Source organism: Ixodes scapularis, unplaced genomic scaffold (assembly GCF_016920785.2).
Source record: "Ixodes scapularis isolate PalLabHiFi unplaced genomic scaffold, ASM1692078v2 PGA_scaffold1__304_contigs__length_218370807, whole genome shotgun sequence".
NCBI classification, from domain to species: Eukaryota; Metazoa; Arthropoda; class Arachnida; order Ixodida; family Ixodidae; genus Ixodes; species Ixodes scapularis.
Genome location: NW_024609846.1, coordinates 216,912,907 through 217,057,085, shown reverse-complemented (window position 1 = coordinate 217,057,085; position 144,179 = coordinate 216,912,907).

The window sequence follows — 144,179 nt, the reverse complement described above, 5'->3', positions numbered from 1 at the left end:
AAGAAGGCTTCCGCGGACAGACTCGTTGAAAGCTCGAGGTGGACTGCTCAGGTATCAGCACAAGTAAAGAGTACGACGTATGCTTTGTCACAACTATCTGACCCTTTTTTCGCATACAATGGCCCAGCGAAGTCGACCCCCGTTACCTGAAATGGCTTCGCCTCTTTAATCCTGTCTGTCGGTAGTGGAGCTTGCTCTACTGCTGTGGGTGTCGCGTTAAAGCGTGCACATATAAGACAATCTTTTCCTACTTTCTTGGTTAGTTGTCCGGCACGTATAATCCAATACCTCTCTCGTAGATGTCTCTTCGTGCTTGCTACTCCAAGTGCAGAACTTTACTATAAGCGTCCATCACGACCAGCCTCACAAAGCTATGTCCGTTAGGAAGTATGATTGGATGCTTCACGTCGAAACTTTCGGTAGACCTCTGGAGTCGTCCTCCAACTCGAAGGATTTTGTTATCATCAAGAAAAGGATGGAACTGAGCGAGTGTCAGATTCACTTCCATTGTGCCATTTTTTCTTAACAGAATGCCAGTCTCAAAGCTTTCCTTTTGTACTTGCTTAACCCAATACCGCTCTGCGGTGTCCAATTCCGCTGCACTTAGTCCTCCTCGGAACTTGTCATTTTTTTTTGTTCGCGCTGTTAGCGAACCTAATGACCCAGGCAGTTATCCGGAGAACCTTTTGGCAATTTTTATAAGCTCCGGCATCAAACAATGTTGTCACCGCTCGATCGTTCTCCAACAACACCTGTGTCTCTTTTTGGACTTCCGGTTGTGACGTGATTTGCAACGGAGCTGCGTTTCTAGGCCATTTTGAAGGCTCTTGGCACAACCAGTTGGGTCCTTTCCACCAAATGACACTGCCTCGAAGCTCATAAATAGTCAATCCTCTTGTCAAGAGGTCAGCCGGATTGTCTTGACCGGGGCAGTGTCTCCAATGGTCCGGTGACGTCACTGCTAGTATTTCCGTTACCCTGTTTTTCACAAACGGCTTCCATTTCTCCGGCCCTGCTCTCACCCAACTGAGGGTACTTTTGTCGAATCCGTCCACATGATGTAGTCCGGGTCCACGTCATAATAGGAGTCTTTTATGTATTTATTGTAAGACCTTGGATCCCATGTTGGCTCCCATGAGCTCAAGCCTTGGCAGCGTTAAAGGTTTTATTGGTACGACCTTGGTCTTCGCGACCACCAAGATGGTGGCTGCATTCCCTTGGTAATCCTGAGTTCTCAAGTATGCGCACGAGCCGTAGGCTTTTATACTTGCGTCTACAAAGACGTGCAATTGCATTTTTCTCGCTCCCGCCAGAACACCACGCCTTATGTATCTCGGTACTTTCAAAGAGTGCAGCTGCACTATATCCGTCGTCCAGGCGTGCTATTCGTTGACCAACTCTGGGGATAGTGCTTCATCCCAGCTCATCCCAAGTAGCCATAGTTTTTGGAAGAGCAACTTGGCCATTAGGACGAATGGTGCGATCAGTCCGAGAGGATCAAATACTCTTGAAGCTGCCTTGAGGATGGACCGCTTGTTGTCCAGATTTGCAGTGAGGAATTCCAGAAGAGACTCTACTTTGTACATGAAACAATCGTTTTGCTTGTCCCAGATCATTCCAAGTACTTTGGTGGTTTGCGAAGGTGTGAGACTCTTTCCTTCTGATATATTTTCAGGTTCATCATTGTTGAATTGCAGCTGTAATTCTTCGTTGTTAGCTATCCATTTACTCAAGGTCATTTCAGCGCTTTTGATAATGTCAGTAGACGTTTTGTAAAGTTTCGCAGCCTCCTCTACACTCTCAGCTCCAAGAAGTAGGTCATCGACATAGAATGCGGCTCTTAGTTTGTCTTCTAACACTGCCTGTTGCTCGCAGACCAGTTTCAGGTGGTGATGGATAGTTGCCGTAAGCATAAATGGACTTGATGTAGATCCGAAAGGTACTCTGGTCATCCTCCATTCTTGTATGGTTTTCTCTTTCAAAGGGAAACTTGGCTCTTCCGCAAACCAAAGAAATCGGAAGGCATCACGATCCTCTTCACGAATACCAATCTGTAAAAATGCCTTCTCAATGTGGGCAGTCATGGTTATCGGGTAATACCTGAACCGGAGTAGGACTTGTAGAAGCTCGGGGTTCAAGGTGGGCCCTGTTTCCAGGCACTCATTCAAAGACTTGCACCCTTTGGCGTTAGAAGATGCATCAAAAACTATCCTTAGCTTTGTTGTCGTTGAATCTTCTCGTATTACTTCTTTGTGCGGCATGTAGTAGATGGCCTTCGCTCTGTCACTTTCTTTTCTGTCTGGTACCACTTCCGCATGTCCATTAAGCAGGTACTGCTTAATTAGCTCATCATAGCGCTGTAACAATCCATGTTTTGTTGAAAGTCTCCTCAACAGACTTTCCAGACGTGAAATTGCGATTTTGCGATTGTTTGGCAGCAGATCAGTAGCGCCTTCCTTCCATAGTAAAGCCACTTCGTATCGTTCATTCTTTCTGACGATCGTCTGTTCAAAACGACTGATGGTTTCTGCATCCCTATCGCCCAATTCGCGTTCGGCAATACCCATTCTGTCTAGCTCCCAGAAGGCCTTCAGCGTCTCTTCTACCTTGGCGTCAGTTGTCTGCGCTCCAAGGACACACATCATAAGACAGGAATCTTCTAGAAGCTTTCCGACTTGTGCTGAAGGACCTTGCAGCGTCGAGCCCAGTTTCGTATTGATCGCCACCAAACCATCTACGTCTCTGCATCTCATTACCTCTCCTGTGCAGAACTTCCACAATTGGTCAGAACCGACCGGCAGACTTATCCGAGGAACTAATTCTATACCTGGAAAGATTACATCGTCCGACGGGTTCTTCTTGTCCTGCCGAAACTGTCGCACAAATGCGGTGTCGATTGGTGGTGTAGAGACGTCCTGACAGATGACTGGGATGGTAATAGCCTCAACCGTTATTTCAATGTTGTTAAATTGGCTTCTGAGCTTTACCTCCACGATGGAGTTGTTCTCTATAACTTTGGTACTACGACTCGCGAACGTGTTCAGAGCGATCCTTGTTGTCCGAAGCACCCTCAATCCAAGACGCTGCCCTAGCTCTTCTTTAATGAATGAGCGTTGGCTACCTCCGTCGGAGATTCCTTTGCCATAGCTGGTACCTTCGTTAGGGACCGCTCACGCCTTGAACATTTGTAGGTATATTCCATCACTTTTCTTTCTTTCGGAGCGTGTGGCCGCGTGGGATGCAGAAACACAAATTGTGTCGTTTCCTGCAGATGAACCTTCCCTTTTCTGTTTGACGAACGCTGGATCGCACATTGTGGTTGCGTGCCTACCTCCGCATATCGCACATCTCAGTTTTCTTCGGCAATTTTTTGCCCCGTGACCCTTGAGTGTGCATCGAAAACACCTGAAGTCCAATGACAGCAGGTTCGTTTTTTCAGCTAGCTGTTTGTCGCAATCACAAGATGGTGTGTCGTGCTTCTTGGAATGACAAAAGTAGCACTCACCCGCCTTTACATTGGTGGTGCTGTACAGAGCGGATGCAGATGGAAGCAACTTCATCTTTGTCTCATTCTTGGTTCTTGAGTACTTGAGCCCGCTTCTTTCTCGGCTTTCCACTTCCACGCGCAAAAAGCGGAGCATTCCATTCAGCTCTAAAACTGAATCCGACGGAATAGTTGGTGACCTTAAAGTTGAAGCAGTAGGACCGTTCTCTTGGTCTAGAGCTGAAGAGTTACCGAAAGTCATGTTGCTGAGTTGTTTGTGATATTCAACTGTAATATCGTAGGGTAACGCCCTGACAAGGATGTCACACAGCATAGCTGAGAAACTTGAGGTGGGTACCTTCAGAGACGTGAGGCATCGAATGTTGAGCTGGGTTGTGTCATACAGGTTTCTCAGGCCTTTAACATCGCCGGCCGACGCAACTTGCGGTAGATTGCTAAGGGCATTCAGATGCTGTCTTTCTATTCGTCTCTGGTCTCCAAACCGCTGCTGTAAAATGGTGATTGCTTCAGCATAGCCTACTTCCGTCGTTGGTAGACCGGCTATTGCTGCTGCCGCATCTCCAGTAAGACACCGACGAAGGTAGTGAAACTTATCTGTGGATGCCAATATTGGATTCTTGTGAATTGCACCATCAAACTGCTCCCAGAACGCTAGCCAGTTGCTTAGCTCTCCCTCAAAAGTGGGCAGTTCAAGCCTTGGGAACTTTGGTCCTCGACTGGCTGAGATGTCTTGAATGACGGCCTGCGCTGCCATATTCGCCACTGAATTTTTTATTCTCCGAGGTTCCAGGGCTTCAATTTTGCTTTGCAGTTCGCTGAGTATCATGACTGCATCGTCTTAATATTCAGCAGTAGCGATACGCTCCTGTTCCAACTGCTCTACCGGAATGAGTGGCTCTAGCTCACCGTCAATTTGCAGAAGCTCTGCGTTGTTGGTAGTGAGCCTTTCCTTGATCGAACGGACTTTAGCAATGTCCGGGATGGGATCCTGTACAACTCGCTGTCCGTCGTTTATAATCTTGGTGTTCTGTGCCCGTCGAGCCGAGCGCCTAGCCTTCAACCTCTCCATTGCCAATCAGTAGTTACGATGCAATGTAGTGTCCTTCCGAGGTTCCGTTTCTTTTCTTTGCCCAGTGGTCTGCTTCTGCCTATGATTCGTCGAAGTCCGTCGCAGCTGTAGGCTTGGTATTTCTTTGGCGTGTAGCTGACGGCCTTGTGATGCAGAAGCGTCCCGGGTTTCGGCACCAAATGTTACGGAACTAATAAAAACAGAGGCAGAAAGATAGACAATTCGGTCAGGATGACCTTACTCTTTTACTGTTCGGCTCCATCTAGTTCACAAAGATTCGCGCTCTGGATCCCGCTCGTCTTCTTCATCTTCCATTTGTAACAGGCATGATGCCTGACAGCGCCTCTGCCCCCTGCAGTTCATACAGCGGAAGTAACAGTACAAACTTATCAAATGAGAATAAATAACGAGACAGCCATTGTCAGAAGAACGAACAGAAACAGTGAATACAGGAATATCTTAAAAACACATGAAATACAAACAGAAACAGTGAATACAGGAATATCTTAAAAACACATAAAATACAATGATTCAACTCAAACAACTAAACAAGCGGCACAGCTTGAACAATGTGGGCGATATGCTTTTCATAACCCAGAAGTAAAATAAACTGGAAATATAGTCACCAAATTTTCATAGCTACAAAAAATTTATGAACAAGGATTTATTAAACAAAAAGGAAACAAGCTAAACCAAAACCAAAATTAGGCTACAAACGCGTTTTGTCCAAGTTATGCCAAATTGAAAATATGTATAAATAAATATACATGCCTTAAATATATGAAAATACGATATCACTGCAAACCTGAGCTTGTCTGCAGCCTTTTTTGAACCTTTGAAAAGGGTCACAGAAATTAACACCAGTACCGGGAGAATTTAATGATATACTACTCATGTTCACATCGCGACACTTTTAGCGCGAACGCGACATCGGCGCAATTTCGCATTTTCCTTTTAAATAGTATTAGCCAGCACGAAATCTTATCGCTTACATTATAGACCTAAGGAGCTCTTTCCATAGCAATAAAAACTTGGATGACATCCCTTGGTTTCAAAGAGAAAAACTGGAAAACCCGGCGATCGCTTGTTCGCGCTAACAGTGTCGCGCTCCGTACAAAACACTTTGCCTGACAAAGTTGCTCGGGACTATGTTTCGGTTCTTGTAATGTTTATGCACTAGAATGAAGTGTCAGTGCAAAATAGAGATTGTCTTTGTAGATCCATCCAAATAAATTAAAGTGATATATCTGGTCTGCCTTCCATATATTATATCTAACAAAAAGGGGTTGAGGGCTCAAATTTTTTACATTACTTCTGTAATTTTCGCAAATATAAAAATTTTTTTCTGAAGGATGATTACTTCGTCGTAGTTAGATGCAGTGGTCGTACCCCACACCAACATACCATAACTGATCTCAGAATAAAGGAGAGAATAATATAACGTCATCTTAGGCGAAGTGGGTATCAAATTTTGAATTTTGTATATAATACCAATAACTCGAGACTGCTCTGCCTTCAGTCTATTGACATAAGTGGAACATTTGAGCTCATCGCTAAACCAGACGCCGAAGAAATTTCGGTCGGCGAGTTTTTCTACAGGGTGTTTTTTTTTTTTTTTAGCTGCGCCAAATTTTCAAGACAAGGGAACGTGAAATAGAGTAATTTAAGCCCTGGGGAAGTGTTAATGGCCATGGCGGCCTCTAGAAAAAATCTGAAATTAGGTAATTAGTTAGCTCATTAACTCAAATGTTTTACCTAACTTTTTAATTTTTCACTTGAGAGCACATAATGTATTTAGACAATTGAAGCTCGACCTCAATATGGTCTAGCCCTGCCATCAAAGTTTGATTATAAAATGTGTAGTAGGTGCTCCGGGGTCAAGAAATTTCACTTTGTTACACGGCGTCAAACCGAAACTAAGCGAGAAAGAACGCGGATAAAGTTTTCGCTCCGCCCTTTCGGGCATGCGATTTGTTATTATCGCGGCCGGCTCCACTTGCTTAGGCGAAGCTGGCTGCGATAACGACGATGCATGGGGGCCGGAAGGGCGGAGCGATTACTTTACCGGCGCTCTTTCTCGTTTAGTTTCGGTTTGACGCCGTGTACCAAAGGGACATTTCTTGACCTCGTAACACCTACTACAAATTTTTTGACCAAACTTTGATGGCAGGGCTAGACCATATTGAGGTCGAGCTTCAATTCTCTAAATACATTATGTGCCCTCAAGTAAAATATTAAGAAGTTAGTTAAAACATTTTAGTTAATTAGCTCACTAATTACCTAATTTCACCTTTTTTCTAGACGCCGCCATGGCCATTAACAATTCCCCAGGGCTTAAATTACTCTATCTCGCGTTCTCTTTTTTTTTTGTTGAAAATTTGTTGCAGCTAAAAAAAAAACAGCCTGTATAACGGTGTCTTCAATTATAATGTTAATTATAATGTATTTTGTCTTACTTGTGTTTAGCTTCAACCTATCTACACGTAATCAATTTGACAAATAAACAAGGTAGGCACTGCAAGTCCTTTCTATTCTTTAGTCACACCAGAAAAAAATGAAAGACGATTAGAACTCCCTGTAACGCCGAATTATAGCGCATCATTTGAGGAGGGGGAGGGGAAACTATGCCCCTATTCCTCATTCGTACCCTCTCCTCCTCCTCTCCTCCTCCCGTGGTCCTCCCCTCGTCCTCTGCTACTTTCGTTAGGTCTTTCGATTTTGACATATGCCTTGCTAAACCATCTGAGAAATATATATATATACATATATAAATATCTCGCAAGCGGTGAGCGAGACTACCAGAATATATAAATATATATATATATTCTCGCTCACCGCTTGTCCGGATAAAGAAAATGTTGTTCTCACGTCTGGAAGCTCCACTCTGTATAAGTTATGCCGGTGCCAGGAAACAAGACAGCAGGCGGGAGAACAATACAGCGTTAAAGTCAACACTTTGACAAAGCACGTGATACTGCGACGTCATCCTACTTGTTGTAGGCTCTGTCGAAGACTGCTCGGCGTTTTTGATTTCCTCAGTATTACCGCCGAATTCACAAACCCACTCCAATTGAGGCGCCCCTCTACTTCCTCGAGGAAGGCGCGAGGGCCGGCGCTGGCCAATCGCAGCCTCCTCTTCGTCGTTGCGATTGGCCAGCGCCGACCCTCACGCCTTCCTCGAGGAAGTTGACGGGCGCCTCAATTGGAGTAGGGTTTGTGAATTTGGCGGTTAGTCTTGAGTATGCTCCCCCGAGATGGCACAGCAGAACAGCGAGTGCACGTCCCTCGGGGCCCATGGGATGTTTTCCTGGATGGCTGGTATGAACTTTGTCTTGCACGAAATATTCGGTGAGTGCCGTAGGCGACAGATGCAGAGCTACAACGAGCAAGCCGCTGTCGACCCTTGGCGGCGCAAAGTTCGCAAACTTCGTCCGACGTGCCACCGAGATCGATGGGTACAGCACTGACCCGTACCCATGTACATGGCCACTTGGATAACGAGTACACCACGTTTTCACATGTGCCTCGCTGTGATTTATGAATGGTGATACCACTTGCCTGCACAACAGGTAGCTGGCATCCCCTCCTCCTCTCCTCCTCCTCCTGCTCCTCCTCCTCCTCTTTTCCTCCTCCCACCTCCTCGTCCTTCCTTCTCTTCCCTCCTCCTCCACCATCCCTCCTCCTCCTCCCTCCTCCTTCTCCCTCCTTCTCCTCCCCTCTTTCTCCTTCACCTCCCCTCCTCCTTCTGCTTCCGCCTCCCGTCCTCCTCCTCCCTTCCTCCTCCTCCTCCTCATCCTCCCACCTGTTGCATTATGGGACGGTTTCCATAATGCACCGCGCGGTTAGGACGACGCCGATGGCGACGTTGATGCCGACGCCACTCATGCCGGAAACGGTAAGAGCTGTGCTCTAGAAAGACATTTGTGTCATACGCATACATTTCTAGCTCGGGGGAGCCTGGTATTATCGTTATGTCTTTCACGTAACCTAGAAATAATAAAGGACCTAAAATGGAGCCTTGAGAAACGCCGTGCTGTATTCTCAATGTACTAGATGTTATGTTCTTAACAGAAACGTACTGGTGACGATTTTTTAAAAATAATTTTGTATTAGTTTTAGCGCTATTCTCCTTATACCGTAAATTTCAAGTGTTTTAGTAGGATATCATGTTGAACAGTATCAAAGGTTTTATTAAAAAAATTTAAAAACAAACCTAGCGTGAGCTGCTTTTGTTTAACGTTTTCTAAAATTTTGTCCTTAAAGTCTAGGAGCGCTTGCTGTGTTGATTTATGTTTCCGAAAGCCATCTTGCTCTTTCGTTATTATGACATACTTCTGGAAAAAAAAAACTAGTTAACCTATTATTGATCACGCGTTCATAAATTTTTGAGTATGTTAGGAAAGAGAAATTGGTCTGTAATTATGAATATCTGTTGCTCCACCTCCCTTGTATACAGAAATAACTTTTGCTAATTTTAGTTTGTCAGAAAGTCACCACTCACAAGAATCTTGTTTATGACGTCGAATAGTAATGGACTTAGCAGAGCTGCTATATATTTAATTTATATTTATTTGGCAGTGGCTTTATTATGTCGTCACGGGCGGCAACATTATTTTTAAGCTGGCAATAATTTCATTAACTTCCCTTGGCGTCGTCGGAGCTGGCATTATGGATGCAGACGGATTAACGGTTGTTGTGTATTAATCCGTTTAGTCAAGTTACTCTGTGTCCTTGGCGATATTAACAAAGTGGTGATTTATTTTGTCGGCAAGTTTTTTACCAGTCACTTTGATTATCTATTAGGATAAGTTCCACGTGGTCGTTTGCTTGCGTTCTATTAGTGAGACCGTTTACTGTGTCCGATATTTTTCTATGGTTATCGTGACGGCGTTCGAATTTATTTTGATAATACTCGCATTTCGCCTTTTTTTAAGTCTGAGTTCAATTTAGTTATTATCTTTTTAAACTCACCAAGCATGCTTAGGTCATGATGCCTGATAAAAGCGTGAAACGTCTTATTTTTATCTTTTATTATTTTTAGCAGGTCGGCAGTCACCCACGATTTTCTTATTCTTTTGTTTCCTGCTTTTGTTTCCTTCAGAATGAAAGCCGTATCATAGCAGTTTTTGTATTTTACTAGAAAGTTTTTATAGACTACAGTTGTGTTGCTTTCAATGCAAACGTCATCCCAGGTTTTCTGTTCTATAAGGGAACTAAAGTTGCTTGGAGTCTCTTTGCTTATAGTACGATGCAAAAATGTTTTTGAACCTTTCACGGAGCCATTTCAGAAGTAGATTGCAAATACAAAATCGGAAGATGACCGCTTATGTCTTGTACTATAACCCCAGATATAACATTACCTTTATCTAAGTTCGTGATGCAGACATCGAGAGAGGTGGCAGTATTCAAAGTCACCCTAGTTGGCAGTGATATCACATTATAAGAGACGTGCTCGTTAAGCAAATCTTTGAAGTCCTTTGCTTGTGAATTATCTGAAAATGTGTCTATATTTATATCTCCAATAATCATGAGAGGCGCTGAAGTTGATCATAAAACACGCAACATATTATCGGATTCATGAATTCAGCAATATTGCTTGAAGACGGTCTGTATAAAGCAACAACTACCGTGTTCGATATTTTGATAACTAAGTTTTCAATGTTTTCATCAATCCTCGTGAATTCGTCAATTTCTTGATACCGTAGATAGTCCTTGATATAGATTGCTACGCCTCAACCTCTTTTTTCTTGCCTGGCCACATTTTCGCATTTATAACTCTGAAACTTAGGTGGTGTGTCACTGCTCGTTAGCCAGGTTTTAGTGAATATAATTGCATCAAATTTCGCACTCACAAAATGTAAGAGACCTTGAATAGCATCTATCTTATTTTTTAGACTTCTCGTGTTCATATGAACTGCCGAAAACTGTCATTTGGCACATTTTGTACATTTTAATGAAGGTCCTGAAGTCATAATAATTACATTCGGGTTGATCTATAATTTGTGAGTATTAGTCGATTGAGTTTTGCAATCCTATCAACATCAGTCATGCTAGTAATTCTTAGTGCGTCAGAGTTCTCATCTTCTGGCGCGAAGACTTTGCCGATGGAGGACCGTACAAACTTACAGCCCACTTTTTTCCTCTGCGCGATTGCTGCGCCAAGCAGTTTCTTGTTATTTCTGGTCAGATGCTGCTACGTATACGGGAGAGCTAGGGCCACCGTAATCGAGATCTAGAGTTATCAGCCTTTCTTTTTTTGCCTTTTCCAGAATTTTATTTCTTTGCGCGTGCCATACGAAACGTAGAATCCGTTCTTTTTTTTTTTTTTTTTGGTTTGATAGTAGAGACGCGGTGGCAAAAGTGGATATCGTGGTCAGAGGTCGGAACATCCAGAATGCTCGCAATTATGTTAACAATGTCGTAATGGTCACCGGTCACCCCCCCCCCCCCCCCTTTTTTCTGAGACTTCTGATTGCGAGGTTTTCAGACCATTGATTCTGCTCGAGTTATTCTACCTTAGTACTAAACCTGTTGTTCTCGGCAGTTAGTTCCTCGTTTCTTTTTGATAGTTCTTGGATCTCTTTGCGAATGTCTTTCATCTCGTTCCTAGTTCCTATAAAATCATCAGAGGTATCATTGAAGAATTTCACACTTCTCTTAACAGTCCTTAAGTCAGCTCTAATCTCCCGTCATAAATCATCAAGTGCTTTCGCAAGCTTCGTGTTATCCTTGCTCATATTTGACTAGGAACTAGGGTGATTAGGGAAAGGTACATGTCAACAGTTCTAGCCCCAAACAATCAGTGGAATTAAAAAAAAAGTGAAAGCCGTTTAGAACTCCCTGTAACGCCGAATTGGAGCACAGCTCTTGAGGAGGAGGAAGGAAGGGTACTGAGGGGAGGGTAGACCACTCCTCCTCCTTCTCTTCCTCCTCCTTTCATTCTTTAATATGCTCCGGGGGGCCACCTGACCTCGGGGGGAGGGGGTCACGTGACCTTGGGGGGTCACGTGGCCTTGGCGTGACCTTGGGAGGGATCGTGTGACCTTGGGGGGGTCACGTGGCCTTGGGGTGACCTTCTGAGGGATCGCGTGACCTTGGGGGGTCACGTGGCCTAGGGGGTGACATTGGGAGGGATCGCGTGACCTGGGGGGTCACGTGACCTTGGGGGTAAGGTGACCTTGGGAGGGGTCACGTGACCTTATGGGGGTCACATGACCTGGGGGGGTCACGTGACCTTGGGGTGACCTTGGTTACGCCGACGGCGACGCCAACGCTGGCGCCGCTCAAGCCGAAACGGGCGCCTAAGAGCTGCTCTCTAAAAACAACAAAACCAATAGTGGCTGTGTTCGGCAGCAGTGCAGAGAATGTTCTCTCTATTAACAGAGCAAAGTGAATATTTCTTCATTCTGATGTCAGCCTGAGACTGAGGCAGGAAAAGAGGAAGTTTCAAAGTAGAAGAAAAAGGAACAGTCGAGGATACGTCTCTAGAAACGTATCCTCGATTGTTCCTTTTTCTTCTACTTTGAAACTTCCTCTTTTCCTGCCTCAGTCTCAGGCTAACATCAGAATGGTTAATTTCCACCAGCTCGCCTGCGCACTCACTACAATATCATTGAATATTCCTCACCGGTGGAGCAACACGGAGTAGATTAGCATCTGGTATCAATCTGCGCCGCTGCCGAACTCTCACCTTCCGTACAGTCACCCTTCCGCAACGGCTTCTATTGTTCGTGCAGCTCAAGCCGTATTACGAACGATAGAACTTTGGACTCTTGTCAAAGAGTGAACGGTGAGCTGTGGCCCGTACTTCTGCTGTCCTTTTGTTGTGGTTTTGTGTTTTCGTTTTGTGGTGCATCGGGGCGATGCGTTGTTTTAAAGGGGGGGGGGGAGGGAATAACCCAAGCAGCACGTTGTGAATGGGCCATCGCTGGCAAGTGTACTATGGCCAACCAGATTTTCGATGGCCCAAGCTTGGCCAAAGTGCTCGGCAATAGAAGTGTTTTCGTCACCGTCTGGTGACTTGCCATCCACTTTATGCCAGTCGCTGGCCATTCACTTCAGGCCAGTGAGTGGCCGTTCACTTTAGGCCAGTGACTGGCCATTCACCTTTGTCCAGTGGCTGGCCATTCACTTTAGGTCAGAGACTGGCCATTCACCTTTGGCCAGTGACTGGCCATTCATATTTGACCAGTGACTAGCCATTCACTTTAGGCCAGTGACTTGCCATTCACCTTTGGCCAGTCACTTTCGGCCAGCCACTGGCCACTGGCTTCCGGCCAGTCACTGGCCGAAAGTGGCTGTAGTTATACACTTAACACATAATTTATCACAGACTGCCTCAGTGTTCCTCAGAAGACTGTCAAGAGTTTCGGGAGGTCATGTTTTATAACTCAACCCCAGAAACTCTTACATAGTAATGACACGCGAAGCTGCTGCAAGGCTGTTCAATATGTATTGGACTTTTTGAGTACTAAGTCTTACGACGCTGGTTGCGACCACCATTCCAGTCGTCGTAGGTTCAGGGATGGTATGTTGTCCCACCAAGATCCCCCGGTAGTGCAGCAGTAAAAAAAAAAATAAAAAGAAGTAACTTTAGGTGAAGGGACAGTGCAACAATAAAGAGTTTTATTAGATCATTCCGATACCTCGGATAGTCCCGATAACGATACCATGCATGCGCAAGGGAGGCGGTGGCGGAGTATCGGGTATCGTTATCGGAGTCATGGGAGCGATCTACTAAAACTTTCTACTGTTCAGTTACAATATTTTTCACTTTACACAAGCTTACTGGCACTAATGGGAAAGAGAAGCCTTGAGTACACAGTAAAGGTTTTTACACACTTAAGGGTGTAAATCAGTTTGTCCCTGGGCTAACACCCTTGGTGAAGGGTGCTTGGCATGAAATGGGCACCTGCTGGGTGGCCCAGTGGATGCTGGGCCACCCCAGCCAATCTGGCGCCGGTAGAGTATCATGCGACGTTTTGGTTATGTGGAGTTCAAGGTCACATGACGCTCTCTCGACGCTGGATTGGCTGGTAGCGTCCGCTGCGCTCGGACGAAGGGTGAAATGAAGTATAGACCCCAGTATACATTTCATTGGAATGTGTACAATACACATATAAGAACTTGTAAATTGTACGAAAATCATATATGCTATTGCATATTCTTATATTAATATTATATGATTTACAGGTTATCATGTTTACTGAACACATTTACACGTTTTTCACTTAGAGGGATTGCCACATCACCTCATACGAGGCACGTGATAAAGAAATAATGAGTCACACTAAACACAACTCATTTCATGAAGAAGTAATACAAGAGCTCCTTGCAAGCCACATCATAACCCCGTGGGCACTTGGAAAGTGTTACGGCACCCCCCTTTCTCGAACTCTAAGTGAGCAAGCAGTGGCCCCAAGCATCGCACTGCACGGCTGAACCATTGTGAACATCATGGTCTGCCACAAACGAAGCATGTAAAGCTTTCCTGTTTGGAGATCAAGTGACATGTTTTGTTTGTCTCAGAGGATTGCAGGCAACACACTTCGCTTATCACTTGTCTCCTACGCGCATATGTTTACTAATTGGAAGCAGGGTAGAGGGGGGCGGTTTAGCCCTTGACTAAACCACAGCAGTATTTCATTATGACATCAATTAGAATGTGTTAAATTGAACGTTTATTGAACCTTGAGAAATGGAAAATACAATGTATGCCATTCCATGAAATAAAGAATGCTATTTGCAAACATGTAATGAAAAATATTACAGAATGAACTTGCACTCTAGGGCAAAAAAGCAAACGTTTCATAGAAGACGCTATCCTCTTGCTCACGTACAAAGAAAATTATAAAGTCCTGGAAGACGACTATGGATAAGGAACTCGTACAGCTAAATTCTAAGCACCTCGTCTACAGGAGGTAAGCATTAGTTATCACAGAAAGTGCCCAACATTTATATAAATAAAAAGAAAACATGCCTCCATAAAACCTTCTATCATTCGTTCTGGAAGCAAAATAAAAATTAACCTGATAATACTGGCGAGAAAAGTGGATTATACACTTTTAAAACGGCTCACAAAATATCTCTTCAACCACATACCTTTCTGCAAACTTTGTTCAAAAATTTAATTACGACTGTCCTTGGATTGGTGTCGCTCAAGCCAAGGAAAATCCTCTCCAGAGCAACCAGTGTGTCGGAGGCCTTGCATTCGTACTGGATGCTGAAAAGCCAATATGCTGCCAACAACATGCACAGCCCCTCTTCTGCATTAAAAACGGAGAACAAGCGCTCACGATCCTCAACAAGGTGAAGAAAGTCTGCATCGTCCAGCTCTTGCTTGTTGTAGAAGACATGGTGCCGGTGGGGTGTTCTCGTCCTGCGTTAGGTAAAAGGATAAAGCAAAACATATTTTAATGTAGAAGGCCAAAACATGCTTGCTCTTGTCAACTGCTATTATTCACTGCAGTTAAGGCCATGATCATCACCCTCCACACAGGCATACAGTGCTTATGTTGGAACAAGTAACCGGCGTCTGCAGCAATGTAAAACGAATGAAGAATTACAATCGGGGCAACATCACAACATGCAAGCATTGCGATGTAATCTTAGGGGCACTTGTGAGTATCTCTATTTCTGTACCGAAATGCATTTCCGAAATCTATATGTGTTTCAGTAGTGAAATACTTTTGCGATGTATTATGATACGCTGCTAGACTTATGTATCTTGTTACATTTATTGTTAGAAATAAGCTGACAGGTTTGGAGATAAAAAAAAACTACTGAAAAATCCGACGCATCACTGGTTTATTTTGGCAATGAGTGATTTTTTGCTTTGCTCTCACTTTTAACTTCTACAGCGGCCGGTTTTCTTTCTGCTGACAGCAGTCTTCCTGTGTACATTTGAGGTTATTGTATGGGTAAGAGGCCACCAACAAATGCACAGATGAGAAACAATATGTCTAAAAGAAGGCAAAAAGCAGGGACGTTTGGGCAGACACGTTTTGTCAGGCGGTGTCATCGGTCGCCAGCGTTCATTGGGTGCGATAATGGGTTCTTTTCGGTATCAGGGAACATAGCCAAAAGAAGTCAAGTTGCAAAAAAAAAAAAAAGGGACAAACACCGACAGAAGGCGGGGAGCTTAGGTGCTAGAATCTATGTTTGCCACAGACACACCCTTCTCACCTCGCCACCCCGCATTTATGAACCGTATAGGGCTGCCGACTGACCATAACGGTACATGCAAATATCTGTCCCTTGGCCAATGTTAATTTTTTTTGCCTCCTCCTCTAAACTGAAAAACCCAAAGATGAAGGTTACAGAAAACATTCAACATAAAAATGTTTCGCATGTAGCTGTAGAAATTAATTTTCAAGAGCTACATTTTAAGTACAGTCGCCGGCCATATGAACTCCCCCGTCCAAACACCAACCGGTGCAGCAAAAATCCAGCATGCAGCGTGTCAAGTTTGACGGCTGCGGTTTTCAACGGTGGAGGGGGTAATTACACATTAAAAGGTGCTCGTGATAATATATTTCTACAGCTATCTATGATACATTGTTGCGTTTGCACCTCAATGCACCCCTCGAATCCGTGACAGACAAAAGTGTTCTGACAAAATCTACAATGAGCTGTCTGCGTCAAGAGAAGAGCAATCTCGGTGGCCCAAAAGGTAACCTGCGGCTGCTGTGATGACTTTATGTAAACGGACCCAGAATTCACGGGCTTGGAGAGAGGTGCAGAAACTATGTGACATTCAACTGAAAAGTTAATAAGCTCAAATTATTATCTATTTTAAGCCAAAATCCATGATTCGCACATGCCTATTATTTTCACAATGAAGCCAAAGGCGAACCTAGTAGTAGTCCGTTGATTTATTGCCGAATACAACACTTCGAGTACCAAACTGGATGCTTTGCTTATGTTTGGAAGGTTGCAATGACAAATGCAATACTTAATTATATAAAAAGCAAAGTTTTGTAACAATTATCTGCATGATTACATTCTACAAGTCGTTTTACGTGTATACACTCTGCACAGCATCCTATTTGAAAGCTAACAAAATTAAAAAAAAAGGCCGTGAGAGCTCCGTCGATGTCTTCTTCACTGCGTGTTCGTGGGACTCGGCGGACATTAGTAAAGGGGATAACTGTCACAGTATGTTGACTAATTGACCAAAATCTGTTAGCTTTGTAATTCCTGGCTTTATGGACTATGTTGCAACTGCAGTGTTAAAAGCCAGTCAATATTAAAGGCTATCCCTATTTAAACCATTCACAAAAAGCCAAGCAGCTTGAAGGTATTCATTGTCCAACTTTTGCGTTTTTAATGCCGGATGCGAAAACCGTGCTCAGCTTGAGCTCAAGATTTCGTGCCGTTAATAATGGGCAGAAGAGTCCCCTAGTCATACCGGGTACGTCGTCACTATCTCGACAGTGTGTCCTCGGCGGAAGCATCGGCGTCATACTTCCAGGATAGTGAAGGTTCGTCCGAAGCAACCAGGTCCGCACGACATCCTGAGGCCTTCTGAGCGCAAGATTTTGGAATTGGGCGACGAAAAGGCAGATTTTTAGCACTGAATATTTCGAAACTTGTTGCCATTCGCAAATTGTGTCAATTGTGTTAGTCATTAATATTCACTGCCTTTGAAACTAGAACTGAAACATACCCCATAAAACCATTATAAAAAATTTTGGTTAATTAGTTTTGAATAACATACTGCTAAGGGTTTTCCCTTTATGTAATGTCCTCTGAGCCCCACAAACACACATTGAAGTCAACATCCAAGTAACACTCACGTCGTTTTCTTTTTTTTTTTTTTACTTTGTTGGAATCAAAACAGAAAGCTTTGTATTTATGTATATATAAATATAATGAATACCAGATGCATGCGCATGCAGCCGAGCACCATCGCACTATAGAGGTCCACTTTTTTCTGAAGTAAAACTGGTTCAAACGGACAAGGCCAGTTTTACATAAACCCCAGCACTGCATGTACCAATTGTACGAAGCAGCACGCATCAGCCAGAATGGCGATTCGGAATGAATGCTCTTTATTCTCTCGTGCCCCCTTGTCCGTCGTGTCTTTCTCTTCTTCCAATGGTGCCATCGTTGGCTAGCTGCTACATCTCCTTTGTCAGAAAAAAAAAAAAAAACTAGTTTAGAGATTTGTGTAAATCTAAATATCGTGGTCATGCCCATATCGTTGTGGTGGCCTTCTATCCCTTGTTCCTCTTCGAATCAGCGGGCGCGGCTCAGACTCAACTTGACCCTCGTTTACTGGCTCTGTAGCCTCGGAGGTCGTCTTTTGGGGGGATTGTGCCACTGGTCTTAAGTGTTCGCGTGTCCTCCGAAGCACTTGGCCTTCCGGGGTCTGAATGTTGTAGGATCTTGATGTAGAATGGCCCACTACTATTGCAGGTGACCAGGTATGCTTGAGGCTGTTGTAGACGGTAGTTTGAGAACCTGTTTCAATATCTGCTAGTGCTCTGGAGGACTTGTCATAGCTAGCCTTCTGTTGTTGCCTTATTTTTGTGAGGCGTTGTGTGACGGCTTTGGGCGGTACGATAACAGGTAGGTAATGTTCAAGCCTGGCGGGCAACAGCGTTCTTGTATGCCGGCTCATCAGTCTTTGTACTGGTGATTGGAGGACCTCGTCTCGTGGAGTGTTGCGCCATTCAAGAAGTGCATAGTAAAACTCTTCCGTGTTCGCACTTTTTCTCAGCAATTGTTTCGCCTGCCTCACGGCTCGTTCGGCCATGCCATTTGATCGGGCATGGTAAGGGCTTGAAGTTACTTGCTCGATCTTCAAGTTTTCCAGGAACTGTTTGAAGTCGTGGCTCCCAAACGGCGGGCCATTATCACTTAAAAGTTTTGAAGGGAGTCCGTGTGTTGCGAAGGCCTTCAAGCAAAACTCTTTAACTTTGGAAGCTGTGGTGGTTTTCATTTCTTCGACCTCGAAGTAAAATGAGTAGAAGTCCACCATGATTATGAAATCCCGTCCTTGATGAGTAAAGAAATCCACACTAACATACTGCCAAGGCAGTGCTGGCACCGCATGACTCAAGAGTGGCATCTTGACATTTCTTGGCTTGTACTTTTGACATATGCTGCAGTTGTCGTACTTGCCCTCGATGTCAGCGTTGATTCCTGGCCAAAACAGGATATCTCGAGCTCTTCTTTTCATCTTCTCCTTGCCTGCGTGTGCTGCGTGCAGCAGGTTGATGATCTTTTGCCTAATAGCTGTAGGTATGACTAGCTTGTTGGATCGGAGTACAAGTCCATCTTCTTCATGGATTTCCTCCCGGTATGACCAAAAAGGCCTTCCAAGTTGCGGCACTTGGTCTTTCTCTTCCGGCCATGCAGTCCGCGCATACTGACGCAGCAGTTGCAGTTGTGCGTCACTTGCGGTTGCCTCTCGGATTTCTTGAAGGCGGTCTTGAGTAACTGATATGTGCTCTAGCGCGTTTACTTGGAACTTTTCCTCTTCTTCCAGTGTTTCCTTAGCGGGAAAACGTGAAAGTGCGTCTGCTAGCAGCAGTTCTTTCCCAGGTATATGCTTCACTTGCAACGAGTATTTCTGGAGAGCCATCTTCATTCGTTGTAGTCTCATCGGACACTGATGCAGTGGTTTGGTAAAAATAGCTTGCAGCGGCTTGTGATCCGATTCTACTGTTACACACGGCTGTCCGAATATGTAATGGTGAAACTTGGTACATCCGTGAACAATAGCAAGCAACTCCTTCTCGATCTGCGCATAATTTGTCTGTGCTGCTGTCAGGGATCTCGACGAATACGCTAGTGGCTTTCCTTCCTGGGTGATAACTGCTCCCACGCCGTATTGACTTGCGTCGACTGAGAGCGTTATGGGCTTTTCTGGTGTGTAGTATGCCAACACTGGTGCTTTTGTCAAGGCATCCCGCAGGTCTTCAAAGCTTCTTTGCTGTTGTTCTGTCCATACCCACGCGCTCTCCTTCTTCAGCAGTTCCCGCAGCGGTGCTGCTCGCTCCGAAAGTCGTGGTATGAAGTTAGAGAGGTATGTGAACATTCCAAGGAATGTTCGAAGTTCCTTGGGATCTCTAGGTTCTTTCACTTCCAGGATGTCTTGGATCCTGTCTGGATCCACGGTGATGCCGTCTCCGGTTAGTACTTGCCCGAGATAACGAACTTCTGTCTTGCCAAATTGACACTTTTTCGGGTTGAGTCGTAGGTTCACATTTCGACAGCGTTGGAGCAGGCGCCTAATGTTTTCATCGTGTTCTTGCTGGGTTTTACCCCAGACTAGTATATCGTCCATCACAACTGCTGTTCCGGGGAGGTCTTCCAAAATCTCGTTCATGACGCGCTGAAAAACTTCAGGAGCTGTGCTTATCCCAAAGGGCATCCTTTTGAACCTGTACCTCCCATAGGGAGTACTCATTGTGCACAACTTCGAACTCTCTTCGTCGAGTTCTATTTGCCAAAACCCAGAAGATGCGTCCAGAGCCGAAAACACTTTCGCTCCGGCAATTCGGGTGGCGATGTCATCCATTGTCGTCATTGGGTAGTGTTCTCTTTTCAGAACTTTGTTCAAGTCTACTGGATCCATGCAGATGCGCACTTTGTCTTTCTTTGCGACAACTACCATGAAGCTGGACCATTCGGTCGGCTCCTTGACTTTCATGATTACCCCTTCGTTCTCCATTCTATGTAGCTCGCGCTTGACCTTCTCCTGGAGAGCCACCGGTACCTTTCTTGCTGGGCGTACAATTCCTTTTGTACCAGGGTTTACTTTCATGCTGTATGTAAAGCCCCTGACTTTTCCCAGTCCAAGGAAGACATCTGCATATGGTCCCGTAGGATCGCTCAAGCTTGTAGCTGTTTCCTTTGTCGCATCGTTGGGTCCTTCTGTGACTGTAGCTATGCGTCTGATCAATCCGAGCCTCTCACTCAGCTCTCCCGCCAGTGTCACTGGTACATCACCTTTGACCACAAAGAACTCCTCTTGGGTCGTTGAGGCTCCAGTTGACACTGTCAGGGTAACTCTTCCACACGCTTTTTCTTTGTGGCCAAAGAACGATGACAGTGTAGTGTCACACTTGCGGACTTTTTTACTTGAGATCAAGCTGAGTAATCTCCTTGGGATTACGGAGCAATTTGCTCCTGTGTCGAGCTTGCAGCGTAGGCGGTCTTTTTCGATCTGTATTGTCTCACTCCAGCGGTCTTCTTTGTCTATCTTGTTCACTGTTAGGTGACAGAGCAGATAGTCTTCATCGCTTTCGTCAGTGTCCTCACGCTCAACTTGGCGGACTTTGTGGTCGTATTTTCTTCCTCTTTTTCCTTGGCGCTGCTGTCGGCTGTTAGATGACTGTGGACCTTTGCTGCAGCATTTTGCAAAATGTCCAACTTTGCCACAGCTAAGGCATTGCTTTCCTGTAGCCGGGCATGCGCTCGTGCGGTGTACGAAACCACAACAGCGGCATGTCGCTTGGTCTTTTCGCAGCGCCTGTATTCCTGGTGGGTCCTCACTTCGGTCATCCTCATTTTGGTCATACTCTTTGCGGATTTCATTGAACTGCTCCTGCGTTCGTTGCTTTGTTCGGCACATTTCGAGTACTTTCGCAAAAGTGGGATTGTCGTTGATAAGCTTTTGCTGTAGCTGTTTGTCTTTAGTCCCGAGTATTATTCGGCTTCTCAACATGCGTTGTTCGACAACACCGTACTCGCAGTTTCGCACGAGGATCCTTAGCTCGGTCAACCACTCATCGAATTTCTCTCCGTCTTTTTGATCTCTCTTTCCAAAAACAAATTCGTGGTACGTTAGGTTTATAGCTGGCTTCATGTGCTGCTCAAACTTGTCCTTCAGAACTTGTATGTTCTCTCTGTCGGCATCATTTTCGAATGTGAAGGTGCTGTAAATCCGCCTACCTTCCTCTCCGATGCAGACGAGGAGCGTTGCTGCTTGAACATTGCTTGGCTGGTCCTTCAGGTGCGTTGCCACCGCAAAGAGTTCAAATTCCGTGATCCACGTTTTCCATGTATTCCAAGGCTCGCCGGTTAGGTCTAGCTGCTTCGGCGGGGGCAACAGACAGGTCATGATGCTCGCTGTCTGCTCTCGTGGGCGTCCTTCGCGGTCCTCGGTCGCGTTGCCACTGTTGTCAGTTCTGGCTTCCTGCATAGGCTGGTCACTTACGTGCCTCGCTCACGATAAGTTTAGCCGCTGCCACCATGTACGAAGCAGCACGCATCAGCCAGAATGGCGATTCGGAATGAATGCTCTTTATTCTCTCGTGCCCCCTTGTCCGTCGTGTCTTTCTCTTCTTCCAATGGTGCCATCGTTGGCTAGCTGCTACACCAATGACTGCCAAACATGATTGCTCACCTCATAGAACACTCTGCGCGGCTTGAAGATAGCGGCTAGCGGTCTTTGACGGTGAGTCGACTCGCTTGGTGCAGCTAGGACCTGCAATAAATTCAATACCGCTTGCCATATCCCACAAAGTAACAAAGAAAAGCCAGTAATACATAAGCCTACAGCACGACATGTCCCAAGGACCGCTAGAAATTCTCGTTCGACTCATAGAACACTTCACGCGACAAAACCCTGCGTTAAGGACCGATTGAACTTAGTATAAATGTTGCAGAAAAATAAGGATTTGTATTCAGCTGTGTCAAAACACGTGATCTAATGTAATAATTGTGTGGCCTTAAAGGGGTAGGGAAACGAAATTTCAGCGCTCATTTTCTAGCTTGAATGTGTTGCATGTTGCACCCTAACCTCAAAAAGACCAGTCTTCCGTTGAAAGGCACAAGAAAACTAATTTTAAAGCTAAATAAACGATCTCCCAATGTGCACCTGGTGGATGCATGCGGAGCCTATTTGGGAGGTAATCTAGCAACACTGAGGAACTTGCTACATAGTCGTGACGTAGCAGATTCCTTCGGAGCAGCGCCGCCCTTTGGAATTTCAACATTTTCTTTCTTAGCTTTCCTCCTGGCTCAACTCACAAATTGCGCATTGCACCAAACGGTCCAAGAAGACGGAAAAGAAGCACTCCCCTCATTTTCGGGCCCTCGTTCGTGCAACCGGAAACAGCCATTCTCCCCCTAGAAGATTAGCCCGTCGCTCAAAACTCGAACAAAAGTTGCTTTCCCCAACCCGTTCAGCCCTAAGCTGACAGTGTCGAGGAAGCTACGTGCTCCTTGGGACAGCCCACGTGTGCCATCCACACGTTCGTAACGCCACACGTACTTCGAACGGCTCGGTTGTAACGCGCTGATGCTATTGACACCACCACAACGCTGACAACGCCACCAAGGGCAAAGCTCATAACCATGCCTGCCTTGCTACTCCACGAACGCCGAAAATCTTTTCTTTCTGTTTTCGTTTGCGCCGGATATTCCATGACGCATCGCGCTCTCCGTTCGCTTCTCTTCGAGCGCTTGCTCGAGTGCACCGTTTGGAACGAAAAATATAGCCAGTCGTTCAAAATACAAACGTGCGATTATCATTTACGGTTACTATCCGTCATGCTTGACTTACTTCCGAACGAAATTTGAATATTTCAATTTTTGTTTCCGCACCCCTTTAAAGAACACAATTGTGATGATGAATTAATGAATGATGATGATGAAATAATTTCGACGAAAGAGAGTGACCACAAGTGTATACTGAAAGAATCACTAACAATGATGAAACCTAGAAATCTATTAGTGTCTTCCCTGTGTTTTGCCATCGAGTGGAAGAAGTTTCTTGGCCTATATTTTTGTTCGAAACAGGTGTGATGCGTCCGTCTGTTTTTTTTAAATCTTGATGTTGTGCATATTTTTCATTTCCTAGGTTGAAAGCTCAAGGCATTCCCTGTTGTTTGTTCAATCACATTTACCCAAATGTTAGTAGGTTGTTTTTTTATGTTTACTGTCCTTGGGTATGTCAGGGGTTGTGAACAGTAAAACGCTGTAAGGCCCAAAAAGGAATTCCCTTTGTAAAGTGGTGGCAAGCAGAAGAGAAATTGTAAAGACTGACTTCATGTCTTCCCCTACGTTTTGTTTTTTGGGTCGCCTATTAATTTTTTGCCCATTAATATTCAGCTGTGTTTGATACTTCTCTGCGTTTGTGTCATCCTTCAGAGAATCCGTCTTTAATAAATTATGTGTTTAGCCTGTTTAGCTAGATTGCACTCTCGGTTTTGTTTATTAATAAATGACTAGGATTCAACTGCAAGCACGGTGTTGATTCATACTAACAAATAGCAGCATACTTTTATTGACTAGTGCTGATGATTGGACTAGTTAGCAGCCAATTATTGAAAAGAAATCATGAAGAATATGGGAACGGAGGATATGAACACAACACAGTGCTGTGTTGATCTCCTCCTTCTTGTCCGTGCCATTCACATTCCATTTTTTTAATAACAGATTTATTAATAATTTTCTGCTTGGTATCATCTGTATAGGGGTTTACTGGAACGACCAACCTGCTATTGCATTCACTTTAGGGCAGCTCCCCTTTCCTCATGGTGCCATCGTTCAGGAAGTGCAAGTCGGGTGTCACTCTCACTCTTGTGGTTCAGTTCCCCAGGTTCCCGTGGGTTTCAAGCTGCTAGCCAAACTGAGTCAGGCCTTCCAGCCCTGCAAGAAATGTCAATTCCACTCTTTTAGACGTAGACACCCACATTTTGCATGTACGTGAAAGAAGCTCTAACAGAGAGGAAACAAAATGATTGACCTTTTTTTAATGCATCCTTTTCTTTTGCTGAGAACATACATAAACGTTACACGCTATTGTACATACACTGGTGCGGCTTAATTTAGGAAGAGCACTTTTTTCATATAACATTTATACGAAGAAAAAACTCAATATAATGGGTCGGGCATAAATGGTTGCTACGGACTGCCCTATACGTTTACACATTACCTGATATCATCAAAAGAGTAGAGTAGCGTAGGACTGCACTGCACTAATTACGACTTTGTAACAAATTAATAGTTGGCATTTATTTGTTTATTACAATTGGCTATTATTCTTTGACAGGAAGATTAACCGGGCGAGTTGGTACGGTGGTAGTCTTTGAACTCCATCAAATATTCAGGTTTGACATTAGTTAATTTTTTCCGCCTTTTTTATGTTTTTGCTTTTTCTAGCTGCTCTGATTTTTGTAAGGGCTTTCGCCACTACTAAAAAAACGTGACATCTAAACTTCTTTTATTTTTTGCATCACACAATCGTAAACGTAAAAAGTGTGCCGGTTCGGTAAACGCGAAGAGACCTAATTTCCGAGGGTAAAAGCTCTAAGAACAACGGACAAGTAAAAGAAACAAACAACACAGGGCGTTGTTTGTCTGTTGTTTTCAGCGCTTTTACCCTCGAAAATATGACGAAGAGACCGCGCGTCTCTACGTCACAGACATTAGCTTATGCAAAACATCATGCTGCATGCTCGCTCTTGTAACGTGTTTCTCGCTCCCGCTTTATGAAACAAATCGGTGGCGAGCGGCTGTTAGGACAAGACGTCAGAACTAGCATGACCTGTGATTAACACTTTGGGACGGCGACTGAATGCTTGAACTGCCGTCAGACGGCACCTGAACGCTCCGCACAAGCGTCGTCGGACGAGCGCCGCACGACGACGCCCAGAACATGCCCACGATTCCGCCGCACGGGAATCTTTCTCACACTGCGGAGCGCGCCACAGGTTTTGAAGAAGTTACGCTCTTTTCAAATAACTAAATAACACAGGGCAGAAGCATAGTTAGAATCAAGCATAGCTTAGCAAGCACACGGTACACGACAAAGTTTGAAACAGCAGCCCACTTCGCAGAAACAAAAGAAAGTTGATTACCGGCGTTTGCACGAGTCGTGCATGGGCGGTTCTGAACTTACGGGTGTTGGCAAGACGCAGCGTCTCCCAGCTCTCAGTCATTGCGTGCTATTCTTGAACACGGTATTCCTAAGGAAGATATCTAGAATATCCACTAAAACGGCTAAAACGTAAAAAAAGGACACTTCCGAAACCTCTTGAAGTTCAACGACCATTCAACCGAGCCCAACGGAAGCTGATTGCAATAGCGATTGCCTTGTGCAGTCTTCAAGAGTCTCTTTTCCTTTTTATTTATTGCTATTTTTTAGAACGATGCTAAGCAAATTATTATTATATTAGTAACAATAAGAATGTCCTTAGAATAATAATGTAAAACATCACAAAAATTGAATAAATCTTAAGTTTTATTTAAACTTTAGGTTGTTTCTTTTTTGTGTAAACCGAAACCGAAACTAACTTAAGCAACGTTTCCTTCGTCGTAATTCTTTGCGTGTGTGTGCGTGTATGGCGCGTGCGTGTTTGTGCGCGCGCGTGTGGATGCGTACGCGTGCATGCGTGTGTGCGTCTCTGGTTGTGCGTGCGTGTGCGTCTGCGCGCGGGCGTGGGTTTGCGCGTGTGCATGCGTGTGTACGTGCGTGCGCGCGTATATGAGTGCGACTGCGAGCGCGCAAGCGTCTGTTTGTGCGTTCTATTGCACTGCGCCCGCAAGAAGAACAATTGGATGTTCCTGGACACTGTTAAAACACTAACTTATTATTATTATTATTATTATTATTATTAATATTAATAATAATAATAATGATAATAATAATAATTTAATGAAAGCTGGTCTACCGCAGGGCTCTGTTTTAGCCCCCCTTTTGTTTAATTTATATGTCAATGACCTTTCTAAAACTATATCCGGGTGCGAAATATATCAGTACGCTGATGATACGTTGCTAGTATCTAGACATTTAAATCTGAGCAGTGCGACTGTATCATTGCAAGAGAATTCGACCAAAGTTATGGACTGGTTCGAAGCAAATCTTATTAAAATAAATGTTCAGAAAACAAAAATTATGTGTTTCAGTAGTCCGTCGAAACGCAAAAGCCTTGATATTCCTTTTATATTGCACTCGTCGAAATGCACTCACTGCTCCTGTATGCCTCTTGAATATGTAAACACAACAAAGTACTTAGGCATTTTCTTTGATAGCGATTTATCGTGGAATTCACACCTCAGCTACATAGCCAAAAAGTTAAGGAGTGTATCTTGTATGTTATATACTACAAAAACGTTTTTACCGCTGTCTGTCCGAAAATTGATAGTCAATGCCTTAGCCTACGGCCTGTAACGTTACGGAATTACTATTTATGCGAATTGTTCTATGCTCTGGTATCACAAAATAGATAGCATCTTAAAAAGTATTTTAAAAAGCGCAGCGTACACCTCTTTTGATCTGCCAAGAGTTGTTTTCTTCGTTGTGTCTCCCGCGTTTTTCAGCACTTTATAAAAGATGTGTAATTGACAAACACTATTGGCACAGCCCTTTCAAAACGCCCCGTGTCCCTCAGCGCAACTTAAGGGAAAGTGAACGGTTTTTCATTCCTTGTGTATGCACAAAGTATGGAAAACGTATGCGCTCTTTCTATGTCCCTGAACTTTTCAATACATTGTCAGAGTCATTCTTGGAACTCAGGTCAAAGCGTCAGTTGAAAAAACAACTAAAAACAATTTGCTAAATATCCTGCTTCTGAACATGTCCTTTTTGTGCATCTCGTGTTTTTTTTTTTTTGTTTTTTTTCACTCTTCCCAGTTCTTGAATAGAAGATTTTTTGTAGTCAAAGAGTGGATTCCGTGGCCATCCGTTCTTAATCCCCTTTAGTGTATTTATTGTGGTGTATGATTACTAGTCAGTAATTTTTTTAAGAGTTATTTATGCATAGTTCTTGGAATTGTTTTTTTTAAGTGTTTTGTTTGTTTTTTGTAATCAAGCGTCAGAATTTGATTTTCTTCACGCCGCTGCTGGGTCCAGTTCTACAAGCCTCTTTTTGGCTTTCGAGGGACCCGCATTCTTGTATGTTGTTATGAAATACGTGAAATTAAAAAAAAATAATTATTTATTTATTATTATTTATTATTTAATGTTGTTGTTGTTATTGAAACATAGCCCTGAGTCTTTAGACACAGGGCCCTAAACTTTTCTATAGCTGGCTGTAGAGTTATCTTAAATTTCTAAGGCCGACCACGCAAAGCTACAGGGGGATTAGCCTGCCATTGAATTTCCCATAGACGACCATAGACCATTTTTGTATGGGATGTCTCGGACTGATTTATTAGGGGATTTGCCTCTTTATGTGTGTGAGTTTTTTGCATGTCACCATATTCTCAAATGAATATTTTACTCAGGTTGACATGGTCATGTGACAGGTTATAGCAGCATGTCATGAATATTTGTCAAACATTTTCACTATATTTTGATTTCATGTTGCCAGATATAAACTCGAGACTAACTAATTTTTTTACTGACACTTCCATCAATAAATATTTGTAAAAAATGCTAGTATAGAGCATTTCACCCTACTTTGCAATTTCTGAGCATGGAGTGATTTGTAAGAAAATGAAATATGAACTGATATATAAAATTTTGATTGCAAAGATAAAAATTGTATGCAAAAGAGGCACTTTATTATCAGCTATTTGCATGAATTACAACTGACATTATAAAAAACTAGACTGCTAACAACTGTTGCTTTTCAAGCAGAAATCTTACCTGTACATTATGGACAGAGCCATATATAAGCTTTCCAAAACCATTTCACATTATTTATTTAGCAACCTCTTCTACACCCTTCTCACATTCTTCACTAAATGTAGGGTGTAACACGAAACAGCACCCTTTTCGTTAAAATTATGAGGTTATATTCCTAGTTTTTAGGGTGTTAAAAGGGTGTAGCCGAGGATGTAAGTTGCTACAACACCCCTTTTACACCCTTAAATGTGTAAAACAATTTACTGTGTAGTAAGCCGAGCATCACTGGCGTCAATCACCACGATAGCCTCAATAGCGTCACGGCGTTGCCCACCACCCGCCAACAACCACGTTGTTAACAACAAAACCAGCGTTCTGCACATCTAGGTCGAGATGTTCATTTTCTTTTTCTTTTACGTGTGGTTCCATTTTGAACGTTTCCGTTGCGGTTTTAACCGAAGCTGTTAGCTTTCGTTGGCTCAGGAAATCAGTATCCTAGCACCTATATAAAACATTACTGAGACTTGCCTAAGTTTAATCAATATATGAGAGACGTCTTGTTTAGGCTATTCCAAAACACAAAGCCTGAAATATTCAATCTTATCCGATTCAAGCACAAGCTGATCGGGAAGCGTGGCTAGCGTGGCGGTTTACTAAGCTGAGTGCATTGATACACCTATAGGTTTTTAAGGTAGAGAAGGGGGCTTATGGCCGGTGTACAAGTATACAGTGGCTGGGTAACGGAGGGCGCGTCTTCCAGGAAAGGGGAGCATGTGCGCCCGATGCACCCGACTACAACTTTTTTTTCTTCGAGTGCAGTTGGGAAGTAAATATGTGGAGCACTAACCGAAAAATCTCGGATATGGTATTCGCGCTAAAAGTGCCGCGCAGCGACACAGCCGTATTGTTAGCGCGAAAATGACGTGGGCGCTGTTTTCGTATTTTATTTTCATAGAACAACGACGGGCACAATATTTTCCCACTTCTGGTAATGTTCCAAATGAACATATCACACGACAGTGCTAGTCTAACGAAAAAACTAAATAAAACGGTGATCGTTTGCTTGCGCTAACAGTGTTCGCGCGATGCACGCACTAATATCCTGCCAATCACTCGCTCATGATGCTTCTCTCGCTGCCCGTCGTTATGCCAAAGTTTCGTCAACGCGATGAAAGTTTAGATTATGGGTGTCCCTGCGGCGAAACTGAAAATCAACACTTTTGGCCAAACACTTGCTGGCCGTGTTTATGTCCCCGGCGGCCAAGTTGAAAATCAGCACTTCTGGCCAAACACTCGCCGGCCGTGTTTATGTTTCCGGCGGCCAAGCTGAAAATCAGCACTGCTGGCCAAACACTTGCCGGCCGTGTTTATGTCTCCGGTAGCCAAGCTGAAAATCAGCACTGCTGGCCAAACACTCGCCGGCCATGTTTATGTTTCCGGCGGCCAAGCTGAAAATCAGCACTACTGGCCAAACACTTGCCGGCCGTGTTTATGTCTCCGGCGGCCAAACTGAAAATCAGCACTTCTGGCGAAACACTTGCCGGCCGTGTTTATTACCCCGGCGGCCGCGCTGAAAATCAGCACTGCTGGCCAAACACTTGCCGGCCATGTTTATGTCTCTGGCGGCCAGGCTGAAAATCAGCACTTCTGGGCAGGCGCTTGCCGGCAGTGTTTATGTCTCCGGCGGACAAGCTAAAAACAACTAGTTTGTGGCCGGACTCTTGCCGGCCTTGTTTATATCTCCAGTGGCCAAGCACTTAAAGTGGCCAAGCTGTCCAGACACTGGCCAACCGTCGGCCGATCGAAATTCACTTTCTGGTGCTGCTTGGGAATGCCGCGCGCGCGGCTGACCAAGTAGGCAGGGCGCCCGTGGCCTAACGGTTATCATTGTTGGTTCCCACGCAAAGGGCCACCGTTAGATTCCTGATAGCGTCCTTACATGTTTATTATCTCTGCAACTCTCGCATAGTAGTCAATTTGAGAACCTTCTTCCGTATTCGAGGTTCGAATGTTCTAGGCGCCGACTGTTCTACGATGAATATTCCAGAAGCCCCCGCGTGTAGATAAGGGGCTGCGCGTGGCTAGCTAGAGTCAGTCTCGCCCCAGCGTTCAATCCTGCTCTTTCGCCACCATCGACGCCTGCGATGCCATCTTATTTTCTATTTCGTTTTGGGCACAAGTTCGCCCCATTGAACGTTTAATTTGCTTCAGTTTTCGTCGCCTCATAAACTGTCATTCGTGACAAGAAGAGGGTGACCTACGGCGATGACCAAGCCAGCAACAACCTACGACGGTGAACAACGGAAACAAAGAAGGCTCTGAGGGCAAACGACGACAACCATTGCTGACGGCGAACGACGACCAACTGGAAATTTCATGACAATGGCGGCCACAATGAAGTGTCCGACTGTGACTGTGACCATGATAAACTGTGAGAATGCCAAGACATTTAGTAATGGGGTTCATTAATTTTCCGTCTCTCGATGAGCAGCGGCCCTCTACTTCTTACAGGGGTTGTAATGCCGCGGGCGTGGTGGAGTTGGCAACGCACGCAACTGCTACCTGGAAAAGCGGGGCTCGAACCCCGCTTGAGTTGGTTCCTTCGTTTATAACTATGTACTGCACTGCAAGGTTCCAGCTCATTCTCGGTTGGCATCGTGTGTTCCAGTTCTTTTAAAGTTTGTGGACACAGGTTCGCCTCATTAAAGTATTATTTTTAGCTTCAAATTCATCTCCTAGTTTTATTCGTGACAATATACACCGCAGTGCCTTTGCCGAATTTAAAGAACAAATTCCGGGCACTCTGCAAGCTGCGAACACATCCTGTGCAAATGTGAAGAGTTCAACAAGGAACGACAGATGAACAGACATTAATGGTGATGGGCTCGCGGCCTTTCTGCTCTTCGAAAGGGCTTTGTGGCTGTGGCACAGCCGAGTGATTCATGAAGGCCACAAAGACCTCGGTAGTCTACCTGACGAATAGGGAATTGTCGACCACATTGTAGGTGCCTAAGAAGACTTCGGTAAAACTTTGAACAGTCTTCCCATTAACATTTATGCCTTCCTTTACGATTTCACCCAATTTATCCTCTTCGTCGCTAAATCTTTCCTACACCCTCTCATGTTTCCAGTACAGAGTAGCCAAGTAGAACCTACGCTCAGTTTAACGTCTCCGTCCTTTTTTAATAAATATGTTTTGTCTCTCTATCCGAGTGGAGAAGCATTCACGCAGATGTTTCTTACAATCCAGTCACGCGGCCAGCATGAGGTTGCGTGGGTCGTGAGCATATAGAACACAGCGAATCGACCCAAAGTTACTTTTATAATCGTGTGAATGGGACTATAATCCAGAGAAAAATAACACCATACACTAAAGAAGGCCAGCCGAAAACCAAACTTGTCACGTGAAGTCAAAAGTTAAAAGGCGAAGGCCTTATACAAATTATCCGCATTCATTATGTTATTAACCGTTATAGAACATGCATGCGTGAGAAACGTAAAACGCTTTCGAGATGAGAAACTTTTTTTGTTGTTTTTTATACATTTTGTGGTTGCTGTCACCATGCTTGGTCGCATCTTTTCAAAGACGACGCAGACTCGGGGCGCTAAAAAAATATTTATCCGTCACACCGCTCAGGTTTTCTTCTTTTTTACTTCATTTCATCTGCTTATTCAACTTTCGCGGCACTCTCAAAGACTCTTCACATTAAAAAAAATAACGCGAAGAGAACAAACAGGAAGGAGAAGTCAAAAATAAATTCATCAGAAAGCCCAATTTTGTGGATGGTGGGTGGGCGTGGTCGGGTGATAACCACTATAAAAGCAAACAAGCATACGCATCACACAGAAACCCGCGCACGCGCTCGGAGATCGCCGCACGGCAAGAGAAAATTCAATTCCAAATTCCATTAGAGGACTGGCACGGCGTCTCCAGGCACTCTCGCGCAATTCAGAGACCCGTCAGCGAAAGATGACCCCTCAAAGGGTTTCTCCGCAAAATAAGCTAACAACTAGTACAGAGACTGAGATGGATAGATGGTTCCTATACTACTCTTGCGGCACGCAAGCGCAGCGAGATTCCACTGCACGCCCGCGCTACAAGGCTCCTCTCACACACACAAACGCGCGCGCGCACAGACACGCACACGCACATGCGCGCAGCTCACACAGAAACATGTGCAGGTGCGTAAAAACAAAGTTTACGCTCACACAGGCACACACGCGCGCATCCAGATTACAGGTTTCTTTACCAATCATGTACGAAAATTGACCTCCGAAAACTATACACTTCTCGCAAACCAACGGACCGCCACTAGGCTACCCAAGTACTGATGGGCATGCTGCTTTACTCCCTTTCCCCTAAGCTAAGGCTGGGGTGAAAGCTACGTCCTTGTTGGACCAGTCATTCGTCTGTCTTTCGCCACGTGATCAGACTCCCGCCCACACCTACGTGGAGAGAATGATGTCACGTGATGAAAGAGAGGCGGTTGATTATTTAGGTAGGCACGTGTAGCTCCCACCAAATTATTCGGTTGTAGGTGAACGAAGTATAGAGAATACACGAACGCACGGCACTGACATCATGTCGATGCGGAGGCACTGCTGCCGGCGCACGAGCACCCAGACGCATATCCTCCTCTAAACTCACAAAGCCTGGCAGTTCGGCGACGGAGCCATAAAGTGCCCGGTCGCAGATTTGGAGCGCGAGGATCTGGTAGCACTAGAGAGCATCAAAGAGACATTTCTCGGAAAACTTGGACGTCAGCGCACAGCTTTTGCACCGACGAAGGCAAGAAACACACTTGTTCGCTCCGGAGAAGTGTGTTTCGGCGTCCTGCCGCAGCGTGGCGTCAGTCCCGTGACTTTCCTCTCATCCGGTGTCTGCTTCTCCACCTTTGCCGGTTCGGCGGCCGCTTCTCATGGCGATCTGCCAGGCTTTGTCAGTATAGAGGAAGCTATGGCGGACGTTTTTCCTCACGCGAATCTGGTCTCTGCGCACGGGCGCTGCCCGTACTTGGCATGGGAAAAGTCAGGTTCCTACGTAACCGGTGTATAGACGCTTTGCAGCAGCTGTGCATGGACGCCGCCATAACTGACCTTCTGTTTTTGTTTCCTCTTATTACGTTTATTTCACTTCATCATTACCATAGCAGGCCAGGTTATTGCCATATTAGATTCAACTGTGTCCTTTTCTAAAGCATCGGCCTTTGTACAGGATCGTCAACTACCGTTTCAGTTGCTCGGCATCTCGGTGAGACAAGAGAAGGTCAGCTATGGCGGCTGTAGTTTGGCGCGTGTGCAAAGCGTCTATAGTTCGTGGCAAGTTTAGGAATGCAGTGGCAGTTCCGCCTCCAGCACGGGTCCATTTGCTTCTGTCGTACGAGAAATCGTACTTTAGCCGCGTATGCCCTCGAGACACGGAAGCGATGTCGAAGTAAGGAAGCATTCTTAACCTGCCAGCGATCTTGTGATTAACAAATCGCAATACGGATTTCAGAAAGGTAAATCCACGGAGGAAGCACTCGTGGAGGCAAAAGACAATATAATATACAATATTCAGAATAAACTACATACACAAAGAATTTTTTTATACCTAAGTAAAGCATTTTACACTATACAGCATGACATACTGCTCAGAAAACAACATACATATGGAATACGTGGAATAGCTTTGGCTCTCATAAAAAATTACCTTCAAAATCGATTTCAGTTTGTTAAAATAAATAACATTGTCTCAAGTACATCCGAAATAAAATGCGGAGTTCCACAAGGTTCGATCCTAGGTCCCCTTCTGTTTCTTCTATATATAAACGATATTACAGCAATCCCGGGATCTCATGAGCTTATTGTTAATGCGGATGACACCAGTGCATTCTTTGCAGACTCATCCAAAGCCCAGTTAGAACTCATCACAAATAGCTATCTTGCCGACCTTGCTACATGGGTTCAAGCTAACAAGCTAAAATTAAATACCAAAAAACTAAGTATATACTATTTGCACCGAAAAACAAAGCCGACAGTACCAACTTAGTTATACATTTTAAAGGTGCAATTATAGAACAAGTCCGCGAACAAAATTTTTTGGGAGTTTGGTTTAATCAAGAGCTAAATTCTAACACGCATGTGAATAAATTAAGTTCCGAGCATTCACGGTCGGTTGGATGTCTATATAAAATAGAAAACCTTATACCAACATGGCTAAAGAAAATCTTATATTATCCGCTCTTTTACTCCAGGCTCTGCTATTGTCTTCTAGTGTGGGGCACGACATCGACCACAAACTATAACTCGCTGCTCACACTGCAGAAAAAAATGTTGCGGCTCTTTGAAAATTATAAGGGTAAATTACAAGACCTGCACACTGCACCACTTTTTAAAAAAATATGGCAATCTCAAGGTCAATCAGATTTATGACTTCAAGGTATTACAACTGATTCAGAGACAAAAACTGCATGTGACGGATATAAGTGATGTAATGCTTCGACACGCACATAAGCGGCCCCCTCATACCCGTACAAATTATGGAACACAAACAATGGAATATGAAGTCAGTAAAGCTCTCAATAACATTAATGACCACATATATTTTAATAACACTTTTAGTAAATTTAAAAGCGATCTCAGGACACTGATGGTGGGCAGGGGTAACCCCTTATTATCTGAATCTGTATCTAATAACTAAGTGGTTTTCTGGTATAATCTTAAAATGAATATTTTGCTTACTACTAAGCGTTAACTTTGTAAATTGTGTGCTGCTGGAAAGCGCTGCATTGGGGACAGAGACCTCGTCAGGCTTCACACCTTTAGTCCCTGTCTCCATTTCGCTTGATTCCGGAAATAAATAAACATTCATTCCCTCTCATTCTCAAATGAAGCGGGCAGCTCGGCTTTGAATGGATTCGCCTCTTTGACGTCACGCATAAGGATCCTCAGTTTCTTCTTTTCTGCGGCCTTGGGATCCGCGCGGTTCAATAGCCGTAGAACGTCCTCGATAAAGCTCACCACGCTTTCGTTTGGTCCTTGAGCTCTCGATTTCAGTTGCTCTTCGGCGCTCTCCCGTCGTTGCTGGTTTGCGAAGCTTCGTCGTAGCTCTGCAATGAGGAGCTCCCAGTTGGTAAGCGACGCTTTATGATTTTCGAACAAGCGTCGCGCGGTTCCCTTGAGGGCAAAATAGACGTTCCGCAAAAGCTGCTGGGGAGTCCATTGGTTGTACAGCGCCACCCGTTCGTGTTTCCGCCACCAGTCTTCGACGTCTTCGCAGATCTCGCCAGGTCGTCGGAGTTGGAGAGGCGACCGGCAGCTAAACAAGGGGAGAGGCAGCGGCGGGAGTCTGTGACGATTGGCTGCTCCTCGTCGGCTTCGTCGACTGGTGCGTCTTCTTCGACAGTGGAACGAATTTCGGGGGAAGACCTTGAACACGGCGGCTTCCTCGGGTCTCGGTCGCTTCCATGGGCGGTCTTCTTGAGCCGGGGACTGGGCTTCCGCTGCGAGGCCTCGAACGGGTACACACATGGGATACGGTACCGCGCTCCTCCACCAGGAATGACACGAAGCAAGGCGACGAGAGGATGAACAGTGAACTAAAATAAAGGTTTAATCAGCGAACTTGTGCCAAACAAAATAAAGAACGAGCATCGGGGCAGCTGAAAAGTGGGCGGCAATTTGGTGGTGTAACAGCAATCGAGAGCGAGACTCACTCGGCAGTATCCCACGCAGCTCCTTACCTAGGGTGCGCCACAATCTAGAAAATTGGACAGAAGGTTCGAGCGTCGCGCGCTCGGGGAGTGAATGAAGAGACACTTTCGAGAACAAAAAAAAGAGGTTTACATGATAAAAGTTACATCCGGAGCAAGAATAAACGCGAATCTTCTAGAAGTCCGTGACCGAGCGTGGCTTTCTTGACCCTGCGGGCGGCAATATTCCTCCATTGCCACCCGCACGAACTGCGCTTGGCTGGGACATCTGAGGGTCGTCCACATTCAACTCTCTCGTCGATGCGAGGGCTGCATGTATTCGGAGGTACATTAAAATCGCCTGAACATTTTACAAGCGATGCCTTGGAATATCAGCATTCTTACGAACTCATCTACCAACCTCTTCCCTGCAAGTGCTGAACTGTTCTGTCGTGTTCATTGAATAGTGTGTCAACCTGCGATTTAGGAATGAATGCTAGGCTCACCTGTGAATCCAGGTGTCCTGGAATGGACATTCTTTCATTGCCGTTCGACACAGGCATTTTTTACGGACATTTTGCACCAGGTTATTCACCTCTTTATGCATTAATAGTTTTACATGAGCTGATGATAAATATAGTTGATTACGCTATAATGCAATATTTCAATGCCCACCAGTGAATCTGCCCAACACACAAATTACTTATCAATTAATACACCTGTCATAAAGGAAAACAGCATATTGTTCGTTAAGAGATCTAAAAGTATAATACCACTATCTGATTCTTATTACACGCGCACCCATATTCGCGGCGAGAAGTTCGAGAATCGCCGTCAGGTGTAATGTTTTCACAACCCATAGTAACAATACTTCAACCTCCTCTGCCTGTGCAAGCAGGTGTATTTCCGAGCTTCTACGCACTATAAAAATCAAAACATGACCACATGAGTTGCACGTGCACTACCCATACTGAGGAAAACAAAAGTGTCCCTTGCGAGCTTCTCACTACGAAAAAGGGTTTTCAAAGCTAGTTGCGCGATTACAGAGCAGTTACACTTATATGATGATAATGCAATTAATGCAAAGGCGCAGATCAGCCGGACAAGAATAACGGTATAAATCCCTGGAGAGGGCGAACTAGAGGGAGAAAGGACAAACATGAATATCCGAACACAGCTAGGTGACTGGCGCGCGACTAAAAAAAGCTAGCTGCTCCTGGTATCTAACCAGGGGCGTGTCTATTTCAGGTATGGCGCTCTGTACTCAGCTAACCAGGAGTTAGACGTCAGTATAGGAAACGGATTATAGCAGCTGCTCTGCCACCTGTCTAACATCAGCCAGGGTGAACGGCCTGAAACTTAAGCTTATGATGATAAAACAATTAATGCAAAGGTGCAATCGAGCTAGATAGGAATAACGACCCTATTGAAAATTCTATCAAGATACGTAATTTGGGACACTGACTGCCAGTCAGCAGCCCTGGTGGAACGTGCCCTGATGGTCCATTAGAGGACGTCTGACAGCCACTGCCAATGGAATTTCATCGAGGGTTGCATTTATATAAAAGCTCCCATTCCAAGGTGGCCATCTTGAGTGGCTATGAAACGGTTGACAAGTCCTTAAAATGAATGCAATTGATGACATCAAAAATAAGAAAAAGTGTGTACCCGTCCTTATTTTTGTTTCACTTTTGAAATTTGCATTTTAAAGGCAGAAGGAACATTCGTTTACAAACGGGCCCACACGCACCCTAAGCATGTTTCAGGGAAACGCCCTCGATGTCTGAACCTTTCGGGACGACCTATACCCTTTAATTCACAAATCGCATGCGACTCCGTTGAACCTAGAGAGCAAGCATGCATGCTACGACAGACAGTCCTGGCTTGCACGGACGAACGCGAGCAGCAGGCATATCTGAACTACGCTAGCGGATGCTTTTTGACTACGCTCTTCATGAAACAATAATAATGAGCTGCGATACAGCGGTAAGGCCAATAGTCCACACCAGATTGAAAGGTATAAACTTTCTAGCCTAAACCTCTCGGACCGAGTCAAAAGCATTTCAGTATTGCAGCGCGAGATTCCGACAATAAGTGCATCGCTCTAAAGAATACATCGGCTGCATATGCAGTTGACCCCTCCTTTTCTTCGCGCGTCTCCGGCCCAGTAGACCTTGTTCACTTTGTCTTCTTCAACTACACCGCTAAAGTTCTTTACATAGTCGGAACTCACGACAGACTGGGTCTTGTCCAGGAGAAATTCTACTAAAGCATAGGGCCTTGTAGAGCCCTGGCAGGATCGACAGGTTGGAGCAAGCGGGCAAACAAAACGAGTGGAGAGCGATCGTTTATGAAAGCTCGACGAAGCCTCTATGGGCGAAGCGAAAGTATAAAGTGCCGTGTTAGGCGTTTCGGCGGGCTTCTGATCAGGGTTGTCGGGTGCCCTGCTTGTCGTATCTCTAACATCAGCGGTTTTATGGGCTCACTTCCCGAAATCGTTTTCTAGTGTATAGACAATTTTTCGTATTAATATATTTGACGAAATAGTCGCATCCAAACGAACTTTACGTCCTTTGACCGTACGTCTGTCTGCACGTCAAAGCTTTTTGACGTACAGTCAGAGACAATCGATGTACACTCAAAATCGCCTCCAAGAAACCTTGACGGCATTCCGCGGCGGTCGACTGCCACCAGGAAACCATCAGAAAGCCGACAAGCGCAGTCTGACTGGAGTTTGACTGTCGGTCAGAGTAACTTGTTGGCCAATGAGACATGCTTGACGTACAGTCAGGCACAGTGAGCGGTTCACTAGAAAACATTGACTGCCAAACAGGGTTACATTGATGGATTTTTCATTCGGGGAGGCTCTGGTCCAGTTCGCTTGCGTCATTGGAGTAATTGCATTATCATGAAAACCTTATAACCCAGACCGTTCACTCTTGTTGGTGTTAGGCTGGTGGTAGCTGTTGAAAGCTCTTTGCTCTGCTGAGGTGTAACTCCTGGTTAGCTGAGTTGATAGAGCGCTCCAATGTAAATGGAGAGTTCTCTGGTTCGATACAAGGGCTAGGCGGATGTTTTTTCAGCCTGGCACGAGTCACCTAGCTGTGTTGAAAGATTTATATTTGTTTTTTGCACCTCTTGGTTCCCCCCTCTGGGGATTATTATCGTTGCATTTATATATATTCTTCGGCTCTCAAAGAATAGGAGAGCTGTGAACTTGTGATTACCTGAGCAGCGCAGTTCATTCCTGCACTGCTTTGCCTGAGCAGAGCAGTTATATCTTGCGTTACAAACTTCAGACCTTTTCTCTCTGGCCTTTCTCGGTGGTAGCGGCAAATCATCATCGAGATTGCGCTTGTATTTTGAAGGCGTGGGGGTCCGCCGCTAAGAACGTGCATCCGTTGCGAAATGCTTTCGTTGTTTGTTGAACGCGTATTACACATTAGCTCGCACCTCGAATTCCGATCGCAGAGGAAAAGTGCGCGTTTGGTGCACTAAAAATATCCACACATTATGACAGGTAGACCGTTCTTCCGTTTAGTCCCATAACGCGATGAAACGATCCGTTTTCAAAAAAGAAGCGTCGATGCTGTGTGCAGCACCTGCCCCTCAAAAAGTGCTTCTACAATGAAGGGTTCACTACGGTTGATCGAACGAAATTTTGTCGAGGCTCGTATTAGTGAAAGGGGTACGCTTTATTGAAGCACTGTTTAGCAACAATGTTTACTTTTTATCGAAGCCTCCGTTCGTGAAATGCTACTTGTGGGCGGTGGCAAGCCAGCAAAGCGGTCTCCCACTGCTAATGCTAGGGGTTATTTCAATACCGAGAACAACCTCTGTTCGAAAATTATCCATCCTAGCTCACCGCAAAGAAAGGTTCTCCCGAGAAATACTTGAGGCCTTACACTCTTAGAAAAAAAGGAGTCCAAAGGGAGTCACTGCTTTTATGACTCTCTTTGACACTTCACGACTCTCTTAGAGAGTCAATTTTTTGTGTGACTCTGTTTTGACTCTTCCCCTTCTCAACGGGAGTCACAGGTCAGCAGCATTTGCCCTACCGAAAAAAAAAGTATGAATGCTGCTTCGCGGCGTCCATCCGGCAACCCAAGCCCCGCCGTTCCCTTATGCACCTCTAGAAAGGGAGTCCGACACCATTTAGTTCAAAGCTTTGTCGACATTTTATTTTCAATAATTGTGCAAAAAAAAAAATTAAAAAGGAAAGGAAAAAAAATAATGCACAAAGTTTCGTCGACATTCATTTTTCTCAAAAATAATTGTAAAAAAAAAAAAAAAAAAAAACGTATCTTTATTTTTTGCATCGAACCTGCGTTCGCTCCGTAAGAAGCGGGCACCTTTCCACATAACTACACCTTCGAGTACTCGTTTTGAGAATTCGTTTTATACGAGATTCAACAAGTTTCGCGTCGTGCACATTATTCGAAACCGAATCCTGCGTCTGCATATTTCTAGATCTGTCGTGGGGTGCGTCTCTAGGAGCGAGTGAAGGGGCAGCAGCTTATTCAAGACTATACCCCGTTTCATACGTAGCATGCAACGCAGTCAAAGCTAGCCCACCGGTTTGCATCGCCGACAATGTCCACGTTCACCCCATAAAATAGTGCGTCCCCTGCAAAAAAAACTTATAAAAAAGTCGAAAATGGTGCCTCCTTGGATCTAGAAACTGATAGTGGTGTTATGATTTCGACGGAGCACAAATTTTTTTCAATAAAAAGGAAAAGATAATGTAAACTACTTTAAATTGTTTTCGTTTTCGTCCGTGCGGCAGCAGCTGCGGGTTTTCGGGTTGTGTGGCACTGGCTGGTTTTGAGAAGATGGCGTCTTACGCAACAAGCTCAAGTACCTCTCCTGCTCGGATATTTTCAAAGATTCGTTGTGCGCAGACCTTGAAAGAGTGCAAGCAGGTGATCGCCAACGTGTACGCGAGTACAAGAACGCGTTTCCCGGAGAAGTCGGTCGTGAAGTCCTGGAGACGGTCAGTAACAACACCGGAGTGTGCGCCCGTACTGTCGCGAAGTACAAGGCACAGTGTCTATCTGGCAAGCTGGCGTCCCCGAAGCGAAGACCTCGCCATGTAGAAGTTTCGAGCACGGGGACTGTCAAGCATGCCGAATTCACACACAACGCCATTCGCCTCAAGGTGCATCGCAAGTACCCCGAGAGGGGGATTCCAACCCTTGACAGCTATTTCAGAATAAGCTGTTCAGGCCACAACTATTGTCGATTAACGTCCTATTATAAATTTTGGGGCAAGGCTGCTATCAGTGAGATTCCTCATTCCACGCAGCACGAAAAAAAAATATAACTCGGTGCTGCAGGCAAATAACACTTGCAAAGCGGCAGAGCAGATGGTAGAAATGTGGCCTCTCGGCGACTTACAAATAAATAGCAAGAAGAAAGGAGGAATCGAAATATGCAGTTCGGCAATGGGCACAATCTTTGACAAAAATGGCTAAAAAACAAAACAAAAAAACTGCGCGTCTAGTGGGTTTGAACCACTGCCGCCGAGACGTGGGTATCGCCAGAGCAGCCCTACCACTCGTCCACGAAACGCGCCCAGGAACACATTTTTTCTTTTTTCTGTATTTTCATGCGCACCACTTCAGTACCTTTGACAGCTATGCACGCTATGTACGAAAATGAGTATAAGTGCCCATTTTGAGAACCACACAACCACACTGCGAGTTGAAGCAACGCCGAAGGCTCACGTCTCGCAGCGCCGCCTGTTGAATAACCATTCGAAGAGTTTGCACACTGTGAAGGTAAGAGCGCTCACACCGAAGAGCTCTCTTTACAACGCCTGCACACACACACAGAGCTCACAACTGAAGGGGGGCCACTGAGGTTTTAAGAGCCACTGATCGTAGCAATCGCATTCCAAAGACGCCGCGTTGTCGTAGATTGTTTTTCACCAGCTAGGTCCTATAGGGATGAGGCCAAGGCCAAGGCTGGGGGATTCATCGCCGGAAACGTAAAGGAACCAAGCAAACGACGTGAGGCTCGCGGAAGCGGTTCGTGAGAGCCGACGACGTCCAAGCCACGATGCAAGCAGCCCTAGTAGCAGCCTTGCTTCCGAGAAGACTGTATAAAAACACGTTGAGCACAACACAGCACGCAACGATTGTCGCCGCCATGTTGAAATAAAACCAAGCTGAGGCAAGCCAAGCTACACTTTAGTATACGACGAAGCTGAGACAGGCCAAGGTACAGTTTAGTACACAACCAACATACTTCCTTACAAAGAATTAGATAAATGTTTAAACAAATTTTTTTACGTTTAAAAGTTCTAAGTTCTAATGTATGTCGATTAAAACAGAAACATTCACGTTGCGTCAAATGAGTTTCGTCGTAACCAGCGAACGTCGCCGCATAGGCCGCGAGGCCATCGCCAGCGTAACCAAAATCAAAAACAAAGCAAGCTGCAAACTTTCGGGCAGTTTCAGACCTTTAGTGCCTTCGAAGAACGTCCTCCGAAAAACAAAAAGTGTCTCAGATATCGCCGTGCCCATGGACCGAGCTGTGGGTTTTGTGTCTACTTGGTGAGTACTCGTCTATTCGCTTGACTTTTTCAGTGCTTTCTTTTCGGAGCGTTTGTGAAGTGTCCTTGTGTGTGTGTGCAGGAAGCGTGAAGGCGAACGCGGCGAACGTGTGGGGCTCCTTGTCGCACACGTGCTTTGCGCATGGGATGACCTTCGAGCTTTTCCCGAGGAAGTCCCGCAACCGACCTCTCACCACGGCCTGTCACTGAGCGAGCAGTCAGATTGCGGGAACGCACACAGAGGCGAAGGTCCCACCGAAGCCGGAGGGGGGGACGGGACTTCGTAAGTGTATCGGGAGCTTTATCTCGTGGATCGGTGGACAAGGCGAGTTTTACAAATCGGGTGGCGCCTTTGTACGGCTGTGGTACCACCTGACTAGGCGGTGTGTTTCGCGGAACCCATGACCGCTATGGTACCCATTATGTGCTGGCGCTCGTATTTGCACCCCGTCTGCTTTCACTGCGGATGTTCGAAATCAGGTTCGTTTCTCTGCATTGTTGATGTTGCTTTCGAAGAGGTCTTTTTTGACTAGGGCACAAACTTTTTATACAAAATGCTGTATATGTTGCAGTTATTTGGTAGCCCTCTGGCTGTAATGTATTGTGAAGGTTGTGGGAAAAAACGCGCATTGAGTAATTACAAAAAGATATACCGGGTGTTTTTGCGAAGACTTTCAAAAATCCTAAAAATTAGGGTGATCGAAAAAGAAGAAACTCTCTTCGGGAACAAACTACGAGCCACGGCGGACGGCAGGAATTGCCAAAAACCTACTAATTAGCGAGATAATTAATTAAAACTTGTTAATTAACTTTTTAATTAGTGGAAATAGACATACGATTCCAATTAGAAAGTTGCTGAACGTTATCGAGAACCACTAAATCAGTCATTTTCAGAAAGACTTTAAGCGCTTGAGAAGAGTAGACCGAATGTCTTATGTAAAGCGTGTTGTCAAAACGAGTTTTTCGAAGTTGTAGCGTAGCTTATTGGAAATTGTAGCATAGCTCGCCTCATAGGCAGCGGACCCGGATTCGATCCGCAGTGTGGGCTTACTTTTTAAAATCTTTTTCTCGAACATTTTTTTTTGTCGAGGCATTTGGCGATATTTACGTCATTTCTTTTTTACCATTAACACTGGGGAAAAAAGGATGTTGTCGACGAAACTTTGCATAAAGGGGGCCCTGCAACAACTTTTTGACTGGCTTTTAATTTGCACCGAACTTGAGCGCACTGAACGTAGTAACTTAATCTTTTCTCAAATTTCGCTTTATTTTAAAAGTTATAGGCAATTTAGAATTACAAAAACAAACAAAAAATAACCTCTTTCATGACGTCGTAGGTCCTGGCTTGAGTGGCCGTGAACTAGAGGAGTAGTGAGCTCATCGAGCGCTCACGGCTGCTGCACTCCGTGTCGACGGCTCGAGAGGGCGCCACTAAAGCATATTCTGGATAGGCTGTATGAGGCGGGTGGCCAAGGCGGCTTGCATTGCATTTGCTGGGCGATTAAGGACTAATTTGGCATAACACTTCATTCGCCACAAACTACAGCAAACACGGTGTAAAGAGCAGTTCAGAACGGGAGCCACTTCGCGCTGCCATACCGCCAAACGGCCAAATCGCCAGCCAAGCCCGTGCTGAAAGCCTTCGGAACGCTCGGAACCGGTCGAATCCTCGATCCAATATACGACCGCAGCGCCGCCACGTACATCCGGGACCTTTCTACGCTCGCTGTTCGTCGGAGCCTCATCCCACAAGCCTTTTCTTGTATGCGCCGTTTTTTCCGCCGCTTGGTGGCGGGTTTGTCGACGAGTCTTTTTTTGTTTACATACTATATAAACTGCATTTGTTTCTTTTCTGATCTAAATTACCAAACAAAAACTACTTTCATACATAACTGAAATGGTTCGCGACACTTCGATTTTGTATTTCGACTAAAAAAGAGCTTTTAGCGGCTCTGACCAGTGGTAAGCCCAGGACCAAAGACGTCACATATTGCGCGCTTTCGGCGATGCCGGTCGCCCTCGTAAATGGAGGAGGTTTCCGCATCTTTCGGTTAAAATATGACTCACTGATATTTAGTTACTCTCTCCGTGCCCGCTGGCTTGCCCGAACCCCAAGAGACGTGGAAACCGCAAAGAAGGTAGGCGCTTAAATATGATTGCAGGGCCCCTTTAACAAAATGGTATGGGCGTCCCTTTCCGGAGGTACATGGGGGACAGCGGGGCTTGGTATGGGACAGAGGGGCTGGACGCTGCGAGGCGTCATGTGCAACGGGGCCAAGTAGGTTAATAGTTTTGTAATTAGCAGCCGCATACTGTTGCCGCGAGGCGGCATGAATGTATGTGGGGGGTTGGTTAACGAGCTCCCCAGGGATACATGTGCTGTTCGACTTTCTTTCGGACGGCACTTGTAGGCACGGGTGGAGTGCCGTCGGACGGACCTGTAGACAGCCAAAAACCAACAGAAAATGAGGTGTTTCAAACAACTTTCTTGAAGAGATCATGAACTGATTTTTCAACTACTTCCTCGTCAGCTTTCCTCCTCAGTACATAAGCAGAGTGAGAAACCATGTGGTCGTATTTCACTGAAACCCAAAGTTCTGCCAGCAGTCTGAGAGCCGGCATGGACAAAGCCCTACACAAATTTCACACTTCACATTTTCGCAAGTGCTGACAACCATGAAGGGAGCGACGGGACAAGCGATGGCGACCCTTTTTGCTATCGCTCTGCCGCACGATGAGGCACACTGCATGAAAGCAACTGGAGCAAGCGACCAATGTGATGAGCGACGTTTTCTAGTAATTCAAGGACCGAGCAGCGTTACAAGCGACAGTGAGAAATCTCCGTCGCTGTTGCCGATGCTCGTCTCGTTGCTCACTAAATCGCTTACATGCGGTCCAGCCTTAATTGTCTGAAAGCGAGAGACACGTGCCACGAGTGAGTACCGTGCTGCCACTCACTTCCAAGTGCCTCTCATTTCAGGGCTACACTGCCATTTGCTTCCAAGTCCTGCACGGGCCTCCTGCTCAGGCGCTTTGATGCCACTTACGAAACTAGCACAAACTCGTCAAGGGGGTTTAGGTGGGGTTAGTCATCCGGTTTGTTTGCCGCACCATTCTTTACGGTGCCTCGACAGTCCACAGTCACTTCACAGTAACAAGTTGGGACGCCATGATGACAGCGGCACTTGTGCCTGCTTGTCTTATTCACTAGAGGTTTGAAGACCAACTGCAGACTTTCGGCAGCATGACACTTTCGGTTTTGTAACATCATTGTTGCTTCCTTGGGACAACTCTTAATACATGGGAGGAACAAGATGGCAATTGCAAAAGTGGAGAATACGTCCAGGCACTATACCTGTACTAAAACTTGCTTGAATACCTATTTATTTATGATTATCTTTACACTTGCAGCGTTACCTCCGAGGCGGGGTTTCCCGACCAGAAGAAAAATTTGACGGGGCCATAGGCAAGGCCAAGTTCGACTCGCGCTGCTGATCGTGTTGTCCCGGTGCCTCTACAAGGGCGAGGACCTGGTCAATAGAAGTGTGACAGGCCAACCTTTCAGGCGTGACAAAGTATGGCACCGTGGGAGGGAAGCCCATTACACTTGTCAAAGTGGATGCGACTGCAGGTGCGTGCCTTGCTGCATGTCCGCCTTCCCGGCTCTAAACTATGTAGAAATTGGAAGGTTCAGCATCGTGCATTATATAGGTTTTATAGACCATACGCGAAATAGCTCTTGGGTATCATCATCATGCCGCTCGGAGCGACATGTGGTGGGTTTTGATATCTTGAATGTGCAAATGCCACTATACCTCGTCTCGCCTCAGCATGAACTAACTGCAAAAGCTGTGCAAGCGCAAGCGGGTAGCCTTGGCTGGAGGATGGAACCGCAGTATGTGTGCGTCCACACGTTTCCAAAGTCAACAGCAGTAGCTTCCGACGGTGTCCCTAGCATGCACCAGCAACTTCGGGAGGATACATGGGCACTGCTATCTTGGAAGCACTTTCCAAGATTAAAGAAAATGAACACAGTTGGCAAAAACTTGAGTCTTAAGGCCCGTTCACACTCTTGCAACCGAGTACGACAAAGAGAGGCGAGTTCTGTTAAAACTTCTTAAAAGTTCTTACGATGAAAGTACATACTGGGGGCATTCTGGCACCATCTATGCGTTGACCCTGGAACTGCATTTTACAAGAGCGAAGGTTTCGCGGAATTTCCGAGGTCAAACGTGTGTAATACCTGTAGGAAAGGCTTGTTTATAACGTTGACAAAAGTGTTTCGAGCCAAGAAAGAAAGGATAATGCGCAAGAGAAATAGTAAATATGCCGGACCGCCGAGTTTACACTGCTACCCAATAGATGGTGCCAGTGTGTCCTCTCGTTGTAAGAGGTTTTAAGGAACCCAATTTTAAGAGGTCGCAAGAGTGTGAACGGGCCTTTAGAGAACCATGCAGTGAACGGAAATCTTAACAGTTCATGCGTTCTTGGCATTTCATCAGGTTGTCGGCAGGCCTCTTCACGATGTATATTATGTGCATTACTTTGGTATTTGTTGATTTTTCTAAAAACGGGTGCCAGCAGGTACGGGCATAGACAATCGTAATTATATTCGTGCATCTGTACAACTTTTTTTGTTATTTTATTTTAAAGCTTACTATTTAGTTTTGAAAGAACTTCGTGGTTCCCATGGCGAAGTTGCAAACATTATATTGGTATTCTCAAAACCAGTCCAAGGTCAGAACTAATGCCAAGGCATCTAAAAAAAATAATGTGACCAGAAACAATGTCGTTTATTATGTTGTCAAGCTAGGCCTCGCAAATATTAGCCAAATCGGGTCCACTAGTACCCACCCATGTAGGAGGGTGTCTTTAGTGCCCATGCTTGTCGTTTAATTAGACCTTGAACATGGTTCCTTTCTATGTAAAACTTGCATTACGAATGAGTTTTCTAGTTAACGGTGGTGTTCCTGTTAACAAACCATTGTCTTAGGTAGGTAGAAAATAAGAGTGAAGTGAACTTTAGTCTTTAATGGCAAGTAGGTTCATATGGAATCATTTTTGCTTCAGTGGAGGCTCAAGTATGCACGACACTGAAGGGACTTTCCTTTCAGTCGACGCAGACAAGGGTACCACAAGAGCCAGCGAGGGAAAGAGAACGGGACCTCTTCCTGTCAACGCCTTGCCGCCTGCGTGGCTGTACCCCAAACCGTGCAGTTTTTGCCGAGGTAAACAATTGGGCCATTTGAAAGTTTTGCGGATAAAAAAAAAACATGACTCACTTGCATGCCTTGCTGTAAACAATCCAATGCAGCACTGAAATTTGTGAGTTGTAGATAATGTCACAGGTAGGATAGATAATCTCTACATTCTCAAAGTTCTGTGGACAAAGGGGCTGCCCAAAGATTACACAGCAGGATGGCGCCCCGCTACAGAGCACCAGTTTATGTCGTATCATAGCCTCCTTTATACTGACGAAACCTGGCAGATTGCCACGAGGAGCGGTCGCCGAAATGGAAAAGGTGGAGTGGCATACAACGGAGAAGAGTCTCGCTGCAGCGGACGCGAAACACGAAAAAAGTATGTTTTGGGTCCTCGCCACTGCAAAAGCTGTGTGCTGACGTCCAGGCTCCCCGAGGAATGGCCCTTTAATGCTCTGTGCTACCAAATCCTCACGTTCCAAATCTGTGACCAGGCACTCTATGACTCCGCCGTCGAACTGGCAGGCTTTGTGAGTTTAGAGGTGCTATGGTCATACCCTAATCCACTTTACTCCTTTTTTTTTTTCAGTGGGAGAGCATCGTTTTGGTTGCATTCTTAAAAAAAGAGGGTTAGACTGTTATGATTAAATTGGTGCGGACAACCACTAACAAGCTCAGTGTGCTGTCGTCAGGGCCTACGCTATTCTTATCAATGCCGATCTTCGCAAAAGAAAACAAGATGGGGGAAGGGACAAGAGCAGAGGAAAGTCATGCCGTTTGCGTGGTAGATGTAACTACTCATGCTGAAGATAAATCACATGTAACTATGGTTGTTTGAGATAAATCTGTTTGAAGGGGTGTCTTCGCTATGCCAATCTGTAAACATATTTTGTTTTAAAGCTGGAGACCAAGTGAGATAAGTATCATCTGCTGTCTTCTCAACTGGTTATTTCAATATTTTATTAGGAGTACTTGGCCATGACTTCAAAACAAACCAAAGACCAGATTCGGGCTCATGTTGGAAGGCGGGTCTTTCCTGCCAAACTTCAGAAACATTTATCTAAGCAAAGATGATAAACAAATTACTATTAGTTTTAGTGTCCCGCCATTTCTGCATGCAAAAGATGCCTATATAGGTACAGCACATGAAAAGTTATAAGAGACTTTGTAGTGCAGAGATGCCTTATGTACTCTTTTTTTATTGTTGATGAGTGATGATGGAAATTGTAATGATTACTACCTTGTAGTAGGCCTTGTACATGAAGCATTCCCTCACATGCACACAGATGTTAAAGCAAGCTTTAAGCCCTCTCTAAATTCCATCGTGGCTTGCTTTCGTTACAACTCAAAAGGGAGCACAATAAGACGGGGACGAGAAAGGAAGAAACAAGCGCTCACTACCGACTAGTTTATTCAGAAAAAAAGTCTTCCCTTCCTTTCTTGTCCCTGCCTTAATGTACTCTTTTCTTTCATTGCAGCCACGAAGCACCTTGCCCAGCAAAGAATTTTATAATGCTTTCTTTGACTGTACTAGACAATCTCAGTAGATAAGCCCCAGTCTTGCCTAGCAACTAGATTATGCAGGGTGCTACAGAACAGGTTCAGCTAGACTTGGTATCCTCCCCTTATTTCTCAGTAGGGACCGTGCCCCTTGTGCTTCAAGTGCTCTCAGTGCACTTACTGATTTATTATTTACGTTCCCTTTGAGCCTTAAATTGATATTCTTTTAAACGAAAAAGCAGACAAGAGCAGCAGCAGCCTCCCCCGCCCCTCCACTCTCTATCTCTCTCCATGGGAATATTTTAGGTCCCTCATGATGGCTAAAATAATTTTGAATGCAATAGTCTGCATTTTTATGGTGTCCATCTGTAACCTGTTACATCATCAGGGTGTCTACCAACCTGAAATTCTCAGGGAAATCGTCAAAAAGTTGACTTCATCAGGGAAAATGACCACTGAGAGTGGAACGGCGATACGAAACAAAGCTTGATGGTTGCACATGGGCACGACTATGCTGAATAATGTTTCCGAATTATGATCCTTTGACCCAGAAGTGGTCAGGAAGTTTTTATCAAAATAGTCAAGGGAAATTTTAGAAAAGTCGAGGAATTTGAAATCAGTAATTTGGTAGACACCTTGATGCACTAGTTCCACCGTACGAAATGCTTCACAATCAAGTGAGAATTGGGGAAAGCGAAATATAGAAAGGCAGCAATGGGCGTCTGCCTCACTTGCCTTCACCCTGTTGCATGGACTTTCCATCTATGACACTGCGGGCACTTAACATGTCATCGACAATTTTACTTTGCTCACCTACAACTTCGTCTGACTTCCAGAACTTATTTCTTATCATTGGCTTTTTTTTTCCCAGGACCCACCCAGTAAAGACTTTCGGGAACCCGGCGTTAGTTTTCACTGGAAAGCACCCATGGACATCTGGCAGCATGTGCGTTGTCTGCAAGGACCTATCAATCGACATCCTGGACTTTTCAGCAGGAATCTCTCGGGTATTAGCCATGTACTGAGCATAGAAAGGTCAGTATGTGGGGGGAATCGACGAAGCACACTTTTTGTGTTTGAGCACCCTCCGGGGTAAAAAAAATACAAGGATTTCGGTAAGAGCTGTGAAAGTTGTGACAGCACTTGGAGCACATTCCTAGAACAGGGAAAAAGAATTACCAATATTGGTTACTCTTTTAATGTTTTCTATATGTATTTGGTGAATATTCCAGCTATAATACAAAGGTTTGTGTGTTCCATTGTGTATCTAAACTTCTGTTAGATTTTTTTTGTGCATCTGTTGATATGAGGATTCAAACCATAGATGAAGAAACGGCAAAAAGAAAAACAAAGCTTTGAATAAAACAGCAAGTAGGCAAACAAAGCTTTTAGAAAACTTGTAATTTTTTTTTAAATTCTAATTTAATCCTCAACATCAAGCAGGCAAAGCAAGCCTTCACAAAACTTGTCATTGTAATTTATTTTCGTTCTTGTCTAATAGTTATACCAGTTTTGTGTATTAGTATTATTTCTTATGATGTTATTTGTTTAGTGTTTGTGATAAAACCCCTGTGATAAGCCGAAGCAGGCTTTTGAACCAATATGTATGACATTAATTTCTAATAAAGTAATTGTTTTAAATACTTGTGGCTTAAAATTCAAAAGCGCAAACACCAAGGAAAAGAAGAGGGGACAGGACAGAGCGCTCTGTCCTGTCCCCTCTTCTTTTCCATGGTGTTTGCGCTTTTGAATTTTATACAATGTGTAGCCAACTAGCCCAACAGTTAAACTTGTGGCTTGTCTTGCAGTGCCTGCATGGTAGGACTCATGAAGTTGCATTTCCACAAATGGCAGTGATATGAGCTGAGAGAAAACAGCTATCTTTATTGTTAAATTTGAAGATTCCTGCAATTTATTGCCACCCACCTGCCCACTCAAAGCAGGCATAAAGCAACAGAACATGCTCGTTCCCACCAGTTCTTGCCAATAGTATAGACATGTGACAAAAAAGATATACAACCTATTGTAAATGATAAGTATAACCAAACTAAGAGAAAGTTAAGCTGTCGATTAAAAAAACTTTTACTTTTTTTTGTTGTGTGCAAATTCCAATGTAACAAAACAATGCTGTCCTGAAAGCTTCTGTTGTGTTTCATGATAAATTTTAGAGCAGCATTCAGTTCAGCATCGTTAAGACCATCATCGTTCATTTCTTCATGTTTCATTACAGGAAATTGTAAGATATCAGTTCTGAATTTCGACGTTGACACTTGCAGACAATTGATTTTACCGCTTCTTTTAGGTGGAATCGAAATTCCCATTTCAACTTTTATATTTTCACACAGTTGATTTTACTACCCTCGTTTTAGAGTAATTCAAGTTGAACCTCGCAGGCGGCAAGAAGTCTCCTAGCGATCACAATGCCTCCCTTTGTTCAACAAACTGATACTTGACTAGGGCTGCTATACTCCAGACAAAGTGAGAGTCAGCACTGACTATCTTTCGGAGAGTCGCTCATACACTCCTATGACTCTTTTGCGATAGGAGTCGGGGGACTCTTCATAAAAGGAGGGTCCTCACAACTCTTGTTACAGAGTCACGGGGATTACCAGGAAGGAGTCGTGTGACTCTTTTTCTCCGTTGGATAAGAGTCGTTAAAGAGTCGCAGTTGACTACGTCACCTGGAGTCGCCCATACACTACCATGACTCTAGTGTGATGAGAGTCGCAGGACTCTTCTTTAAATAAGAGTCAAGTGACTCTACAAACTGGAGTCGCGGAGGAGTCAAATCTGTAGCGCACAAAGGAGTCATGGCGACTCTCTTTAAAAAAAGAGTAGAGCGACTCTACAAACTGGAGTCGATTCTGCGGCGCGCCAATACCCCCCAAAGAGAGTCATAGCGACTCTTTTTTTTAAGAGTGTAGCCAATGAAAAAAAATGAAAGACGTTTACAACTCCCTCTAATGCCGAACTAGAGAGTAGCTCTTGAGGAGGAGGAATAAAAGGTACAGAGAGGAGGGTATGCCCCTCCTCCGTACCCTCTCCTCCTACCGTCCTGCTCCTCTCGTCCTCCTCCGCCTCCCGTCTTCGTCTTCCCTCTCCCCTACTCCATCCTCCTCCTCCCTCCTCGTCCTCTCATTCGCCTCCCCTCCCTTCTCCCCGTCCCTCCCTCCCCCCCGTGATGTCACTCGTGAACCTCATGCCGTCACTCGTGACCCGCGCGTTGCATTATGGGATGTTTCCCATAATGACGTCACTCGTGACCCGCGCATAGCATTAAGGGACGCTTCCCATAATGACGTCACTCGTGACCCTCGTGACGTCACACGTGACGTAACGTGTGACGTCATTATGAGAAACGTCCCATAATGCAACGCGCGGCGCCTCAGAGCTGCGCTCTAAAAGAAGACAACTGTGTCAGCTCACCCTCTATTGCCTTACAAAGCATCTAAACTCGTCAAACACAAAGTTGGGGCCGAAGTTGACGGAGTGCACCGATTGCCCATCGCGGTGATGACTTCGTGCATTTTTCGCCGACGTCCAATCGGCGCGCTCCATGAACTTTCTGCACCACCTCTGTGTTTAACGAGTTTAGGGCCTCGTGGAAAAGTAAAAAGAAGTTCCTGCGAGGCGCAAATTTTCGTGATGGTACAGGAAGGCCGAAAAAGAAGAAAAAGAAGAAGACCTGAAATAACAGCCACAACACCTGTAGTAGAAGAATCAGAGGATTAATAGATATTTTGTAGCCCAAATATTGAATATATTTTTTCCTATCTCCTCACATTTTTTTTTCTGTGAGCTCAGCTGGTTCCACAATCTAAATATGTACAACCAGCTAGCTCAGCTCCTTCCCAGTGTGAGAAATGCTGTTAGACGCAGTGGCCAGCTAGGTTTCCAAAGAGCGCGGTAACCCCTCGCTTTCGCTCGGAAAAATTGTAGTATAATCTCAAGGTCGAAAGTGCACCACCGAATGCTCATCACTATCAACACCACGCTTACGAGAAACGAGGACCGTGTTTTTTGGCCAGATGAAATGAACTATGTATTGCTGGAAGCTCGAACTCCGTGATAATGTGACGCTGGCAGTTGGGGTACAACACGAAGGTTTGAAAACTTGAAGCTACCCAGATGACAAAAAAAAAATAGTGGGAACAAGTAAATTTCCTAACAAGCTTACGTCTTGATATGCCTAATATCATCTACACAGAACTCGACACTGTGGATGCTTGTGGGATTTATATAGGTGGAAAACACTTGTCAACAAGGTAGAGGATATATATTTTGCTTGCTGACATATTTTTTTGTTGTTGTTTTTTACGAAAATAGATGCAACAGGCGCCCAAATTGTAATTTCTCGTTCTACAATCTTAGGCTTAGGTGGACGGCGGCTGAAGGAGAAATTAAGATTTTCTCAAATATCTTTTGATCTACCTAACGTCATGCTTTAAAATTTCGCATTCTATTCCACCCGCTAGTGTGACGTTCTCACAGTGTTCAAGCTTTCTGCGATAAACAACTCGTTTATCCGGGCCAAAAAAACAAACAAAAAAACGCGGTTTGATTTCTTCGGCAACTACAAGTCGCTAAGTTTCTTGAATATATATTATTATATCGTGAGCGACATCACAAATTAATTGAATTTCCTCATTTTATTTGCATCATAACTTGTACCTTGGATTGTTTTGTTATTACAATTCGATTCAGGCAAGAAATTAATAAATAAAAGCCAGGATATAAGTAGGTGAACAAATAAGCAAATAATTCAAAGAAAACATACGTATACTAGCAGCTGTAAAATCAGTCGTCATTATTTCTTCTACGTAGAGTACAGAATTTTTACATTTTAATTCTTTTCCGTTTAAAAGTAATGCCCAGAATCCCCATCCAAATTCGAAGTCACGAACTAATTCGTTTTGCGGTTTGGCGTTTAGTTATTTTGTCTGCATTCAGGTGCACATGCTGCTCGGTGGATACGTTTGCACTATACGGGTTTAATTAGAGTTTTATTGCCTTGGGGACTGTGAAGTTCAAAGGGAATAATAATCCACTACGCCACAACACCTGGCATGGATACAAGGATGCCACGCACAAAAAAAAAAAAAAAAAGAACTGGATCAAAGAGGATCGGCCCAAAGAGGGGGAACAGCCATCAACGCCGCGCAGGTCGTCCTTTTCTGAGTTACTTTTCTTTCGTCTTTGATTAGATCGAGCTCCATCATAAATGAGCATGATTTTACAAAAGACTGGGTTCTATGCAGCTAATATACAACGAACCACGATTTCCCCCCAATGCCGTTTTTTCCGTGTCCTGCGCGGAATCGAAGCAGTGGCTACCCACGTCGCGCTTAAAGGACACTGATAGGGTAGCAATGCTGGCCAGGGTTTTTATCTCTCCATGACATATGAGAGCCCAACTATCCAAAACAAAATTCGCGGCTCAAAATTCGTTTTTTTTCTTGCTTGCTTTTTTTTTCCGCGCAAAAACCGTTGATCGAGAACTGGCCGGTTTGAGTCGCGCTCACTCTCTTCTCCGTAGTCACGTGTCGTTCTCAATGGTTCAGACACACACAAAAATTATAATCGAAGTCGTGGGCAGGGTTGTAAAAGTTACTTAAAAAATGTACCTAAGATACAGTTACAGCTACTCATATGAAAATGTACCTAGGTACGTACCTAGGTAATGGCTTAAAAAAGTACCTAGGTACAGTTACAGTTACTTTAAAGATACTTTATTTATTTTCCACAAATTCATCAAAATATATTGGAAGTAAAGCTTTTTATGCTAAGGATACTCACAAAACGAGTTCGATAAATGTGCTTTATTGGTGTCAGTGCGAGAAATAAGGGAAACCCCATTCACATGAGCCGGTGCTGACGTCGACAGGTCGAGAGTACGTCGGCCGCATGAAGAAACGCATGAGTCCAGCACATATGCACCTAACCTTTGCGACATCCAGCAAAAGGCTTCAAGCTTCCTAGGTTTTTTTTTTTTTCGTTAGTTGGAAGAAAAATAAGCTTTCTTTTTTTCTTTCGAAACTTTCTCAGTTTTGCTAACTGCCGAATCTGAGTTCGATTTATTGAGTGGAAACTGTATTATATCGGCGATGTTACATTTCTTTACGGTTGTAAGTATAATTCATTATCAATATATTTTATATTGCATTTATGGCAGAAAAGAGCCACCACCAGGACAAAGATACAGGCAACAGGAACTGTGCCCATCTTTCAAGTTATCTCTTCTCTTGTATAGCTGTCAGAGGAGCTTCAAAGACACAATGAAATCGATTTTGGTTTGAGATGAAGGCAGCAGGTCGCTATTTTCCCCAAACGTAGTTCCGAAGCGATTCCATAAATTGGTGTCGCTTGAACGGCATCAATAATCCACAGCTCGCTCAAATGAACACCGTCATTCGCTAAAGCGTCGTTCGATGGAACATCATGGACAAGGAAGACTTCGTTCGCTAAAGCGTCGCTCGATCAAGTCAGTGCCTCCCAGGTCGTACCCAACTCAACGTTAATCACGGCACATGGCAGTGTGTTGATACTTCAAGATTTATAGTTTTTACCATTTTGAAGTGAATAAAAAAGTACCTGTAAAAACTAACTTCACTTAGTTGCAAGTTACTGGAAAATGTACCGCAAACACAGATACAGATACCGAGAAATGAAAGTACCTAGGTTTGTACCTCAGGTACAACAAAAATACCTAGAAACCGATTTTCAGTTACTTGTAACTAGGTACTTTACAACCCTGGTCGTGGGTCAGCGTAAGCACAAGCTCACTATTAAATAAAGAAAACAAATATGAGCCCCATTTTTAATTGCCTTTAGAAAGCTGAAAATGCGTTGACGGTACAGAAAAACTTGCGCAAAGAACCGGATGCACTCTCGGCTTTCTCTACGTAATTCTCAACATGGCGTCGTATCGCGAGACTCGCGAGCTGGACGGCTGAACGAAACAGACTAAGCTAAGGTGATAGAAAACGGGCGTGGGACTTCTACTTCAGAACTGTTGTTTGCGGTACCGGAAAATTGTTCTACCTTCGAAAAATAAATTTCTTATCGATCAAAACAATTAGGATTTATCCCGTACGCCACGCCCGACCACCAAGCTGATACGCACGAAGGCATCGCCGACTCGTCGCCCCTTGTCCTGGCTGAGGACATTGGTCGTCTGACAAACATAAATTAGTGAAGGCTTAAAAAAAACAAAAAAAAAAAAAACAACAACACGGGTAAACGTTAAGTTCGAAGCGCTTGCCTTTTGCATTTTTTGCGCAAAGTGCGACGTGCGGATTTTTGTCTGTTTCGCACGGCCGGAAAAAGGAAGGAAAAAAGAAAAGAAAAAGCGTTCCTCCTCTGCATTTCTTTTTCCGCTCAGGTCTGCTTTCAGTTCCAATTTCGAGCAGCTTCGATTTTTTTTTTTTATTGAACATATATGGTGACGCTTCAGCAAAATATTGATTGGTTAGATTTATGATGTCATAATAAACCACCTGGAAAAAATAATTAGAAAAAAATGATAGACGTTTAGAATACTCTGTAACGTCAAATTAGAGCGGAGCTCTTGAGGAGGATTCCCCCGCTAAATTTGGCGAAACAAATTTCTCCGCCAAGTTTAGCGGAAAAATTTCCCCGCTAAATTTGGCGTGAAAACTTTCCGGCTAAATTTAACAAAAAAAATTGCCTGCTAGATTTTGCGGAAAAATTTCCCAGCCAAATTTCTGCGCTAAATATGGTGAGAAAATTTCCCCGCTAAACTTGGAGGAACGATTTCCCCGCTACAGCTAGAGGGAAAACTTCCCCACTAAGTCTGGCAAAAAAATGTGCTCGCTAAAATTATCGGAAAACATTTTTCCGCTAAATTTAGCGGAAAAATTTCGCCGCGAAATTTGGCGAAAACGTTTTCCCGCTATATTAAGCGGGAAAATTTCACCGGTAAGTTTGGCGAGAAAATGTCTTGGCTAAATTAAACGGGAAGAATTTCCCCTCTGAATTCAGCGGGGAAATTTCCCGGTAAATTGGGCGTAAAAGTTTTTCCGCTCAATTGATCGGGAATTTCCTTTCTAATTTTGGCGGGAAGCTTCCCTGCCATATTTGGCGGAAAAATTTCCCCGCTAAATCTAGAGGAAAAAGTTTCGCCAAATTTAGGCGCCGTGTGACATCACCTGGGTGACGTCAGACGTCGCCCTCTTGACCCTTGTGACGTCATTCGTGACCCTCGTGACGTCCCTCGTGACATCATTATGGGAAACGTTCCATAATGCAACGCGTGGTTACGCTGACGGTGACGGCGCTCAAGCCGAAAACGGGATTCTAAGAACTGTGCATTAAAAGTGTGTGTCTGTGGGGGGTGGGGGGGGGAGGGAGCGGGAGAAGGGGGGAGTGTAAGTGTTCTTTCTGGGTGAACGTACACGCCGCCGGGCGGTCGTTCGGCACATATTCATTCCTTGGAGTTCAGCCTTCATGGGAGAAGCTCTGAAATAACTTGGGAAGAAGTCAGTCGGACGACGTCTCCAACTCAGCTAAGACGTTTATTCAGTAAACCTCTTATATACTCTTGGAAACCAGGGTCGTCACTAACCAACGCAAAACAATCATTATTATTTTTTTATTTTTTTTTTATTTTTACGGCGGAGCTGTTAAGGGCTAGGTTCCCCAGGATCGTGTCCGCTACCAAAAAAGTGTCGACACAAAACTGTGGACAGCTACCGCCATCTATGAGCGACCGCGGGAAACAGACAATTGGTTTGCCGGCCTCGTTCTTAGGTGGCGGCAACCTTTCCAGCCTTTCCACTCTGGTTTTCACCAGAGTGGAAAGGCTGAATTTCTCTTGGCATCGTCCTAGATGTCGTCCTTGAGGTCGGCCGAGACGTCGTCCTTGAGGTCGCCCTTGGGGTTTTTCCAGAGGTTGTCCTCGAGTTTGTCCTAGAAGTCATCCTAGAGGTCGACTTAGAGGCTGTCCTAAAAGTCGTCCTTGAGGTCGTCCTAGACAGTGCGAGGATTGCGTCGTACTACATCAGGCAAGGTACGTGCCCGGTTGAGCTTATTGGACTCTGCGGCCTGCTGGCACCGTCTGTAGGTCACACCCGAAGGATGTGCTGAATCCTCCGGTCAGAGTACTGGCGACAGGAACGATTTTTCATGGATGGTTTAAGAGTGGCCAGTGCGGCAGGGGGTGGAAGTGCGGAGCGTCAGCGACGGTTCATTTGGAGTTGTGCAAATCCATGAGGAAGTGGCAGAATTTTGTGGTGGGGGTGTGGCCAACGCTCGCACTTGGGAGAAAGGAAAATTTTACCTCCAGCAGGTCGCTTTACAACTCTCGGAAATGCCACCGTCCCCGCCGAATATGCCAAGATCCTTGAACTTGGCCTTAAGTTTAGCCTTGAACCAAAGCTCAGCCCTCCAGAGCTAGTCACGATTGCAAGGAAGGTCGCCTACGGAGCTACGGAGCTGGACCGGCCACGGTGCACCTCAGTGTGCGTGGACACTCTTCAGTGCCTGAAACCACATGGAGGACATTTGGGATTGACACCTTTGGTCAATTATTTTGTGACCAATCAGACTCGTGTTTTGGAATAAGATAAGGAGGGTTCCTTTGACGCGACGCCAGAAGGTTTCTTTTTTTTTTCTTTTGTGGAAAAGCGAATGCGGCTCTTTCCAAAAACTTTAGGCATGGTGATATGGTGTTAAAAAGGCTAAGGCCTGAGCTATAGAGGTGTGTGAGAACCAGGTCTTAAGTCAGTTGGGGAGGTTTATTAAGAAATCCGGAGGGCTACATCTCGAGATATGTTTTAGTGCCAAAACTCATAAAGACTTGTGCCCGTTTAGGGCTATCGTCACTGAAAGGGGCACGTGGCAACGGCCAGATGGCGGCGTTTATTCAAGAACAGTTGGGTCCGTTGGACGTGGGGGACCCTTTTAGGGTGCCAACTCTGAGGTGGTTTGCGATTTTTTAAAAGACAATGAGGCCAAGAAATGGTCGGCCTTTAGCGTTGACGTTGAAAATTAATTTCATTCGCTACCTCAAGACCAGCTGCTTGCCTCTGTTAGAGATTGTATTGAAACGAACCGGGAACTGGGGTTCAGAAACTCCAGTGGACTGGCTATGGAAAACATCCTAGATATGTTGCAATTTTATCTGAATTCCGTGGTTGTAGGGTGGAACAATGCTTTGTTCCTACAAGAGCATGGGAGTGTGTATCGGGTCCTATGTTGCTCCAATTTTGAGTGACATTTACCTATCCGGGGTTGATAGGGCTGTGGTGTGTGCTCTGGGGGCATCGGCTGTAAAAAGGGTGTTTCGATATATAGATGATTTTTTGGTTTTGTATGAGAAAGCAGAAGAAGACGACGCGCGGTGTTTCGTTTTAGAAGCATTTGAAATGTGTAGGGGGGGCTGAAGTTTACGAGTGAAAAGCCAAAGGAAGGGGCTCTACAGTTTATTTATTTATTTATTTACTCTCAGGGCCGTTAGGCGTTACAGAGAGGAGTGGTGGAAAACAAAAACACGTAGAGCAGAGAATAGTTATGATGTCAAGTGATGAAACACGGCAGACTTGAAGGTAATTTGGTCGCTGATGGAGACGACGGAGGCAGGAAGGTGGTTCCAGTCCACGCTGGTCTTGGGGACAAAGGAGTCGAAGTACAGGTTAGTCCTACAACTGAGTACGCCAACTTTAAATTGATGATCGGAACGGGATGACACATAAAATGGGGCTGTAAAAAGAGACTAACAAAGGCTGTCGTTGGTGAAATAGATTTTATGAAAGAGGCATAGTCTGGAGATGCGACGTCGGACAGAGAGATCGGGGAGATTTAATGTTTGTTTCATTGGAGAGACGCTAGCTAAACGGGAATAGTTGGACAAAATAAAACGGGCGGAGGGATTGTGGATAGATTCAAGGATTAGAACAAGCGAGTTGATATGTGGATACCATACAGACGAAGCATACTCAATTTTGGAGCGCTCAAGTGTATTATATAATAACAGTTTAAAAGAAATCGGAGCGAGAGAGAAATCACGACGAAGGAAACCGAGCATGGGGTTAGAATTATTAGCAATGTATTCACTATGTGTTTGCCAGGTAAGATTAGAGGTAATGTGAACACCCAGATATTTATAGGTAGAAACGGAAGACAAGGGGGAACAATTAAGAAGATAAGAAGGCGGATTGGATTGATTAGTTGATCTTGTGACCCTCATTACCTTGCATTTGTTAACATTGAGTTTCATTTGCCAAGTGTCGCACCACACGAAAATGCTTTTAAGATCGGTTTGAAGGATAGATTCATCAGAGGAGTTAGAAATTTCTCTATATAAAACACAATCATCAGCAAAAAGTTTAATAGATGAGACACTAGAGTCTGCAAGGTCATTAATGTAGATGAGGAAAAGAAGGGTCCTAGGACAGACCCTTGAGGGAGGCCTGTCGACACAGAAGAAAGTTGAGAATCAGGATCGTTAGTTGATACATACTGGGTGCAATCATGCAAAAGCACTCAATCCATCCTAAAATATTGCTGTGGAGGTTACGTTTGCTAAGTTTCTAAAGTAGTAGACGATGCGGAACTGAATCAAAGGCTTTAGCGAAGTCAAGAAAAACACAATCAACGGTAGATGAACGGTCTAACACAGAAAACAAGTCATTAGTAAAAACGAGTAGTTGGGTTTCACAGGAGAAATGTTTACGAAAACCATGCTGGCAGGATGTAAAGAAGGAATTTGATTCAAGGAAAAGAACAAGATTGGAGTTTATCACATGTTCAAGTATCTTGCATAGGATGGATGGCAAGGAAATCGGTCTGTAATTACTAGGGTTAAAAACATCACCAGATTTGTGCGCCGGAACCACCTTGCCAACCTTCCAGTCGCCGGGTAGGGTGGTACACCGCAAAGACTGCGCAAAAATCTCAGACAAGATGACAGATGAATAAGTCACACTACTCTTCAAAAAGTTGTAACCAATGCCATCAATACCTACTGAAGATGAAACTTTCGCGTTTTCAATCAGCTTAGAAATACCAACCGTGTCGATGAAAATAGGCTCCATGCGTGTAAAATCTGAATTTCGAATAACAGGTAATGCAGTAGGTGCACAACTCGTGAAGAACAATGTGAAGGTATTATTCAAAAGAACACAGCTCTGATGACGTGGTATCAACAGACCACTTTCGGTATTTAGACGGATGTCTTTACGTTCACGCATACTGACGATATTCCAGAACTTGCGTGGGTCAGTGGATAACAAAGATGGAAGCGTGTTATTAAAAAAAAGCGTGCTTGGCGTTGCCAATACCTTGTTTATATTCTGACGCCACGGACAGATAAGGTGACCAACGTTCGCCTATCTTGGATTCCTTACAGCGACGAAAAAGACGTTTTTTTTTTTGTTCTGAAGACGGTCTAACGATAGGTTGAACCAAGGCTGTTCTCTGGCAATCAAGTTACTTGATTTAACGATGTACCCGGGTGATAAGACTATATGTTGGTCGTTTTGCCCGCGCTTCAAAACGGCGATACTAGATTTTAAATCTTCCCACTCAAAGGTGGTTAAGAGTTCCATAGCGGTGTCATGCCTTGGGTCAGCCCTCAAAAAATCATGTGCCTACAAGATGACCGAAGGTTTTAGAAAACATATTGGAAGATTGAAGCAGTCGGGGTTCTCGTTGAAACTTTTGGCGGAAGTAGCCAGTTCACTTCTTAAGAAAGCTAAGGGGGTGGAGAGGACGAGGCCTGAAAGGGAAAAGAAGCGTGTGGTAGTGGTCCCCTACCTACACCGCGTTTCCTATAACCTGAAACAAGTAGGTGGCAGATATGGAGTACCGGTAGTGGTTTCGGCGCTCCAAAAAATAGGCCAGATATGTTCCAGGATTGGTGCGGGGGTAGTTGGTCGTTCCAGCGCGAAGTGCAACAAGGCGCACAGAAAACCTTTTGTCACTTGTGTTTCGAGTGAGGTATGTAAGATACCTTTGTCATGTAACAGATGCTACGTGGGGCAAACAGAAAGATGCCTGAATGATAGATTACGAGAGCATTAATATTCGCTCGGAGCTACGGTTGGGGGGCTTTTGCCCATTCATTGCAGACAGTGCAAGTGTCGGCGTGACTTTGGCAGAGTTACCGTTCTGGGCACGCACACGAATAGGGGAGAGATCATCGAGGCCTTCCACATTTCGCGTCATGGTCATTCATGTGTTAGTGAACCGTCATTGGCGCTGTCAGCCAAAAAGATTTCCTTCCTGCGGCAAAAAAAAAAAAAATGAGTCACGTAGTGAGCGGGTAGTCTATTGACACGCTTCACAGTTGGCGAGAGTGATCCTTTCTTTTGTGAATTTTTTTTAAGATACTGTGTATGTTTTTTTCTGCCTCTGTTTCCTTTATTAACATTCTTCAGTTCCGAGTACAGCATTCTCCTGTCGTGTTTGTTCCCCTTCGTAGTCCGTGTTTTTCTAGCTGCTTTCCCCATCATGTAGAACGTCAACCAACTGGCTCAGTTCACCACCTTATTGCAATGTCATATTTGGATGAAAAATAACGCAACGTCATATTTAGGTGAAATATAGCGCATCGTCATAATTGGATAGAATCGAGCGCATCGTCATATTTGACTTTAAAAAAGCGCAAGTCATATTTGGATGAAAAATAGCGCATCGTCAATTAGATGAAAAATAGCGCATCGCCATATTTGGATAAAATTTACCGCATCGTGATTTGGATGAAAAATAGTGCAATATTATATTTGGATAACAAATAGCTCAATGTCATATTTGGACGAAAATTAGCAATGTAATATTGCGAGGAAAAATGGCGTATCGCCATATTTGGATGAAAAACAATGCAATGCCATATTTGAATGAAAAAATCAAAGACGTTCACAGTTTTGGTTATGCCGAATTAGAGCGCTGCTCTTGAGGAGGAGGAGGGGAGGGTACGGAGGGGAAAGCATGCCCCACCTTGTCTCCGTACCCCCCACTTAGCGGGATATTTTAGCTAAATTTTCCACTAAATTTAGAGGCGAGATTACTCCGATAAATTTAGTAGCAAGCATTTGCCGCTAAATTCAACCAGGAAGTACTTCCGCTAAATTTAACGGGAGTATTTTTCCGCTAAATTTACCGGGAAATGTTTTCGCTGAATATAGTGTTGAAATTTTGCGCTAAACTTTGCTAGAACTTTTCCCGCTGAATTTAGCTAGGAATCATACCTCGGCAAACCTCACTCATGGGGGCCCTCCCTCACCCTCACTCACCCTCATCTTCACAGGCGAGGTGAGGGTGAGTAAGGGCCGTGAGGTCCCTGAGGGCGGTGAGTGCGTGAGGGGTGTGAGGGCCATGAGTGCGTGAGGGGCGTGAGGGGGGTGGGTGGCGTGAGGGCCATGAGTGCGAGACGGGTGTGAGGGGCATGAGGGCGGTGAGTGTGTGAGTGGCATGAGTGGCATGAGTGCGTGAGGGGCGCGAGGGGTGTGAGGGCCGTGAGGGCGGTGAGCGCGTGGGGGGTGAGAGGGCCATGAGTGTGTGAGGGGCGTGAGGGCGTTGAGTGCGCGAGGCCCCCTTCAGAAGGAGCAACTTTCTCAGCAATTTTTGTGTTGATGGCGGGTTGTTCCCTAGCTTTCCCTAGATCGACACGAATTGCTGAGATCGGGTCCGGCTCGAAACAAGCCAGCAACTCGGAGCAATTCGAAGACGTTTGAAGCGGCTACATCCAATCAAGGACGCTATATATTCACGTGATACCTCGTGCCGGTGGTGATGACAACAAGAGAATTAGTTCTAGTTTCAAATTGATCGTTTTTTTGAAATAAACTGCTTCATAAAGGTGCGTTAGTATTCTCAACGAGATTTAAATGCATAAAAACAAGTTTATAGCGCGTAATTGTGTGTCTAAATAGTGCAGGGAAATAAAATTTCATGATGATGGCAAATTGCAGCAATTGGTTGCTGCGTGTGAATGTGGGCGGCCCGTGTTGCCGCATGGTGTTGCCACGTCAAGTTTCTGGGCGAAATCGCCCCATTTGAAGCGGGCCTGAGTGGCGTGAGGGCCATGAGCGCGTGAGGGGCTTGAGAGGTATGAGTGCGTGAGAGCCATGAGGGCGGTGAGTGCGTGAGGGGTGCGAAGGACATGAGTGCGTGAGGGGTGCGAGGGCGGTGAGTAGCGTGAGGGCCATGTGTGCGTGAGGGATGTGAGGGCGGTGAGTGCGTGAGGGCGGGGAGTGGCGTGAAGGGCGTGAGGGTGGTAAGTGCGTGAAGGGCGTGAGGGCCATGAGTGAGTGAGGGGCGTGAGGGCGGTGAGTGGCGTGAGGGCCATGAGTGCGTGACGGGTGTGAGGGGCATGAGGGCGGTGAGTGTGTGAGTGGCATGAGTGCGTGAGTGGCGTGAGGGGTGTGAGGGGTGTGAGGGCGGTGAGTGCGTGAGGGGTGTGAGGGCCATGAGTGTGTGAGGGGCATGAGGGTGGTGAGTGCGTGAGGGCGGTGAGTGGCGTGAGGGCCGTGAGGGTGGTGAGTTCGTGAAGGGCGTGAGGGCCATGAGTGAGTGAGGGCCGTGAGGGCGGTGGGTGGCGTGAGGGCAATGAGTGCGTGACGGGTGTGAGAAGCATGAGGGCAGTGAGTGTGTGAGTGGCATGAGTGCGTGAGGGGCGTGAGGGGTGTGAGGGCCGTGAGGGCGGTGAGTGCGTGACGGGTGTGAAAGCCATGAGTGTGCGAGGGGCGTGAGGGCGGTGAGTGCGCGAGGCCTCCCTTCAGACGGAGCAACTTTCTCAGCAATGTTGGTGTTGATGGCGGGTGGTTCTCTAGCTTTCCCTAGATCGACACGAATTGCTGAGATTGGGTCCGTCTCGAAACAAGCTAGCAACTCGGAGCAATTCGAAGACGTTTGAAGCGGCTGCATCCAATCAAGGACGCGATATTTTCACGTGATACCTCGTGCCGGTGGTGATGACAACAAAAGACTTGGTTCTAATTTGAAATTGAACGTTTTTTTGGAAATAAACAGCTTCAGAAAGGTGCGTTAGTATTCTCAACGAGATTTAAATGCATAAAAACAAGTTTATAGCGCGTAATTGTGTGTCTAAATAGTGCAGGGAAATAAAATTTCATGATGATGGCAAATTGCAGCAATTGGTTGCTGCGTGTGAATGTGGGCGGCCCGTGTTGCTGCATGGTGTTGCGACGTTAAGTTTCTGGGCGAAATTGCCCCATATGAAGCGGGCCTGAGTGCCGTGAAGGCCATGAACGCGTGAGGGGCATGAGAGGTATGAGTGCGTGAGGGGTGCGAGGGCGGTGAGTAGCGTGAGGGCCATCTGTGCGTGAGGGGTGTGAGGGTGGTGAGTGCGTGAGGACGGTGAGTGGCGTGAGGGCCGTGAGGGTGGTGAGTGCGTGAAGGGCGTGAGGGCCATGAGTGAGTGAGGAGCGTGAGGGCGGTGAGTGGCGTGAGGGCCATGAGTGCGTGACGGGTGTGAGGGGCATGAGGGCTGTGAGTGTTTGAGTGGCTTGAGTGCGTGAGGGGCGTGAGGGGTGTGAGGGCCGTGAGGGCCACGTGTGCGTGAGGGGTGTGAGGGCCATGAGTGTGTGAGGGGCGTGAGGGCGGTGAGTGCGCGAGGTCCCCTTCAGACGGAGGAACTTTCTCAGCATTTTTGGTGTTGATGGCGGGTTCCCTAGCTTTCTCTAGATCAACACGAATTGCTGAGATCGGTTCCGGCTCAAAACAAGCCAGCAACTCAGGGCAATTCGAAGACGTTTGAAGCGGCTGCATCCAATCAAGGACGCGATATTTTCACGTGATACCTCGTGTCGGTGGTATGACAACAAAAGATTAATGGTTCTGGCTTGAAATTGATCGTTTCTGGAAATAAACTGCTTCAGAAAGGTGCGTTAGTATTCTCAACGAGATTTAAATGCATAAAAACACGTTTATACCGCGTAATTATGCTTGTAAACAGTGCAAGAAAAATCAAATTTCATGATGATGATGGCAAATTGCAGCAATTGGTTGCTGCGTGTGAATGTGGGCGGCCCGTGTTGCTGCATGCTGTTGCGACGTCAAGTTTCTCGGCGAAATTGCCCCATATGAAGCGGCCCTGAGTGGCGTGAGGGCCATGAGCGCGTGAGGGGCATGAGAGGTATGAGCGCGTGAGGGCCATGAGGGCGGTGAGTGCGTGAGGTGTGTGAGGGCCATGAGTGCGTGAGGGGTGTGAGGGTGGTGAGTAGAGTGAGGGCTATGTGTGCGTGAGGGGTGTCAGGGTGGTGAGTGTGTGAGGGCGGTGAGTGGCGTGAGTGCCGTGAGGGCGGTGAGTGCGTGAAGGGCGTGAAGGGCATGAGTGAGTGAGGGGCGTGAGGGCGGTGAGGGTCGTGAGGGCGGTGAGGGGCGTGAGGGCCATGAGTGCGTGAGGGCCGTGAGGGCGGTGAGTGCGTGAAGGGCGTGAGGGCCACGAGTGAGTGAGGGGCGTGAGGGCGGTGAGTGGTGTGAGGGCCATGAGTGCTTGAGGTGTGTGAGGGCGGTGAGGGGCGTAAGGGCCATGAGTGAGTGAGGGCCGTGAGGGTGGTGAGTGCGTGAAGGGAGTGAGGGCCATGAGTGAGGTGAGGGGCGTGAGGGCGGTGAGTGGCGTGAGGGCCATGAGTGTGTGAGAGGTGTGAGGGCGGTGAGTGCGTGAGGGCGGTGAGTGTCGTGAGGGCGGTGAGTGGCATGAGGGCCGTGAGGGTGGTGAGTGCGTGAAGGGCGTGAGGGCCATGAGTGAGTGAGGACCGTGAGGGCGGTGAGTGGCGTGAGGGCCATGAGTGCTTAAGGAGCGTGAGGGCGGTGAGGGTCGTGAGCGCTGTGAGGGGCGTGAGGGCCATGAGTGTGTGAGGGCCGTGAGGGTTGTGAGTGCGTGAAGGGCGTGAGGGCCATGAGTGAGTGAGGGGTGTGAGGGCGATGAGTGGCGTGAGGGCCATGTGTGCGTTAGGGGTGTGAGGGCGTTGAGTGCGCGAGAACGGTGAGTGGCGTGAGGGCCGTGAGGGTGGTGAGTGCGTGAAGGGCATGACGGCCATGAGTGAGTGAGCGGCGTGAGGGCGGTGAGTGGCGTGAGGGCCATGAGTGTTTGAGGGGCGTGGGGCGGTGAGGGTCGTAAGGGCGGTGAAGTGCGTGAGGGCCATGAGTGCGTGACCGCCGTGAGGGTGGTGAGTGTGTGAAGGGCGTGAGGGCCATGAGTGAGTAAGGGGCGTGAGGGCGGTGAGTGGCGTGAGGGCCATGAGTGCTTGAGGGGCGTGAGGGCGGTGAGGGTCGTGAGGGCGGTGAGATGCGTGAAGACCTTGAGTGCGTTGGGGCCGTGAGGGTGGTGAGTGCGTGAAGGGCGTGAGGGCCATGATTGAGTGAGTGGCGTGAGGGCCATGAGTGCTTGAGGGGCGTGGGGGCGGTGAGGGTCGTGAGGGCGGTGAGGGGCGTGAGGGCCATGATTGCGTCAGGTCCGTGAGGGTTGTGAGTGCGTGAAGGGCGTGAGGGCCATGAGTGAGTGAGGGGTGTGAGGGCCATGAGTGGCGTGAGGGCCATGAGTGCGTGAGGGCCGTGAGGGCGGTGAGTGCGTGAGGGGCATGAGGGCCGTGAGGTTCAGTGAGGGTGTGTGAAGGGCTGAATGTGAGTGTGACTGTGAGCATGAGGATGAGTGAGGGGCTGAAGGTGCGTGTAGCTGTGAGGGTGAGGGTGAGTGAGGGGCTTAGGTGAGTGTGGCTGTGAGGGTGAGGGTGATGAGGGCAACTTAAAATGCCGACCTCTGCTAGGAATATCCCCAAAATTTAGCGGGGAATTTTTCCCGTTAAATTTAGCCAGGATTTTTTTCGCTATATTTAGCGCGGAAATTTCTCTGCTAAATTTAGCGCGGAAATGTTTCCGCTAAATTTAGGGGATAAATTTCCCCTAAATTTATCGGATAAATTTGCTGCTAAATTTAGCGGGAAAATTTTTCGCTAAATTCAGCGGGGAATTTGTTTTTTTTTTTGCTAAATTTAGTGGGTTAAGTTTCCGCGCTAACTTTAACGAGGAAACGTCCCACCATGCAAAGCGCGGTTACGCCGACGCCGACGGCGACGGCGTAGGCGATGGCGACGCCACTCAACCCGGAAACGGGGGCCGAAGAGCTGCGCACCAAAAGGATAGAAAAATTAACCCGCACACACACGCACAAGGCAAGAACTAAAATAATTACAAACAAAGGAACGCCCTGGTACTCTGAGCAGAGTACATGGATTCCTGTCTTTAACTTATAGGGTTGGGGTATGTTCAGCTAGAAATCTCTGTCGCTAAAACACAAACCTATTAATGGGTATATTGAAATTTCATCATGGCAGGAAGTTTTCGGCATTTTCCGTTGATATAAAGGATGTTCAATATTCACTGGAAAAGACAGACTCGTGAAGATTGTGAAAGTAGTGTTATTGCTTAATTTAGTGAAGTTACAATAATAATAATAATAATAATAATAATAATCTTTATTTTTATGTGCCCAAAAAAACCGCGGAGGTCTTCACTTTGGCGCACTAGTCAATGAAAAAATCGAACAGAAACGAAGTAATAAATTAAAAGCAAAGTAAAGCGCAGGTCAACGGTGTGTTGGAAGCGCTTCCAATTGCTTGCGGTAAACACATATATCACTCAATATATCATTATTTGTATCATTGAGGCGATTATATAACGATTGTATACGTCACAGGGATGAGGATCTACACCTGGTATTGACGTAAAAAGCAGTATGGTTCCTATTTAACCGAGAAGGGACATGAATGTTAATTCCGGATAAAAGCATATCGCTGTCTGTCATCCCATTTACTACCTTATGTAGAAAAATTAAGTCACGCTCGGCCCTTTTTTGGGTTCAGAGAGATCTTGTTTCTGAACTCAAAGACAATGGTTTCAGAGAAATCTTCTCAACGAGAAAGTAATATTCTTAATAAAAGCGACGTTGAAAATAGCGGTCATAAACAATACGTACAAAACGCTTTTGCACAGTTTAAAGTTTCGCTGACTGTGTTCCAGATATTGAGTTCCATGCTACAGATGCGAATTCAAGTCGTGATCTTTCTTGGGAGCAAAATAAACGAATAATAGAGGCTGCGTTTTTAAACTGCTGCGTGATGCAAGATATCAGTCCCAGCATCTAAGTTGCTCTGCCAACAATAAATGGCCCGTGTGGAATAAACGTCAATGCGCACTATCTATACACACGTCAAGGTCTGTTACAGAAGATACACGTTCGATAAGAATCTCTTCTAATGAATAACTTTTATGTATTATATTATAACGTTTGGACAAAGTTAAAACCTTTGTTTTTAGAGGGTTCAGTGACAAGTCATTCAATTTACACCACTGAGCTATTCGCGACACGTCATCCTGTAAATTATCGCAGTCAGCGAGAGTACAAATATTCATAAAAATATTTATGTCATCAGCAAACAACACCTCAGCATTTTTCACATTGAACGATAGATCGTTTACAAAAATGAGAAACAAAAGAGGGCCAAGAATAGACCCTCCGGGAACACCGGAACTGGACAAGAAAGTTTTTGAGCAACTGTTACCTATGCGAACGCTGCTGGCACGACATGATTGGTAACTTTGGAACCATTTACACACCAGTGCGCAACAACCATATAAAGACATTTTACGTAATAACAACTCGTGGTTCAATTTATCAAATGCTTTTGACGTATCAGAATAAATACAATCAATTTGCCCTCTATTCATAACAACAGGGACGGAATAGTTCAAAAATTAGGACAGGTTAGTTTCAACCGACCGACCACTCAGAAAATCATGGTGGCAAACATCGAATTTCTGGTGAGAGTAAAAAAATAATTCGTTTGTGTATAACGCGCTCGAACACTTTGGAAAACCTCGACAATAAATATATGGGCCGATAGTTACTAGTAATAGATCGATCACCACATTTCAAAATTTGTACAACAACCGTAGATTTCCATAACGATGGAAAAACTCCAGAACTAAGAGAAAGGTTAAAAATGTGCCTTAAGAAGGGTATGAACAGTTCACCACACCCCTTGATGATAACAAATGGGATAGAGTCGGCCCCTAAAGAAAACTTAGGTTTTAGATTTTTTATGGCTTCAGGGATTTCTTACAGATCTACTCTAATAATATACAAAAAGTCATGGCAGTCAATCTTGATATCCATGGACCGGACAACTTGTTTCCCGGTAACACAGCAGTTGCTAAAGTAATTGGCAAAAACATTTGCAACCTCATTAGGGGAGGAAGCATAGCTGTCGTTATCTGAGTGGTTGCGTAGGCAAATCCCCTGATTGTTATCACGTGTGTGCTGTTTAGCGAACCGCCAAAAATCTTTTGGGCATCGGTTCAAGCTGCGCTCTACTCAATCACAATGCAAGTGATTATCTCTAGAGTACAACTTTTCAGTTAGACCCCGATATATGCTAAACTAGGCGTAACATAAATCTGATCCAGTTCGTTTAAAAAGTCTGAAAATGTTCTTTATTACGCAGATAGGTTTTCAAATCCTTAGAAAACCAATCAGGATAAGCTGAAGGCTTGGAAATGCGCTGTGGCACAAACATATCAATAGCTTCTTTAACAATCGAAGAAAAAGTCTCGGACGCCAACTCAATATTGCCGCGCGCGCTGCTGTTTAAGTAAGCAGCGCGTGCGTGGCCCTAACGGTTATCGCGCTTGCCTTCCACGCAGAAGGCCAGGGTCCCAATCCTGGCCGCGGCTACGCATTTTTGTTGACACTGTAATGTGATGTTCTGGTGAATTCGAGAACCGTCTTGCTGATTCGAGGTTAGAATGTTCTACGCGACGAACCTTCTACGCCGAACGATCCAGAAACCCATGAGGGTACATAAGGGATTCCGCCAGGCGAGCGGAGTCAGTTTCGCCTCAGCGTTCGATCGTGCTGCTTCGCCGCCTTCGACGCCCGTGACGCTCTGTTGTTATCTTTCTTTCTCCTTTTATTTTTTGGCACAAGTTCGCCTCATTAAACGTTCAGTTTACTCAGTCCTTCGCCGCCTCGTCACTTGTCATCCGTGACATTTTTGGTGGAGGTGCTGGGTAGTGCATTCTATGCCCCTTAAGCGTACCCCGCCGAAGACATCCCGGCCAAGCGACGTGCTCAGCCCCGGAAGGCTACCCTTCGTTGAAGAAGCCGAAGCTCGAAGGAGCCGTCGTACCAGATTTCAGTCCCCCGAACTTGATCTCTTGCCTGAGCAACGGAAGAACAGGACCCCGACCATGACCACCCCGCCAGTCGTCGTCCTTCCCGTCGCTACGCGGACACCTGCTCCCTTCCTCGGCAAGATCTAAGAAGACGTCGAAGACTGGATCAACCAGTACTAACGCGTGATTCGCCGCAACGGGTGGAGTGACGAACAGCGCCTGCAAAACCTCTATTTCTCGCTTGAAAGAACTGCAAGGCGCTGGTTAAAAAACCATGAAGCTTCGTTGACCTTGTGGGACCTTTGCAAGAACGAGATCACCCGAACATTCGCCAATCAACACCGAAGGGAGAGGGCCGAAGACCTGCTGCAATCGAGGACCAAGGGCCCCAACGAAAGCGTCACGAGCTTTGTGGAAGACGTGCTTCGCCTGAGCTCCCGCGCCGACCTTCAGGCCACCAAGGGAAAGAAACTGCGCATTTTGATGCCTGGCGTGAAGGGCGACATCTTCGGAGGCCTAGTCCGCAACCCACCAACCACCGTCGAATTCGTCACGGAGGCGACAAACATCGAGCGCGCGCTTCAGGCGCGCGCTTCCCACTACCAGCGGCATCCAGGCGTCGTTGCACCCAAGCTGCTTAACGGCGAAAACACTCCGGGTACGCCGGACATCCGGGATATTATCCGAGAGGTCGTCCGGGAAGAACTGCGAAGGTTGCTACCAACCGCCAGTCGTCCGCCAACCCTTTCCATCGCCGAGGCTGTCCGAGAAGAAGTGCATCGGGTGCTCCAACCAGAGGTTCCCGTCACCACGGTGGCACCGGACGAACCGACGTTGAGCTACGCCGCCATGGTCCGACGCCCACCGCAAGTTCCCGCCGAGACACGGCACCACCCCGAAAAGACGCCCCAGCGCCGCAGTAGCCCCGACGACAGGGAGATCAGGCGCACGTGCGCCCATAGCAACCGACGCCGAGGAAGACTGATGTTTGGAGGACGGCCGACCGACGCCCGCTGTGCTCTCACTGCGGGAAAGCCGGCCACATTTGCCGTTGATGCCCCTACAGACAACTGGGGCTGCGCGGGTTCCACCCGAACGACCCGCGCCCAAGGTACGACGAACTCCCTCGCGACGTCGAGGAGTACCTCCGACGCTCGCCCTCCCCAGTGTCGTCTCTCCGCCGTGAAGCCCGCTCCCCCTCTCCACGACGTTCAGCGTCTCCAGCGCCACGACCCCGCCGAGAGTGCCTGTCTCCCCTGCGTCGCCGGAGAAATCGAGTGCGGCAACGCCCGGAGGTGACGTTGCCGAAAACGACGGAAGCAAACAGCCTCCAAGAACGCCGGAGCACTCCCACTCTCCCGACGCCCCGCATCGTACCGACGCCCCTGCAACGGTGCCCAACAGCCTAAACGTTGTTATCGACGGCCTCGAGGCATCGGCACTCGTAGACACCGGGGCAGACTACTCAGTATTGGGTGGGAGGCTCTCTCGCCACCTTCGAAAAGTAACGACGCCGTGGGATGGACCGCAGATACGAACTGCCGGAGGTCACCTCATCACGCCGTTCGGAAGGTGCACCGCTCGCGTCCAAATTCACGGCGAGACGTGTCCTGTGAAATTCGTCATTCTACAAGACTGTTTCAGAGACGTCATTCTCGGCATGGACTTTTTCTGTGAATATGGCGCCGTCATCTGACCTTGGAGAAAACAGATTGACGCTGCGGACACCTGTTCCGCCTTCAGAGAAACTCCAAACTGCGTCAGCCGCCATCCCAGTCGCTGCCGACCACGTGAATCTGCCGCCGCGATCAAGTGCTGACGTACCCGTCGTGACCGATGCAGTTACCCGTGGCGAAGTTCTTCTGGAAGGTAACCTCCAGTTGCTCCTGGGAAGAGGAATAGGCGTCGTAAGAGGAGTAGCTGAACTTCAGGGTGGGCGCACTGTGGTCCTCGTGACGAATTTCCGACAATAAACGCAACACCTCACTAAAGGTGCAGCTGTGGGCCATGTCGAGGAACTCCGAAACTCCGCCGAAGTCGCCGCGATTGCTGAAGAATCATCGCCCGCTCAGCAAGACTTTACGTCGCCAGCGCAGCTCGACATTGACCCTAAGCTTCCGGACCTAAAACGACAGCAGCTGAGTGACCTCCTCACCGAATACCGCGACTGCTTTGCGACGTCGTCGAAGGTGCGCAAAATTGCCGTTGCGAAGCACCGAATCGTTATCGAGGACGAGACGCGCCCTGTGCATCGATTGCCGTACAGAGTCTCCGTTAAAGAAAGGGAGGTGTTCCAGGAGCAAGTTCAAGAGATGCTGAACGACGACATAATCTAACCTTCAAGCAGTCCGTGGGCCTCCCCAGTCGTACTGGTTAAGAAGAAGGACGGAACGCTTAGGTTCTGCATGAACTACCGGCAGCTGAACGCCATGACGAAGAAGGACGTCTATCCACTCCCCCGCATCGACGACACGTTAGACCGGCTGCGCCACTCTCGATACTTCTCATCGATGGACCTGAAGAGCGGCTACTGGCAGATCGAAGTCGACGAAAGGGACCGAGAGAAGACAGCCTTCGTCACGCCGGATGGGCTGTACGAGTTCAAAGTAATGCCCTTCGGACTATGCACGGCGCCAGCAACTTTCCAGCGTGTTATGGACACCATACTGGCAGGGCTGAAGTGACAGAGCTGTCTGGTCTACTTCGATGACGTCGTAGTGTTTTCCAGCGACATCGACGAGCACTTGCGACGACTCCGAGCTGTTCTTCAAGCCATACGGACCGCTGTACTCACCCTCAAGCCGTCAAAGTGTCGGTTCGCCTATGACGAACTGAAGTTTCTAGGTCACGTGGTTAGTACGAAGGCGTTCGCCCAGACCCTGAGAAGACTCGCGCCGTCGCGTCATTTCCAGCGCCGACAGACAAGAAGGCCGTGCGACGATTCCTTGGACTTTGTGCCTACTATCGTCGCTTCGTTCGGGATTTCGCAAGGATTTCCGCACCGCTCACAGGCCTCACGAAGGACGCCGAGAGGTTCGAATGGGCCGAGGAACAGCAGCAGGCATTCGACGACCTGAAGCGACGACTCCAGACGCCTCCGATTCTTGGACATTTCGATCAGGATGCGGACAGCGAGATTCACACTGACGCAAGTAACGCAGGACTTGACGCGGCACTAGTTCACGTACAAGAAAGTACCGAGCGAGACATCGCCTACGCAAGTCGGACACTGTCCAAGGCAGAGAGAAATTACTCTACAACTGAGAAAGAATGCCTTGCGGTCGTCTGGGCAATCACGAAGTTTCGTCCGTACTTGTATGGAAGCCCGTTCCGCGTAGTCACGGACCACCACTCGCTCTGCTGGCTTGCGAACCTCAAGGACCCGTCAGGACGCCTCGCTCGATGGAGCCTCCGGCTACAAGAGTTCAACATGACTGTGGTTTACAAATCAGGACGCAAGCACAGCGGCGCTGACTGCCTGTCCAGTGCCCCTGTCGAAACACCTTCCGGCAGCAGCGGCAACGATGATGACGGGTGCTTCCTAGGGGCAGTGAACACCGATGACATGGCACGACGTCAACGAGATGATCCGGAGCTGCGCTCCTTAATCGAGCAGCTGGAAGGGCGCGGCTGTACCGTGCCCCGTGTTTTCTCACGAGCCCTGCCGACCTTTGCCATTCGACAAGGTGTACTCTACAAAGAGAACTTCGGGGACAACAACTCGCCGTGGCTGCTGGTAATCCCGACCGACCTTCGAGGGGAGATCTTTCAAGCATGTCACGACGACCCGACGTCCGGACACCTTGGATACAGCCGGACACTGGCCCGTATTCGTGAAAAGTATTGCTGGCCTAAGCTCCCCAAAACTGTCCACCTCTAAACCCGATCCTGTCACGAGTGCCAGTGACGCAAGACTCCGCCGACGATGCCGGCAGGTCTCCTGCAGCCAATTCCTCCGCCTCCTGTACCGTTCGAGCAGATCGGAATGGGTCTACTTGGTCCTTTTCCGCCGTCGACCCTGGGAAACCGTTGGATAATCGTCGCCACAGATTATCTCACGCGGTATGCAGAAACGAAAGCCCTTCCTTTTGGGACTGCGGTTAAAGTCGCCAAGTTTTTCCTCGAGTCCATTGTCCTCCGCCACGGCGCTCCCGAAGTTCTGATTACAGATCGCGGATTATCGTTCATGGCACAGCTGACCCAAGAAATTCTCCGGCTCAGTCACACCAGTCATCGCCGTACCACTGCATACCACCCGCAGACCGACGGGCTGACCGAGCGACTCAACAAGACAATCGCCGATATGATCTCTATGTACGTCGACGTAGAGCACAAGACGTGGGACGAGGTGTTGCATTACGTCACGTTTGCCTACAATACGGCGGTTCAGGAAACCACTGGATTCACCCCTTTCCAGCTGGTACAGTACATGGTCGGAAGGTAACGACCATGCTGGACGCAATGCTGCCCCATGAGCCATCTGACAAAGAGAGTGACGACGCCCAGGCGGTTGCTCGACGCACTGAAGAAGTCCGCCAACTCGCCCGATTCATGATTCAAGACCAGCAACGCGTCGACGCCGGCCGCTACAACCTTCGTCGCAAGGACGTCCACTTCCAGCCCGGAGACAGGGTGTGGGTGTGGACGCCCATCCGTCGCCGCGGCATGAGTGAGAAACTGCTGAAGCGGTACTTTGAACCATACAAGCTACTTCGTCGCCTCGGCGAGCTGAACTACGAGGTGATGTCCGACGGAACACGGACTTCGTCACGCCGCCCTCCACTACCGGAAGTCGTCCACGTCGTGCGACTGAAGCCGCACTACGCTCGATAGGACTGTGGACCTCCATGTGTTCCAAATGTCTTTTTAGTTTACCGTTCTTTTTATTTGGTTTGTTTTGTTTTTGGGTTGCATCGGGACGATGCACTTTTTAAAGGTGGGAGGAATGCCGCTCGCGCAGCTGGCCAAGTAGGCAGCGCGCGCGTGGCCTAACGGTTGGTTGACTTTGGGGAAGGCTCCCACTAAGCGTGCGCTGAGCGTCGAGGAAAGCTACGCCCGGCGAAATGTGATAACCGAGATTGAACGTGACGGGGCGATTACAAGCGAGAAAGCGGAAATCGAGCGTGCTTTTTTCGATTATTATAGTAACTTCTTCGCATCTAGTGCGGTTGATCTCGATGGTTTAAAAAATGATTTCTTACCTTTCATGCCGCGATTAGATAATTAGACAAAGGAGTTTTTAGAAGCCCGGATCACAGTGGAGGATGTGGTGACCGCTATTGAAGCTCTGAACCCAGGAAAATCTCCTGGACCTGACGGGCTCAGCGCCGCATTATATAAAGCCTTGAAGCATGAATTTTCTGTAGTTTTAGCTAATGTTTTAATGAGGCTTTCGACCTTCGTGTTCTCCCTCCCTCTTTTTTGTCGTCTCACACTATTTTGATCCCGAAAACAGAGGACACCGTAAAACTTCGGCGTGTTACATCTTACCGTCCCATAAGTTTAACAAATGTGGATTACAAAATACTGATGAAGATATTGGCCTAAAGGCTACAGATAGTAATAACAGATATATTTGGCCCTCACCAAACATGCGGGATAAAAGGGAGAACGATATTTACAAATATTCATACCGCGCGGAGTGTGTTGGAGTGTTGTGACGTCATGCACACTGGCGTGGCAATGCTACAACTCGACCTAGAGAAGGCGTTCGATCGTGTACGTCACATGACGTTTTGCCATCAGTTTTAGACCATGTTAATGTTGGCTCAGTTATTCGGGAAGGGGTGCGTATGGGGCCTATAGCGGATGTACGACGAGCCTTATAGTAAATCATTCCGTTGGAAGGCGTTTCCATGTGCAACGTTCCGTTCGCCAGGGGTGCCCTTTGTCACCGCTGCTTTTTTGCATCTACATTGAATCACTATGTTTAAGTATCATCAGAAACTACAGTGTTCGAGGGTTTAATTTTTTTTTTTTCAACTGAGATACGTGTCTTCGCTTATGCTGACGATATTGCTGTGTTCTGTACGGATCACCAGAGCATAGTCCAAGTCGTAAACATAGTCAAACGGTTTTGCTGCGTTAGCGGAAGTGCTGTGAACTGGGATAAGCGCCTGGGTTTTTGGCATGGTGACAGGGATTTGACTCCAAGAGTGTTTGCTAACATTATGTGGGAAACTACACCAACAAAGTATTTCGGCATGCCCCTTGAGCATTATCGAGATAGCGAGCATTATTGGCGTATTCAAGCGGTGGAGATTAAAGATAAAGCAGAGAAATGGAGGGGTAGCGGTTTTTGCAATTTTCGCACGTACCACCGTTTCCAATTTGCTTCTTGTGAGCAAGTTGTGGTACGTGCTTCAAGTCTTGCATTGTTCTCGAGCAAATGTGCAGAAGCTACATCCAGTATTAGAAGTGTTTATTTGGGGCTCTTCTTGGGAGCGTACGAGCAGAATGAACCTTTTTCGGCGAGTCCGCGAAGGAGGACTAGGTCTGTCACATCTATTTTTGCGTCAAGTAGTCAACCGTTTTTTTTGTTTTTTCGCGACGTTAGTGATCCCTTTCTGCGCACGGTGTGCCAAGTGAGATTGGGTCGGGTTATGCCCGAGTTGGTAGTTTCTTCAACTTATATGTCAGGTGGTATTCATGGCTACCTCAAGGAAGTGGTTGCATCATGCCGGTTTTTGTTAACTCGTTTTTCAATTGAATATTTGAGTATAGTAACCTGCAAGCGATTGTATAAGAATGTTTGTGATACTGTTTTTCCTGTTCCTTTGTATAGAGCTCTGTTCTGTGCAGGCCCAGGACAGGACGTCTTAAAACGCGTGAAGAGAATGTTAGTGTCACCCGGTGTGAAGACCTTTTTCTTTAAACTACACACCGGTACCCTACCGGTCAAACATGGATGGAGGAAAAGGGACTGTTTGTTCCCTGGGGTGTACACTGTTTCCTTTGTCAGAAACCGGAGACGATCAAACATGTCTTCCTGGAGTGCTGGGATGGCGTCTTTCTGTGGGATGTCCTCCAGCGCACCTTGAAGAAAGACTTCCCGTTAGACGACCATGGGATCAGGTACCTGCCCGTAGAGACCGATGGAAACGTCCCGGTAGATTGCATTATGCTACTGGGCCTGCACAGCATCTGGAGGGGTCGGATGGCTGTGCGACATGCTGAACAGGATGCGCGTGAAGCTCGCGATTATTTCCGGGAACGCGTTATCTCATTCGTTGAAACCTATAAGGCCCAGCAGAGCGTTCGTGAGTGGCTTCCGTGTATTGAAAGGTTGATTACAATGAGCAAATTTTAACTCCATCGTGCTGGCCAAAAGCAGGCTTGCATTTTAGCATTGTCTCGCCTCGTTTGTGTGTTTCGATTTGTTTCTGCGTTTTTAACCTGTCAAAACTCGGCAATATATAAAAAAAAAGCGCGTGGCTTAACGGTTATCGCGCTTGCCTTCCACGCAGAAGGCCAGGGTTGGAATCCTGGCCGCGGCTACGCATGTAGCCGGGGCCAGCATTTTGTTGACACTGTAATGTGATGTTCTGGTGAATTCGAGAACCGTCTTGCTGATTCGAGGTTAGAATGTTCTACGCGCCGAACCTTCTACGCCGAACGATCCAGAAACCCACGAGGGTACGTAAGGGATTCCGCCAGGCGACTGGAGTGGGTTTCGCCTCAGCGTTCGATCGTGCTGCTTCGCCGCCTTCGACGCCCGCAACGCTCTGTTGTTATCTTTCTCCTTTTTTTTTTTCTGGGGGGGGGGGGGGGGGCGCAAGTTCGCCCCATTAAACTTTCAGTTTACTCAGTCCTTCGTCGCCTCGTCACTTGTCATCCGTGACAATATCAGTGATGGCAAGAACCGCAGTCCAGTCAAAGTTTTGGAAGTATTTATACATGCCCAAATATTCACCCTTGGCGTAACGACAGGTTGAGTGACCACGATATACTGGCTTCTGATGTGGAAGGCGGAATACAACTACAAATGCTAGGTGACGCACATCTATTTTCACTAGGGGGTTTATAACAGCGGTCACACATCCAAATGAGATGTTTGAAAGAACGAGGTAAAGGACATTTCCAGCGCAATTCTCGATTGTGTTCAGTTGATGGAGGCCACAGTAGTCCATGAACGAAAATAAGCAGGATGCCTTATTTGTCTTTATAAGGATCTTGCCAATAAAACATCTCAGCGACCAATTTATTCCACGAAGATTCAAATCTCCATAAACCTGTACTCTGTACTTCGCAAAATCTATTTGTTCACTAATCTCATCAAAATGTTCTATAAGAAGTACTTGGTCATAAAGCGGCGGAAAATAATTACCGACTAGGTAGTTAAAGCCATCGCCTGCCAGTCTCTCTCTAGCCAAACACACTCAGAATATGATTCCAGGTCGAGGCGACGGCGCGACGAAAGAGATGACTCACAGGAAATTAAAACGCCACCGCCATACTTATTTTCTCAGGAACCTGAGACAATAAGTCTAAAGTTTCTCCTTTGACTCTTTTTTTTTTGTGTGGTTCTAGATTTTCATTTTTGTTCAACTGTTATAGACTACGAGCGAAAGAAATATATGGCAAAAAGAAAGGGTCTGCATATGTTTCTCTGTGGCACCAGCTTTGACCGGAGATTTACCTAAACTTTCTTCATTTTGACGTGATGTATGGACTGAAAACATTCTCTGACAGTTGTGTTGTAAGAAAGTATGTCGACGTTATCGTTACATGTGCTTTTAAGACTGGAATGGCGGAAAGGCTAGAAATTTTAATACGGTCATTAGCTCCTGAGCTAAAGTTCATATGGACAAGCCTGAGAATGAATTGCAGCGTTTCCTGGATCTACAAATTCATATGGGTGAAGCATTACGCTGGTAATATAATAAAGAAATTCAAAACAAGTCCTTCCAAAAAAGAGCTGCCGCTTCAAGATTGTAAACGCGGTTTTGTATCCCATTAATCTCTAATGCTTTAAACAGGTCTTTCTTATATTTCATAGCGAAGGCAGTCAAAGAGCAGTGTGAGAGGCTGAGCAGTGCGCGATACGAAGAGGATTTTGTTAGAAGGCACGTGACTCTAATGAGCGGGACAAGAAAAGAAAGAGACGAGCAAAAAAAAAAAAAAACCGATTTGCAGTCTTGACATATTTTTACGGCAATTTCTTGTATTGTAAAAGATTGCGCAAATAATTTTGGTGTAAATGGGGTTTTCAATACAGATTGCAATTAGGGCAACCTTACCCCTTTTCAAAGAGAAAGAAATGGGTGTCAGAAAGCCCGCAGAGAGAATCCGGTACCTTGTGAGGAAGGAGTCGTGTATGAGATACTTTGGGCATGCGGGTTTAAGTATGTGGGCAACACTTCCAGGTGTTTGCATGATTGACTAACTGAGCATAAAAGGAACGTAAAGATCGAAGCGGCCAATTCTGAAAAAGCAACACATGTACAGGAATGCAACAACTGCGCCGCATAGTGGTTGGAGACAAGTAGTACACAAAGAGGTCAATGATGTCAAACGAGTCGTAAGAGAGACAATTCACTTAAGTCAATAGGTAACGGAATAAGCCAGGTATCCATGTACCTTGCTGACAGTACCAAAGCGTTCCTGCGTTTTAGAGCGCAGCTCTTAGCCGCCCGTTTCCGGCTTGAGCAGCGTCGGCGCCACCGCGCAGTGCCTTATGGGACGTTTCCCATAATGCACCGCGTGGACGTTTTGACACGGTGCCGAAACGTCACCATGCTGAAACGTCACCGCGGTGCATTATGGGATGTTTCCCATATGCACCGCGGTGACGTTTCGCCACGGTGACGTTTCTGCACCGCGCCGAAACGTCGCACGGGAGGAGGAGGGGGAGGAGGACGAGGGGGAGGGTAGGAGGAGAGAAGGGGGAGGATGAGGGTGGGGGAGAAGGAGGGAGGATGGAGGGGGAGGATGATGGAGGAGGAGGAGGGAGGAGGAGGCGGATGAGGAGAGGAGGGTGGAAAGAGGAGGGGGAGGAGGGGGGGAGATGGAGGAGGTGGATAAGAGGAGGAAGAGGCGAGTAGCAGGGGAGGAGTAGATGAGAAGGGGGAGGAGAGGCATACCATCCCTTCCGTACCCTCCCGTCCTCCTCCTCAAGAGCTGCGCTCTAGTTCGGCATTACAGGGAGTTGTAAACGTCTTTAATTTTTTAATTGTTTTGGTTCTTGCCCTGTGTGTGCGCGTGTTTTTCTCCTTTTTTGTTGTTTTTCTTTAATGTAGCGGTGAAAAAAATTGTGGACAGTTAGGTTTCGGCGTGAAGGTGACAAAGAGCATGAAGAGTGAAGTATATTTTGCTCTATTTGAGGTTCCGTCTCAGTTCGACGGGCTTGGCCAGCAAGATCGTTCCGGGCTGGTTGGGAATTCTCAGAAGTGTGAGCTCTGTTCGGTGGTTGAGTGACCGCGCAAAGCTGTGGCGTGTCATAAGTGTGCACAATGGTGACTGAAACGTTTGAAGAAAGGACGAGAAAAAAGAAAAATTATTATTTTTTGTGTTGGTTAGTGACGAACCTGGTTTCAAAGTTTATATAAGTACTTCACTGTATAAACGTATTAGCTGAGTTTGAGACGTCCTCTGACTAACTTTTTTCCCTGTCTCTTCTACTTTGGTTGCTTTAAAATTTTCTCAGTCTCAGGTGTTTGAATCAAAAGGTAAACTCACACCAGCTCGCCTGCGTCGTCACTCTGTTTTCTGAAATAGCAATGGTGCATGAGGACATTGAACTTTATTAGAACATTGTCGGTACAAGGTACCTTTTAGCGTTAAAGTGTACATCCTTTGGTTCGCCGGCTTTCCAAAGCGACAAACACGGACGTGTTGGACTGTAGATTTATAAGTATTGATAAAGCGTGTGTTTAAAGCGCGCTGTGTCCAGGTTAGTGTACCAATGGTGTTTCCACAAGGAGCACGCGCGTGAAGAGTTTGTAGATGCTTGTCGTCGTGTACGAGCTAGCGTGAACTTGCTTTTTAACTTTTCTTTCTAGCGCAAGTGCTCGTTCTATGCAAATACATTTTCCTTTTAATGTAGAAGTTTAATATAAGTTAGTTTATTTAAGTTTCGCTTCAAGGTGCTTGCATGTGGCATTCAGTATAACAAAACTAGGGCTTCAATGCGATTTTTTTTTATATAGGTTGTCGAATGCTGCTGGTGTTGCTTAAATTGACAAACGACTTTGATTGTGAGATGTATTGCTATGTTGCTCTTCAGTACTCCGTCCCGAGCTCGATAAGCTGCTAACGAGGATGCTGAATGAGGGAATCGATGTGTCCAAGAAGGACCAGGTACCCTGTTGGAAAATTTCGATGATGAAAAGATGTTGGAAAAGGCTCATACAAGCGTAACCTTAATATGGGACATCCTAGACAAGCGAAAAGTCAGCTCCAGTATAGTGGATTAAGGCGGAACGATACAGGTAGGCGGAACCATACAAGCGTGTCGTATTATGGGACATTCTGTACCGGCGTAGTGGATTACGGCGGAACCATGTAGGCGGACGGGACCATACATGCATAACGTAATATGGGACATCCTATACCAGCGAAAAGGCGATACCGGCATGGTGGAGCCATATGGCTCCAACGTGGTGGTTTCGCCTTTTCACTGTTGTACAGGGCGATTTAGTTTTAAGCTTTACATATATGTCTAGAAAGGTCGTGAAAGCCAAATTAATGTGATTTGTGCAGGCGAGTTATACGGCCAGGCGTACATAGTATAGGGACCTAGTCGTAACGATCAGTCAGATAATTAAATACAATTTGTTAATTAACTTTTTAATTAGTGAAAATGAAAATATGGTTTCTATTAGAAACTTGCTGAGTCACTGAAAACCACAAAATCAACTCTTTTTAGAAGGATATAATGCAGGGGTAGCATTTTATGCGTTCTGTAAAAATGCTTTATTTGGACGAGTTTCTAGGTTTCAGTTTCTTTTCAGAGCTCATCCTTGCACCCACGGTCCTGTTCCCCAGGGGCTTAGACGCGCAACACACGTGCACCTTGCTTCCCTCCATCCTACGAGGGAGGCGAGGGGGCGGCTTCGCACTGCGGCCACCGGGCAGCAAGACCGTAGGTGCAAAGATGCGCTCTGGTAAGAAACCGAAGTCTGGAAACGCGTCCAAATTGACCATAATTTTAGAACACCATAAAATGCTGCTCTTGTGTTATATCTTCACAAAGAAAATTGATTTAGTGTGTTTTGATGATGCTTAGCAAGTTTCTAATTGGAACCATAGGTCTATTTTCACAGATTAAAAATTTCACGAACATACTATACTTAGAGAGAGGCTGAAGCAGTTTTGTATTTGAGAAAACACTTCTAAATCTTCTTCATTCGACCTCCACAATCTCAAATATCAAAATTATTTGCTAATTTAATTAATCGAGGCTGCATAGTCATTTTTAAAGCGCTGTGAAAGCACTTCCCTAGAGAGCGACGTCACAAGAGCAGCTTTCAAAATCTTTGTTCACGCATCTTCAGCGCCTATCAAAGCTATGCACGCACATGCTATTTTTTAAAAGGGCAGAAAAATGTGTCACGACTGGTGCCAATGCCAGAGAATATACCTAGAAAACTTGCGATTTGACGCGCGGCCCTTAAGCAACACACGCTTGGCGGCCGAAGGGTCTTCTTACGATGTCACTATCGGTAGGATGTTTTTTTGTGTTTTCTCACGTTTAGTTATATCTTTGTGGAAAACGAACGGGATATTCAGATTCGCGGGATAAAACTACGCTAGAATGAACCTCCATCTAGTTTTCTCAAAGAAGTCTGGCACATCTCTGTAATAAGCCGACTGATCATTACAAATTAGCCCTTTATACTATGCCGCCCTGGCCATATAACTCACGTGCACAGACTGCGTAAATGTAGCTTTTACGGCTTTTTTTTAAAAAATCTGTAAAACATACAAAAAAACACTGTAGAATGTCCCCCAATACGATACGATTGTATGGTTCCTTTCCCGCTTGCGTTGTTCAAGAAAGACATGGATATCCAGCGTTTCATTGGAACGCTGGATGTCAGCGAGTCTCTACATCAGTGAGTGGTTTCAAACAAGCATGATGTTTGCACACCAGTAAGCTCTTATCCGAGGCTCACCAGGAGCATTAAGAGCAGAGGCAAAATGTCGTGACCTGATAAATTTGGTTGCAGGTATTTATTTCTAGAAGAACTGCATGCAGCAAAGCTTAACTTTGCTCAAAAGAAGATAATTAAAAATTCAATACTGAACAATGGTGTCCCTTGAGCTGTCAGACCAAACTCCCACTCTTGCCACTCAGGAGTTCTTAGCTTGTGCGTAGAGGATCAGCACAACCCAGATTTGTGCTGCAAGCGCATCTGCAATATAAAAGTAGAAAAAACATGAGATGAAATATGAGACGTTTACAATTCTGTGTAATGTGAAAATACAGTACAGATCTTGAAGAGGAAGATGGGAGAGTATGCCCCTCCTTCCCCTCCCCTCCTCCTCTTCTGCTCCCTCCCATTTAGGGGGAAATTTCCCTGAATTTAGCGGGAAAATTTCCCCACTAAAATTAGCGAGTTAAGTTTCCCACTAAATTTAGCGCGGAAATTGATGTCACATGACCTCAACACAAATGCAATTTTTCCGCTAAAAGTAGCGGGGAAAATGACGTTGCATGACCGTGTCACGTCATCCATAAAAAAATTTAGTTTCTCAACTAGACTTAGCGGAAATATTAACGTCACATGACCACAACATTAATTCAATTTCCTGCCAAGTTTTGTTGGGCGGTTACGCCAACAGCGACGCCGCGAAACGCGGAAACGGGTGCTAAGAGCTGCGCTAAAAACTAAATTCATCAGGTGAAATAAAGTGAACATTAGAGATACTGTAAGAAAAAGAAGAGAATCTAAGATACCGTTCTCAGATCCTTCCTTTTGTCCGTTCTCAAATGTTTTGATTTCAAGAAATGTTTATCTCTTTATTCATGCCCAGAGAACCCCTCCCAGTTTCAGCATGAATGCAATAAATCAATGCAGACTAGACCTTGTAAACTATAATGCACATGAAAATGAATGTTTGCCACATAGTCATGTATGAGTCAGTGGCTCAGATCTCTAAATACATTTGTATTGAGGAACATTCTTGAATAAAACTTCTGGGCTTCGAATTCAACAGTTTGTACTTCCATAAGGAACACTGTATGGCACCGATTTTTTTTTTTCTGTGACACATCAGAAACAGCACAGCACTGTCATCCTTGCATACCTAACAAGAATGTTTTTTTTTTAGCATGGCATGTGCTATTTTAATGCCCATACAGCCTCCTTTAACAAAATTTCCTTTGTAGAGCTTTTTATTGGTTCTTATTTAACTCGCACGACAGATTCGGTACCTTGAATTCTCACTCGGCATCAACAGTTTTATATATTAATGTGATAGCGAAAGACAAGATGTATGTACTTGAGTACGGCTCAACAAGCACAGATGTTGAGAAAAGTACTGAAGAAAACTCAAATGTCAAAATAAAAATAAGCTGGAATGTGGATACAATTATGGACATGGTCATGAATAGAGTTACCAGATTCAATATGAAGAATATCTGTTAGACGCACGCTCAAAGAAACCTGTTGCATCTATATTCATTCAAATTACTTTGCAGAACCCAGCGCAGCAGTCTCAGGTGGGAGTTCGCTGAATGAGTCTACTGAAAAAGAGTGTAGACGGAAAAAGCAGTTTGATCTGCGATAATGAGCATTACATAAGTGACATGTCATTATTACTGTTACAGTGCCGAATGTTCCAAACTGTCAGTCGCATCATTCTGTGAGTTCCCTCCGTACATTACAGGGTTTGGCTCTCTCGAATGCTTTGCGAGAAAAATGACGAACTGGAAATATCTAGAGTAGTAGAAAAACTATTTCCAGAATCTTATCTCAGCATCGCAAAGAATATAAAAAGTTTCTAAAGACAAGGTTAGTGCAGGAGTAGAATAAACTAAATACTTTGTTTTTCGAAACCATCTTGCCGTAGTAAACGTATGAAGTTCCCCTAGGTAGAGCTAGTCATTACGGATGATTGTGCCCATTGCGTACCATAAAAATTTAATTTGCGACTACAATATTTACAAACTCAATTAACTCTGAATAAGTGGACCACTTGGCATTAAAGATTGGCCTCACCATGACTGTCTGCCAACATCTACATAATAATTTTCATGAACCTATGTACTTCAAGAAAATATTTGGTACGAGCTGCTTAAAACACAATAGCACTTTTTAACAAGTGCTGATTGTTGGGCAAGTTGGTACTGTGCGTTAGAAAACATGATTGCGCTTTGAAGACGGGGACATAGGAAGGACAGACACCACAGAGTGCTAACTTTCAACTGATTTAATTCAAGGACCTCAGCGTAGAAACACACTGCGTCACCGCACCACATCTTAACCAATCCGTGGCCCTGACACGGACCGCAAGTACGCCAACTCCTTATCCGCGAAGTCAATTGACGCCACACTGACACAACACGTGCCGGAACTATTTATAGCATCAGCCTCCATAATCTCTCTAACAGTCATATCTTTGTGCCTAGCAAGAACAGTAGACGAAGCAAATAATGGTTTGCACTCGCAGTCATGATCTGTCGTGTCACTGTCACGACTGCGGGTGCAAACCATTATTTGCTTCGTCTACTGTTCTTGAGAGGCACAAAGATAGGACTGTTAGCGAGATTATGGAGGCTGACTCTACAAATAGTTCCGGCACAAGTTGTGTCAGTGTGGCGTCAATTGACTTGGCGGATAAGGAGTTGGCGTACTTGCGGTCCGTGGCAGGGCCACGGATTGGTTGAGATGTGGTGCGGTGACACAGTCCGTTTCTACGCTGAAGTTCTTGAATTAAATCAGTTGAAAGTTAGCGCTCTGTTGTGTCTGTCCTTCCTATGTCCACGTCTTCCAAGCGCAATCATGGTTTCTACCGCACTTTTTAACACTAACAGAACCCAGGCAGCACCGAGTTCTGGGCCAAAACTTGGCTTGCGTCTGGCAGTTTAGGGCATTAAAAAGCCCGAAGAAGCCAAAGTAGTGCCAAACCTGACCTCCCTTGGCAACAGTCTGGGTATCTTGGCCCTAATTCGCCAAACAAGTGCAAAACTTAGGCTTCGCTGCCGGGTAGTTCGGCTGTCGTCTGGCATCTTCGTGCCTAAATCGCCTAAAAAATGCCAGATTTAGGCTTACTGCACGGTAGTTCCGCAGATCTTTGGCATTTTTGGACCAAAATCGCCAAACTAATGCCAAAGTTAGGCTTCACTTTTTGATAGTTCGGCTATCACCTGGCACATTCGGGCCAAAATCGCCACAGATGTGCCAGAGTTAGGCTCACTACCTTGTAGTTCGGCAGAGCTTTTGCGTTTTTGGGCCAAAATCGCCGAACTAATGCCAAAGTTAGGCTTCACTTTTTGACAGTTCGGCTGTCACCTGGCACATTCGGGCCAAAATCGCCAGAGATGTGCCAGAGTTAGGCTTACTACCTTGTAGTTCGGCAGAGCTTTGGCATTTTCGGGCCAAAATCGCCAAACTTATGCCAAAGTTAGGCTTCACTTTTTCACAGTTTGGCTGTCACCTGGCACATTCGGGCCAAAATCGCCACAAATGTGCCAGAGTTAGGCTTACTACCTTAAAGTTCGGTTGAGATCTGGCATCTTTAAGCCCAAGTCGCCAAACGAGCGCCCAAGTTAGGCTTCGCTTCCCGATAGTTTGGCTGTGATCTGGCAGCTGCGGGCCAAAGTTGCCAAACAAGTGCCAGAACTAGGCTTACTGCCTTGGAGTTCGGCTGATGAGGTATTTGATGTACGCGGGTGGTCTTCATCTTAATTAAATAGAAATCAAGTTTTATTCGGCTGGCAACTTTATCTTATTTTGGGTGTCTCTTGATTTCTGCAGTCCAAAGGTTGGCTGAATGTTTTGACGCAGCTGGAGCAGGCTTTGCAAACGCAAATAAATTGTGCCAGAGGTTGCACTCGCGCGTAGCGCGCGTAGGTACACAAGCCAATATCGGGGCGCGCCGTGAGACTGGTTCGACATTATGGCGCGTTCACACCGGCGATCCGATCTAGTCGCGCCATACTTTTCATCGCAAAAGCGACCATCGCGGGCAAAAAGTGACGGGTTTTGAGCAGTCGCTTGCTGACCCGACTTTTTACGATGCACTCTAGTCGCGGAGAGGCCGAGCCAACCAACGGCGTTCGGTGCGAGAGTTTTTGGGAAGCGACTCGCCAACGAAGGCGTTGGACTCGCTCATGGCGCACGCCAAATTGACCAACTAATTACTTTTTTTTTTTTTTTTTGCGATGCGATTTAGTTGGATCGCACGACTGCTTACGTCCCCGGTGTGAATCCGCATTTACAGAAAATGCTGCCATTGAGCTAACACTGCGCAAGACGGATGTGCGCACGTCTCCATAAGAAATATCATTATTAGGCGGCGCATTGCAAAAGCGAGCGTGGCTCTGTGCGTGTCTTGCATTTTGATTGAGCGCTGTCAAATCCTAGTGATAACAAAGTGACAAAGCGCTTAAACGACCGGGGCTTCGTGGAGCGCCTCCCGCATCTCACTTGGGGAACGAAAATGAAATCCCGGAAATTGTACCATTTTAGCGTGTTAATACTTTTTAAACATTAAAAAGTGGAGACACAAAAGGGACGATACAGACGGGACAATCTGAACTTTAAAGGCCGCTGTACAAACGGGACGTTCTACAGAGAAGAACCTTCTCTCCCGAAGCTAGGGGACGGGGAGGGAAAGGGCCATCTTTGGGTAGAAAGAGCGTCTAGAGAATGGGATTAGCCTCGGGGCGAGCTATCCTGTCGAGAGGGAGTGGGGACGGAACAAAGCTGGCCGTGGGAGTTCCGGCTACCAGGTGGAAGAAAGATAAGCTTGTCCAACGGCGACCTCTGATCCGAGGACGGGCACGTTAGAGAATTTGAAAAAAGCTGCTTGATTAGCCGGACGACCCAGTGCGCTCTACTGGTTCTAGAAGGTGACTCGGATGAAGAAAACTCGTTTTGCTCGAAAACTCTAAAAGCATTCTGGACGTGAACTCTTGCCACAAATAAAGATAACACATGCATGAAAAACTACGAAGGCAACTAAGCTTTCTCCTATGATGGGAGAATGCGTGAGCATTACAGGCAGAGTTATGTTGGCGCAACTTGCAATAAAGAAAGACAAAAAAAGTTATGTTGGCGCAATGGACAGCGCGCTAGTTTCACGATCAAGCGGGCCTAGCTTCGAAACCGGGCTGGTTTTTTTTCTCGTGTCCTTTTTTTTATTTCGTTTATTTTTTTTTATTTTTTCTTTGTTTGGTCACGTAACAAAAAAAATCACATGAACAGAATTTTTTTTTTGGCCACGTCACCAGATTTTTTTTTATTTCTCCTTTCCTTCAGTCTTTCTTTTTTTTTCCTTTTTTTCGGTTTACGCTTCCTATCGCAAAACTCTTTGCACCTATTTCGCGTTAAATTGGCGTTAGCCAAATCATTTTTTTGTGGCAGGGAATTCTGCCGTACGTACCCTATGTTACTATTACCAAACCTGGCTTGCAATTTCTGCTATCCAAAGGACTGGACTATGCCCTTGCTCCACGGTACGTTCCAAAACGTGACTTCATAATTGAAATTGAAGAGAAACTCAGACATGTGCACGATGTCACAGGGGTAAATTTCGCGAGAAGCCGCGTTGTCAGTGTTTCGGACAATGTGAAACCGGCCGGGTCAAATTTAGATCAACAAGAACGCATTGCTCTTAATGAGTTGAAGTCAGATAGCTCCATCATGACTTTAAAGGCCGACAAAGGAAAAGGAACCGTTGTGCTCGATAGGGATGACTACATGAAGAAGATGTATGAAGTTATAAATGACAGTCGCTATTTCGTGAGGCTATCAAGAGATCCCGCTGCTAAGTCCGAAAGAGAGTTAGCTGACCACCTTCGAGAGCTGAAAAAGAAAGGACGCATCAGTGACGACCTATACCGTCGTCTCTTCTCCTTTGACGCCGCGACACCCAAGATGTATGGACTCCCCAAAATTCACAAACCGGGTTGCCCCCTACGCCCGATTGTATATGTTATTGGTTCATCCACTTACAGCCTTTCCAAATATCTGGTTACGATTCTGAGCCCTCTTACGGGAAACAATGAGTTTAGCGTCCGAAATTCCCGTGACTTTGTTGAACTTATACGCGCTCAGACCCTGCTACCGCACGAGGCTATGGTATCCTTTGATGTGATTTCATTATTTACGAATGTCCCCAACGCCCTGGCGGTTGATGTCGCCCGTGACCAGTTGTTGGCAGACCAGTCGTTGTCCACTCGCACAACCCTCCTTGTTGATGACGTTATACTCCTTTTGCGTTTTTGTCTCAACCAGTGTAATTTTAGTTTTAATGGGGACATATATCATCAGGTCAGCGGATGCCCTATGGGGAGTCCAGTTTCCGTAACCGTCTCGAATCTCGTCATGGAATATGTTGAGGAAAAGGTAATGTCTGGCATTGATTTCCCCATGAAGTTCTACCGTCGCTATGTCGATGACACTTTTGTAATAGTTAACAGAGAGAACGTAACCGATTTTCAGCGCAATTTGAATAGTGTCCACCCCTCAATTCAGTTCACCTGGGAACATGAAACCGATAGTACCTTGCCGTTTTTATGTGTACGTGTCCATAGAACTAGTGAATCTTTCTTTAAGATGGAGACATCCGTATATGGTAAACCATGTGACAGACAAAACTTTCTTGACTACCACTCTCATCACCCTACTCAACACAAAAGCTCAGTTGTAAGATCGTTACCTTCATCGTTCAGAAACAGTCCCATCTAACTCAACACTTAGCGATCAAGAACTTAGCCATGTGCGGGGGGCTTTGAAGAAACGTAACTACCCCGACCGGTTTATCAATCGCGTTAAGGAACAAATGTCCCGTCGGCGCCCGGATCGAGCCGAACGAACACGTGACGTCGTGTGCATCCCGTATCCCGTACGTTACGGGGGTTTCGGAGGCATTGGGACGCGCCCTTAGGCCGTTGGCGTACGAACTGTATACAAACCCCACAGAACAATTGCCAATGTTATCTCCAAGCCAAAAGACCCGACCCCGCCAGAGGCAGAAAGGGTCGCGATCTACCAGGTGCAGTGCAAGGAATGTGACGCTTCCTACATGGAGCGACGGAACGAAAGAGAATAACAAGACTAAAAGAACACGCACGGGATGTCGCCAATTCCACGAACGCCACCCGCTTCAAGTCCGAACTCGTCGACCATGCATGGACGTCAGGACACCAATTTGACTTTGACAAGGCGAGGGATAAAAGGTGGGGACTGAGGAAGCTGCTGGAATCTTGGTTCATCCAGAACGACAAACGCGGAAGTGATTCATCGCTGGTAAACAAGAACCGTGGCCCCCTGCCGGACGTGTACACAAACTTTATGCCTAAATAGCCGAAATTTTTTGTGCGACTCTCACTCGCTCTGCGCTCTACTGAAGATGCCTCCCGCATGGGAGGCGAAACGTTTAATTAAATTGTTATTTTTGTGATGTCAAGCCGTTTTTGTTATTACATTTATCATGTCTTCGCCCGGCTTCTGGAGTATTGTTGCGCTCCTAATTTCACCGGTACGACAGCCATGGGAGGCCACTGCGAGCGAGTGGGGACAGAAATAATTGAGGCTTATCGGATGGCGACAAGCCCGAAAAACAGAACCACCCCGTCGATTTCGCTCTCAAGAAAGGAGATTATCTTTCTGAGGCCCTCAATGGAAGCCGAACGCTGACAGACTAGGCAAGGCGACAAGGTCACCGGCAGAAGCGGCGTTTCCTTTTATGCGTTGTTGATTCCCCTTCGACCTCGCCTTTCGCAAATCCTGCCCTCCTGCTTTTGTGTCTTCGTGTGGCTGTCAGCGAGCGCGACAGCCGCGTTAAGCAAATCAAAAGGGTGAAGCGAAACGCGTGACCCAGCGTGACCTCTCTACGTAGGACGCGTAGGACAAAAACGTTTGGACGAAACTTTTCACGTGACTTTCTCTGTCACGCTGATGGGATCTCTGGGGCGGTCGTTTTCGCCGTTTGCCTAGTTATAGAAATGAGCGGGCCACGTAGGTCCGGTTTTCAAACTGCTCTTCAGTGTTCTGTTGCTTTCGTGCGCTGCAGACGCGGCTGTGTTCTTTCGTCGTAAACGGTCGGAATACGTCCATGCCAATTTTTCGGTAACAGCCATTTTTTGCACCGGAGTTCGTGGAATACTTGTGATGTGTTTGTTGGACACGCTTCGACAAAAACTGCTCTTCGCCGACGACGAGACGTCAGTCCTCGAATCCTCGAATGTGTTTGTGGGGTGCCTGAGTTGGATTATGCATCTATCAAGGATTACATGATATCGCTCTTTTATTAGTAAGTGCACTGCAAGCATGATTCTGATAGTCGTCCTGCTTTCCTCTCAATCTCCGCGGTTTTTGTGTGATGAGTTTTGCTTGGCATGAGGACAGTGTTAATTGTATTTTATAATTTGCTTTTCGTTTTACAGAGAAGTGTGACCTTTGTAAATATGTTGAGAATACACTGAGTGCAATGATAGTTGTTTAATAAACTTCTGGGAGCGATCGAAAAAAATTTGTTTGTCCGTATAAGTGATTGGATATGCAACAAATGACATACAACGTACACATACTTGCACGACGTTCGGCCAATACGAAGCAGACGCATCGTAGAGTTTTCGCACAATATTGCGCGAACGCGAGGCCGGGGCGAAACAGCTGTACGGCAATACCTGCCGGGTATCAAACGGTGGTACAAAACTGGACAGTTGAGCAATATTGGAACCGACTTTCGGCCGGCACTGGCACGATACTGCAAAGTATTGCCGTGCTGCTTGGGAACGGAGGTGACGACATCTTACCTTCGTGTTTCCAACGCTTGTTTAATTTATTTCTCTTCTGGGACGCGTGAAAGAGCACTTCTGTGACACACCAGAGATATTCGAAACTTGGGCTGGCCTCTCGGCTTTCTTTGCCACTTTTGGCACTTATTTGGCACTTCAGTGGGTAGCCAGAGAAAAGCCAAACTTCGGCATGCCCCGAATCGACAAATTAAGATTTACTGCGGCAGTTATGGCTCAAGTCTGGCACCTACTTTGGCGCTCCTCTGGCGGACCAGAGAAACGCCAAACCTTGGCACGTCCCAAATACCGAAATTAGGCGTTGCTCTGGCAGCTATGGCTGAAGTATGGCCCCAACTTTGGCGCTCCTCTGGCGGACCCGAGAAAAGCCAAACTTTGGCACGTCCCAAATACCGAAATTAGGCGTTACTCTGGCAGCTATGGCTGAAGTATGGCACCAACTTTGGCGCTCCTCTGGCGGACCCGAGAAAAGCCAAACTTTGGCACGTCCCAAATACCGAAATTAGGCGTTACTCTGGCAGCTATGGCTGAAATATGGCACCAACTTTGGCGCTCCTCTGGCGGACCCGAGAAAAGCCAAACTTTGGCACGTCCCAAATACCGAAATTAGGCGTTACTCTGGCAGCTATGGCTGAAGTAGGGCACCAACTTTGGCGCTCCTCTGGCGGACCCGAGAAAAGCCAAACTTTGGCACGTCCCAAATACCGAAATGAGGCGTTACTCTGGCAGCTATGGCTGAAGTATGGCACTAACTTTGGCGCTCCTTTGGCGGACCAGAGAAACGCCAAACCTTGGCACGTCCCAAATACCGAAATTAGGTGTTTCTCTGGCAGTTATGGCTCAAGTCTGGCACCAACTTTGGCGCTCCTCTGGCGGACCCGAGAAAAGCCAAACTTTGGCACGTCCCAAATACCGAAATTAGGCGTTACTCTGGCAGCTATGGCTGAAGTATGGCACCAACTTTGGCGCTCCTCTGGCGGACCAGAGAAACTCCAAACCTTGGCACGTCCCAAATACCGAAATTAGGCGTTGCTCTGGCAGTTATGGCTGAAGTATGGCACCAACTTTGGCGCTCCTCTGGCGGACCAGAGAAACGCCAAACCTTCGTATGCCCCGCATTCCCAGATTAGGATTTACTATGGCAGTTATGGCTCAAGTATGGCACCAACTTTGGCACTCCTCTGGCGTACCAGAGAAGAGCCAAACTTTGGCATGCCCTAGGATCGCCCAACTAAGGCTATAGTTAGGCACCGTACTTTGGCACTGATGAGTGCCATGGTGCAAAAACCTAACTGCGCCAAAGTTGGGCCCTTATGTTTGCCAGACCTTTGCCCAAGTTGGGCATTCCTCTGGCGTGCTACCTGGGAAAGCCTGTAGTGGGCCACAACTTAAGCAGTTTTCACTTCATTATGAAGAGCAATTACACATATGTGAACCATGAATATAGGCCTGCACTGAATTTTTTTCTTAAGCTGAACGTGCTATGCTCTGTTTACTATATAAATCTTTGCAGAGCTGACAATGTGCAAGTTCCTGTTTTTTTATATTTCACATGTCCCGACTGCTGGGTGTGGTAGGGACATAAGATTGATGACACCAACGAAACACAATGATTATTTTAATAATTTGTTTGGGTATAGCACGAGCAAGGCGACCTGCGGGAAGTTATTTCTGTGACACCGTCGAACCTACATCCGCGGGCTTTAAGTTCACATGTTAATCATGTCTGCAGACTCCTTTTTGTAATTGGAACTCCATCCAACCCAAGATTTGAATATGTTTTTTTGCATTTTAGGCTTAGTAGTGCTTTTGCTATTCTATTAATAGGTAAGAAAAATGCTTATTTCAAGTGGCATACCTAACACCTGGTGGCACGAGGACTCCCCTGTCGTGACGCTGATCGAAAGTCAGAGGCAGGGAGATACTGCGACGCTCTTGTTGCTGGGATTACCTCCCCCATGGTCCTGGCCAGACCACAGAAAAAGATTGAGTCCAAGCTTGTGGCCACTAGGATCTCCAGATCTTGAGGCACCCAAGTAGCTGAAAATAAAAACAAATCACAATCAAACACTTGGCAGAGCTACATTAGAATGGCTAGCATATTCTTTCGTGATCAGCACATAGATCCTCTTATTTAGTCATAGTCACCCCCCAGGACAAGGCCACGTAGGCGTTATAATGATGGGTACCGAATTAAGGCGAATGATCAAATGCATTCATTTAACCCTCTTTCGCCCCAACCTGAGAGACTTCTGTCAAATATTTACATTCAACTGTAAAGACTATAAATAAAACTACTACTGCAATGCAGAGCCGTATAGTGGGAGAGTTTAGCCAGTGTGTGTGGCAACGAAGGCGCCGGAGAGGAGGAAAGGGAGGAGAACGCCAAAGGAGGGAGCGAGAAGGCAGCAAAGAGGAGATGACCGCCATTTTGATGCAAAGCTGTCGGCACGGAGCACTGTTGAGGCTATGCGTCGTCTGCTACGGGCTTATTTTTTTTTTTGCCTAAATAAAAGTGCGTTCAAACATGGAGGAACTTCTTTCTTTATGTTTTTAAGCCACCGAGGAATAACACTATATCATTTTATTGCCAGAGCCTGCCAAATAAAGGGAAAGAACCGAAATTTGAAGATCGATCCCATGCCGGGCGAATGAATTAAAATAGCGGCCCTCCCCGCTAAGCTGGGAGCAGCCTAGAGTTCACGCACATGCGCTCACGCCTCTCCCTCTGTGCCGCGGGCTGATTAGCTCACTCGGAAGGGAGACTTTACGGCAGCGAAATCATATGCTGCCAGACTCTCCCCATATATGGCTCTGCTACAATGGAAAGATTTTCCTACCCTCGTGCTCAGCGAGTGTCGACTGGGGATACCAACTCCAGTTCATACACTCGCTGAACATGATGGTAGAGATTACCAGCAGAGGGCAGGTGTCTGGATAGAAAGAGTTTAGTTGGCGCACCAAGAGGCTAACGAATAAAAATGGGTACTACTCTGAGCAAAATGCCAAAAAAGCGTTGATCTCGGCTTGACACTAACAGCGGCACTCAGTATCTATTTTACTGACAAAGGGGTACTAAATCACTATTTTCAGCTACCTAATCAAACTAAATATTCTTCCCGGCTTGATTTTTGGGAAAATCTCTAAATTTACAAAAACTATTAAGACAACAGCTAAAAAAAAAAAAACAATGGCAAAACCAACAATTGAATTCACCTGCTCTCCAGTAGCACGACATCTATGGCAGGCAGACCTGCAGAATGAGCAAGCAGTTTAAAAACAGAGTATGTCCTATTTATATTTTTTTTTCATGCTGCAAAGCAAGTGCTAGAAGGAGGTTTCACGACATTAACGAAATTTCTTGCAATCAGTTGAGAACGAGTTAGAGTGGTGAACTTGTCCTTGCCCCTGGCATAACGTTTTAGTGTTGCCCATGAAAACTCACATAAATTTGTAAATAAAAACAAAAAAGACTAACTTTCATAAAAAAATCTGTAACTTTGGCAAAGAAAAGTTACCTTGAACAAAATATGTGCGATACAGTTGTACAGCGTCCATTTGTGCGCTTAACCAATTTTGAGGCAAATCGGTGACAGTGAAAAGACGACGTTTGGGTACAATTAAGGGAAAGACAGAAAGGATGCATACCTACAACAAAAAAATTTAGAACAACCACGGGCAGGAAACTCTGGGGAGGCTCTCGGAGCGAATCCCTGCAATGGGCCTGCGCAGACCACAGAACAAGATCGGTCAGAGCTTGCAGCCATAAGGTGCTTCATACCATGAAGTTACAGAAGCGAGTGCAATTGGAAGCAAAGTGCATTTCATTTCTCTGCAGAACGAAAAGTTTAATAGCTAGTATGCATTCATAAGGTGATACAGTCATGAATGCACAGACTTTTCAATGCAGCACTATATCACCAACTTGTTAACCATGCCGGGCAACACTAAAAGCCGAGAGCATTATTCCAAACTATCTCAGCTTAAAGTTAGCCACGACAGAAGCTTCAAGCCATCCTTGCAAATTCAGTGCACAAAGCAAGCCATGTGACCTTCTAGTCGGACGCCATGGTACGTCCAGCTTATAATCATGTGTCATGCTGTTTTTGCTGCAATGGTTTGTAGTGTCAAAAGTGGTCCAGCCTAAAGAGATGCAAAGTATAGACGTTTGTGAGTGGGGCCCTCGCCTAGTCTGCAGCTACATTGCGAAATAGGACGTTCCAACCGGGATGTTTGCTGCCTGTAACCACACTACCAGGTTGTGCCCAGCGATTGTTGGAGCTGAGTACATGTCCTCGACAGTGCCATTATTTGACAAGCATTTTTATGAATGTTAAACATGACTGACTTACAGAGAGACTCCACCTCAACGACTAATGACTTGGGATACCTAACTGAATACTGATATATTAACTAAATGCAAAACAATTACCTGGCAGGCATTAAATTTTTCAAGAGGTTGGGTCGACTCCGTATTAAGTTGAAGGAGTCGATGCGTAATAGGACAATACAAACAAAAATATGCCTTAGAATTCCTTTTGCACCCCCAAAATGATGTTTTTGAAGGTAAGGTACACAATGTTCTTGATTCAGAAAGTGCCTCAGCTGTACAAATGCATATGCAATAAGGGCACTTGCCAAGGCTATTCTACTCAGCTCTGTGCAGGTTAAGCAAAGTTTAGAGTATAGAAGTACACACTCACTGACACCATGAGAAAGGCAGGGAGAAGTCTCCGTTGTTCGACCTCCAGCCCGTCTGCTACCTTCGATGACGTTTCAGCGCCTGATGAGCCTGGAGTGAGCACATCTGTCCAGAGCGGGGTGAAAAGCACAAGCACGTGCTGAAGGACGCCCAGCCATTCTTTTTTTGTCATCGGATATACTACATATTTTTAGTAAGACATATTTTTAAGTGAGAAAAAGTATTGCAAATATGCAGTCCACCTTAAAGATAACAACAGTTGCCATTCACCATTTTCCAAATAAGTGCTCCCACCTATCGGAACATCTACACATGAGGTGCGTGAGTGGGTTCAGGACTGAGAGGCTAGAAAACGAAGCGCTCACAAGGCTTGTCTGGCACTTCCAACCATGCCAATAAATTCGTCGCAAATCCCCAATTTCTAGACAAAATGATTCAGAATGAGCAAATCTTGTCTACGCCCGAGGTAAAACATTTATTGTGATTCCCCCATATTATCCGAGCCATCCTTCAAACTGAGGTACCACCTGCAAATAAACTATGTTGTGCTGCGGCACGCGTCCATGCTGCCTGTTTCAGAGGAAAACCACTGCTCGTGTTGAAGACGACATCCCACAATGTACAGGCAACAATGTTTAACAAACTAAAATAAAATTGATAACATTCAATAGACACAGATGTACAGTAAAACCCCCTTATCTTCGTGGCCCCTATTTCTTCTCGAATCGGTCACAGAGGACATAAGCGCAACCACTGAATTCCGCTAAATTAAAGGCTGCGAAAATTAAAGGCTCGCCAACATTAAGGGGTTTACTGTTCTTCAGTGTGTCACATGATGTTAACATTTCAAGGAGGCTGAAGGTATTGGTTTAAGAAAAAATTGAACTATGAAAATAAATGCCCTTCTCCAGGTTAGGCATGCAAGGTTCTTTTGCACTACCTATAAGGTGGCAAGTTTGTTTCGGCAGAGCTTTTGGTAAAACGGAGTCACAAAAGTAGCTATACTTGGCGACAACTATTTCGTGCTGCATTATAAAGCTAGAGTAGATTCCACAGTGCTTCAGCACAGCACTGTTTGTTGCAAGAGCATATGTGGTTTAGTGTTTTATCCCATTTGCATGATCTAGAGAAACTAGCGCTGACAGAGTTGGAGCACTCCAAATAATAACAGCCGACTGTAGAAGCATTGAGAGATGCACACATGCGAACTGTGCATTTCTTAAAAGTGGATTCGAGCAAAGGTAAAAACAATTGTATACTTACGACGGCCATACTTGCCTTTCCGAAGCACGACCACTTTTCCTCGGTAGCACCATCCAGTAAGAAGCACCAGCAACACGCCCATGAGACGCTGCCGACTCCTGGATTGAATGACGACCCGCCTGAGGTCTTGGAAGGAGATCCGGAACACTGCCTTAAGCGGGAAACACATGTACGACGAAACCGTCCGATCCGACGTCCGACCGCGCAATACGACGGTCGGAGGCGAGGGTTTTCAACGCTCTCCGATGCTACGAAAACCCTCGCCTCCGACCGTCGTATTGCGCGGTCGGACGTCGGATCGGACGGTTTCGTCGTACATGTGTTTCGCGCTTTAGGCCAGATGTTGTATCTGGTGGGGCAGGGACTAAAAGTAAAAATTAACAAATTTATCTGAAGCGCTACATTCCTATAGAATAGCAGTATTTTTTTAGGCCAGTGATGCGTTTTAATTAAACACAAATGGTTGGTTTATATGATGAACCAGCAGCCCCTATTTTGCTTAAATGTAACGCACTGTCGAACGTTACGTCCGACGGAACCCGAAATAAAAATTAGTTACACCCAACGTAACTGCCAAGCATTCGAGTTACGTACGACGTAACTCGAAATAAAAATTAAAGTTACCGCATTTACTCGAAAATAGGTCGAACTCTATTTGTTGGACCCACCGAAAATAAAATTTAAAAAAATAATTCAAAAATAGGTCGACCTTTTTTTTTTTTTTTAAGAACAGGGGAAATTTTGGGCAAAAGAAACAAACGTTTATTTACATCACTCTCAGCTAAATTACGGGGCGATGCCAAAAACTTCATCACCGTCAGAACTTCTGGACATGCCATCGTCGTCCGAAGCTTCGTCAGCTTTGTAGACATCCTCGCAAATTCGCAACAATACTTCACTGACACCGTTGTAAAATGACAAGAAGAAACGAAAGAAGGTGCGAAGCGACGAGAGACATAACTACAAAGACGCAAGCAAAGGCGCCGTTTTGCCATGAGCAACACGCGAGCCGAGCCGCAGCAAGCAACTAACAAAAGTAACATCTTTTGTTTGTTTTTTTCTTTTTTTGTGAGCGTTTGCGAGGATGGAGGGCAAAGTGCATGGCGCATTGCGTTCATCTCCTTCCCCATTGTCCAGCAAGGGGAACGCTAGAGGCGCGATGGCGAAATCCAACGCCCGAAGGGTGCGCGCGATAGTGACACCGGCCACCGCGGTTGTTTTTGGTTGTTTACCAAAAGCTTTTTGAAACAAGGAGCGGCGCGGTACTACGGCAACGCCGGCTCGGTGACTCGATAGCTTCATGCCTCCGGTATGGTCGCAAAATTTGGTCGCGAATGTAGGTCGAAATTCTTTAACCACGATTTCCGGAAAAGAAAATGAAAAAAAAAAAAGGTCGACTCATATTCGATTAAACACGGTAGTCAGCCGCGCGACGAGACACACATTATGAAAGCGATTGGTGCGAGCGACCAAGGCGATGAGCGACGTTTTGTAGAAGCCCAAGAACCGAGCGGCGCAAGCAGCGAGAGTGAGAAATCTTCGTCGCTCGGCGCCGGCACTCGTAGCTTCTCGCCGTCGCTCGTCTCGTTGATCGCCATATTGCTTACATGCCGTTCAGAAAGGCGCTCTAAATGCTTACCATTGCATTGGGACCAGCCTCGCATCCAACCGTAACCAGTCTTGACTTTTTTTTAAAGCCGCCGAGGTAGAAGTTAACCATCGTACGTGCATCGTTTTTAAGCATGGCTCCTCGTTCATTGCTCGATTTATATTTTCCGTAAATGACAAACCGCAATAAAGCACAATTATTCTAGTTCAAAACTGTTACGAACACTTGGCACGCATGCTTACGCTGTAGCGCACCTAACGTAATTTAAAAGTAGACCGAAAACGGGACGAGATTCGCTTACCGCTTCACGGAGACAGACGTCTTCGGATCCTAGGCCTCACGGCCGAACCGGCCGAACTGGGAAGTCGCCTGCGGTCCGGCGATCGGACGAGTCGAGCCGGCCTGACCCAGGCTGACCACGCCTGGTCGAACTATGAGAGGCGCCGTCGAGTTGAGAGCCAGAGACGCAGTAGAAACGGACCGTAAAACCTCTGTCCCCCAAAACGCAGAACGAGCCAGCGACGGCATGCCGCCAAAACCACTACGTCGCCATCTCCGCGACGACCGGAAGCGTGGAAGCCGGGAAGTTAGAAAAGGCGCGACAGCGGAAGCCACTGGGCGGAAGCTTTACGTTTCGGTTTCGCTTTTCTCCGACGCCGGGTTTGCGGCTGGTTGCGACGACGCGAGGGGCCACGAAAAGACGCCGAGTTGGCCGAGTACGAGTCACGGCCCACGATACGAGCAACGGGCCGTTTGCCGCTGTCGACCGGCGATGCGGTATCCGCGGCTTGGTGTCACGATCGGTTTGTTGCCGTGCACGCTGACTCAAAGCTCGAAGTTACGCAGTTCCGTTCCGGCACCAGCCGCACCACGTTTTCCGGTGCATCGCACGTGGAGGCCTTTCGACGCATTCAGCATTCAGTGACCGTAAAGATGGTGCCCGCTGTTTTCGGTGCTGTGGAAGAAGTTGCGAGACGGAAGGAGCATCGAAACCAAGGCGTTTAGGACTCCAGGCCGGGCCGCCGGTTCACTCTGAGCGAGAGGCGACGTGTGTGCGCACGCTTTGAGGAATCCTCCACGTTTCGCCGCGCTAGAACTCGCCGATCGCGACCGGACCCCGAGTCCGAGAGGCTCTTGCGCAGCCAGAAACGGCACCGAGGTAGGAGCTGCTCGTTCTGCGCTACCATGCAGTGCTCAACAGTGCTCGGGTCTCTCGGTGTCGTTCGTGCTTGCACCGATGTCTTTGTGACCCCTTCGGACGCGCAAGTCGTACTTCGCAAAGGTTTGGACGGGGCCGCCCACACCGAGCAGCTCCGCTATATTCCGCTTAGTTATGATCACAATAAAAGCTTGCGTTTGTCCTCGGGAACAAAATTGCGGGACCGCTCTCCGCGCCGCCGATGAGATTGGCCGCCGCCATGTTCTCAGCTGTTCACTCGCTCCCGCAGCGAGCGCCTTCCGATAATCCTCCCCGTTCCAAAATGCGATGCGATTTCCGTTTACACGGGCTGAATGAATGCGCACTCGACATCTCGATCCACCTCTGTCTAGCGACTTTAATGCGATGCGCTTTGCGCATTATGCCGTTTACATGACCGCATACGGAATGCTGCAACAGGATTCAATACGACTAAGTCGCATTCATGTAAACGCGGCTTATGTTCTTTTTCGACATGTATGGTGTATGTAACGATACCGGTGGTAAACGATGGACGTTCCGTTGGAAGATAGCGGTCGTCTTTCTGCATGTATGATTTGGTTATAACGGTGGTCGTGTGGTATAAGCGTTTTTAGTTGGAAAGACGGCGGTCGCCTACGTCATCGGACGTAAAATCATACCAGCACACCGCATCATATCGGCAAGCAAACTGGCTGCCAGTATAGACAGACCCGGAGGCATAGCGGTGGCGGTATCTCCAGTTATGCAGAACGCCAAACCAAACTAGCTGCATCCATAATAACAAGAAATTATGTTGGTGTCATATCCGAACTGTCCAAGCAGCAGGTTTGTTTCTTGTACGTTTTTCCAATAGGGTATGCAGCTTTTGTGAAATAATCAGTCGGAAACTTTTCAACATCACTTTGACAGTGCATCCGTGCTACGTTCATGCACTACAGTGCTTGTAATGCATCTCCAAATCCTGTGTTTAGCGCTCTGTACTGCCCATGCATTAAGTGTGGTCCCACGGTGGCAAGAGATTTAGTCTCAAGGCCTCCCCTGTCATGTTGTCACCTACAGCGGCCATGGTGGATGATTATAGGTCCAACTTCTGTCGGATAAAGTGGGAAACCCAAGCTGCTGTTCGCTCGCTGTTTACTGAGTGAAATACAGCATAACAGGGACCTGTCATCTCCACCTGAAATGTTGTGCCACCACCATAGTTCCAACTAGCGACATGACACAATTATGATGTCGCGAGGCGGATATCTAAAGGGCAGAAATAAGGATGCAGTAAACTTACTATTAGAAGGTGCGTTCTAGGTGTCATACTCAAAGGGATACTTCAACGAAATTTGAAATATTCCCGTCGTGTTCAAAAATAGGTTGAATATGATCCACAATACCCGTAAATGACAATCGCACGTTTGTATTTTGATCCTGGTGGCTGTATTTTTCGTTATAAACGGCTCACTCTGGCAAGCGCTCGGAGAAGGCCCAGCTTAGAGCACGTGACATCCAACGTAATCATGACGTAGGTCGTCTCAAGACGAGCAAAGCTACGGCGAGGCTGACGTCGAGAGGATGGCCTTGTCGTTCCAGCCACCGAAGCCGCTGCTTTTGTACGACTTTTGAGTGACGGGTTAATCTTCTATAATCTTGTAGGGGGACAATAGTGACTTCTGCGACACACAAAAGGAATTCTCGGGAAGAAGGGAGTTCCTCGTTCCCCCCTTCTCTCGTCGTGGCCGGAGACGAGACAACCTCCGTCACTAGCTGTCAAGGTTCCTAGACGAGCATCAAAAACGAGGCGTTAGCGGCATCCACCAGGTGCTCTTTGCTAATCGTTTAGTTCGTTTTAAAATTCCTTTTCGAGACTTTTTTAACAAGATATTGGTATGTTCCATGTAATACTGCTCTTTTGAACACATATAGCCCAAAAAATGAGCGCCGAAATTTCGTTGTAGTACCCCTTTAAAATATACTGCCAGTGATGTTAAGTAATGAACGATTTAGAAGGAAGCTGAAGCCTTATAATTGAGCTTGAAATTTTGAAAGCCAATTTTTTTACTCACTTCTCACACAAAAAACCTTAAAAAGTTTGAAAGAGCTAATATTCCTCATTTTGAAAGTCCTTCACCGCAAAAAAATGTCAAGCCCTGATAATAAAAATTAAAAACAAACACTTGGAGGACAGGCTTGTCAAAAAAACTTAGAATAGATCTGAGACAACACAAGGTATTTATTTTTTTACTTATTTATACATATCCTCAAGGCATAAGCACTATAGAGGGGAGTGGCAGGGCAAATAAGAAGTTAGCATAGAATGAACATTTGGGAAACAATACAAAAATAAATTACAAAAAACAATGAATACAAATGACTCAAACACTTAAAAAATATCACGTGCACTATCATATATACAATAAAATCTGAAAAAAAAATATCTGACTTATACTAGTGCTATAGCATGAAATCAATCAGGTATATTCTGCAAAGCAATTTGAAACAAATCGAAATTACAAATAGCAGCTATTAGAGAGGGAAGGCGATTCCAGTCACCAGAGGGGCATGGGATGTAATAATAACAAAAAACGGATTCGTATTTCATTAAATTATCCCTACTTTATGAAGGTGATCCGCCCGTGACGATCTATAAGAAGGTAATGTTAACAGGTCATCACGTAAAGTGATGTGATGAAAACTGTTATGAAATAAGCAAAGTGATGCATTTTTTAGTCGTGATGCTAGGGATGAAAGACCAAGGTTAGATTTCATATAGGATACAATTGCAACTCTTAGGTACCTAGAGTATATAAATCGGACTGAGTTATTTTGAACCATTTTCAACTGGTTAACAAGAATTCCGACGCCAGGGTCGCAAATCTATGAAGCATATTCTAGTTGTGACCGCACAATTGGTTTGTAGAACAATAAATATTGTGATGAGGAGCCGAGTGAAAGTTACGTTTTAAGTACACTAGCACACGGTAAGCTATGTTAGCAATAAAATTGATGTGAATTTGCCAGCTATTATTAGAAGTAATATGAAGTCCTAAATGCTTGTATGATTCGACAAATTCTAGCGGACTACTATCAATGTGGTATGTGAGTAAGTTAGCGTGTCAGCGAGAGACTCGCATGAATTTGCGCTTGTTAACATTTAGCGTCATATGCCGACACACTTCGTAAGGGTGTTAGATTTATTGAGATTTGCATATCAGTTTTCACATGATGTTTCAATTTTGTGCTTGGTTACATATATTTCTTCATTTCAATGCCGTTCTCTTAATATGTAATTCTTAGTTTTGCGTGCTTTCTAAGTCACCTTTAAGCTGTTCAGACTGCGAAGGTGGCCGGAAAGAGCGAGTTTAGTAGTTTTGTAACCTCATCAATGTAAGGTAGATATCGTATGCTGTTATTTTCCTCCGCTTAAAGAATATCCAGTGTACAACAGCAACACAGCGTTGCGTGCTTGTCCGAGGCCGCTTCTTAGAATCATAGGTCAGATTCATGAAGAACGTCTTACGCTCGCAAACTTAGCTAAGACGCTTGTAAGTTACGAAAAGAATAGAGCTCAATAAAATAAAACAATAGAAAAATCTGTATTCATAAACGCTTTCTTAAGTAAGAGGAGGAAAACGACAATTTCATCCGGGCAAAAAACAACCTCCAGTTTCTTGCAAGTCATTGCCGAGCATCGCGAGAGGCGACTGTTGCTATGACGATGGGGCCTTTGGTAATTCCAATAGCTATTTGGAAAGCTTGCCGGGTTGGACCGCATGCATTGCAACCACAACAACAAACGAAGGCAGCAGTTGTCATGACTGGTTTCTCTCGCGGCAGGTGTGTGTTGACACGACAGCGCCTAATAAGGTGCTGATACCGCCGGAGGGGGAATGTTCTCGAATGCCGATTGTCACCGAGGGTGATATACCCATCTTGGTTATGAACCCAACAGAACTTTCATATATGATTCTTGAATATTAGAAGAAGAGGAGAGCCCGGCTACAGCGCGGGCTCGCGAGCCGGCGCACCGGCGATCGAGTTGTTCTTCTAGATAAAATGGACGCAAACGGTACGGAGCGGTTCTAGTCCTTCCTTTAACATCTGGTGCCGAAACCCGGGAAGGCTTTGAAGGACCGCTTCGGCCTCACCGCGAACACCGACGTTCATGGACCGCATGAAGAGGACACGCGCCGTCGTCCGTTCAGCCGTTACCCGTACCCTGAACATGCTCACCGATCTACTACGAGGCCCTGATCCCGACTCCACCGACCTGCAAGTACACCTCGATTTCCTCCTCCAAAAAGAAGCGCAGCTGATAGACCTGGACAAGCAGATCAGCGATCTGGTGGACGACGACGGCCTGGAGAACGAGGCCGTCGTCGTCCACCTGGAGCTAGAGCACACCGTCACCCGAGTTCGTTGTCCTCTAGCTCGAAACCATATCGCCAGCGATCCATCCCAAGTCACGGACAACGCTACCGTCATCGACGACCAGGGTCAAGTTTCTGCCGGAGCAGGAGGCCTCTCTCACACACCCGTTCAACGAACACCGCGTACCGTCGCTCTACCGAAGCTGCAAATACCTCCTTTTTCGGGGAACCTCCGGGACTGGCAAGGGTTTTCGGATCATTTTCGAGCGACGATTAACGACAACGTCGACCTTCCACGCATAGAAAAATTCTAATATTTACAGACTTATCTGACTGGGCCAGCGAAACAAGCAATTGAATGGGTGAGGCTATCGGACGAAGGGTACGAGCTCGCTATCAAAAGCCTTTTTGAAAGGTTTGGACGGAACAGAATTCTGGTAGACGAGCATATCGACAACCTGCTAGCGTTGGCACCCGTCCACAGCTCCAACATCGCGCAGCTGCGACGTCTGTATGACTCTATACAGTTCCGCACAAACTGTCTTGAAGGCTTAGGCGTCCCATCTACTCAGTACGCAGTCGTCCTCAAGCGCGTTCTTATGAGATCACTCCCCAATGACCTCGCTATTCTCTTTAGACTGAACTTGAAGGAAAGGGAGTCACCGAACGACTCGGGCAATTACCAGACCGGTATCAGCGTCCCAGATACAACCGAAGTTGCCACGATTTTGAAGTTTCTTCGAATACAAATAGAAAGTCGCGAGGAGAGTCAAGGAGGGAGTCAATGGTCTTCGTCTGTGCCACCACAAGAAGACCGAAGGGGGACACGACCTTCAATCGCCCATCCCAGTTCTCCATCGGCTCTCGCCCTGCCGACTGCGTCGATAACGCCAGGGCCTGGGTCATGCTTACTTTGTAGCAACGTGGGACACCAACTCCAGGACTGCGATTCTAATATATTGCCAGATATGAAACGGAACCGACTGAGGGCTGCAAGGTGTTGCTTCAAATGCGGCAAGATTAACCACGTAGCCCGTAATTGCCGTACATCGACACGACTGGTTTGCGGTACTTGCAACGGACGTCATATAACTATCCTCTGCGACATATGGCGCTTCCCTCAAGACGAGTCCAGACCAAACCTCGCTGCGCTCAGCGAATCACGTAGATACGAGAACAGAGAAGACTCCGATAACCACGTGACCAGCGCTCCCACTAGCAGCACGGGAGCTTCATCGGTTTTGCTCCAAACCGCGAAAGCATGGGCTACGGGCACCACTGACAGTACCCTGGTAAGAGTTCTCCTGGATACCGGAAGCCAACAGACATTCATAAAGCGAGATACCGCCGAGAGGCTTCAATGCGAAGTCCTCGGTACCGAAGAGCTCACAGTCTACACATTCGGAAACACTAGACACCCGACAAATTATCGTTGCCGCCGTGTGAGCTTGACGCTACAGAGTCAGTACAGTACGAGCAAGGTTACCATGGAGGCGCTCGAAGTACCCGAGCTCTGTACCGTACGAACACCTCGCCTCGACAATGATATCTTGAATCATCTACATTCCGAAGGGCTGATTGTGGCTGACGTCGCTCCCCCGAGTTTACAGGCCGACACAGAGATAGGCGTACTTGTCGGCTCCGACCTCTACTGGAAGGTAGTAGCTGGACAAATCCGTCGTCTAACCGAACTGAGAGCAGTCTATACCCTTTTTGGGTGGATGGTACAAGGTCGCTACAATTGCTCAACTGATTGCCGGAGTAACACAACAGCCCTTTCATTAATCAGCTACGAAATAGCGAACACCGGACCGTTTCCTGATCCATCCGAGATGTGGCGACTGGATGCAATCGGAATTTCTGACCTTCCCTCCACTGACCCGGCAACTCACCCAGCGTTGCTTCAATTCAGAGAACAGATCATTAAAAAGGGGGACCGCTATGAAGTGCCTCTGATGTTCAAGCACCCAGAACTTGGTATCAGTGACAACAATCGCCTGACAGCTGTCACTCGATTACATGCTCAACTTCGGCGATTTCAGCACAATCCAGAACTTCTGATACAGTACAACGACGCTATCCGACAGTATATTCGCTAAGGGCACGCTGAGCGAATTCCAGCCTCTTCCACTCCTTCTGAAAGTGTATACTACTTACCCCATCACGCCGTGGTGCGCAAGGGGGCAGTCACAACTAAGCTTCGCGTAGTCTTTGACGCTTCGTCCCACGCTCCGAACATGCCGTCATTGAAGAGTGTTTTGGACAAGGGCCCCAAACTGGACACTGATCTGGTACAACTTCTCCTCACGTTAGGCAGCAGTCCAGTCATCCTGACCGCTGACATTCACAAGGCCTTTCTTCAAATCGGCATCCGAGCACAAGACCGTGACGCCCTTAGATTTTTTTGGATCGAACACTTGCCACCAGAAGATGGGCTTCCACCTCCCATTGTCGAATGGCGGATGACTCGTGTTCCATTTGGAGCGTCATCGAGTCCGTTCCTTCTGGCAGCAACGCTCCGTTATCACCTTGAATCAATGAAGAATCACTAGCCCTCAGTCGTGTCCGAGCTACAGAACTCATTCTACGTCGACGACCTCGTTGTGGGTGCTGCGTCAGAAACGGAGGCTCTTCACATTTACCGCGATGCCACGTCCATCCTGGCGAAGGCTGGTATGAAACTCTGTAAGTGGTCATCGAATTCTTCTCGCCTCCAGAGTTTGTTCCTGCAGGATGGTGTTTCGTACGACAATGCGACAACGGAAACAGACACGATAAAGGTGCTAGGTCTGGAATGGGACCGCACAGATGACGAGGTCCTTATCAGCACAAATGGAGCCTCCTTCCCACCGCATCGAGCGACAAAACGCACACTCCTTCAGGCATTTTCACGAATTTTCGATCCCCTAGGATACCTCGCGCACGACTTTTGTTTCAAACACTTTGGATTATCAACCACGCATGGGACAAGGTCCTTACCCCCAAGGGACAAGGGGAATGGGAATCTTGGTATTCCGAGCTTCCGTCGCTCTCCTCTCTGCGTTTACCACGAAACGCCCTACCCTTAACAATCGGGAGAGATACGCCGGTGGAGATGCACATTTTTGTCGATGCTAGCCCCCGCGCTTACGGTGCAGCAATCTATCTGCGAACACCCGTCAAGCAGGGCTCGTTCACGACAAACACCCTAATCAGCCGCTCCCGCATCGCGCCCATTAAACCAGTGACGCTACCCCGCTTGGAATTGTTAGCTTGCTTGTTGGGAGCTCGCCTCTTCGACTACGTAAAGAAGACAACAAGAATTGTTGTCTTCTTTACGTAGTTTCCATCGCCTGCAAGTCCAATTTTGGACGGACTCCGAGATTGCTTTATGCTGGATCGCCGGTGACGCAGCAAGATGGCAACAGTTCGTCCGCAACCGCGTGACCGAAATCCAGCGTCTCACCGAAGGATTCCCTTGGTCCCACTGCCCGAGTCACGATAACCCCGCTGATCTACTCACACGAGGGGTATCAGCTACCTTTCTACTCAAAAGTGAGAAATGGTGGAATGAACCCCTCTGGTTAACCCAGTCGTCGACAAATTGGCCCGTCAAAGAAACTCGCAACCAACTCACCATTCTTCCAGAGACGGTAGCATCGTCGAGCACGATCGCTCCGGTCATGACGTCAAACAACACGAGCCCGTTACTCGAGTTGTCTAATTACGGATCGCTATCTTGCGTCATCCGTCTCACTGCGTGGATTCGGCGCTTCATGAACAATGCGTCGCCCAGTCGTATTTTTGTCTCGGGACCCTTAACTTCGACAGAAGTGACATCTGCTGAGACTTACTGGATTCGCGTCGTCCAAATCGAAGCCTTTCCACTTGAAGTCGCAGCGCTACAAGAGAATCGACCCCTGCCTTCCAGCTCAGGCATCCGTCGTCTACTTCCGTTCATCGGACCACAAGGTACAATGCGTGTTGGAGGCCGCCTACAGGAGCTGAATGCATCACAAGATTTTAAGCACCCTTATTTGTTACCACCCAAGCACAGATTTACACACCTATTAGTGTTGGACGCACACAACCGACTGCTTCATGGTGGAATACAAGATACCCTGACTGGGGTACGGGAAAGATTTTGGGTACCGAGGGGACGGCAGACCGTCAAAAGGGTCTTGCACACCTGCTTACCATGCAAGCGCCGGAGGCTCGTACCAGAAACTGCACCCATGGCTCCTCTCCCGCGTGAGCGAATCACAGAAACAGGTCCGTTTAATGTCGTCGGCATCGATTTCTGTGGACCCCTATATGTTCGTAACACCGCGGTCGATACGAAGGCCTACATCGCAGTTTTTTCTTGCGCGGTCACCCGAGCCATACACCTCGAACTTACTTCGCGCACGACGTCTCAAGCCCTTTTGTTCGTCTTTTCTCGTTTTGTCTCTCGCAGAGGTCTGCCATCTATAGTCTACTCGGACAACGCTCGAACATTCCACCAATCCGCGAAACTCCTCAACCTCGCCTCCTCTCCTGAAGTACAAGACTACACAAGCGGACTCCGAATTCAATGGCGCTTCAACGTGGAGCGAGCCCCTTGGTGGGGAGGATGGTGGGAGCGCGACATCCGCACTGTAAAGGACTGCTTGAAACAATGTCTGGGTCGCAACAGTCTGTCATACGAGGAACTGACCACCGTGCTCCTTGAAGTTGAAGCCGTTTTAAATTCCCGCCCACTGACTTATCTAAGTTCCGAACCCGACGATCTTCAGGCATTGTCACCTTCGCACTTCCTCCTAGGAAAACGCGCTATCACTCTACCGTTGGAAGTAGAGCCTACATCGCTGAGCTTTACACCTGTGGACCTTCGCCGCCGTGCTCAAGTGTGGAAGCGGACGTTGGAACACCTTTGGAAGCGGTGGAGAAAAGAATATTTGCTGCAGTTACGCTCCGCCCACATCAGCACCACAACATCACCACCTCGACTACAGATCGGCGACGTGGTCATCTTAGAGGACGACAACACACCTCCTCTGCTATGGAAACTTGGTCGGGTGACGACAACGTTCCCGGGCAGGGACGGCGTAACTCGAGCATGCGCGCTACGCCTTTCTAACGGCTCGCAACTGCACCGCCCTGTTCAGCGCCTCTATCTCCTCGAGGCGGGAACACCATCCGCAACGCCGCCGGGGGGAGGATGTTGAATATTAGAAGAAGAGGAGAGCCCGGCTACAGCGCGGGCTCGCGAGCCGGCGCACCGGCAATCGAGTTGTTCTTGTAGATAAAATGGACGCCAACGGTACGGAGCGGTTCTAGTCCTTTCTTTAACAATGATGAAGGGGACGATTTGCATGCCGCGCTCGCGAAGAAATGCCTAAGTGAAAGAATTGCTATATTTTTTAATCTCGAGGATACGAAATGAGATGGACAACATAAAAACAAAGTCACATAAACTGGTGAACCAACGTTGCATAACAGCCATGGATCCCAAGAAATATGATCGATGCGGGGTGACATTTCAGTCACATTTAAGTCTGAATAATAAGAACCTACACCATTTCTGGTCCGAAAGACCTAGTACCACTTTGCCACAAAAAACTGCGGCTACTCAAAACAAAACAAAAAAGAAAAAAAAAAACATTCCCGAGACTGCCAGTTGCCCACCACTTTGATAACGACAATAGAACATTTGCTAAATTTCCCAAGCCCCACGGCCCGAACGCGAGGAATCGTGGGAACCGTGTTCCTACAGTTCCCGAGTGATAGATCATTTCAACCAATTTGACGCTGAAACAATAGGAGGTGTAATTCGGAGTCATCCTGAATAAGCGTCGTCTAGATTGCAGAGATATGTCATTTCACTTTTAATATTACCCGCAATGTCAGCGTTTTGGATACTTCGTCCTTGCTAAGCTACCGAAATCTCTTACAATATTAATGTGAAAGCATTGACTGTCTCATGGAGCGAGCCGACGCCATCAGCTTTAAATCAATGCAAAACGGCACCTTAATGAAACCACGCGGAAAGCTAGCCGACGTCACCTTTTACACTTCGTTCCCATTGACTGGCGCGCGTCGACAAGGCTCCCATTGGCCTTTGCGCGTCAGTTCGTGTGGCGTAATCCTGAGTGTGTTATCACTGACCACCGCGTTCGCTCACCTCTTATCGGTTGTACGGCGCGTGGTTCGTTTTGCTGGGAACTACGTTGCTGTCTGTTCCTTCCTCGCGCCGCAAGGCACACGACAGTTTGAACGATCGCTCACACGATGGCGCTGCGTGTCCGCGAGGCAGAGGCTCCACCGTTCCACGTCCAAGATCAGTCCGTTTTACGCCGCTGATTAAAGAAGGGAGCGAAGAGCAGCGTGCATGCTTTCGCATTCACAACTCGTAAGACGTGCTTAGGTGTACCTCGAGCCTTTTTTTTTCAATCTTGTACAGCTCCAAATGTGTGAATATTAACAATTAAAAATGCTAAAATGCTATAAACAGACTCCACTGAAATGCTAAAACAGACCCCGCTTGGGAATTCTCGAGTTTTTAATGTACACGTGCAAAGGAAAAAACACTTGTTTTTAAGCAGGCTAGATGGAAAAAGAATATTATAAAACGAATTTACAACAAAGAAAAAAATATAGAGGTTTATTTACGGCGCAAAACGAATTTGTAGTTGGTGCCCGCGGGAGCTGCCGCTGGTCACGTGGTAGGCCTGTGCGCCGCCGCGCGGCGTCGCCGCCGCCGCTGCACGCTGAGCGTTGTGCGACGCCGCTTCAACGCGTTTCTCCACGCCGTCGCACAAGTTCGTCTGCTTCGGGGCGCCGCCACCGTCATCTGACCGGCGCACAGGTCTATTACGTCTGCTTGCGCTTTTTCAGTAGTTTCCTTTGGGCTCTAAAAGTTACTTATTAATCTTAGTTTTTTGTTATACTTCAAACAAAGATGAATAAGTTACCTTTAGAGGCCATAGGAAGGTTCTGAAAGTGCGCCAGCAGTACGTGACGAATTGGGACTAGTCACGTGACAAATGGACACCACTTTTCCGCGGCACCCGCGAGTGCCGAACACAAAATCGGATCGCACCATAAATATAGCTCTAAAAATTTTTCTTTTTCGTTGTAGATTCGTTTTATGACTTCCTTTTCCGAACCAGGATGTTGAAAAAAATGTTTTTTTTTTGTTTGCATAATTCCTGCTAAAACAACGGACACGTTATAATATTGTAGGAAATTTCTGCACCTCAGCCAAGTTCAAGGGTGGACGTACGCAGTGTGTGAAAAACACTGACATTGACGATAAATTGTATATTTGATATAACATATATCTGCTGTATACACGTCGCTTAATTGGCATGACTCCGGAATACACTCAAAAGTGTGTAAGCATACAATCGGTCGAAATCAGGCTAAAGTAGCCGAGACCAGGGCTTAACAGGCCGAAGCAAAGTTTGAGCATTCCGAGACCAGGGCTTAACAGGCCGAAGCCAAGTTTGAGCAGGCCGAGACCAGGGCTGTACAAGCAAGGCCGGGCGGAGCAGGCCGAGGCCAGGGCAGAGTAGGCCGAGATACAAGTGCGACAGGGGAGCGAGCACAGATGACTGTCATGCCGGACGACACTCTTTCTGCTTTGAAACGTATACGTGAGTTTCCCAATACCAGGAAACTCTTTTATCGCATCACACTTGTTATGCCTATGCTAGAGTTTAATATTAAAACTTGTTTTGGTAACAATTTGGGCTAGAGGCATAACCTGTTTGAACTGCAATGGGTTAAGACTCGTGTATTGGGTTTTCCCTTCACACATCCCTAGAGCAATGCAAGCTTTTTTGGTGGCGAGTTTGGGTAAATGTCCTATTTCTGAAACGCTGCGCACATGCACAAAACCAAAAACTAGGTTTATACTCCGTGTCACCAGTTGTGTGCAGTGCAGGTGATGTGAATGTCAGCCGAAGAAAGGCAGGTGTGTGTGTGTAAGTGTTGTAGAAAGAAAAGAGGGGTGGAAATGAGAGCAAATAGTGTATGTGCACAGGGCGCATTAGTCACTAGCTCAGAGAGGAAGGCCGAGCACGAACGAGCACTAGGAAGGAGGGACAGGAGAAAAGGCTAAGGGAGGGAAGGGGAAAAGAGGGAGTACTAGGAATCTTCAAAAGGAGAGGAGGTTTTTCTTCTCCTCCCCAGCCTTTGACGTGCTTCACCCTTCTCTCTCCGCCTGGCGTTACCTTCGGCAGTACTGCACGCAGACATGTACATGTCCCCCAAAAGTAACAAACACTAGAGTTACTTGTTACTTGCTCAAAAAGTAAATGAATACGTTACTCGTTACTGATTCTCATAAGGAACGCGTTAATTTACTTTAAATGAAATGGCTCACTTTTCTCGTTACTTTGACGACCAAATAGTAGAGTCTTTTTGTTTCATGCTTTATTGTTTTCTTTTCAGTAGTCGTTGCACTTGAGCATTAGCTGCCCTTTCAAGTTTTTATCAGGGATGTCTCCCCGCTTCTAGTAGAGTAGCCAGGATTTTATTTCGGAAAGGGGGGGGGGGGGGGTTCGATGGCATGAATTCCCCCCCCCCCCCCCCCAATGACGAAGCAGGGTGAGCTCGGCTGTACGGACGCTCACGCAAAGATTAGCAAGGCTCTGTTAGGGTAAAACGGGTTAAGCTGCATTGTATTTTTTGAAAACGGAGCAGGCTTCCTTTACAGGAATACGGGCGTGGTGGCTCACTGTTCTACTGTCATTGTAGTTGCGGCCCACCAACTTTACAAGCTTCCTCGCAGCACACAGCTCCCCCCGCTTATTGAGGTAGCACTGCGTTACCAATGCGTGAAGGACAAGCGAAACGCAAGGATAGCTATAGACGAGTGTCTGCTCTGTTTTATGGGCGCCGCCATGCTTGTTTATACTGACGGAATGACACAGTAGAAGGGGGGGGGGGGGGGGGGAGGGGAGGCTGCGCTTTTTGTGAGACAGCGAGACAGTTTTTTGTTTTTAGAAACCTTCGCACATATTTTTGTGCAAAAACGTCGGAAAGGCACATTCACGAAGCTCAAAGAACAATACCAATGCCAAGAATGCTCTAAAGAGCCAAACCCTTTTTTTATGCGCAGCCCCTCTCTTCACAAGAGCCTGCGCTTGAGATAATTATTTCGCATTTTTATCGCTGGGGGCTAGGATTTCGGACACTGGTCTAGAGGCAACCTGCAATGCTCTTTGGTTTGGCGCTATCTAGTGACTGAAGCAAGAAACATTGGGTATACCTGGGAGTGGCAGCTGCGTTGTTCAAACTTGAGCCATTACTCTGGTGACGCCACTATAGCCTAGTGTCTACAGCAAGAAATACTGGGTAGGCCAGGAAGTCGTGATCGCATAACATACAGGTACGGCGGAAGCTGCGGCCTGGCGGGCCAATCGAAACGTTCCAGCGTATCACCGGAGTGCGCTTTTATTACGAAGAAGTATCAGGCTTTTCGCTGCGTCATGCTCCAATATGTATGCGCTGCGCTCGTATACCTAGCGGATATCGAAGCCGTCGGCACGCAATGTGGGGCTTATCGTTCACTCTTTTCCAAATTACACCAAGGCAAGGTATAACCGTGGGATCTCACTCTACTGGCGCCACCTGGCTGCTACCAGCAGGCTATACTGTCACAGGAAATCAGCAGAAAAAAAATCTGGACGCTGAAAAATTAAAGCAACCGTCCTCGCACAAACAGTAGGGATGCATATGTAGGGCGAGGGTAATTCTGAACAATCATAAAACGAAATTCTATTTTCTATTACCAGTTTAACAATTCGTGCTACAGAACAAGATGACGATGAAAAAAGAGTCTTATTCTTGCTAGGCCGTTTTATCTTGCAGTCTGGTCCAAAGGCAGCAGCGGCATATCCTCGGGGCGATAAGCCGTCAGTCCGAACTCGTTATTCCGTCATTTGGAGAAATGACATCACACACAAACACGCAGACCACACGCCGAACGTGGAAACGAACTTGAATACCATTGCGCCTATGCGTTGTCAGAATATCAAGGCTCTTCGGAGTTTCTGATGTTCCGTGCACCGAAAAGATTAATCTAATAAAGAATTGCATCGGATGCAACCTCGACAAGCAAAGCAGGAAGCTAGACGGACTTCATCGTATCCGGGAGCGACCATCGAGACGGGCGTTTCGATAGAGGGAAATTTCGCAAAGTGAGGAAAACTTCGCCAAAATATGGAAATTTTAGGCGTCCAATGAAAGAGGAAGAAACCTGAAACGCCCGTCACATCTGCGCTACAGGAGGTCGCCCTCTGTCCGATGGCCCTATTCCAAAACGTCTATCGTCTCCTCAAGACCGTAGCGACTCTGCGCGTAAGAAAGGCGAAAGCTGAGCGCTCGTTCTCTTCACTTCGAAAGTTGAAAAAATACCTTAGAGCGTCCACTTCGAATGAGTGCGACTGCTGAGTTTGGTGCTTTTGAATGTTCACCACTGCGTTGAAGTTCAAGCAATGGACATCATGGATATATTATTTGCCGGGAACGCAGGCAGCTGCAACTTATTATGTAATCGCTTGGCATAAATGAAATGATCAAGAGAGCCTGTAAATTCCTTTCTGAAATAACTAGTCACAGTTACTTTTTTATCCTCGGTAATTTCTAGTCAAAAGCACACAATTCTGATCAGAACACGAGCTGTGCGTGAGCGCAGCGCGACCCGTTTCTTACCGTGAAATTGCTTTTAGAATTCGTTTTATATTACTTATATCACGGACATTGTTTTATATTATCACCATGTGTGCGTTTTCGTATGTCCACTTTAGTTTGATTTAACTATGTATTTAAGTGAAGATAGTTTGTTATACTTTGCCTTGAAATTGCCATCCTTCACCCCACAAATATTTCGAAATATCCGTTCTCTATATATCTGAGATCAACTTCCTCATCCCATCAAATAAGCACGAATGAAGAACTATCGACATTTTATTTATTCGAGCATTCTCTACCCCACAAACATTCCTCCCGAAAGCATATATGTTGGAAACAGTCTGCGCTCCCCCATTGCTCGGTGCCCGGGCAAGACAGACTGCCTGAGCAGGGTAGCGAGCACCGAAGGGGGGGGGGGGGGGGGGGGGGGGTAGCTTTTGCGTTTCGGGGAGGGGGCGGGGAGTTTCGACCCCCCCCCCCCCCCCCTTCCCGGATGCCTACGCCACTGCCCGCTTTCCTGACAATATATTTCCGGTGACACTGACTACTGTGCGCTCGAAGGAACGCGTGTTGTGTTCAGAAAGAGGAAGTTAATCAGGGATTCTCCTTTCTCTTTTCTCTGCTTGTAAAGTTCAAAGTTTACAATGGGTTCAATGCCTTCCCGGGCTTGCAACGCACGGGTTTACATTCGCTCTGTACACGATTCTAGAAGGTTATTCAACGAACCTTATTGTGTTTGCTGGGTGAAGTACAGTGCTAATCCCACTTGTCTATAACGCGCGAACGAGCGGCTTTCTTCGGGGAGCGCTGGACTGGTGGCATTCGCGGAAACTAAGCTAGTCACGTGGCGCAACATGGAACGGCCCGCTCGAGGGGTGTTGTCCTGCTCACTCTACCAGCTTGATAAGCGATAAAAGTAAAGTGCTTTATGATATATTTTTGTTTTTTGGTGACGACATCGTTTATACGCCTTCATGCTTTAGTGCTCTTATTGTTTGAGCAATGATGCTTGTAAAAAGCGTGCGAGCAGCCTTCCGCGGTCGCCGCCAGCTGATAGAGTGGGCAGGACGACACCCCTCGAGCGGGCCGTTCTATGTTGCGCCACGTGATTACCTTAGTTTCCGCGAATGCCACCAGTCTAGCGCTCCCCGGAGAAATCCGTACGCTCGCGCGTTATAGACAAGTGTGATTAGCACTGTACAATCCGAGCTGTAGAGTTCGACTGACGTGTTCAGCAATGAACGTTGCTATAGACCCTTTCAGGCAACATTTCATGGGCGCCGCCATCTTGGCGTCACGTGACCCTGCCGCCATAGCCGCCCTTCAGTTTCTCGCCATTCCTCCGCGTTGTGCGCTGCACCGGCCGCTACAGGAGCTTTGTTTTCGCGTTCTTTTACGTTCCGCGTTGAAATCGTGTGGTTTCTTTAGGTCTTTTCGATATTTCGGGCTTTCATTTAATCATTTGATATCTATATTTCAACATAGCTCTTGTATTTCCTTATTTATGAAATGGAATCGGACAGCGAATGGATCGACGATACAAGATTATGGCTTCAGAGACCATGTAAGTTCGTCCCAATCTAATGATTTTCTCGCTAATAAAGGGAAGTTAACACCATTGCGACATATTCAAATTTCAACTGACGCAGTAAGGCTATCCAGTCGTGCTACTCGCTGCATATGCGCGCTCGTTTCCGTAAAGCCAACCCGCATGTAAGCGACTTAGCGTGTGACGAGACGAGCGACGGCGACAACGACGAGAGTCAGCGACGAAGATTTCTCACTGTCGCCTGTTGCATCGTTCGGTTTTTTTGGGTTTCAAGAAAACGTCGCTCGCCGTCTTTGTCGCTTGCTCCCGTCGCTTCCGTGCGGTTTGTCTTGTCGCGCGACTGACCGAGCGACAGCGAAGCGGGTCACCGTCGCTTGTCTCGTTGCTCGCCAAATCGCTTGCATGCGTTTTATACTTAATATCGAGGCGCTAATGGTTCAATGATGTGTGCATGAAAATTAATTGAGTATAAACCGCATGTAAGCGATTTGGCGAGCGACCAGATAAGCGTCGGCGACCCGCTTCGCTGTCGCTCAGTCAGTCGCGCGACGAGGCAAACCGCATGGAAGCGACGAAACAAGCGACCAAGAAGGTGAGCGACGTTTTCCAGAAATCCCAAAACCGAGCGATGCGACGGGCGACAGTGAGAAATAGCCGTCGCTCGTCTCGTCGCACGCTAAATCGCTTACATGAGGGTCGGCTTTAGGGAAACGAGCGCGCACATGCAGCGAGAAGCACGACTGTGACGTTGCAATTTACATATGTAGCAATAGTGCTGACTGCCCTTTATTAGCGACAAAAACGTAAGAATGGGATGAACTTACATGGTCATTGAAGCCTCATAATCTTGTATCGTCGACCCATTCGCTATCCGATTCCATTCCATAAATAAGAAAAGACAAGAACTATGTCGAAATATAAATATCACATGATTAAATGAAAGTCCTAAATGTCGATAGGACCTAAGGAAAATACAAGATTTCAACGCGGAACGTAAAAGAACACGAAAACGGAGCTCGGGTAGTGGCCCGTGCAGCACACAACGCGTAGCAACGGCGAGAAACTGGAGGTCGGCTATGGCGGCCCGGGAAGCGCGCGAAGGGAGCGCCGACTGGTGGCAGCTCGAGTAACTGACTCGCTGAAAGCGTCTATACTGTGATACTGTTGTGTTGTTTATCGGATCGCACCACTGCCTTTGTTTCAATCGACGCATACTCATGTTAGAATTAAAACAATACTGTTTAAACGGTGTTGTACACTTTACTCCTCGATAGTAACGAAATACCGTTACACGATACCTAGCCTTAAAAGTAACTACGAACGTTACTCGTTCCTTTTATAACAAAGTAACTAAACACGTTACTGGTTACCGAAAAAAGTAACTAGGTAGAAGTAACTCGTTACTCGGAACGAAACTAGTGACAAGTAATGTAGGTTCGGCGTCTATGCAGTGGTGATATTGGCGTTTCTTTTCACAAGGACAATTTGCTTATGATATAAAAAAAAATAATTTATTACCGAAAGGCGTAGCATACACTAAACCAAAACTATGATTGTCAAGCGGTAAGACCTAGGGTGCCTACATGTTTCCGCTCCGCTTTAGGGTGGCGCCAACTTCTTGTTACCCTTTCCCAGATCCTCTCCTACCGCCATTTTGACCCACTTCTTATTTGGCTAAACGTACACAACGTTGAGTTTTCGTAGTTTCGACACACCGGCAACACTGTGAGGCCACTTCCGTTTCCGTTCATAAGAGGAGTCGGAGGCTCAGCGGGATGGCGGTCGTGGTGGCTGTCGCTCTCTTTATTCGGGTGTTTCATACTTAGAAGTTGCGAGCAGGAAGTATGCGTTGCGTTTATCGAAACGTGAGTCCCCTCGACAAAATGGAACGCAACAGACCGGCATCGCACGCCGAAACCTCGCCGTCGGAACGAGAGCGGTGGGCGCTCCCTAGCCCTAACGAGGATTAGCGGAGTAGCGGGAGCGCACGACTGGCGAGTGTGACAAAATGGTCGACGAAACAGTGGAGGCTGCCATGGTAACGAGGTAGGCAACACTGGTTTGTCGGCAACAAGTATCACAATCGTTGTCGCCACCCTAAACAGCAAAGCGGCGGAAACATGTAGGCACCCTAGTAAGACCGTCAAGCAAGTATAAGTTTGGAAAATGATACACCCAACAACAACAATGCAAGTGACCGATTTGAGGTTGGAGGCTCCTAAAATCACGTGGACTTGACACTGTCACAAATATTGAAGGTCTCTGATACTCCGTTCAAGGTGCCATCCTAAACAATGTGGTCCTCGCAGGCAGTAGCGTGATAGTATAACACACAACGAAGCAACTTGCGTTATCATTCTTACAATTCTTCATGCGCACTGCAAAGGGCACGCAGTACTTTGCGATAGGGTCTAGTGGTTTAACATAAGCTCAGTAACAATGGAAGACAATTTACAAGTGACCAGGGTCGTGCTATGTTTCCTATAACCTTTCTGCCAATATCACATGCACATGTTAGAGAGATGATAGCAAGGTAGTTTCGTTTTCAGGCTGCTCTCTTTTCAGATTTCTTCATTTACTCATTTACACCTGCCTAATTCTTTTTCTTTAACTCTATGTACATAATGTATGTACTCCAGTGAATCTGGATTGCTTATATTGTATTTTTATTTGTCCTGTATATTGCAATTCTTGTGCATTTAAGTGTTTTATGCATATTTAACAGCTTTCAGCATGGGTGCTGATACCTTTATCATGCCACGTCATCCTGCACTTTCCCAGAATGAGTACTACTGTTGCAATTAATTTTTCCTCATTTCGTAAGCTGCTTCATTTGTGCTAAATACAGATAAAAAAGAGGCCTTTCGAACATAAGAACAGGTAATATCCGTGATGGTAGAGCACTGAATTGCGATCCGAGGGCCGACATTCTTAGGATTTGGTTCTCTGGTGTTGTTTAATTTAATTCACTGCGTCAACTTTCACGTCTCAATTCGCTGTTCTGCCTACGCGGATAAGATGTGCATCGCTCCTTGAAGACTCTAGTCACAGCTGTACACACGTCAAATGAAGCTCCTTACAGCATGACGGAGAGTAATAACAGTGTTGGGAATCAATTCAAAAGGTATTTGGCAACCAGTGAATTGGTAGTTGGAATCTGTGCCGAAAAAATAAAGTATTCACGAAAACACTAATTGTACACACAAAATGCAATGTGCAGAACAAAAGAAACATAAACTTAAATAGATGAATAAGCTGTATGGCGTGTAAACCTCTAGAAAACTTAAGGGTGTAAAATGTCTTAAGGCGTGTAGCCACCACTTGCGCTAAAATACCACCGCGAGGACGATCTTAATTTACCGTATTAAATAACAAAACTATGTGTTTATTCGAAGATCAAAGGACGAAGAATTATTAAGGAAATAGTAGGTTTGGTGAAAATATTTTGTGTTTGTTAATACAATACTCTTTGAGAGAGGGTACAAACTTCGGGTCTCACGAACTTTGACTTCTATTAAGTTCTTTCTGATTACTATCTTACTTTTCAGGCCTCACTTTCCCTGCACTTCATCAAATTAATTTCCTTACGAATATAATTGGTAGGCATTAAAATTTTTGTCTAACAGAGCCTAATTTATAATACTTAATAATTTTAAATCCAGATATTATTTTGTGGTAAGCTCTGGTGTTCCGCAAGGCGCTGTTGCCATCCCCTCGCATGTTCCCACAGAAATTATTTATCTGACTCTATGAGCTCATCTATATATAAAGTTGTTTGCTGGCTTCCTTCTGACATTTCGAGTCTTCAATTCAATTAATCTTTATTGACTCCTGTTCGCAGACGGAGACAGGGAAGAAAGCTACATTGCATAGCTTGACAGGTCCCTGCCCCCATACAGACTTAAGCAAATTATTCGGCACTTACAAAAAAAAAAACAAAAAAAGAAAAACAGAGAGAGCATGATACAGCTTTTGATGTCAGGAATCGTACGGAACTCCTAAAATAATATTTGTTATTAAAATACTATTGTCTAATTTGGTTATTTTACATATTTTCTATGTGAATATTGTTTTTAATGAATTTATTATTGTTAGATGGTATAGTATACTGCAGCATTTGAAATCTGTAATTGGTCCTCGGATGTTGCACTTTCCAGTGCTTTGGACAACGCGTATGATAAAGCAAAGTGTTTTTAACCAGCGAAGCTAAGTGAAAGAATGATTTCTTATTATAATAAATACTATTTTATATGACTGGTGAAGGCGAGCGGGTTGAACATGAATACACATCAGCAGTGCAGCATAGCTTCATGCACAAGTTGTTTGGTCCAGTTTACGTGAAGCATCTCTCCCACATATTTCTTTAGCAGGCTGCCAAAGAACTTTTGGAGTCGTCCTGGACAAAGATTGTCTCCCAATTCAACCTGCAAAGCCGCACGCAAGCCCCTACCACCAAGTTCGCTCCACCGACCTACCTAAGAGAGGCAAAACTGCCCCCGGACGCGGAGGCTCTCCTTTCAAAAGGACCGAAGTTCGCACCAGATCTTCGGGTCTCGAAGGTCGACCACCTGGCAGCCATCCACCAGGTTGTAGCAGTCATACCGGAACAAAAACGACAATAATTCTTGGGGGCAGCGACCCGCTCAATCTGCTACCATCCAGCACGCCGGCCAAAGGTAAGTGTCAACATTCGGTAGGCAGTAGCGGATATTCGAGAAAAAAACCTCAAGCTCCTCCAGGCGGATAAAACAGGAGGTTTCGTAGTAATTGATGAGGAAATGTACAAAACAAAAGCTAAAGCCGCAGTCGAAACGAACTTCACTGCCATGAAGAGGAGGTCTTCAGGATCCTTCCGCAGCAAACTGAAAGAACTATGCGTTCACCTAAACCTACCGAAAATGAAAAATTCGGTAACAGCTCCAGCCAACCAGTATCTGCAAGTATTCTTCGCCGCTAAAACGCATAAGCCGGACGTCCCCCTCCGCACAATAGTGTCCGAGAGAGGATGCTGGCAGAAGCACCTCGCCACGTTTCTCCAGAAACATCTTTCCGACGTACATCCCTCACAACCATATCGAATCAAAAACTCCCAGGAACTTATCAACGTCCTAGAACCGGTTAATACTGGTGCTCCTAACTTAGACTTCTTTTCCCTAGACATAGAAGATATGTACTATAACCTGGACATTCCAACTCTTCTTGAATCCGTAGAAGAAGCCATCACCGAACACGGAATCTGTAGCTTCCAAAACTCATTCGGAGTTTCACTTTCCGGCTTCCTCGAGCTTCTGCAACTCTACCTAAAATCAACAATGATCGAGCACGAAGGAAAAATCTGGATACAGAAATCAGGGGTGTGTGTAGGGTCTTGCCTTGCTCCTATATTAAGTGAGATCTACCTGTCTTATGTCGATAGAACCATACAGGTACATCTCAAGGACACTAGGCCGGAATGCACCGTAGTCCGCTACGCTGATGACTACCTGATTATTCACCCTGAAGCCGATAAAGTGGAGGTGATCGTGACTTCGTTCGAAAGCGCAGGAGGCAAACTAAAATTCAGAAAGGAACATCCTTCCATGGAAGGGCTACAATTTCTAGACAGGCGATTGAAAAAAACCAATGAAGGTGTTTGCTGGGCGTTCAGTCAGCATTCAGAAAAGCCGGTGCTCCCTTTTGAGAGTGCTCATTCAAAGACTGTTAAGATAGGTATCATCAAGACGCTACTCACATCACCTAAAACGAAATCCTGTCAACATTCGGCAACAGATAGCATAAAGAGCCAAACTCGACGACTCCTGAGTTCCGGATCTCCGGAGGAACGCCTCGTGTCCGTTTTCCACCAACTTATTAACCCAAAAGCAACTACAAAACGCCTTTCAGTCGAAGGATAGCCAGCATACCTTACATTCATAATGCTTCCCATCGTATCCGATCCATTGCATCACGCTATGACACGAAAGTTGTCTTTTCCAGTGGATTCAAATTGGCAAGCATGTGCAACATGATCAACCGACAAGAAGCCAAGCCGGCTTGCGAAAAAAAGCCCGCCACCCTTTTCCGGAAATACTGCACAGAAAAAGTTCACTCCATCCCTCTCAAATGCAGTGCCGAGTACATAGGACAAACCGGCCGATGTATCAATGACCGCTTGAGAGAGCACAAAAACGAGGCCACTTCAAAGAACCGACAACCCCATTCATCCGATCGCGGTTCACGCGAACTAATGCATTGGATGCGCGCCTGAGTTCGCAGGAAGCAAGACAAGAGTGGGAACCGCAATCGCCATGGACGTGAAATCATCGAATCTTTTCTCATCCAGAACGCAGAAAACAGCGTTTCATCGGCTTCAGTAACCTTACCAAGACGGGAATTAGAATTCCTCAAGCCTGAACTTGAAAAATATCTCAACTCCGTGTAAATACACAACATCCCGGTAGTTCTGCCCGTGCCTCGTGGTCCCCCTTTCCTTCTCCTACCACCCCTTCCATCTCCTAGTCTCCCTTCCCCTTTATCACCTTTCCATCTCCCAAGTTTCCTTTCCGTCCCCCATATCACCCTTTCCATCTCCCTGTTAGCCTTTCCCCTTATCAAGCTATCTTGTCGGGGTCTCGCTCAGGGTGCAATGTCTTTGCCCAAAACAAACGTCGTTCCTAAATGAAAGAAAGTGGTTGTCCCGTGCTTGTCCTCCGTGTTTTATTCTTTCAATTTTATGTATTTTTATATCTCTTGATTAATGTCTGCGCATAGAATTCAAAAACACGCGTTACCTAAATTTTGAGAATAAAATATCGGCATGACTATTATATGGTACATTGGATATTAAACTTAAGATCTTTTTTGTTCGATGTGTAATCTGTCTAGGTTTAATTTTGTCGTCTTGCCCCATACAAGCTGGCAATACTTTAAATGTGAAGCAAACAATGAGTTATGTAAAACATTCTTGACCCTTTCTGGTAAACAAAAACGATGTTTATAAATAATACCTGATATATTTGATAATTTAGACATTCCATGTTCTATGAGTTTGTTCCAACTCATGTACTGGTTAAAGAACACACCTAGTATTTTTTACCGTTGGAACAACCTGTATGGTCGATGCATCTAACTAAAGTGGTATATATATTTGACACTAAACTTTTAGAGCGAAATAGTGCGGCCTCTGTTTTATTGCTATTGATTTTTAACGAATTTACCAGTGCCTACGAAATAAGCACATTGAGGAAAGTATTCGCTTCAGCTGAAATCATATTGATGTCCGTTTTTTGAAAAAAATATGCTCGTATATCCGCATGCGTTTTATCAGGGCATTATGTGAAATATTTATGATGTCGCTAATATATAGGTGGAATAAAAAAGGTTCCAGCACACTTCCTTCTGGTACTCCTCCATGTAGTTTCTTTTTTTAGATCAGAGGAGTGGCTATTTATGTGAATTCTGTGAAAACGGAAGCTCAGATAACTTCTCATTAACGCCGCCGCATTTCCCCGAATGCCGTAATTGTAAAGTTACTCCTTAGTGTGTCATGACTTAACCAATCAAAGGCTTTCGAAAAGTCAATAAAAATTCCTACCCTTAAAATTTTATTTTCAAAATTTTTCAGAATTTTTTCTTTCATGTTGAACAGCGCAAGTTTATTCGATCGCCCATTTTTCAATCCCAATTGAGAATCAGTAACAACTGAACATTTTTCACAAAACTGGTTTAATCGACAATGTGTCAGTTTTCGAAACCCTTTGAAAATATCGGAAGTACAGAAACCTCTTTATAATTTGATAAATCGTTTTTATCTCCAGATTTATAAAGTATTGACAGTTTTGCTGTTTGCATTGTTTAGGCAAAATACCCTGTGATAACGATAGATTAAACAAATGAGTTAAAAGAGGTGCAATTTGCGCAATCACATATTTAACGGGTTTTATTTGGATGCCATTAATATCGCAACTTTTACTATTGTTATAATGTTTCAAAAGACAGAACTTTCCTCGTGAACATCCGTAGGAAAGAAGATACTTTCATTTTTTTTTAAATCTCGATACATATACCTGTCCTTCATTCACTCTACTGCGATCATTATTGACTAATTTAATAAATAATCATTAAATATGTGGGCTAGTTTGAATCCTCCGAGTCCTTGTCCGTTTATTTTTAAATGTTTCGATTCTAGAAGAGACTGTCATTTTTTCTAAAATCGAGTTTAGTTTCTTCCATATACTTGCACTGGCACTTAAGTTGCCGAACATGTCAAAGTAAAAAAGTTGTGGTGTATCTGACATTTTTATACGAGCAATTTGCTTAAAAAGTCTATTTTGCTTGTTTATTTTTTTTTAAATTTCGGCCGTCACCCAGGGTTTGATAGGACCTCTTGGGGCCGGATGTGTCTTATATTAAGAATTGTTCATGTTAATGGTAGCGAATACCATGATAAAGCAGTCATATGCCTCATCAACAGAGTCCGTAGAGAATACCGCATCCCACTTCGCATGATCGATTTGATACTTAAATATATTAGGGCGGTAAATGACATGGCTTGAAATGTAAATGAAGGAGCATCATTTATGCTTAACTTGGGCAAATTCCGATGTGAAAAATATAAATGCGTAGGTGATCACTGATTGAACAGCCCACAACACCATTTTGTAACAGTAAGGCATAAACGTTTGCAAGAAACAGATCTAAAAGTGTGCTAGAGTTCGAAGGCACACGAGTAGCGAAATTTATAGTATCAGCAAATCCAAAACACTCAATCAACATACTAAGCTCTCTTCATTTTTTTAATCACTTAACATATCATTCTTGCAATATCCTCCCAAAATTATTATCAGGCCGTTACCTCCTACGAAACAAAATAGGGACTCAATAAATGTAATAATCTGAGCAATACTACCGCCTGGTGGGCGGTAAAGAGCTGAAAGCAAAAAGTCGCTATGTTTTAAAGTCAATATCTCATAGTCTTCATTAATCACGAAAAACGGTTCTATTAGTTAGCACTCGATACTATTTTTTGCTTGGATACACACAACGCCAGCACGTCTACCAGAGCGATTTAAATCAAATGTTTTGTAGTTATCCAAGTGTAAAACGTTCCTTTCATGATAATACCATGTTTCCGTGAACATTACAATGTCAAAAGTTAACCCAAAGTTGCTAAGTAAACTACTAAGTTCATGTTCTGGCAGTAACTAATTTCCGTCAGTCATTTTAACACAAACTCAATTACGAGGCACGATTCAATACTTACTTAATCTCCTCAAGGTCGTCCGCGTGCGTGACGTTGTCCGTTTTCCTGGCAAAGGTCCTGCTGTTCCAGACCCACACAAACTTCCATTTATGTTCATGTTTATTTGTTTTGTTTTTTGCCACTGACAATCCAAGCATTCGTTTTGGGGCATAGGTGTTCGTTTATGTAGATTGGTGCGGTACTAGTGGACCCGAGATCTCTGTTATACGCTTCTCTTTTGCAGCTTCCAGAACAGCGTCTTGGCGCTTCCGGCTTCGGAATTGAATGATGATGTTGCTTTTCTTATTTCGTGTCGGCACGCGGTGACAAACTTCTATATCATTCACTGCTATCGGCGACCCGATAAGGTCGCCGATCTTCTGTACCGCATCTGTCCCAATTTCATTATCTTGTTTCGGAATTCCTTTTATCTCTAGGTTTGCGTTCCTCGAGTGCTGTTCATAGTGAACGAGACGTCCTTCTGTTTTTTCATCGCCTGCAGCAGCGTTTCATGGGATTGATGCAGACTCGCATTTACCCGCTTAAGCTCTGCGTTTTCTTTTAAGGGCGCCTCAACCTCTTAGCCTCTGATAGGATGAAAACGCAAGGGTGTCTCCTCCGAAGGCCTGCCGTTCAAAGGCGACGGGTGCTCGCTCGGAGCTCACAGGAGGCCCATGCATTATGGAACGTCAGAAGCTCACGCTAGAGGCGGAACAAGTGAAAGAATACGTAAAAACTCGCAGTCCTTCTTATCCAGTCAGTTACTATAAGAACAATTGCTCCCTACTCCAACCTGACATAAACAAAACCGAAACGACGCGTAAATAATGCGCATAAATATAAAACAAGAACATTTCCAATTATCCGTCATATTGTATCTTTTGTAGCGGCAGCGACTGCCAGATTGCAGGTTCTTCAGTTGAATAAGTGACATCTTATTGGTACCGAGGCGTTCATAAAAGCACTAACTTCTCCTGGCAGATACACATAAACTACATTACAGTTGAAAACGCTCATCGCACGCTCGGTTATTTAACACGTAGCTTTTTATATGGCGCCCACTTTTTCAGCATTTCTACTTTACAACGGTTTTGTATGTTTTACGCTGTGTGTGCATGTTTGGCACGATATCTGAAGTCGTGTATGTCCTACTAATGACCTACAATCAGTGCATAATCGCAACGCGCATTTCATTTTCTACGGCTGCTCTCGTTTACTAAGAGTATCATGTAGGAAAGCTAGCTTAAACATTCTTAAGGCCCGTACGCACATTGTTGTTTGAATGTGCGAGTGGGCCACAGCGCGGAGCGGCGTCCTTGCGGCCAGAGGCGGAATTGCTTGTGGTACGACGGCCGTCGGAACCCATCGCAGCCCGTCGGCACTCATGGCAAGGGGAACTCCGCCGATTTTTTGATAGTCTTCGGTTTGGCTGGAATTTTGCAGACCGCATCAATTATCCTTCCCCACCTGATAGCCAAAATATTTGATAAACCAATAAAAACGTTTCCGCGAAATTATTGAATTTTTAAGTTTCATCGGCCGCGAGGTTTCCAGGAGGCGACTCTCTACTGGCAGCACTGAAAAATCTCTAGTTTTCCCTGCCCGGGTACGTCACCGGAGGACAGGCGGACGAGCGACCAGGGCACCCGCGAAGTGGATTTGCGGGCGCCAGGGATCGAGATCATTTTTTCGCACCTTCAAGGTTAAACGTTTCTTTGCAATGGGTGGCAATCTGTGCTCAGCGGTAGATTGTTGGAACAGTGCTGGAAAAAGCTTCGTTTTTTTACCCTTGTTTCCGTGGGAGAAACAAAATGCGCTCCCCGGCAGGCAATCGAGGGCAGCCACGTCAAGGTGCTTTTGCGCGAGCTGTGTGCCGAGAGAACTGGTGTGACGTGAAACATTCTCACTTATGCTCTGAATACTTTATAGCCGCGTGCGAGTTGAGTATCCTTCTGCAGCTTGAACAGCTTCAAGAGTGGCAAGCGCAGACCCAAGTCGGCTGTGACCACTACGACACCTATCCAGAGAGGAGCGCTAACGATATCGTGAAAAATAGTGCACATTCTAGGCACTATAGTCGACATTTAGCGAAGTCACATTTGTTGCTCACAATTGCTGCAGTGATTTCTTTTTTACTTTTTTCATAAACATTATATTCGTTCTAAACATCGAATTTAACATCGAGCTGCTCTCGGAGTTCCACTCACGCGGCCGATATGTTGAACACGAGAAGTGAAACGTCTAAACAAAGTTCAAGTCTGAGTTTAGACATGACTTTCGACATATTGCTATTCGTGTCTGTTATTACCGAGGCTTATGGAACAGGTGTTGAAATCCATTAATATACGAAAGAGTCGATGACTGGTTTGTCAAGTGGTAGGCGTGCAATCTTCTCTCGCAGAAGATGCAGTGAAAACATTGTTATTTTATTCTATTGCGAAGAAATGTTATATACGGCTGAAAACCTTTTACAATTTACAGCCGGTGGAAACTGTACAAAATTAAAACTTAATTTAAAAAGACTGTTCTACAGATTTCCCCTTCTCCCACGCGCCCTCGTGGATGACTGTTTAAGCGCGTTGTATTTTATTCCGTCAGAAAAAAAAGGGTAAAAAAAAATCTCAATACATTTTGTTTTAAACTTTTGTTAACTAATATTCAATAAAAACTTGATAATGCATTTCTGTACTTTACGCACTATTGTATCTTAGAGCAAATCTTTTTTTTTATTTAAAGATGATTAGTGTATTTGTGTATTTTATACGCCTCTTATTGCACCATGATGTTTGGCTCGGTTGTTGCGGAGTTCTTTTGTCATTTTAGCACGACCTTCATTAACCAGTTACCAGTCATCTGACTTACATGAATGCGGTTTATTCCATTTCATACATTTCATTGTTTGCGAGAATCACAGTCTAGGCGAGTTAGTTCAGAGTCCAGCGCGCACATGTTCGTCGCTTTGGAAGGCGAGCAAAGCACGCGCCACACGCACGAACGCCGAAACTGGCGCCGACCAGAAGTGCTTTTCTGGAATAGTCTATAGTTATTTTTATAAATTACACAATCGCCAAGGAGCATATGCATGTTACAAGAGTAGTTACACGTGCTGGCGTCTTTAACAATAATTTTACTAAAGATCTAAAACGAATGGCACGTTCCTTCAGGTAACACGAGCCGGCGGGGCATGCGAGCATTCTCCGCGGTGCTTGGGTAATTTGTCAAACAAAAAATGTAGTGCTTGACTCGTCGACATTTCTTCTCCAGCGTAACTGCCAGCTTCTGATTAAAGGATAACTGATTTGCTAGCGATTTCAAGAAACTAGCGAGCCGTGGCTTGAGCGTACCGAGCTGCAAGAACGATTCTCTCAAAATCCCAGTTGCTCCTGTTTTTTTTTTTACATTTTCATACTTCAGCACGTAGGCCAAGGTCGTACTTTGTGCAGCTAGAGATTTTCATACCACGAACGTCCCTGCTTTCTCGCTGTTTGACGCGAGAAAGGAGGGCGTGAGCGTAACCGAGTGCCGGTCGCGCGCCTCGGTGTCCACCGGTAACGTCACGTTTGAATGACGAGGAAAACCAGGGAAAACCTGGCGATAACGATGTATTGGTTTTGTCAGCGAACAAAATATCACTTTTTAATTAACTAGAATGAATCTGGAGTAAAGTGAACTAGGGGAGGGGTAGTGAGCTCAGCGCGCGCTGACGGCGGCCGCACTTCGTGTCGACGGCTCGAGAGGGCGCCGCGAATGCATGGGCTGGATGAAGCGGGTGGCCAGAGCGGCTCCCATTGCATTTGCTGCGCGACTAAACACTCTTTGTTGGAGCTTTTTGGCTCGAAATGTTTGCTGTTTTAGGTCCGAACCCCATAAAAGAAATACGCGACACAAAATTGACGCAATTCGTCTGGCCGTGTTCGCTCTAAAGGGGCCCTGCTATCATATTTAAGTGTCTACCTTTTTTGCGGTTTCACCTATCTTAAGGTTCGGGCAAGCGAGGGGGCACGGAGAGAGTAGCTAAATATCAGTGTGTCATATTTTAACCGTACCACGCGGAAACCTCCTCCACCGACGGGGGCGACCCCCGGTACCGAAAGCGCGCGATATGTGACGTTTCTGGTCCTCGGCTTACTACTGATCAGAGCCGCTAAAATGTTCTTTTTTGACGAAATACAAAATATAAGTGGCGCGAACCGTTTCAATTGTGTATAAAAGTAGTTTTTGTTCAGTATTTTGGATCAGAAAAGAAACAAATGCAGTTTATAAAGTACGAAACCAAGAAATGACCCGTCGACATACCCGCCACCACGCGGTGGAAAAGGCAACGCATATTAGAAACGGATAGTGGGATGAGGCGCCGACAAAGAAAAGTACAGCATGTGCGCGGCGGCGCTGCGGTCGTAGGGACTGGAGGATCCGACTGGCTCCGAGCGTTCTTAAGGCCTTCGGCGAGCAGCTTTGTCAGGAGGTTTGTCCGTTTCGCGGTATGGCAGCGCGAAGTGGCGCCCATTCTGAACTGATCTTTACCCCGTGTTTGCTGTCGTTTGTGGCCAATGAAATGTGATGCCGAATTAGTGTTTAATCGCGAAGCAAATGCAATGTGAGCCGCCCTGGCTGCCCGCTGCATGCAGCCTATCCAGAACAAGCTTTAGTGGCGCACTCTCGCGCCGTCAACACGGAGTGCGGCAGCCGTGAGGGCTCGCATAGCTCACTACCCCTCTTCTAGTTGACGGCCACTCAAGCAACCAAGGACGTCATGAAGGAGGTTATTTTTTGCTTGCATTTGTAATCTTAATTTGCCCATAACTTTTAAAATAAAGCGAAATTCGAGGAAAGAAAGGTTTACTTAAGTCACAACGTTCAGTGCGCTCAGGTTCGGTGCAAATTAAAAATTAGTGAAAAAAGTCATTGCAGGGCCCCTTTAATGCGCAGGGTTCGAAGCAGAAATGCGCGACGTGGAAGGCGAACACCGCCAGTTCAATTTCCTAGGCGGCGTTTAAAAAGCAAAATGTTAGTGAATTTTTTTATATTCTTTTTATCGCAGGTGGGCTTGCTAGGAGTCTCTCATTAGACACAGGGTGAAGCTATTTGATGGTCAAGAAGTCCTTCGCTCGCGCGCATAAATGGCTGGTTGTACTATTGAGACAGGATAACATATTGATGTTTCCTAGACATTTAAACAATCACGGCTCAAGCCTCAAGAATAGCATGCAACAGTTTTAACAGGTCATTATTTTTATACCTAGTATGGAATCCGTGCATAACTAGCCTCAAGGTTTAATCTCCTTTATTGATTCACCATTATATGTCACGTTAATCCAATTTCAAAAAAATTCTGATGGGTAATTACCGCTGGACAAAAAGAACTCGTGTGACAGCAAACCCTGTTATTTATACATGAATATACTTTTTATTGGTTAAACTCAGCAAAAGCACAATACTGTAAACGACTTATTTTTCGCGGCTCAATATTTCGCGATTTAGGTCAAAGCTAAAGTTTCGAAATAATTAGCGGTATCTAATTTTCGCGACGCGGTAAGATCTCACTTTAGGTTTCAATGTTTTTACATTTTACCGGAATTGTCCGCGGGACCTATTTTTCGTCGGCACGGCACCTCCACAGAGACGATAGGAATTGACGTCTCGAAGAACAACCTCGCCCAGGGCCTTCGGAACCTCGCCCAGGGCCTTCGGAACGCTCGGAAGCGGTCGGATCCTACAGACACTACGTCCACAGCGCCAGCGCGTACATACGGGGCCTTTCCACACGGGCCGTTTCACAGCAATGCATGGTGCGACTCGGCGCCTGATCTCACTACCCCTCCTCTAGTTCACTTTATCTGGAGTAGTGAGATAGCATTTCGGAATCAGGAAGTCATCCACATCCAGATCATGCCTTTGGATTAAGTAGGTCAAAATGGGCGGAGTTCCCCTTTCACTTCCAAAGCGACTGCGGTTTGAGGAAACCAATCAGAAGCCGAGAAAAGGAAGGGAGGGTCACGTGCTCGGCCTCGCCCGTCAGCGACGTGGATCCGGTTCCCCCACTCGTAGACGGATCCTTCTTTTCCTTGTTGGGCAGCGCGGGGAATAACGAAAGGTTTCTATTCCGATGCTGAGATGGTTAACGCTGAACAGAAGTCGCGAAAAGCAAACGGGATTGCCCTAAAAGACCGGCCACCTCAACGCTTTTACCGGGCGCCGCCATGTTGCCGTAGATTTTGTTTGTTATTGGTGAACTGCAAACAACGACAGCGTGCTCTTATTGGCTCTTGACAGCGGTTGACTGCGCTTCAAGGCCATTGTGTATACAAGCTTGGCGGAAATGCTCTTCGCAACATTCTGCAGCCACCTGCCGCTACAGAACGCATGGCGCTCACACGGAAATGTGTGAACGAGACTATAATCTTATATTCAGAAATGTGTTGCGACTGGCTTTCGTTCATAAAATTTCTGAACATAACCACTTACCAACAAGTAAGTTTTCTTGTACAAGAAGTAAGCTGTCTTGGTAGAAGCGTTTTTCGAAGCTGACCATAGTTTTTTTTCTAAAAGTAACGAAACTCGCGCAAAGAAAATTCATTCAGAAATGATTAATTGAAACTCTGAAGTATTTCTAGAAAAGAGTTACGTTTTGACAGGTTTTTGGAAAATATAGCACTGCGGTTTTGTTAGCAATATGATTAGGATAATAATTTTCAAAATAAAAGTCAGGCATTTTTTTTTCTAAAGGTTCTAGCTTTTTTTTTTTGTTGTTGTTGCAGCGATTAATGATTTTCAGTTAAAAAAAGGCAAGTGGTTTCCGTTACAAGAATTAAGTAATTCATAAATTTGAGCCTCTTTCGGAAAACGCTTTAAAAATGCACGCTAAACATCGCTTACGATAAACGGCAACAAAATGTACCGACATGGCCGTTCCCAATCTTTCAAAGTGCGGATGCATGTTTTAGAGAGCCGAGTTTAAATAAATAAAAGCGTATTATCCGTCTCTCAAATATCGACTACCGACAACAAGAGAAAAAAAAAAAAACTTAAATAAATTTGCAGAGAACTCAAAGGATACTGTTCGAAATGTATCCAAGTTAAAACTATCTCTGAATGCGAAGAGCCGTACTTAGATCCTAGCACACGTGCCGAGCTTTTCACAATGCAGATTGTACGTATCTGTGTATCGTATTTTGCTCATATGCGTCGAGTACAACCCGAAGCGGAAGAGCGATTTCCTTTTCGTTCGGTGATACTCAATTCAAAACGCACTTTCCGTCATCCTATATGAGCGTATCATCTCACGGCTGTTTGTAACTGCGTCAATTTTACTCGCATTGCCAGCGCATTTAACGACACGTATTTTTTGTGTTTCCTTTTGCTCGATTAAATATGACTCATACTTTAGTTACTTCAATAATTTTGCCCTGCCAACGCTTTTTTTTATTCACTAGTAGAATTCAACGGTGGAAAAAGAAAAGGCTTAACGATATTTCTTTTGTTTTCTGAAAACGAACCCAGCAGGAGTAAGATTTTTTCATCTTCTTAATCAATGTGTACAAAAAAAAAGTCAAAAATTTAACCTGCGGGTGTCTCGTCGCTTTGCATATATTAATAATGTATTATTTCCAAGCTTACCTTTAATAAAAAAGAACAAAAGAACTACGACATTTTAGAATATTTTGCATAAATATCGTTGAAGTTTTTACTTCATGAATACTTTCCGTCTAAAATGAGCGGTGCGAACGAACCGTTCTTTGAAGTCGCTTTGAAGCCGCGGTTCGGGAGTAACTTGATTGAATTCTCGAGGTGTTGAACACGAGAGGGCGTTGTTCCAAAAAAGCGCTAGAGGTAGCGCGAGGGTACGTCCGATTAAGGTTGAAATATCTTCTAAAAGTGTTCTCTTATGCCGTTAAAAAAAAAAAAGAACAACGTCGTTTATATAAGCCATATAACGGAAAGCACGAAAAATACTATTTTCAAAGTTATGTTTAGGAAGTGCGTTTATCCTACTACAATGTTTTGTGTGCAAATTTTTGAGTAGCAATTCAAAAACAAGTAAAATGTGAGAAATGAATTACTCCTCTGCACAAGCTTGGAAACAATAACAAACCATATGGTTCACGCTTTTCCTCACAGGCAACACATGGAAGAACAGCTCTGGAAGAACCCCTAAACTACAATTTGACATTCTTCAATACTGTAAAGAAGTAAGCGCTGACCCTGGTTACATGCGAAACTTTAAATATTTCCATAGCACCTTCGAAAGACTCATTTACACAGTTGCGTTTGAGTGCGTTTGATCGCGTTGCGTCGAGACACGGCCGCGAATCCACGGAACATCCTTGCTTCCTAGGAAACGTGCCGAGGTACTCCAAAGAGGGGCTCGTAACGTGGCATACGAAGCACGGATGTCCCGGTTACTTGAAGTCGAAACGTAGGGAAATGCACTCTGACGAAACTCTGTGAATGAACCTTCAGAATTCTACAAGTCTGAAGAAATGTAAACGGCCCTCACTGCGTAAACCGACAGCCAGGCCAAAGGGGGAGTGTCGTTTCTCTCAATATCTTCTAGATGACGAAGCCCTGGGGCTGGAGGTCTATCTTACCCACTGGAGGTTAATGAGTATTCACACGAGGGAGAAATCCCGGGAATTTCTCCACGGCACGCGCGTCCCTCGACGAAGACGTCAGGCTTTGCAATGTGCAAAAGCCTCGCGTTTTTGTCTCGTGATGCGCGCGCGCCTGGGAAAAATCCTTGGGATTTCTCCCTCGTGTGAATACCCCCTTACTGACACTGGACGGTTGTCGTATGATCGCAATTTCGGTTCATGGAACTAAGACTTCCTCTTTGGTCTCTTCTTTCTTGGCGAGTCAATTTAAATTTGCTGGTGACGTGAAGCTTCATAGAGATGTTTCTTGTATACCGAGATTTCGTTATCCACACCCATTGGCAAAACAAACGAACATCTTGGCACCGCCACCTGTTTTGAAATGCGCAAGAAAAGCAATACCGTGTAAGGGATCTGCGGAAATAAGCATGATTGATCAGTTGTTCGCATGCACAGTGCCAAAGATGATTATATTGGCGAGGAACGTTTTTTTAGTCCGATGATGCTTAATCGCGATCTTGGCGCGACTGGTTCGGAAAAACCGCGTCGGAGCTCCGGGAAATTTGAATACACTAAAATGGCAATTGCCGTTTCAACTTAGTCCGATTTGCCAATCCCACTTCCCGGTTTTGGTCGTTTGTATGTTAGTATCCGTTTGTGTCTGGCTAACAGGCAGGGAAGGCAATGACGCTACTTTCCGAGTTACTTTAGCCAACTTCAGAGCTGGACACATATTGGGAACCAGTGTAGCGTGAACATTCAAATATAAGTTTGTAACTCGTGTTCAATCAGTGAAGACACAAGTCCCAGTCGAACACTAACGCAGGACTCATGTTCAATATCGCTGGCCTGCGGTAAGTGACGTCGCGAATTCAGCACTACGGCCTTGTTAGGTGATGCGTTCATGCTACTAACACGTGCTGGGACTCGCACAGTGCCAGAGATCGGTCAATTCGGCTTCCAAATTGATTGAATACGAGCCTCGATTTGAATACCCGCCGCAAAGAATAACTACTTTATCGATAAGAGTCTGCAAATACTGCTTGGAATCGAATAGAACAGTGTCATCTCTAATTTCAACGTTTTAAAGAGAACCGCTATGTCGAAGGTTTCCCTGGTGCTGAAAAGGCTAATAATGACGCCGCGCTATTCGACTCAAACGAACCTTGGCATGACTTATTACAGCATAGCTGTTTATGGCCAGGGTACCGCCGATTTTTAATGTGCGCCAACAAAAACCCAGGTCCCGAATTTCAGTCGAAATAGCTTCATTCTATGCAAAAGCTATACGTATCATCACTTGGATATGCATTTTCAGTAGATTAGTTATCGATGGGTACCATATTCAATATCAGTAAACTCTCAGGTAGATAGATAATAAAGGTTTCTTAAATATTTGCCGCTGTGCGACCCGCGTCGGACATGTCGACGGTCGCACATCCATCTCTTTGTCCTCGTTCCAAGCGATTGCGTGCCTATAGTTTCATTTCCTTCCGCTCTCCCGGGGTGGCGGTCCCATCGCGCGTGTCTCCTTTCACCCGGGTGGCGGTCCCGTCGCGCGTGTCTAGTTTCCTCCGGCACCTCGGGGCGGCGATAGTCCTCGACATGTGTCTGCCTACCTTTCGTCACAATGACCACCGATCGAGACAATAAATGTGTTCGTACCTTTCTTCAAAATTTTGTGTCACGTCTGTGTCGTGTGCTAAACCGCTTCGCTAGTCATTCACATTCACAAACTGGAATGGCTTATGATTTTTACTTATGGGGAATTCCATCGATAGATTTGGAGCGGTTTTGGAGCGCATTGACAGCGATACCTGTTGTGTGCTCATCCCACCACTGGAAATGACTTCCGTTGTCATGGAAGTAGTTGTTGATGTAGTAGGCAGCATAATAGGAGAGGTGTGCGCCGCTATATTGACAACTGCTTGAAACAAGATCGCTTGCCACTCTCGGAAATCTAACCTGGGTCCGCTGCTTGTAAAGCGGGCGCGTTAGCACGGAGCTAAGCCACTTTTTTTCTTTCATTGTCACGGATCCAATCTACAGAACTGGCAATCTTCTTTGTTATACGGTTTTCGTGGTACAAACGCGAGGACGAGTCTCGAGTAGTGCCCGCCCTACTCCGTTTTATGTTAACTTGGTCAACTGTTGAGGCAGTGGCCCCCGCGACCCAATAAAACCGTCGGAGCAAGGCATGTGATAACACGCCATGGCGGAGGCAAGTCGAGGCAACAGAGGCCTCGTTACCACCAAAACCAAAAGCGCTGTCCGCGACAAAATGTAGTTCTCGACTTCTTTCTCTTTTAAGAGCAATTGAAGTCGCACCATTACATACCTATCTAAAATATGTAAAAAAAAATAATAAAGAACCATTTTTTTTAGTTTAACTTTATCTTAAACCAAAAAAAAAGTGAGAACACATCCGTATCTTCTCCTGGAGAAGTGGAATAAGGGGGACAAAGGAAAAACACAAATGTTTTTCGAAGGCCGCGTTGTCGCCGGTGAAAAAGCGGTGAATCTCCGACAGACGCAGGAAAGGTAAAGCAGCCATCGCTTTGACTAGCAGACGTAAAACAGACGACGTTAACTGCGCCAACCGCACCAACCGCCGACGCCGTTAAATAGTAAGGAGTCTCGCCGCACACGAAAGGAGGGAAAAGTATTTGGGACGGAACTTGCGGACACTAACCACCCTCACTCTCGATTCCTAGTAAACAAACCTCGGCGCCTCGGGGCACTTCGCCAGTGAGTCCCTTGACTTCTCTCCTTAATGCGCGTCTGATAGTTGTTAGACAAAAACAACGTACCGCTCGAGTTATTTCGTCTGCCTTTCCTAAAAGGCCAAGTCGAGCTCGCTCGTAAAGACCTGCACTTTCGAAAGTCGCAGGAAAGTTAAGACAGACGCAGACGCCGTTGCGAGCAGACGACGATGCAAAGGAGCTGACGTCACCGCTACACCCTGCGGAAGAAGCAGACGAACTTGCCCTCCGCATAGACCTCGTCGCTTTCCATTTGGCATGCATGATCCCGGTCTCAAAGATCCGCAGTTAAAAAACTGTCAGCATTTCCACTCTGGTGAAGAAGGAAGGCCTGGGTCGCTAAACTCGTCGAGTGCAACTTTGGGCCCGAAGTTTTCGGAACGCGCTAATTGGACTCTCGCTACGCTGGCGTCGCGCCGAACGAGGTGTCAGTCATTGGAACGCTCATTTCTCTGAGAGTGGCAGAATGTAGCAAAGTTCATCGGGGCGCGCGTGCAGCGCGTGAGGGGCGCGAGGAGCCCGCTGATTGAACGGCTTCGGTGATGACGTAGCGCCCGTTTGTCCATACATACCTAAGCCAAGCTAAAATTAATGCTTTTCAGATTGTCCCTAGGCGACCCGTTGACGCTCCAAATCCCTCCAAAGTTTGTGTAGAAAAAAAGTGATGAGAAACCTTGTTTGTCGAAGTTGTCGCTGACGTCATAATGACGTTTCAGAACTTTGTGCGAGCCGTGGTTTGAGCTCGAAATCTTCGCTTCGGATCGAGGCGAAGTTAAACTTTGTCAACATGGCGGTGCCGTCCGCTGCGGCCGAGCTTATCTTCCGCCACCGTCGGCGTCGCTACCTAGACCTTTCAACTCCCCGACGACGACTTTTGGCGACAGTACCGGCTATCGAAAGCGTTTGTGTGTTGACTCTGCGACCAGTTTTGTTCGGCGCCCGGACTTTGAGGCGGCGGACAATCGCGTCTACCATGACCGTGGAACAACAAATTTTCTGCGCGCTCCAGTTCTTCGGAACCGGTAGCTTTCAAGGCATGCTGGCGACTAACGGGGACCTGTCAGTCTCCCACATGACTGTGAGCCGGGCTGTCAGAGTTTTTGCGGCTGCGCTCTTTTAATATTTTTTGTTGTTGTTGTAATATCCGAAGAGGTACTAGTAAGGTGGTATACAATTCAGAATGTTGGAAAACAAACAAGAACCGGGGTAATTCTTGGGTAGGGTCGAGTCACCCGGCAGCCGGCAGAATTATTTCCCCGAAATTCTACTGGCAGTCGTCACTCACTGGTGGTCGAATCAGTTCTTCGAATGACGTGTCATCGACAGATTGTTTCATCGGCACGCGATGTAATCACATGAGGGAAATTTCCTTCAGTTAGGGGTATATACACATTCAACCTTTTCACACCTTTAAGTGGGATGTCCATAAGTGACGCCCTAATAAGTGTAGCAATAGACCTTATAAAAAATGTATACCTCACACCCTTAAAATGAGTGATTTTTTAAACACGTTTCTTAAAACGTGTAATAATGCTCTACACCTTTTTATAAGGATGTAAAACCACAATACCCCTTCTCGTAAAGGTGTAATTACTACGGTACACTTCTTTTTTGGGGTGTACTAAGTGGTCCGGGATCCAATAAAATGACTGAACAAATAAATTACACAAACGAGTCGTTGAAACAGCACGTCGCTAGTTGGCCAGTGTCGAGGCAATTTCGGCCGAAAACCGGCTCCAATATTGGCCGGATGTACGGTGTTGCGCCTCGTCCCGGCAACCGGCAGGTATGGGCGTACCGATGCAAATAAACAATTTATGTCTAATAGCACTGGCACCACTGATCTCTTAGTAGGCTGGATCACGGATATAGGCATGTATCGCTGGGGTCGAGCGGCACCACCGGCAGTCATCGCTTGACACGAGCTAATGCATGCTATAGGAGAAACGGAAAAACTCAATTTTATTACGTTAGTTGGTTGTTCTTGACCATGAAACTTCTATCGTGTTTTCCGAAAATAACAGTTAAGATTGTGGGCAAGAATATTAAAAACGTTAGAATACCAATCTTTTTTTTTAAATAAATGTTGTGTGGTTGAGGAGTCGAGGGCGACTTTGTTGGGCGTTAACTGTGCTGTGTTTAATGAGACAAGGGTTACCAAGAGTTATTGTGGAGTCATACATTGTTGTTGTTGAAAACATCTTTATTGCACAAAGGCAGGAGAGAGGGGAGGGAGTTAGGGGTAAAAAGAGATAGAGAAGAAGTAGGAGTTAGCTGTATGACCCTATTCCAGGATTCAACTTGCTTGCGCCGCCTTGGCCCGCCGGATTAGCAGCTGTTGCTTAACCGGGTCCTCGCTTGCGAGCGCCGCTTACCACTCCTCTTGGCTTGCTTCACATTGTGAAGTTTCTTTATTCTTCTCGCAGGCCCACACCATGTGGTATGTGTCTGCCTTTTGCCATCCACACCACGGGCACGCTGCCGACGCGTATCTGTCCGGGTACCAGGTGTGTAGCTTGTCTCGGGTAAAAAATCTATCCGTCTGTAGCCGTCGAAGGATGTGTTCCCCTTCCTTGCTCAGGGACTTATGCGGTGCTGGAAATCTCTTACGTGCAAGTCGGATGTCCAGTAGACATTTGGAGAACGACCACCGCTCCTCCGCGCCTGAGGCAGGAATAGAGTCCCGGCTCGGAAGAAAATCTCGGGATGTGGCGTGAGTCACCTCGTTTCCTGGATGCCCCATATGGCCTGGAGACCAGACGATCTGAGCCGCCTGCGGGGGCTGTCTTCTCAGTAGCCCGGCCGCCACATACCCCACGGAACCCGGGGTGAAGGTGCGAACGGCGCCTTGAGGGTTCGATATTATAGTCGCTTTTGGGTTGCAAGTGATAGCCAGTGCGATGGCCACCTGTTCGGCTTCCGTAGCACAAGACGCTCTAAAGGAGGCTTTCGTGACGGTCTTAATCCCGTCCGAGGTAGCCACGGCTGCCGTGGCCCCCCTACTAACAGGCCCCGCGGCGTCAACGTAGAGGGTGCCTGGTCGGCTATCCCAGGTCCGAGCGAGGGCCTCGGACCTTGTCATACGCCTTTCAGCGTCCCGTGACGGGTTGATGTTCCTTGGAATGCTGCTTGTTCAAACACCGGCTCGAATACGGTCATCCAGCTTGGTCTGTTGTCGTAAAAAGGCGGCGTTCGGGTACGCCAACCCCAGCTTGTCTAGCAGCCAGCGACCGCCGTCCGTTCCTTCGAGTCTTCTGATTTGCGCTCCAATCTGGGCGTTGGCCAGCTCCTCGAAGGTGTTGTGAACTCCCAACTCAAGTAGCCTCTTAGTGGCTCCATATTACGTCAGTCCCAGGGCATTCTTGTATGCTTTGCGAAGCAGTACGTCGAGCTTCTCTACCTCCTTCTTGGTGAGGTTTAAATGTGGGGGTCCATACATCACCCTCGACACTACAAACGCGTGCACGAGCTGCATGGCCTCCCTTTCTTTAAGGGCGTGTTGCTTGTTGCGAATTCTTCGCAACATGCGGTTGATCTGTACCGTCGCCTTTGTGAGCTTGTCAAGCGTGTTCTTGTTGTTCCTTCCCTGTGGGATAAGCTGTCCCAGGATTCGCACCTCCTGCGGCTTGGAAACTTCTTGTCCGTCCATCTTGACATTAATGTGAGTTATGAGTGCTTCCCGTGGGTTCCTCATGACCAGCAATTGCGATTTCTCCGGCGTGCACTGAAGCCCTCGCCTCCGCGCGTACTCTGCCGTAATATCGGCCGTTGCCTGCAGCCTCTCCTCCACTCCACCGTTGCTCCCGGACTTGCACCAGATCGTAATATCATCGGCATATATCGCGTGCTTCACCTTTGGGATATACTTCGGCTTATCCGGCAGATTTATCATTGCCAAGTTGAAAAGTATGGGGGAGAGCACCGCTCCTTGTGGCGTGCCTCGTGACCCCAGTGTTAGGGGGTCCGATCTATAATCCCCCAGTGAGAGAACCACTTGACGTTTCGAAAGAAAACTTCGTATGTAGTTATACGTTCTTTCCCCGCAGTTAATTTGACTAAGTCCGTCTAGTATATACTACCCTGTGTAACATTATCGAATGCCCCTTTTAGATCAAACGCTAAAATGCACCTTGTTTGCGCTCGCGCCGGGCTCTCGAGTAAGTCCTTATACAGCCAAAACACATCTTGCGTCGACATGTGCGGGCGGAATCCAAGCTGTGTATGAGCCAGTAACGAATCGTCCCCAATGTGTTTGGTTAGTCTCGCATTGATTTTCCGTTCAAACACCTTTCCCAGGGATGATGTTAAAGAAATTGGTCTGAGGTTCCTCAGACTTCAGTCTTTTCGGGGTTTTGGAATAAATTGTACCTCAGCTTTCTTCCAGCTCTCCGGGGTGGTACCCGTCCTCCAATATTTCTCGTTGAAGTGGCGCACAAGCTCCCGCAACGATCCTTCATTCAGATTGTATAACTTCCTCGCTGTGATCATGTCCGGCCCAGGCGCCGAATTCTTCTTCATCGCCGCCAGTGCAGCCTCGAGTTCCCCCAGCGTTATTGGCCTATCGAGCAAGTTGTTCGGTTTTCCCTTATAGTATGGTTGGTCAACCGGAGGGTCCCGGCACAGGTATTTCCTAGCCAGGCGCTCCATAATTTCGTCGCCTTCAGCCCCCTCCTTATGCATGAGGGAAGTGATCTTGTTCTGTGCCACCGTTCTTGTACCCTTCGGATCCACCAGGGCCCAAAGAAGTTTCCAGGTTTGTGCGAGGCCTAAGCTGCCTTGCATCCCGTCACACAGAGAGTACCAGTTTTGCTTTGAAAGTCGCAATGCATAATACTCCGCCTCCTTATTCAGTTCCGCAATCTTATTTCGCAGCTTCATGTTGCCTCTCTGTCGTTTCCACCTCTTCGGTAATGACCTTCACGCCTCCCACAGGTGCAGCAGATGTGAGTCCACTTCCGGGTTTTTCTCAGTTGTGTCCACCACCGTTGTACACGCTCGAGGCTTTGGACTAATTCCCCTGTCCATTCCTTTCTATTTTCAATGGTCGCACCGCTTCGCCCTCTTTGCTCGCGCAACTTGTCCCACTGTACAATACTTGCTTTACCGATCTTCTTTCTGCCAAAGTCCCCGGTCTCCCAGCTCGTACACAGAATGTAATGGTCACTT